At 46.2% G+C, this 144,179-nt stretch overlaps 3 protein-coding genes and 1 long non-coding RNA gene across 4 annotated transcripts; 1 reads left to right on the top strand and 3 right to left on the bottom strand.

Moving 5' to 3' along the window:
* Positions 1-27,394: 27,394 nt before the first annotated feature.
* Positions 27,395-113,821, bottom strand: LOC142563599 (ipis-1-like). Its single transcript, XM_075674178.1, has 6 exons — positions 113,753-113,821; positions 110,272-110,497; positions 100,028-100,298; positions 96,053-96,347; positions 81,733-81,907; positions 27,395-27,826 (listed from the first exon to the last, which is right to left on the bottom strand). The coding sequence occupies exons 1-6, from the start codon at positions 113,788-113,790 to the stop codon at positions 27,491-27,493; spliced, it is 1,341 nt and encodes a 446-aa protein (XP_075530293.1). The 5' UTR covers positions 113,791-113,821; the 3' UTR covers positions 27,395-27,490.
* LOC142563598 (uncharacterized) lies at positions 45,613-61,966 on the bottom strand. Its single transcript, XR_012824350.1, has 3 exons — positions 61,635-61,966; positions 60,756-60,867; positions 45,613-45,910 (listed from the first exon to the last, which is right to left on the bottom strand). It is a non-coding gene; the product is annotated as an uncharacterized LOC142563598 (long non-coding RNA).
* A 12,240-nt stretch (positions 113,822-126,061) lies between the features above and the next one.
* Positions 126,062-127,963, top strand: LOC142563484 (membrane metallo-endopeptidase-like 1). The gene has a single exon (XM_075674036.1). It carries the CDS (start codon positions 126,062-126,064, stop codon positions 127,961-127,963), a length of 1,902 nt encoding a protein of 633 aa, XP_075530151.1.
* Positions 127,964-130,963: 3,000 nt separating this feature from the next.
* LOC142563483 (putative nicotine oxidoreductase) lies at positions 130,964-131,383 on the bottom strand. The gene has a single exon (XM_075674035.1). It carries the CDS (start codon positions 131,381-131,383, stop codon positions 130,964-130,966), a length of 420 nt encoding a protein of 139 aa, XP_075530150.1.
* Between the last annotated feature and the right edge of the window lie 12,796 nt (positions 131,384-144,179).

Raw genomic sequence — 144,179 nt, 5'->3', positions numbered from 1 at the left:
TGCCTTACATTAGAATTGTCGAAATTCAGCATTGGTTCCAGTACAGTAATCGTCCCTTGATTGTCAGGAGGTTCATTTCGTATTTGACGAGACCCGGTCTATCAGCGGTTAGCGTGAAGCGATGCCAGTTATTCAGTCGAGAAAGAAGAAGAAGCCGAGAGGTCAGGGATTGCTAAATTCGACCGTTCCGTGTCCGACGTAAAATTCGCCTTCCCACTGGAGATGAACCGCCTGAGCCGAGCTCGTAAGCACGCCGAGCGCGCTGCGTACTTGGAAATCGTGTCGAACGATCACGCAGCAGCGCTGGCGCACTACACGCATGCCGTCATGCACCTGGAGAGCGCCCTGGAGATCATCCTCTGCCGCATGCGCGTGTGCGCTGCCAAGCTCGGGACGCTAAGGTGAGCGCAGCTGTGGGCAATATTTGGATATTTGAGCTACGACTCTATGGCCCTGTGGTCGCAAGCGACCGATTCTTCAAGGCTTGATTTCCATAGCCGTGAAACACCTTCTCGTCACCGTCACGACACAGGTGTCTCTTATGACAAAGCGTTCTGTGCCTGGTTCATTCCAGAAAAGTGCACGCCAGTGACGTTGGCCCATGTTCTGAACGTCGCCGGGATCCTATTTTTGAAGAGCACCGTCTGGAAAATGCTGTCTCACGTCCAATACCGGTGCCGTGACGGCCACGAGACGGGTCATTTGAAGGCTGTGGGAATCTAGCCTAACATTGTATCAAGCACAGTGGCGCTCTACAATCTAGTGTTAATCATAGACGATTCTTTGAAGAAATCTTAGGACACCGGCGTCGCAAGTCGTCGCAGGGTGCTAGGAACGTCCTGGTATAACCGGTGTGAAGTACACGGACAATGTGTACATAAAAACAGACGCACAAGAAGCACCGGGTGTATGTTTGTGCCCAGGTTCTTGTTCGGGTCAGGATACATCGCGCCGTCTATACCATGGCACCTAAGCAACAACACCCCCAACAACAGGCTTTTTAGGCTGCGAAAGTTTTTGTTAACATTATTAACGACACTCTTTCACAGCGACCTTGGGGCTTGATAGTGTTAACTGTTATGCTGTGCGGGGAATATCTAGATGGTCATGCGCACGTGCTCCGCCTTGCTCTCTATTTCCTTATCTTTCTGCTCTCCCTTTTCACCCGACGTAGGGTAGCAAGTTGGATTTTGTTTTGGCCTGGTTCACCTCCCTGCTTTTCTTATTTATTTAATCTCCTTCTCCGTTTTGTTACGGCACATAACTACAACTTAATCCGCAACATAGAAAACACACGGACGGTGATGGGCGAGCACCGCTAACGCGTTTACATGCGCAATATTTCCCAAAGGTTGCGCCTGTCTGGAAAGACAGACCTACAGGTATATTTTGGTAGTGCTAATTATACTGTTCTGTATGCATACTGCCATGTATGTATACTTTAACGTGTACCGAGGGCCTCAAATATGGCTGTCTTGACGCGATGAAGTAGGGTATGAGTGATTACTGACCAGTCGCATGGTCCTAAGCTGAAGTACTACAAGAGGCCTGCGGGTACAAGGACGTCCTACATTCGCGGCCTTGGCGAAGTTGGCAAAATAGCCAAGCTTTAATCCTCTATGGATGCAGTAACACCAGAAACGCCGAAGGAACACCAGGCCACCGTTGACTAATTAGTAAAGAATCGCAAGTGTAATGCGTGATGCGAGGTCTAGTCTCTCAATTCTAGAAGTAGTGTTCCTCCTTTCCTGTCTAGAAATCCTAAGAGTTTATTTCGAGTGGACATGCCTTGCAAACTCTCTGGCTAGAATTGGTACATTGCATTAGGTGCAGTACAGTAATTAGTTAGAAGCATGATTAAGAAATTTTGGTACGTGATGAAGCCTGTTAATTTTTTTAGTAAAGGATAAGTGTCTTTCAGAGCAATTATGCTGAATAAGGCCATGGTGGTGCATGCCACGGCGGGTTTCTGAAAATGCTTATAACGAATAAAGAAAAGCACCACGTGAATGAACGTCACGCAAACGTTGACGAAATTCAATTCCGCTAATTTCCGCCCACCGTTGTAGCTCAGTAGCCTTGCAAAGCTGAGCTCCCGGTCACGTGTTCAATCCATTCCCTGGCGGCAGTATTTCGATGGGGGTAAATGCAAAAAGACTCGTGTGCCACGCATAGAATTCACGTTATTGAAACCCAGGTGGTGAAACGCAATCGTACGAAACACGCTATGTCGTATCACAAATTGATATCGTGGTTTGGACACGTAAAACTCCAGAAACATTAAATTATTGTTTTTTGCATCAGCATTATGTGCGCAGAAGCAAAATTTCCATTTCGGCGGGTGGGTGAACTTTTGTCACGAGACCAGATTCAATGCGACGAAAGACTGGATAACGGATACATTTAAAATTAAATTATGAGGTTTGCCAAAACCACTATTTGATTGTCAGGCACGCCATAGTGGGCGACTCCGGAAATTTGGACCACCTGGTGTTCTTTAACGTGCACCTAAATCTAAGTACACGGCTGTTCTGGCCTCATCGAAATGCGGCCGCCGTGGCCGGGATTCGATCCCGCGACCTCGTGCTTAGCAGCCCAGCACCATAGCCAATAAGTAAGTAAACAAGGTTAACTGGGAAATGTTTTTATTAATATAAGTGCAAAACTTTCATTGGAGCTAATGTGGAGCGTATTTTGAAGCATCCAACTGACTTTCACCTGTAAGGTAACTGAAACGGCTGCTCGACAGGTCTGGCCATCTTGAGCTGACAAGCGCCGTGCCTACAACGCCCACTAACGATCGTGTTTGCTATGCATGACATCGCTACGCTCCGCAGAAAGAGCTCAAATTTCAAACAAAACTTTGTTTGCCCTTCCTCTCGGCGGCACTGCTTTCCCAACCGCAGTGTCGGTGCATATCGCACAAGTGCGCCTAGGTACAGCAAGTGCTGCGAATTATTCAAGGGAACATGTCTTATTGGTGTAATCTTTTGCCTCAACACACGAATTAAAGTTTGGAGAAATAATTAAACACAGAAACCGAATGTCTTCGTGTTTCTCTTGCACTTTGCATCGCAGAGAGATGTCCTTCCGTTTCGTCAGCTTGTTCCCACGTCGTGATGTCGTGCGCGCCCACAACGAAACTGGCATTTTCTACCGTGTTACAGCACGGAATCATGCTCTGTGATCCGCTTGCGGCTTCCTCAGTGTAGCACTGACTTACACCGTTAGTTAGGTGTTCTCGTACACAGCGCACAAAATTGCGTGCTACGCGAAAACAGACGAACACAACAGCTCGCGCGCGACACCTCAGCGGAAGTGCGCTGCGCAGCAAAAAAGCGAGCGGGAAAAAGTAAAGAAGGCGGGTCCCGCGACGTATGGGTCACGCGATGCTCGAAGTACGGTATGGGAGAACGCAGGGATGGAATTTCGCTTGCGGAGGCTAGATTGGGCAAGTGGAGAGAGTGTCCCTCTTGGCAGCGGCGCTCGCCTCCTGAGGTAATGGGTTCGCTTTACTGAAATATTTCTAACTCGGCTATTAATACCCAATTTGAAAAATTCTTGCGGCAGAACGCTCCCAAGTCGGCACGTGCCAAGTTCCAGCGTATAAACGAAATTTGCTTTGTGACCTGTGAGGAGCCTTTTTAAGAGGGCTTAATTTGCCGATCTCCAAAAAAGAAAGCGCGCGAGATCTGAAAGACTTTCAAATGACGAGGCGCGTACATGCAGCAATTTCATGCAGCCTTCGAACATAATCATTTGAACCAACCATCACCTGTGCACGCATCAAGATTGCCGTAATATACGATGAAGGATTGAAGGTAGTGGACCTGTCCTTCAGTTTGGGCAAGATAAGTTTCTTGCAGATGTGCTGGTGGGCCATGCTAGATAGGGATAACTTCTCCGTTGGAACTCGTGAAACTACTAGCGCATTGACCACTCGCAAAATTTGGAAACGCCAAGGAGGCTGTGGCGGTGGGTGGTGGTGTGTCCGAGACGATCGTGCACCGGTGTGTTAAACGACAGGGTAACCTGTCGCCTGGTAACATGGTAACCATTCTTCTCTATTGCACCTATACATACGTTCAGTCAGCGTGTGTACCATGGAATATTCAAGTAGCACTTGTTTGATGGCGCTAACTTCGCTGGATAAAGAGCGTAGTCACGTGACAAATTGATAAGTAGCGCGGACTTTCTTTCATCGTTCGATAATCATATATTTCAGCAACTATAGTCATTGAAATAAAATGGCTGCATGTTGTTTTCTTTCTCTTTTTCTTCTTTTATGGATAAAGCCTGAAATCCTCATATTATGAAAAAATTTCCCGTCCGGTGTTATGGCACGAATATTCAATGGCGCTAAAGTTGATGGTGCCACCCACGGCCGTTTGTGGCAGTCAAACCAACTACCTTTGGTTTTACTTAGGGCAAAATTTCTTAAACACAAGTAATAGGATATAGTTAAGGCACTCGAACCACCGCCTTTGTTGTTGATTAACGCAAAATTAATTCAGACATCAACGTTTTGTTTCAATGAAGACAAAGTTTCTTTACACTTAATAAAACATAGTTAATTGGAACATCAAATATCACGTGTTGATCATCCGCATGAAGTTGCCATCCCTAGCTGCATCTTACCTAAGCCTACCGCAGAGTGGAACCACCTTCCGCCTCTTATTGCCTGCATTGAAGACACGCCATCCTTCAACATAGCCATCACCAAGCTTCTCATTGAACAGGCATTTGCATTATGATTTTTGCTTTTGGCTTGTACTTGTTTTTGTTTGCTTGTTTTGTTTTTCCACTTACCCCCTCTGTAACGGCCTTGTTGGCCCTGAGAGTTCGGTAATGAATAAAAAAAATAAAAGTTAAGGCAGTCAAACCCACCACCTTTGATTTTTTTTAAGCCAAAGTTTCTTAAAGCACACTTAATAAGATATAGTTAATTAAGGCCGTCGAATGAACGACCTCTGGTTTTAATTAGGGCAAAGTTTCTTAAAGCACAGATAATAAGACATAGTTAATTAAGGCACTCGAACACACTACCATTGCTTTTAATTAGGACAAAGCTTCTTATAGCACAGTTCATAATATATAGGTAATTAGGGTACCCGAACACGCTACTCTTGGTTTTAATCAAGACAAAGTTTTTAAAGCAGAGTAAATGAGGTATAGTTAAGAGAGGAGAACCCACGACTTCTTGTTTTAATTAAGGCAATATTTCTTAAAGCACAGTTAATCAGATATAGTAAATTAAGGTAGTCGAATCCACTACCACTGGTTTTAATTAAGGCACAGTTAATTAAGGCACTCGAAACTACGACTTTTGGTTTTATTTAAGGCAACGTTTCTTTAAGCTCAGTTAATAAAATACAGTTAATTAATGCACTCGAACCCACTACGTTTGGTTCTAATTAAAGTAAAGCTTATTAAGCCACTTTAACCCACGACCTTTGGGGGAGTGAGACCCATTGCCTTTGCTTTTAAGGCAAGGTTTCTTAAAGCACAGTTAATGAGATGTAGTTGAATAATGCAGTCGATACCAAGACCATTGCTGTTAATTAATACGTGGTTAATTAGGGAACAGTTAATTAGGATAGAGGTAAGTAAGTCACTCAAACCCGCGACCTTACTTGGCAGAAAACAATTTATATGAAGTAACAACGCATTGCAATGACAATGACAAGTTATTTAATGAATGTCTCGGGAGCGCGCAGACTTCTGTCTTCATTCACTTTAGCCTATGCTAAAGCGACTGTCAACTTTTTTTTAATGCAGTCAACAACAATTAAGATTAGCGTCTTGCGTTTCAATTAAAGGGATGTTTAAAACGTACTTTGTTATTTATAGTCAGTTAAGCGGATAGCAAAAACAAATAACATCTGATATGTACGTGGTGCGCAACGCATACAATGCACGTCAGACGACACAGAAGCCGCTGATACGGCACTCGTCTACGTGTTTCTCTTGTACTACGAGCCTCGTTTCGCGCTACGCAGCTTGTAGTGCAGTACCAACTAGCCCATCGCTCTCTCGTTAACTCCTGCTCAACAGGGCACTCAAGAACGCCAGTTTGGTAGCATTTGTGTACCGTACATATGTTTTGTATCTTGTATTGAGGCAAGTTAGCTACAACACCCTGTGTAGACAAAAATAAACTACATGAAAACCAGAACCAAGACACCCCCATGAGCGCGCAAGCAAGGGTCCGTTAACTCAGGCGGTGCAATTCTGTATATTGGCTCTTGCTCGTTCATGGCGTAAACTAAAAACCTGTTCACAAAAATCTGTCAATTTTATTAGATGAATAAAACTTTCCCATCGGTTACACTAGTTCACGCTATCAGCTGCTGCTATCAGTGCTGGCCAGCTGAAGTGGTCACTTGGTCTCGAATCGGTTCGTCATTTTTGCCCTGAGCGGATTACGTTACACCCGCCGCCCCAGCTTTTGTTACCATTCAGAACGCTTCCAATTACGTGGAGCCAAAGGCCCGTCCTTCACCCTTAGGCAAATGCCAAGAAAAGTGATGCCATAACAAAGGGTATGACTAACTTCAATCACTCCTCTCCAATGTATCGGCACCTATCTCGTTAGGGAGCCGCCTATAGATGAGTAAAGGAGTGAATTGTGAGTGAGAGGCCATAAGCATTCTCAGCCATTCTCACCCCCCCCCCCCTCTCGTCCAGGAACATTCCAGACGCTAATACAGGAGTGCGTGGGTTGCTATAAGAATAACCGTGTGACATTGCACTTAGGGGGAATGGCTAACTGACAGGCAAGCGAGAGCAGGCTGGGCGTGTTGATCCATGACGAAAGAGCAGCAGCGCAAAACCAAGACAGTGACAGAGGGTGCCAGACACACACGCCTTTGTGTGTCTCGCAGGTTCCTTGGCCGTCTTGGTTTCGCGAAACTAATAACTCAGAACCAAGCTTGAATAGTGAATAGACAGTTTAATAACGACGTCTGACTGTTTACTTGGATACATGAAAAGTGACTTCCCGCATGCTGCACTCGCGTTCTCGTTAAGACTTTTACTAGAGCGTCTTCCATGGCAAACAAATAGACACCATCTGGTAAATAAGAACCATGCATCCGCGGCATCGGTGGTGTCTTTCGTCGTGCCTGAAAGCGTCAGAACAGAAAGTTGTTCTCCATAGTGAAAACGTTGTGCTGAGCTTTCTATGACGTGAAGCAGACAAAAGTTCGCAGTAAATGGATGCGTGTCTGTCTTTGTGGCAAAGTGCAAGAACGACAGCCACTGTTTACCTTTCTCGAGAAAGTGTGTGCGTGTTGCCTGAGTCGCAACAATGTCCTAATGGTGGGCCCTCGTATTGATACAAAAGTCACATTTTCTTAAATCACACTTTTCGGAGCGGTCTGTTTACACTGTCGTCACAACTATTTGCTTTCGGCAGTCACTACGTGGCTTCGCCTGAGCGGTGGGAGCGTATCTCCCTACCTCCCTGCCGCACTCGGACCGCAGACAAGCGCTATGTCTGCGAGATGGACGGCCTGGTCGTTCTGGGCCGCCACTGCGGTCGCTGCGTCGACGTCGGCTTTCCGGACGTGCTGCGGCAGCTCTTGCAGTTCATGCAGATCCCGAGCTTCGGCGGCTCCCGGACGCCCCCTAGCGGCAGGCATAAGTCGTGGAGGACCGTGCTCCTCTCGGGTCCCGCGGCCACCGGCAAGCACAGCCTAGCGAGAGCCCTGAGCAGCGGCATCCGGGTCTGCTCGGTGTCCTACGTTTACGTGCCGGAGTTGTTGCGCAAGCCGAAGCACAAGCTGGAGCTGACCGTCAGGAGTATCTTCGACGCCGCCGGAGCGGTGGTGCCCACGGTGGTCATCCTAGACAGGGTGGACGAGATATGCATGGCGGGAGCAACGCACGCGTCCAAGGTATATGCAGTGTGAACAAAAAAGACGCGCTGGGTGGTTGAACATCAATGTTGACGTTTGGGCGAATGGCACAGGTTCGATATTTGTAAGGATAGCGCAACACGCTTATACCGTTCCTCTCACTAAGTTTGGCCATGGCAAATTACAGGCGTGGCACGTAGATCATGCGGTGGCAGTCGTGTATGCAAAGTATCAAATGGCGACACGACATGGAAACAGCCGAAAGTTCAAAGAAAGCCCCGCGCCCTAGCCTCGCTTTCAGCGGGTCTAGGGCGCTTGTCGCTTGTCAAGGCCACATTCACGAACCCATCGACTTAAGACGCTCTCCTTCCAACGTCGCCGATTATGGCACTTGACCTCGGTAAAACATTCAGTGCCTCGAAGGAAGCTTGAAGAGGATGTAATACATAGAGAGGTTCGAAAGTTGGGGAGTGAAAAGTGAGGTATATAGCAGGGAATCAACTGTCTCTCAATGGAGCACACCCCCACCAAACTATGAGACAGCGCGAAGACACAGCGGGTGTCGTGTTTTCTTGTGTGTCTTCGCGTTGTCCTTCTCAGTGCGCTGCTTCACCACCAACGTATGGTGAATATACTCATGCCAATGCATATCCAGGGAGCAGAATAAGTACTTGCATCGTGCTGTACTTCTGTTACTAATCGATACTCGGTCTTTTCCAACGTCATGAATCTTCGTGCATCCCAGGTCTTCTCCGAGTGCATACAACATGTTCTCGACGACCCGGACGGCTACTCGTCGTCTCGCCGGTACGTGATTGGCGTCACCAACAGCCCCTGGCTCCTGACCGCTGGCGTGCAGGCGTTGTTCCAGCGGCGCATCTACGTCCCGCTTCCCGACCACACGTGCCGGGCCACGATTGCGCAGCATCTCCTCTCGGGCTCCGACGGCTACGCGGCCTCCCTTTCGCTCGGAGACATCGCGGACGCCACGGAGGGCTTCACGAGCACCGAGCTCGCCATGTGCTTGCGCTGCCCCTTCTGGCAGATCGACTCGCGCGAGAAGCTCGACGAGAGGTTCGTCGACCTGGTCAGCGTCTCCGGTTTGGGACCCGCACGCTGCTGCTGCCTCTGTGTCGAAGAGGTCGAGCCGGACGAGGAACTGACGCCGCAGCAGTTGTCGGGCGTGTCGGAAGCGGGCCCCGAATGTCCCAGCGCGACGCCGCTCATCGCCGTCGATGCTGAACTGCAGAAGGCCATTGGAGCCATGACCCGAGTGCTGGCGGTGAATGCGAGGCCTAGACCACCACTCCGAGGGGTGGCGGTGAGGACGTCGTCGAAATCGTCAGTGCGGAACTGCATTATTTGTTGATATTTCAAGATCTTTGGGCAGGGGGGGGATTTTTATCATTTCTTCGTTTGATTCCTTCTACAGCGCTTCCGAGCCGATTTTTCTTTTAACGCGGTTCAATTAGTTACTTGTTATTAGAAATTTCAATTTTACGTTTTCCAATTACTGCCTGCTTATGCGTGGTGCCGTCAAACCACAATTCCGGGACATGAACTATAAATGAAAGTTTATTCTTCCGAGGTGGAGGAGCTGCTCTGGCATAGAGAGTGCATATTTTTTGGGAGTAATTCAAATTGAAAACAAACTAAGCAGCTTTACTGCAACATTCAGGCACGTAGCCAGATCTCACGTTTGTTTAAACCTTTTGGAATGATGAAGGAGAGAGCGACAGGATGAGCGCGATGGTAAAATACAGAACCCAAATTCAGCGACGCCTTCATGTGAATCAGCTGGGACCGATTTACATTATTATTACCGTGCGAGACATGGGACAAGAAAGCGCTTGTGTCGTTCACACTGAGGTTGCGTTTATTGGGCTGTTAAAGGACTACAAACACGCTCGTCAACTTTCGATCGTTATTAAAACGTAACTATACTCCAATAAGGCCGTAAATATCTAAGTAAATTCTGGTATAATACGTGCGAAACCCATGATCTGATTGAGGCACCCTGTAACTTTGACTGTGACCTTTACTGCCTGGCATTGTTCAACGTCCACTCAATGCGCGGTGTACGAGCGTTTTTGCATTCCTCCCTCATTGCTATGCGACCGCTGGGACTGCAAAGAAGTCCAGGAGCTTGAGCTGACCAGTGCACAGCCATAGCCACTGAGCTGCTGCTGCAAGTAATACGATAAACCACTGGGTCAGTTGACGTCTATATAGCAGAAGTTGAGCAGGCCCAGCTGCAACATGAAGAGAGAACGGCGCCTTCTGCTGTCGGCAATCAAGCGTGATCATTCAATCCCTATTTGGGGGCTTGTACGGTTGTGCGAAGAACTCCCGCTGAGCTATCTATGGTGACAAACTACACATCAGGACAGAGAGCCATTCATCTCGTTATACCAAGAATGGACGGAAACGCGGAACTCGCAGCAAATACCTCACCTTAATTTATAGCAAAACAATTAGGTCAACTAAATCACCGTCAGATTGGAAAATATAAAGAAATGTTACCGATACACAAATACAGTGATAAAAACAAGGTGTCAAATTAAGGCATGCGACACATGCTAGGACATCTTGTAACATACTGCGGCCCATATTCTTAAAGCATTTCACAATTTTAATGCTATTATCATGCTTTCCCTACTTCAGCTGTTTTAAGCCTATCTGTCTATCTATGCGTCCATCCATCCATCCATCTATACATCCAGTCGTCGTGGTCAGCCCACCGTCGTTCTTCCAACTTCGTCATGAGACTCTTGCCATGTCATTGTCAACTAGCCTTTTACGTTGATTCATTGCCCCAAGTTGTGTAATAGGTCGGGTCGATAGGTGGCTGCTCGTGGCCGTGATTTCATCGTGATCGTTGCATTGCCGTCGTATTAGTTTTCTTATTGCGCTCTTCTCATTGGTTGCATCTCTTGTCACAACGGCGTCGTGATTCTCTCGTGGTCATTTCGTCGTTCTTAGTCACTCTTCGTTATCAAATTCCTGTCATGCCGTCGTGATCGTGCCATCGTTGTCACACATCGTCATCACAACACGGGCCATCGTCGTCACGCAATGATTTTGACATCTTCCTTACCGAAACATTTTGCTATCAGTTCAATAACTTCGTCCCACTGTGTGTTTCCATCATAATCATAACGCTTTCATCCTTCCGTCGTAATCTTTCTTCGTAATTCTATTGTAATATACTGACATCATTCACTTGTGATTACGCCACCATAGTAATGCCGTCGTCTTCATTGCATCGTTGACAGAAATTTGCTATCATGCATCCATTGTCATACCGGCATCGTAATGCTGTCGTGGTCGTGCTATCGTCGTTCCTACTGCTTCATCATCCAAATCTCGCCATGCCGTAATCGTCACGCCATCGTCGTCATATGTCTGTTATGCCATCGTGGTCATTCATTCGTTGTCATCTGTCGTCGTGACACTATCGCGGTAGTTCCATCATCGTCAATCAAATTTCGGCATCTTACTCTCGTCACACCGTTGTCGTCAGACCGTCTCCGTCACACGCAGTCGACGTCATACCATTGTCGACATGCCGTCATCATCACGCTGTCAATTTATCATCGTACTAACATTCAGCCACGTCACCCCATTGTCATCACGCAACCGTCGTCATTGCGCCTTCGGCGATCCATTGACGTCATTCCGTCTTGATCCTATCATCGAACGTATTGCCATAGTTTTAATAGAACAGCCGTCAGATAGTTGCTGTTATGCTTCTATTGTCATTCCACCGTCGTCATGCCATCGTGGTCGTGCCGTCGTCGTCATCCCAACTTCGTCATACCGTTGTCGTCACACCATTGTCGACATTCACTGGTCATCATCTCAGTTTCCTCATAGCATATTCGTTACACTTTCGACGTTATACCATCATCATCATTTAAAGAACCGTCATTTCGTTGTCGTCATACTCTCATCGTTATGCCCCATTTTTCATTCCATCGACATCATTCCTTCTTCATAATTCCGGCGTCGTCACTGCATGGGTGTCATACAGTCGTCGTCATGCCACGGTGCTCATGGCTGACATTGGCGAGCGAGTGCACAGTAAACTGGGACAATACCAGAGTATGTCGCATATCGCCGATACAATGGAAGGAGACTGCGATGAGCAGCTTAGACCCGCAATAGCGGTGACGGCTGATCCAGTGGGCACGCAGAGTGTCGCGAACCAATGGGAGCCCCGGAACAAAGGGCTCCACCCGACGTGCAAGTCGCCGCACCTCTTTAAGAATACGTGATTTCTGTCTCTCTCTCAAAATTACCACTACAGATGCGAAATAAACATGATTTCAGAAAAACCGTTCGTTGCCACATTTTCAAAAGCTAATTTGCATTTCCATCGGCAGTCATTGTGAGATGAATTTTCCCGCAATATTTTCTCGGGCCAGTGAACTTTCCCCTCTTAACCAGCGAAGGATTCGTGGAAATTTATCTATTGCTACGCACTTAACTGAAGTTGTCATGGACACGCCAGAAAAATCGTTAACCGTTGCCATTTGGATAATGATTTACTTGATATGTCCAAAGCAATCGATTGTGCATGCCATAACAAATAATTTGCCAAGCTAAATGCGTGTCACGAAGGCGACATCTCCTGCTTGAGTGAAGGTTCCTCTTTTTTTTTTTTTTTTGCTAAAAGAACCAATTTGTACTCTTCAAACACAAGAGGTCAAAAATAGCTCCTGTCACGTGCACGGTGTCCCACATGAATAGGTTCTCGGGCTGTTATAATTCTGCATTTTGTATTATTGATATTACGATTAACATTGATGCAAAAATGTAGCGCTTTCGCCCGAAAGGCGAAGCACCGATTGCGACGGCAAGTTAGTAGATAGGTATACGAAGTAAGGATAGTAGATTTATCGGCCATATATGCTTGTAAACATCCTGATTAACTAATATATTAATGATAGAATGTGTGTGTGCGACTGAACGAGGACGTAGAAACAGACACACAGAGACAGCGCTGCCTCTGTGTTTTTCTTTCTACGTCCTCGTTCAATCACGCTTACACATTCTATGATGGATTCATACCAACTAACCCGCCGACGTGTTTTGACTAAATTAACAAGCACGGTGCTGCACGCGCACACGCAAATATGGACACATCTCCCTGTCAAAGCGCTGGAGTGAGGAATCGCAGTAGCAGTTGCGAGCGAATTGATCTTCGTCCAGCTCTCGCTTCAACGTTACTGGCACTACACGCACTCTGCAAACATCGCAGATCCCTTTGGAGATGAGGCCCGCGTGGGCGCGCACTTTGGCCAAGTCGCACACCGCTTTCAAGGTACGGCGCGGCCGTGAGGTACGGCGCCCGCACGGCCGCGCCATACGCAGTTGCCGCCGGAGAAGAACGTCCGCTCCCTCGCCTCACCCCTCGTGCCTCGCGCGCGACAGGAGAGGGCGCGCTCTCGGCAAACCTTCCTCACTCACGCACGCGAGATTGAGCCGCGTTCGCCAGCTCACCTTCGCACGCTTTCACTTGCACGTTCAGCGTGCGGCGCGCGGCGACGATTTCATCGCCCTTGGAATTCACACGGAATTAAAGTGGAAAGTTGGGTGAGTTGTTATACATTCATAATGGTAACAGCGCGAAAAAAAAAAAAAACGACGACGGAGTGACAGGACACAGGACAGGCGCTGAATGACAACTGAGTTTACTGAAACACATATGGTAACAGATGTCCTGTATCCACGTGGCCTGGCTGTGCGTTAATCGATGGACCATGTGATCGCTTGTGTCGCTTACATTCCTGATGTATGTTTCAGTAAACTTAGTTGTGAGTCAGCGCTCGTCCTGTGTCCTTTCACTCCATCGCCGTTTTGTTCGCGCTGTTATCATTATGAATTTATACGGAACCTAACAGCGACTGTAAAAATGGACCTGGAGTGTCCATATATTTGCATCACAATAAAACTAAACGTTCTCGGAGGACTGCGTTATTTACCGGAAAATAACCCCTATCACAACCTTCTTTCTTGACGTCAATATAACAATACATCATTTAGGACGCTGAGTGGTGCCCTAAGTGCAAAATGTCAATTAATATGCAAAATGCAAAAATACATAGCAATTACCGCTACAGAAAATGAGAACCCTGACAATTTGCGTTTGTAACGAACGGCACAGCCTTATCTAGAGCATATGAATAAGAATACCTAGCGGTCCTTCTTAACATCCTAGCTTATTAAATCACTGATCTCCAAAACATACAAAAGACTTCCTTGAATACACAATTCTAGTTTGGTTGCCTCAAACTTTGTCTATTGTATAGGATAAAAAGTAACCATCATTTAACGATCGTATATTTATCATTTCTCACAAGCCATCGGTATCATTCCAACAAGATGTTACTATCGCTGGGAATAAGCAGTGAAAGACAGGCCCACGAACACCACATGAACAAAGAAATAAGTATAACGCGATTCGATTGGCTGGCGTGTGCAGGACGCCGTGGTCGAATTCACCTTACATTTCGTTTCATTTATTATACCTCAAAGGCCCCAGTTGGGGTATTACATGAGGGATGGGTTTTAACTACAGTGAAAGTGTGATTTCAGTGCATGATGGCTTGCGGTCATTTTGACGATCAAATGCTTAGAAATAGAGTTGCCAATATAGTTCCTGTGATTGGTTGTAATGTTCTGACAGTGTATCTGTCAGAACATTGGCTAGGTGTGGAAAGCTATGTGTGGAAAGAGAAGGCGTGATTTATACACAACTACAGGTGCGCTGAGTCAGCTTCCTAGCTGCTCCTAGCCTAAAAACGCTATTTGCTGGAGCGAAAGTAGCTTGCCTAAGTTCCCACTTTAGCTGCTACATAGCAACTATAGGATATACACGTATAAATATATCACGCGTTTTGAATATCGCACAACACGTAGTAAGCATAAGTGCACAATAACCTAGCATTCTTTGATTTATGAGACTTTTAAAGAAAAGTTCTTCTTTAGGGAGTTACCAGCACTTTCTGTCTCAAGCATGTTTTTCGCCCCTTCTCATGGGCCGATCCCTGGGATAGTGCAGTCTAAAAGTGAGGGCTCATTTGTGGCCCTGGGATCACTGGTCGCCGTGATGTACTGAATATATAAGTTTACCTTCTTATTAGATTTATAAAATACACAAAAATGAAATAAATTCAAACGGAGGACAGCTGGCTCAGCAGCCTCATACCACTACCATTTTAGACCAGTGCAGCACTTTCTTTTCCTCATTGCCGGTTTGGTGAATAAACAAGAGGGAATACTGTACCTGAAATGTTTAAAAAGACACCCACCGACATGGGTGGAGTGCCCTTTGAAAACGCTTCAAGTTGGCAAATTCTGAAGGATCACTTTGACGCTTGAGTGCACCTCTAACTTATAAAATTCTCTCAGTAAAGCACTGCCTCGCAGGGCGAGCATCAATGTCAGCATTCCGGACTGCCATACGCACTTTCCATAGACTGTGCGGGCCCAGTACCATGAACATATCCAGGGTATGCTTCCAAAGTTTGGGACAAGTAGAAGCCGGATGCCTCGATGTGACAACGGGAGAGCTTTTCCTAAAGCGAAGCATTCTTTGCCTCTTCCTTCGACTTTCCCACTGCTGCTGCAGCTGTGGCTGCTGCTGTCTGGCACACAGCGTCGTGCTGTGGGTCAGAGTGTTTGTATACCTGATAAGAAAGAGTCAGAGAGGAAAGGCCACGGGAGAAACTCGTTTACACCCCACCGCGTCGAATGTGCAAAATGCCATCTAGAGCTCCCTGGGCATCGCCACTTTAGCCTCTTGGCAATTGTAATTACCCGGGACTCCCTTAAGAAGCATTGCAGAAACTGCAGCGCTTCCCTTTCTTTTAAGACACGAGTACAGAGGGGACGAAGATAGAATTGTAGAGAAGAGGGAGCGGAACAGGCATTTCCCATGCAAGAGAGCGGGGAGGGGGGGTGGAGAGGTGACGTGAGAAGGCAAGGAAACTCCACTACTATACAGCAGCGGTTGGGTGAAAGCAGGGTAAGCTTAAGTTCAATGTACGGTACAGTACGTTGCTGCTATTTCTTAAAAATAAACGCCATGCAAATATATCAAGCGGACAATTTATGCAGGGCGTGCAGAAGCAGAGCCGCATTAATGAAAGCGTACCGCAGGTTCCAGGAGACACTACGGAAGCGGTCGACCGTCAAATCAACACTTCTGTGCTCGCCGCGTTAGGATTGCGGCTATGGCATTGATAGAGGTCGTGGATTGGATCCCAGTCGCGGCAGCCGCATTTTTAAGGGGTAGAAATAGAAAACGCACTCGCGCTTAGATTTTGGCACACGTTAAAAAATATCACGATGTAAAAATTAATCCGGAATCCGCCACTACGGTGTGCCTCATAATCCGAGTGTGGTTTTGGCACGTACAGCCCCATAATCCCATTCAACATTATTACTTGGGCCACAATTCGATGTACCACGTGAGGAAATGACATCGCTCAACCCTCGTGGACGCCGCCGCCTACCAATGCAACCGAGCCCTCGCCGCGATAGAGGTCTCGACCTCGCAGCGGAAACTAAACGCCGCCACGGTACTCACACGCGACCCCCAGGTGGCGGAGCAAGTGGCCATAGCCCTGGCAATGCTCTACGACAAGCGAAAGGCAATATTCAGCAACTCGAGACTATCGAAACGTTCGAGAGAAAAGTCGTCTCCGACCAGGGATTACGCGTCCTCTGCGGGGCTGCTCTGAGCACCCTCAAATACCACACCGTCATCTGGGGCACTACAATGTGAAACTATTCCCAAATTGTCAATTCTGTTTCTGCAATCAGCACTCCACGATTGGTCAAAAACTTTTTTGGACCACCCCTACTTCATCTGTCTATCACGCGACGTCAGGAAAACCGCGATAGCTCCCCATCTGATATGACGTGTACACGCTGATTATGTATCATTTGACCGAACAAAAGAAATATAGTTAATTCTGATTCGACGTCTTTTCGCCATTAGCCATCGGCTATTGGTAAAAAGTTTTCGGGCGGCACCCACTTTACCTGCCTGTCACACGACGTCACAAAACCGCAAAACCTCACTGCGTCAAAGGGACTTGTGCGCGTTAAAGATGCAGTAATATGCCGAACAAAACTGAATTTTCTTCTGAATAGCCGCAGGCTGCCCCGTTCCGAAAGGAATGGAAGATGGCTGCCGCCGTTCGCTCAAGCACTGGCTGCTCGCACCTGCCGGAGAGCATGGGTTTATTTGCGTATATTAAAACTTTTTGCGTGGCCTTTCGGCACATGTATGACCTCGCTCAGCAAACTTTTCTTTGTTGAGGATCCTTTTTTAGCGGTATTCTGAACCTTCCGTTGCATACCGCCGCAATTTTCGACTACACACCGCAAGATAAGTAAGGGAAAGCAGACCAATCGCAGACGCTAGCACCACCCTCCTCATCCGGTTATCGATTTTCAGTCCAGTGGCTCGGCCCGATCGAATCCCTCTCCACTTGAGCGTGCTCGGCGCCTTTTTCAGCCTATTAGATAAGACAAGGCACTCAGTGCAGGCAATATTATTCGTTTTTCAAGCAAACAAAAGTCACCTCCAATGAATGAGGAAAGCGTTGATAGGTTTGTTCAGACAACCCTGCGGTTGACCGCCCGATGCTTGCGTCGGCGGTTGCGCAAGTTTGACGCCAGGAAATTGGAATAAAACATATTGGAATACCTTTACGTTATAGGGCCCCTTGTTTCCCGCCCACCTAGGTCGGATCCCGGGCGCCCCGCCCAACCTCAACGAGACAGCCCAGGACACTGCGCGGGTGCTTACTGACCGCGCCGTCACCCCCGGGCAACCGCGTCTCGATGAGTTGGAGGAGAACAGGGGCGCCCCAGTAATTACAACGAAACCACTAAACATTTTGCTTGGGACGACGTGTCTTTCCGCCCTCGCACCCCAAACTAAACAGGCCGCAGGAGCTAACCCTACGCTTCTTACAAACACATGCCTATCCCAGCCCCGCCACGTTACACATTATCTACACGGACGTCTACCCCGACGATGCGTGCCCCTCGTGTGGGGTCACGGCGACACTCGCACACGTGCTCTGGGAGTGTAGAAACGCTCCGCCCGATTCTACCTCGGACAAGTGGGAGAAGACCCTACGAAGCCCCCTTCTACAAGACCAACAACGGGCCGTCCAGCAGGCTCGCACAGCGGCCTCCAGGTACTTCCGGTGGGTTCCTGCGTGGGAGACGCCGACTGCGCGCTGACGTGCGTCCTGCAGGACCTTAATTAAAGTTTGTCCCATTCAACCTTTCAGAGGTTATAAAATAGGGTGCACAACAACGCCTGAAGCAAACACCTCTCGCTGTGTGTTCGGTTACTACGCAGACACACAGCAGTGGTGCACGCAAGGTAATGTTTAACATCAACTCACCACTCTCGTGTTAGCCTAAATATTGAAGAAATTAAGCTTTAGCTGTCAACATCACCGCTAATTATCGTCAGTCAAAGCATCCAACACAGAAAGCTTCGCTTATATCGATTCCCACAGTGTGTGGGATCCGCATAATTCTTTTTCTCGCCGGAACTGCACGCTTCTGGTTTGAAAATCACGAGAACGTTCTGTCAAGCGGGGATAATTGCCACTGATGTCGATACCGTCCGGCAGGTAGACCGCGACGCAAAGGACAGTTTGAACCATGCAAGACGCTCGCGTGTATCAGTGTTTGCTTTAGCCCGATGGGTCAAGCTAAACAGCCAAGCGCTGTCCATGGCTACGCGCTTCGCGCGGTGCGCCTGTGCACCCTGCGTATTAGCACACGATTGCCGAACCCACTCATAGGCTCTAAACATGTGTTGAAGGGTAGCGGTGATTTTGCTAATGCAAAATTGTAGCATGGCTACTCCCAACAGTTCCTTCTGTTCGTTAGGCATGTGTGTACGTTACAGCGCTTACATTGGCAGTTTTACCGCTGGTCGCCCATACTAGATCCCCTGAAAGGGTTTCTACACAGCTTTGCAAAGGCAAACCTGCCAACGTAAAGAAACGAAAGAGACAGCACCAGTACAATGTTGCAAAGGCTGACACGTCCCCGAAGGTACTGACCGAGCATAACAAGAAGACTGACCAGATCATCAGGTGGGGCGCAGCAGCTATCACTACCAGATAAAATTCCTTATCTACGCGCTTACTGCAAGAGTCATTCTCCCTCCAGTCAACGCCGCATGGGATGAAAAAGGCACGTTACATTCCACCAGACGCGCTTACCCACGCAAACTGCGCCATATTTCCGTTATGTAAGCTATGACTGTGCACCTTCATTAATGCGAGGAAGGAGCCCTTAGAAGGCGCAAAAGTCATACGTGTTTTCTTTTTTTCTTTTAATGCGCCAGTACTCTTAGGGTACTTCACACTCATTCCGAGGGAGGATTTTCTATGCATGTATGTTTGTATCAAACCGTTTTCCCGCCTGCCTGGGTCACTGGGTAGTCCGTGGGAGAATGGGTAGCGCATTGGGCTGCTCTGATGAGGTAACAGGGCTCGAAACCTACCGTTAGGTCACTGAGTATGAGGTAATGTGTACATACGCGCTGCTCTTCAACGAAACTCAATCCGACATGGGTCACTGTAGATGCGGGATCGCGTAGATACCGCTCTTCAACGAAAGCCTTTGTCACCGACTTGGAGCACTGGGTATGTGCCACTCAGCCTCTCTTGGTGTTCAGTAAACTTCCTGGATGAAAGCGGGGTATGTGCTACTAGGTGTGTGCGCTCTAAAATGACAAGAACAATTGTTCAAACTTCTCTGACGCTGCGCGCACTCAAACGAATACATTACACGGGTCACGTGCAGGCTGGGCCGCAACTGCTCTGGGTGTGTCCCGCATTTTAATTAATCTCATTTTTGCACCAACGCTTTATCGAGCTGCTCCATGAATGCGCCGAGTATGTCGCTCTTCAGTGAACCGCTTGCCAGCTTGGATCACCGAGTATGTGCCACTGCATGTGCGCCAAGCGAGGGAGCAATTAGCGGTCCCAGGCACCCGCGCGCCACGCCTCTCGTCTCGGATGCCATGCGCTGACTTCTCAGCAGCAACACTAGAGGGCGCAGCGAGTATAGAAAGGTGTGAGAGAGGAGCCCGGCTGCCGCATGGTAGCTTTCTCAGCGTTCGCACACACGGCTCGACATGCATATCGGAGGCCATGTGCAAGCTTCGGGGTGGCACCGCTACACACGCCGACTGTTAACAAAGCCCAAAGGAGGTGTCCCGCTGCAATACATGCCTCAGACATAACCATTGAGACGGTTGCAATAAGTTATGTCGCAGTACTGATTCACTGATAAACGCATTACCGTTGACAGTCGTCACGAGATGGGCACTGCCGAATTGTTTTTCCGATTTTGGCGAGGGTTGTGTTGCTTCTTCTTCCAGCGCATTTCCTGTCCTCCTTTGTATGTGTACTAACGAGCGTGACTCCGCGGGCTTGCTGGTAGGTAATCATGTAATCTTTTGCAACGCAGGCGTAATTACAAGGACTGCATATGCCCTCCATTGCGCAAAACAGCACTTTTTCGAAAGCGCTCTCCCATCCATGCTCGCTACCGACGCTAAAGAGCTCTGGAGCCTCATGAGCCAGCTTTAGTTTGGCGTTTGCAACCAAACCTAATTGCATTATGTTCGTAAATACATAGCGTTGTGATCGCTGCGCATGCTCTGAACGTTATTGGGTTTCTTCGGCTTACGTGCGCTATGATAACGCACGCTATTTGGCGAGTTTAACGTTCGAATGATTACGTACGCTAAGAAATATCGTCGTGGGACATGACGGCACCCATGGCTCCCGCTTCAGCCTGAATTCTCTTGGTAGTTGCGCCCTGACTCTCGTTGATCGCCAGTAACTATTCAATATGAGCTGTCGCTTTCTCTAAACACACCCGAAACGTTACTTATGAGCGCATAGCACGTCCAATTTCTGAGATTGTTTAGCGATTCCAGCACCCGTATGTCGAACGAGACGCGCCGGCATAGCAACAACAGGATTGTTCGTAATGGATTGTCTTGGCTTGGATACGTTTGGCATGAGGCACCAGACGGCGCCCTGTTTTCTAACGTTCTCCTTACGTTTACGTTCCCGTACGGTAAACCAAAATTCTTGGAAGGACGCGCACCGTAACGTCTCGCAAAGGCGATTACGTTTAATGTACGTATGGCCATAAAAGCTATTCTAAATCTGTCTATAAATCCAAGAAACGATAACGCTATACGTCTTGTGAATAACGCGGCAGACCGTATACCTTCGCAACAGGGCGCATCTGTCTTTAACGAAGTTTTTGTTTGTAACTTTTGATGAGCGACAAGTGTTTCGCCACCGCTTTTACACTGCCAATATTCCGAGTCCGATTACACTAGACCCGTGTGGCGTGGAAGATTTAATATCTTGTAACTTCTTTTTCTTCCATCGGTTGAGACGCGGTCAGTCCGAAGTTTTTGAAAAGCACGAGAGAGTATAGTTCGATTACACTATTCAAAATCTTTCAACAGTCACTTGACACGGGTTCTACCCCGGCGTAATGGAAGATAGGAAAGGTGGTTCCACTTTATAAAACATGTAGTAGGCACTCTCCACTTAACTATTGTCTCATTTCGCTCGCTAGTTGCTATGCAAACTCGTTATCTTATTTTCTAATCTTGCTAACTTCCTTCTCCACGCACTCGGAACATGGCTTTCGCGAAACTTATTCTTGCGAAACACAGCTAATATCGTTTACACATCAGCTGCATGCCATTATTTAGCGTTCTTCGCTTGTTTAGTGTAAAGTTCCGGATATTTCGAAAGCGTTGGGAAGGCATGTCATAATCTACTAATCTATAGATTGCCTAAGCTTAACTCAGCGTTCCCCATGCTCCCCAGTTACTTACTTGGCTTGAGTGTTTCTTGTCGAATCGTTCTCAATTCGATTCGGCTAACAGCGTTTACTCTCCCTATAATCTGGCCTCTTCGGCCGTGCCGCAAAGCTCTGTCCTGGGACCGCTAATATTTCTAATTGATATTATAGACTTGCCTTCTTGTATTAGATCTCGCATTCATCTCTTTGCTGACGATTGCGTATTAATTTAGTAACTCGTAGCGACACAGGCACTCTTCAATGTTATCTTGATGCTATCAGTCCATGGTGCAAAACATGGCGCATGGAAATAAACATAAGTAAATGTAACTCCATGCGAGTATCCACACGTAGTAACAATCCACCAAGCTATTACATTGATAACATCGCGTTATATTGTGTTTCATCCTATAAATACCTGTGTTCCCATTTCATCTGACCTGACCAGGAACACAACTTGCACATGTAATAAGCAGGGCTAATAGATCATTAGGTTATTTCCGACGCAACTTTTCACGTAAGCCACAGTCCCTCAGACTGATGCTCTGTGAAACACTTATGGGGCCTAAACTCGAATACGCCGCCTCAGTTTGGGACCTTAGCCAAAATAATTTCATTTATTCATTCAAAATTTTGCAGAACAATTCCACACGATTCACATCTCCCACTATAACAGGACAGCATTCATCACCACAATGAATTCTAACCTACGGTTAGCACCCCTAGCATCGCGGCGTAAACATTTTGGGCTCTCTCTCTTTTATAAGATACATCATCATTCCGTAGTACCAAAAGGGCTTCTTCCGGCACCACATTACATACCATATCGGCTTTATCACCAACACAGTTGGTATTCCATCTTGTAGATGCTCCTCCTCCTTACACTCATTTCTTCCGCAGACAGCTGACGAGTGGAATGAGCTTCCCGTAACAATTGCCGCCATAAGAAGTACAAACCGCTTTAAAGAAACCTTACACGACATTTCGATTTGAGTACTACTGTTTTCCGTGTGTTCCTAACTATTGTTTGAGTGCTCCGCTCACTGTGAATTGTGCACTCTGTTCATTAACGTCCCTTAGGCACAATGGTTTATGTAATTTATGTACGTTGAATTATGTAGTTTGAATTATTATAAATAATATTTATGTGCTCTGGTTTGTTATGCGCTAATACTGTATAATTATACTAGTATATTTTGGTCCTTTGCTCATGCTGCTGTGCATAACTTATGTTTAACTAATTCCCCACTCCCCTCTGGAATGCCATTGGTCCTGAAGGTAGAATAAAAAATAAATAAAAAAAGCAACATGACATAATGAAATGCGCCAAGTTCCTGCAGCAGATTTATTTGCAGTGTTACAGCCGCAATTATTCTACCCAAAACGCCACAGGGAGCGTGTACATTGCGAGGAGAGCAGAATGAAGCACCCCGCCGTCACACACACGCACACACACACACACACACACACACACACACACACACACACACACACACACACACACACACACACACACACACACACACACACACACACACACAAAAAAAAAAAATATTAGCAGATTTAACGCGCATTTTGTCATCTATGTGAAGCGAACATTTCGTGAAACGGTTGACAAATTACAATAAATTTGGCCATTTCATTCCTGCGTCTCCGGTGTAAGGTGTATAGGAGCACGCGCGCGCAGCAGCTGTCGCGCACCCGAGCCAGGGGAGACGTCATTTCTTATTTTTTGTCTTGAAAAATGCAGTTCCAAGTTATTTTCAATGATCGATCCGCTTCTTAGCTGATTCCCCTTTGTGGTTATGCGCTATTTCACGGAAATAATCATCATCAGCAGCAACTCAACACAACGCTCGGTCATGTGAGAGAGTTAGTTGGCGTTTCCAGGGTAGAAGTTTGCGCATAGGTGTATCTACCGGTGAAGGTGGGGTGGGGGACAGGCGTGATGCCTACTGGCAGTGCGGGGAAGGCAGAGTAGGCCGTGTGCCCCTCCCCTATTTTTCAAAGCAGGCACTGTCGGCTTCGCATAGGCAGATGCCTTGAAACAATTGAGGCCAGTATTTCTTTCACAATAGGGTCCACCGTAAATATATTTTCTTCATTATGTAGTTTCATACGCATCCTCTGCTTGGGCAGCTAGGATTGTCAGTCGGAGCTAAGCGGCTGTCATTGTTTGGTACTGAACAAATCTCACCTTCCGCCGCTTGCTTCATCCTTTGTTTCTTGGGGCCGTCTAACCGACTAACCATATCTATAAACGTGAAATCAGCGTTGTTTTCTGGTAATTTACCGGTCTGTAATCAGTCTTGCATTTGCGCAATTTTGTGACTTTAGAATTCGCGACTTTCTTGCCTGTTAAGCGATACACGACTTCATAGTGACTTGAAGGAAGGCGTGGCAACATTTTAGCGACTTTGACGGTAGGTGAATTGCTTCGAAAGTGGCCTTCTGGAACGTAACTTGTTACTGAAAAGTTAGATGTAAGTGGCTCAAACTCGTTCTACGACGCATAGGATTCGTGACCATGCTGAAGCAACCTTGGCCTTCACATTCATAATCTTCAAATTGTGATTGTGCTGCACAACTCAGTGGTAATGTGAGACGTCACATTCTTCTCACGAAACTAAAGTTTTCTTAAATTAATTCTTTACAAAACGAACTTGAAAAGATTAAAATTTTGCGGGTTCTGTGGTTTACTAAAAGAGTTTTGTCTGTGGACGTTCTCAAGCGTAGCAGTTAACTTACCAAAACGAATATGAAAATAATTTATGTACAGATTTAGAACAGAGGTGGAAAACAAACCTACTGTACCGTATCTAGAGGCTGAGATATCGGAGCAGCTGAGACTGGTCACACGAATCTCAACAAATGGCTTCCGTTTTTCATGGCTTTCCGACTAATTAACACTTTACGACGGCTTTAAAGTAGATCAAGGGCGGAAGCATTGTTCTTAGCCTGTATATGGCTGCGGAATTTGTTATCTCCACAAGAGGCCAATCGCGTTCCGCAGGATTTGGTTCCGCTATCATGAACCTCGGGAACCTGAAAAAATGGAGGGTTACTGTGGATCAATTGCGTTTTTGTTGATGGAAAAACTAGGTTATCTGCGTTTTTTATCGTGTTTTATTTGTAATCTTAAGGTTGGAAGGGAAACGCAAAATTTGAGCTGTCATTATACGGTATTTTAATAAATTGGTATAGTAAAAAGTTTTGTATGCCCTGCTGTCAAATTATCTGTTTATCCGGAACCTACGCGGAGACTAGAAAAACATGAAACAATTATGTAAATGATTAACATCACGGAAATTTACATCTTAATGTTCCAAAATACCCATGTTTTTCCAAATTCACATGGTAGTCTTTCAGAGAGTATTAACAAATTTGTTGCCTGATTTCTTTCTAGTTTGGTATTCATTGTGTGTGCAATATCAGAATGCGCAAGCGTCTACCTATATCGATAAGGCTAGCAGTAGGGTCACGGCATAATAAAGGTACAAAACAGTGACAGTTCAGGAATGAACATGAAATCCGCGTCTAATATTTGTACACACCGTTAAAAAAGAAAAAAAGACCAACACTAGTGCTTCGCACCACGACTTAGGTATTCCATATGTACACTAAATTAGCTAAAATCCTAATTCAATTTTTGGGAATAAACTACATACTTTTTTAGAGTTCCCGTAAATAACGCCCAAATGATTGTTCTGAATAATTACTGAACGTGACGTTATTCAGAAATTCATTCCATGCAAGAGCGCCACAAAATTCAAGTTGCTGTTCCGCTTGTGTACTGCAGCATACAAATAAGGCAAACCTATTAGCTGTTGCGGCCTTTGTGTTGCTTTTCAGTGTTCTGAAGACAGTAGTCGATATACGGTAATTGAACCGTTATGTAACAAAATAAAGGAGCTACTTGCAGTAAGTAGACAGAGTTGAAAGGTCTAACGTGCGAAGTCTCAAACAGATGTCTGCTCGGTTTGTTTTATTTCGAAAGTATAATTCTGAGATCTCGTTTATGTACTGTAACCGTACTAATGTTTGTAACATATCGGATACGTGTTGCCACAGGAATGGATTCATTGACTGGCGAGAAGTTTGATAAAAGTTTGGCAACATTCTCTGGAAATAATTATCACGTACGTAGGATTGATGAGATGCCAATGACATACATAACTCAGCAACGTATTTTCAGGTCTTGTAATGCAATGGATAGACGGCAACGCTATATATATATCAATGTATCAATATATATATATATATATATATATATATATATATATATATATATATATATATATATATATATATATATATATATATATATATATATATATATATATACCCACACATATATAGTGGGCGATCCACACTACTTGCTTTCATATCAAGCAAAAGGACGGGACAAATGTGTGATACCTTTGAGCACATTTTGCTTCCAGCGTTATGGTCAGTGCTTATTCTTCGTCATTGAAATCTCTGTATATATATATATATATATATATATATATATATATATATATATATATATATATATATATATATATTTACAGAGCGCGAGAAAGGAGACGTGTTAACCCATCCGTCAAAAAGATAGTTGATACGCCACAGAGTAAATGAGCATACGCGCGATTATGACCTAATGGTTTAGAAAGCAAGCATAGGAATGCTAGGAACGTTTGCCTTAATAATTGAATTGTGTCTTGATGACATGCATTTGGTGTAATAAAATATTTAGACGCCATTTGTGTTATCACCGTGTACTTCTGTAGAAAATAAAGCCAGCAGCTTGGGCACCTATGAGGGCAGTAAAGGTGCTGGCCTGTTCTGCGTGTGAGGTATTGGGTAAGACAACAGCAACAAGACTCATCCAGGCTGCAACAGTGGTAAGGATAGTCCGGGAGGCTTCGTGAAGAAACCTTCGCTTTAGACACATCTCAAGCAGAGATCCTTGAGGCAACGCTGATTGCTACAAGTTATTTTGTTTATGACGTGCGAAGCTACTGGAGGTGTCTGATAATATTGTCGAGTGTTTGCTAACGCGTGCGTTATGAAATGGTGCTATGCATATCGCTTCCTGAGACGAGCACGTCACTTCGCTCTGGCTTCTGCTTATAACTACTCAATTAAAGAAGGTTTCCAGTTGTATCTCGGGAAGTATATGGGGGATGGAAACCACCAGACGCCACGCCCTTCCCTTAGTTATTTTAATGCGGCAACCTATCATTTATGCGTTTACTGCTTTGACCAATGCAGTTTTCCTGCACATGTGAGGGGAATGCAGCATACAACAAACTTGGTGTAATCAAATCATTGTTCTTATGCTTTCTTTTCGCATGCAGTGAAATTTACTATCGGGCTGTATACCAATCAGATCATGTTAAAGGTGCGGTGTATCGGCCAACGTGCATGCTCTCCATGTCGGTATCGTCATGGCTGCGCTGCAACAAATGTAATGTGCGTTGGCTTGCACCCCTTTTGTAATGGCTGCAATGTTGTTTTAACACTCTGTCAGAGTGCAGCTCGGGTTTCAATGGCGGGCTTACTTTTTGCGTGCATTGAACTGTGGAGAAATATAGTAGAGTCACACATGAAACATCACGTTTGAGTAGCATCAAGGGGAAGCCTCTATTTTACCTGGAAAGTTCGCCATGCGCAATTACGTTCCGCATAAACGAGCGAATTGATGTGTCCATAACAACCAGGCTGCGAGCAAAAGGGCAGTTCAATTCCTCGTGACGTCATGAGGAGATGCGACGCACGGAACCCAGCAGCATGAGTGCGTGCGGACGGGCGCACGTTACAAAGAACGCGAAGGGCCGGTCAACGGTGAACTGTGCGCGCTGGCGCGGAACCTTCACCAAGGTGCGGAAGCCGTGCACCAGTCCGCGCAGGGGACCCAAATGTGGTTTGGTGCGTGGCAGGGGCCGGCCTCCCGTCTGGGCCGTCTCGAAAGCGGCTGCATGCTGCATCAGCGTCACCCGCTTCTCGCCTGTCGTTGATCCCCACAGCTCGGCGTCCTCTGTGAACACGTGACGGACGCCGATAGCGCCGAGTAACGGTATCATATCTGTCACCTGACGGAGAAGAGGCAGACGTGGGCGGTTACAGGCTGCCCCACGCAGCATCGTGCCGTTACATGAAAGCACAGTAGGGGAACTATTTACATTGTGTATTTACAAGGGTAGCAAGGACTGGTCAACATGGAAGCCACCTAATATCAAGCAAGGCACGTCGTCGTCATCACATCATCAGTGAATGCTTATGGCATCCCACTAAATGCAAAGGTCAACATCACCGTCTCTGAGTAGCACGTAACAGGACCGCCGGTGGCAGAAAGGCTGGCCCAACGCCACTAAGGATCCACAGCAGGGGAAAGGCGCTAATGCTTGTCTCGAAACGTAGACGACGTCGATGGGCAACGGAACGAAAGGTGTAATGGGACTGGCGGACACAATCTCATACGCCACGTCGGTCACGTGTCGAAGAAAAACGGCAACGATTTGGTGAAACTATAGCGTTTCATATAAAACAACTATAGGGCGCTGAAAATTCAACTGCTAGGAGTATGACAGTCAGTAAAAGGACCTGCTCAATGGTAATGCTTGCAGCTTTAGACGTCATTCTGGCTTCATATAATGAGGCCACTGTTTTTCACTATCCGAGTAGTCACTGCTTTCTGAACACAGCAAAGTAATTATTATCTGTGCCTATGCGCAATCATTACAAATTTATAACGTCATATTCTATCGGAAAACGGCAAACTCGCAAAGCCGTTCCGTGCGCAATATAAGCGAGCTTTAGGCAAATTAGTGCTCACCCATTCCTCCACTTCCCGCCTGACGCACGACCAGAGTTTCCTGTAGTAATTTACGTTATAAAGCCTAGGCGTGAAATTAATAGTGTCACAAAACGCGCCTTCAAGTCATGAGATTGTTCAACAGCCCAGAAACAACACGGACGAGGATAGGAACACGCAACACGAGTGCCTTTGTGTTTGCCTATGGGAAGCAGGCTTAGACTACAACGTTCCTTCAATAAATATTGAGGAATAACACTTAATTACAACAGACGGGATCCAGTAGGTCACGTCTATATGCGTCATCTACGCAAGCGCACTAACAAATCTATATTTTTTTTCTCAGTGAGATTGGCGGTGTTACGGTTGGCGTGTAACACCCTTGGCAAAAGAGATGCTCAACGACTATGCCTCATCGAAACGGAGGGTAGATTCCTAATTTGATATGGTTGTCTCGAATAGTTGCTGCTGCTACACTTGGCGTGTAACAACACGGGCGAAAAGGATTCTCAACCACCATGCCTTATCGAAACGCAGGATGGATTCCTAATTTGCTGTGGTTGTCTCGAGTGGTTGCCGGTCTGGCGGGCGCCCCGCAGTGTTCTTAGGCCCCTTTGTGTGTGTGCGTGCAAACCCTTTCAGCGAACTGTCCGACGCAAGGGGAGAACCTTTCCGCGAACCAACGTCGCCCAGGAGGAGGGGAGCTGCCGCGAAGCACCGACTGGGACTCAGTGCATGTCACGTGACCTTGACGTGATCAAGATCCCGCCTACAGTTTTAGTAGGCCTATTTAAAAGGCCCCGCAATGTACTTGTTCGATTCATTCGTTCTCTTCTTCTTATCCTCCACCAACCTTTGAATGAACAGTGCTAGTTTCGGACTAGAAATCGCCTCGTCCTGGCCTGGTCGCCATGGTGTACCAGACGCCTGCAGCCCGCCAACAACGCCACGCTACCCAATAGTAACGTCGGTCGAGGTTCGAGAAACGGCATGGCAACAGCGGTTATCTTGCGCGCGTGACCTTTGCCAGCAGTTGAAAGTGGCTCTATTCTGCCTATTGCTAATATATTAATTCCAATGTACATGATGAATTGAGATGTCTGTTTAAGAGCGAATACATTACTGAGCTTGAAAGGCAAAATCAACCGCTATTGAATTCTGCCGCAATTTTCCACTTCACCGCTTTACTTGAGTCACTGACTTCGCCAAGGAACAGTGCTTGAGTTTATTTCGTGCAGCTATAGTTCGCAATCCTTCGAGCGCGCTCGCTACTTGTAATGTCTCCAAAGATCATCTATAATAGATCTTTAGTGATGTTCCTGTAAGGAAATATATAAATGTAAAGTACCGATGACACTTTTCGCCTGAGACTTTAAACAATTATACTAAAATTATAATATCAAGGCTCTGCAATTCGTTTCTCTACTCTTTCGTTCAGCATCAAATACTTTCGTTATCCTATTCTCCGTGACAAACTACTTTTGTACATTGTGCACGTGATATAAAGTCGTCGTCTCTCATGCAGACATTTCTTTAGAACGTAGTATTGAACCACTGTCCTTCCAACTGAAACCAGCGTGTGGAAGAGAATATAAAAAATTTACTATGGGATTTTACGTGCCAAAACTACAATCTGATTCTGAGGCATGCCGTAATGGGGCACTCCGGAAATTTGTACAACCTGGTTTTTATTTCTTTTTTTTTATGCGATCCTAAATACAAGTGCACGGGAGTTTTTGCATTTCGCTCCTATCCAAATGCAGCCGCCGTGACCTGGATTCGATCCCGCGGCCTTGTGCTTAGCGAAGGGAACTTCTGTATCCAAAAAAGTAGTGTGTTCACTGGCCTTTGCCCAGCACGCTATGATGTAAGAATAACTTGTACTTGTCCGCAACGACCAACGCCTGGCGAATAGCAGGGCTCGTTCTCAAAATTTTCATTCCTATTTTTATGGCTAGGCTTTCTGTTTGATTTCGATTGAGCTCATAGCAGTTGGGCTGGGCACGTAATGTGAAGTCGTAGTTGCAAAAGGTGCAATCATTCTTACATGTTGCGTGCCGAAATATCTCACACAAGACTTTTATAGTGATAGAGTTTGAAGTTTATTGGAAGCCGTGTTCCCGTCAACTGTCGCGGCTGTCATCATGTTTACTTGGCACGAAAAGTAAAATAGAAAATGTACCCTTCATTTCTCCCCGATAATGATTCGATTTCACCACTTCAACGTGAATGTCGCATCGAGGGGCCAACGAAACGCCCTCTAGGCGCTCGTATGGATATTATAAAGTTTAGTGTGAGCCCACTACGTCGACCATTGATATTGAAAGAACGACAATATTGGGCACACAATTCCTAAGCCACTGCACCTCAGCCACTGTATCGACCGTGGCTGCGTGTCAGAATTCAACAATCGTGCTATTCTAAGCCGACATTCCCAGAAACGTGTACACGGTAATATCGAGGCAGCAAGGATAAATAGACGAAAAGATGGCAACATAAGCATTCGGTCGGTTGAAATCACAGAAAAAAATTAGACCTTCTTAGATTGGCTTGCAAGTACGTAGCGCTGTTGCACATGTGAAGCGTTCTGAACGTAACGTACTTACTCGTGTCTGTCTTGCATTAAGGTTTTCTTTCTTTTTTTTGGCGAAAATGCTTTGACGAAATTACTATGTGACCACGTTTTGTTTCCACAACAAACATTGTTAAATGTCAGCGTTTCGGTTCTTTGTCTTTTTCTCTAAATCGTGTTTTGTCTGTTGTGCCAAACAATGAGTCTAGTTTTGCATAACGCTTGCCGCAGTTAACTTCTCCCGACAAGCACAGCTCCGTGCCGCAGGCAGCAGTGTTGCCTCCTGCGTCCGAAGCCACCGAAGCACGTTTTGTCGCGTACGAAGAGCTTTCATTGTTTATTCCTTGAAATGCACATTCCTGGTGACTCCAACAAGGTACTTGTTTTGCTTCTTCGCCTAGAGGCTATGAGATGCTTGCTTTCCCCGTTAGAAACTAGTCTCGTCTAGAGGTGTAAGCGCTGGGAAACTAACTGTAAAAATTGAATAATGAACTTTTTTACAAAATTTGCAACACATACAAAGTAAAAAAAAATCTACACAGAGTAATTCTCATTCTCTGTTTAACGTCACACGACTCTAGAAACGGTGACAAGAAAGCGGCAGCACAACTTTTTGAGTTTCTTCATTCTATGCTTTCAGTTTCGTTTTGAAACCCTGTTGTATCCTTCAAACGTAGCGGAATAGAGGATTCTGTCCCTGTTTAAGTCCTGAACTGGAGTTTGGGACGACACAAAGCGTGCGGAACTTTCATGCTGGTGGCAAGCCTATAGGCGTGACTGGCAGTCAACCACTCACGCCAATAGCTCATAGGTTAGGGCAGAGACCTTCATCATGTGCCAGCTGTGAACTAAATTGGTCCTTGACGTAATGGTTTTGGGGAAACGCGCAAGCTGGAGAGAAGTAATTCAGGCAAAATGAGACACCCACCCAATCGTAGCTCAGATGGTAGAGCGGCTGCCCCGGAAAGGTGGTGTTCGCGGGTTCAAGTCCCAGACCAGAACAAACTTTTCTTCAACTACGAGGCTGTTCTTTCGAGGAACCCATATAGGTTTCTTTTGTAGCAATTTCTACGACTGGGTGGATGATTCACGTTCCCTTTTTAAATTGGTGCCTTTTAAAATTTTTTAAATTTTCCCTTTTTAATTTTCCCGTTTTAAAATGTTCATAACAAGCTTAGAAACAGACTGACATGTAAACGTGTTGGAAACCTTGATCACGTGCAATGAAATTTGAAGGCGGTAGGAGCCTGCAGCGGCTCCACTACGAGTGCGTCCAGCGAGAAGCACTTCGGCTCTCAGTGACATTTTTTTTTTTCAGTTTCTGATGAGCAACTTTTTATAGAAGAGAACAAGGCGTTCGTTCCGCTGTCTTCTTGTTCTCTGCTTAATTATCGCATGCATTTATGGATAAATATTATAAATGGTGCAATAATAACATCAGCTATTTTTAGCGGAGTTTTAATTTTGTCTATAGCATGTCTGTATTAGCCAGAGATTTAAGGCATGTCGAAGAACAATTGTTGCCTAGCGGGTGGCTGAAATGTACGCAAACATGTTCCAAACCCGCCGTGGTTACTTAGTGGCTTGGTGTTTTGTTTCTAAGCATGAGGTCGCGGGATCAAATCCTGCCCAGGGCGGCCGCATTTCGACGGGGCGAAATGCAAAAGCGTCCGTGTACTTGATGTATATGCATGTTAAAGAACCACAGATGGTAAAAATTAATCAGGAGTCGTACCGTACGACATGCATCTTAACCAGATCGTGGTTTCGGCACGTAAAGGCTCATTAATATTTAAATGGAATGTTAAGAACTTGCCAAAGGCAAGGCTTTAGTCAATCGACGCGAGGCGCCATGGGCAGGAGGAACATTAGCAATGGATCGCTGCCGTTCAGCGAGAAACTTCTTGTTCTGAGGCTTTTTTCTGTGATCTCGGCGCTTGATGCAGTCGACCATATTTACACGGGTAAGCGGCAAAACTGATTAAGCGTACCCACTTTTTTGCTTCAGTTTGCCCGCAGTCCAGGATACAGGATAAATACATTTCGCTTAGGTTCTGAACGCCGCCTGCCACTTCTGCCGTTTCTGCTTGTTTAACGCGTTCGTCTAACTACACATTGAAAAGCTTGCGCCCTCGGGGGGCTTATCCGGTCCGACAACAATAATCGCCACCTAGCTTTCCCGCATCTTTTTTTTTTTTTTACTTAACTCTGCACACCAGACATTTTTGGGACACGAGCGGCATGCGCACTATCAGCGTGATATAGCAGTCTTAGCAGGAAAGCAGCGAACGCAGACCTTCATAGAAAGGACATGCAAGCAAGGCAGATGTCGATTGTTTTCCGTGGGCCAAGGTAAGCCCCAAAGCGAGGAAACTTTTGTAAGAGTAGGGACTGCATGAGTGCAGCGTGTACTGTGTCAGAATTGCTGAGGCTTGCAAGGACTGATTTTGTTTACTTGATGTGGCCCGTTAAATAGTCGCACCAGCTATCACGCAGTTCATGTTTTTCAATTGATTTTATGGGTGGCTTCGCACATGATGAACAGTTGCTGCTTGCTTCATGCAGAATAGCTGAGTTTTCCTTCATATTAACGTTCACGCCTCGCCTCGTTCGTAAGTGCCTTAAATCACGCTGTGATTTACACTAATATTTACAGGCAAATGCTTTTTAACAGCCTTATTTTCGCTCGTGGATATCTTCGGTATTATTGTTGCTTCAGAAATGCGTTAGGAAAAAAGTAGCTCAGGTCGAGGATTGCTCATAGCTACTGCATATGGTATTGCTGTTCCACTTTTACTGAGAAATTCGCGTCTGGTTTGTAAAGTTATAGTGGTGCAGTAAAATCAGAAATATTAGGCAAGGGGTAGCCATCGGGAATAGTTTCGTTGTTCAAGGCGCGGTATAAAGGGCCGCCAGTCACATAGAGGCTTCTTCGGCAGCATGTTCAGAAGGATGCCCAAGGACTTCATGATGGTCGCACAATGCCAAGCTCCAGCATATGGTCGAATGATCACTGGCAATCTCGAATCAACCCGGTGCGATGCGTCGTGAACGACTGTGGACAGATGGATTTGTGGTGATAATATGGTGGGTGACATCGTGCTTGACAGGACGCAAGAAACGGGACGGGTGAAGCAAGTCTAGAAACTCGTCGAATCACTGCTCATAAACCGATGAAGGCGGCTTGTTCGTAACGGTGCAGATGCCCGCTGTAGACGCTATAACTTGCACCGTTAGGTGTGTCGCAGCATCGATAAGACGCTTGTGGATCGTCTCCACAGGCAGGTCAAACCGACGAAGAAACCAAGAATCGGGTAAGCCGCATCCGCTACGGGGAATACCCATTGGAAAAGACGCCGCAGTCCAAGGTTCAGTGTGACGGCGCGCTCACCGTATGTCATGATGTTGGTCTTGTTTGTGGGTTGCAGCGTAACTGCAGATTGGCGATTCTTCGAAAATGCAGGCGAGGGTGGGACGACGCTAACTTCGGCTGCCGTGTCCACTAGGAAACAGAGACCAGACGCATTGTTGAAAACGAAGAATAAGTGGCCGGCAAAGAAATGGTCGGCGTGGCTACGTCCATTAGGGAGTCGGCAAGTTGCGCGAGATTTACCAGAGATAAGGCAGCTGTAGTGGCGAGCACCATGCGGACGGTGGAAGCCCGGCACTTCAAGTTCTCGGAGTAGGCCTTGATCGAAAGAAGCAGCCTATCACCGAGGAGGTGCTGAAAACGGTGCAAAAGCTGTGAAGGCTAGCGGTCGCCTAGTTCTTAAGCTGAGAGTATCTGCTCGAACCTCTCCGACAATGAAGTAGGCTTGAGGAGCTCAGCCGACAAAATGTCATAAGGGTTTGTCTCGGGCGGGGTAAGAATAAGGTCTCGGGTTTCTCCAGCAATCTACTGAAGAAGCACTGACACAACGTAGTGAAATTTGGAAGTCTGCGATGTTATCCGGGCCGTCACGAACTAGCTGTTGACTTGCGCTAGCCAGAGGGAGATCAGCTGGCCAGAACGTGGGTAGTCGGAAAGAAACAGCGGAGACTGCTTGGTACGCTGTGGCGTCGTAGGAGGCTTGTCTCGAGTCGCCGGTGGGTTCCATTCTCACCGTTGTCAGCAAACTGTTGCGATGTCGCGAAAGTCCGTGGTCACCAATATTGTAGATGTCGCGTGCATGTGTTTACGAGATGCAACTGCATAAACACAAGTAAACACAAATAAAAACAGATATACAACAGGAGCTTATTGTATCAGGAACGTTGCTCTATGGAGAAGAGGCAGCGACTTCCGGCGGCACATGACGAGGGAGTCCTCCTTCCACTATCTACGCTTGCCGAAGCGCGATCAGAGACGCTGGCTGTAGATACGGGCACTGGGCGCGTTCGGAGTGAACGCGGGGCAACGCGGACGGTGACGCCGGAAGCTCTGTTCCATTTTTCGGTGCGTTGCCTCGTTGGCGCTGCTGCAACGTCATTACGCCTAGATGATATATGACCAGTGTTATCACGCAGTGTGCGTTGTTGGATTCACAGATGAGTGCCTTATTGCTGGATAATTTCACGCACAATTGAATATATATGCAGGGTGTCCCAGCTAACTTTGACCAAGATTTTGAAAACCCCTATGCGTTCTTCCGAACACAAGTCGCGTGGATTTTAGCGTTTATCTAAACTTACAGTAACGTTTGTTATTGCTGGTCTTTTTTTAGTAATTAGCCCAGATAAGTTTACCTCTCTAAATATAGCTTGAAACATTTATACGTCAATCGGGAAGTTGTGGAGCTTCACAAGTATTGCCCAACCCAGGTGCTTCCAACGAGAGACTAAGCGTGTCCCTTTTTATTCGGGAAAAACGAAAGCCCGCGGCGTTTAAAAAGTACCACGTGACAGCGCGCTCTGTGCGCCCGAATGCGCCGCGATGACAGCGCCCTCATGAGTGATTTGTAAAACACTGCGAGCGCCGTGCCTTCCGTTCACTTACCGAGAAAGGGCCTCAACCTTTGCTCGGCTCTGAGATTACCGGCAGCGCCTGGCGACGGCGCACTGAAAAAGCGCTTCGTCAGCAGCCGCTCGCGCCTGTCGCCGCAGAACAGGCCATTATCAGCCGTTTATTTCGATATGACGAGAAGCTCATTTCTTTACAGCGTTCAAGTCGATGCGGAATAGAAACAATACACACAAAACATGCATCATACATCTGGAACCTGTGCGAGAGAGAGCATGATTTGTTACAACGGCGCTTTTCTTCCAAGCCATAGAGTTTCTCACTATAATACCTAGAGGGAAATCTGGCGCCACCGTCTATGGGAGTTTCTTAAGGGGGCACCGTGCCGTCATGGGAATGACGGTATATGTGTCTGCGAGGCTCGTGTTGGCTGGTGTTGTAAGAGGCTTCGTCTAAAACGTGGATATGGCTACATAACTAACGCGCTCTCAAAGTAAAATCTGAATGAAATTGTTCCATTCACGCATATTACATCTTTACTCACCCACACTGCATGACCAAGCGAAGAAAAGCAAGAACAGACAACCAACTGTTTCAGAGCGAGCGCGAACCTTGTCGTCTGTCCTCCAACTTTAGCGGCCCGCTGATATTTTTTACGTAACATATAGTCGCACACGCAATAACAAGTTTTCATAGTTAAACAAAACACGTTTTCGCGTAATAATAAAGCTAAAACAGCTTTTGACGTGCAGTTTTAGTAGAAAATGGATCATTGTGACAGACGGAACGGTGCTTGCCAAGCGCATCTTCAAGGTGTCCTGTCTCTCCGAGGACGATGCCGATCCGAAGTCACAATATACCGGCATTTCCATGCATACCACAGCGCAGCAGCGCCAGATTTCCCTCTAGGTAATAGTGAGAAACTCTATGTTCCAAGCTGTGCCAACGGCTAGATGCATGCGAGCTCGACTGTCTATTACTCTCGTGCCGCGCAACCGTTTTGAAGAATTTGTTTGCAGTGCCTAAAGCACGCTGTACTCAAGCGAGCAGAAGGCGAACACGGTCTTAGCCTTGGGAGCGGCACGGGGCGACAAGAAGCTGCCAAGGTATACCGAAATTGGCAACCTTGGGGAAGACCTAGCGCGAACACAATTCTGAGGAGTTACTTTACGCTGAAAGAAAGAGGTAGCTTCAAGAAGACGTGACACAGAAAGGGGACCATCAGTGAAGCGGTTAAAGGAGACATTGTGGCTTTCATGACTGCAAACGGTCATTCCAGCGTGCGTGATGGGAGGGGTGAGGTCGGCATTTCGAAGTCTTCAGTTTCAACAGTTCTTAGGAAGACTAAAATGCATCTGTATCATCTGCAACTGCATCAACAGCTGCGTGAAAGACACTCAATGGCAGCTTGATTTCTCAAATTGGATCCTTGTGAACACTGACGAAATACCGGATTTTGTTGACAAAGTGCTCCGGACGGGTGAGCCAACCTTCTCCAGAAATTGTCAACATTCATAATGCGCATTACTTGAGCAATACGAACCCGCATTGGGTGGCGCAGACCAGACACCAGTACCTGTGGTCGTTGAGTGTGTGGTGCGGTATTTTTGGCAGAACAATAATTGTCCCCATATTTTGTGACCACATCCTCACTGCTCAGCGGTAAGTGAACATCTTCGAAGGCCCAGTCGAAGATTTTCGCTCTGATCTTCCTGTAGCGTTTTTAAAGCGAACTTGTTATCAGGACTACGGTGCACCAGCTCACCGCCGCAGCCTTGCCCGAGCCTGGCTTGACGAAGCCTTCAAGCGCCAGTGGGTCGGGCGGCATGGACCAGTGGCATGGCTGGCAAGGTCACTGGAATTGACACCTATTGGCTTATTCTTGTGGGGACAGGTGAAAGACCGGGTGCACTGCAAACCTACAACTACACCAGAAGCGCTAAAGGCAGAGATTGCTGAGGCCTGCAGCGAGATAGCGTCTTGCGTCATCAAAAAGGCTACATCGGACGTACTTGAAAGGTGCCAATATTGCATTATGGCAGAGGGCGACTTGTTCGCAGACTTTCTTTAGACAGACATCACCGCGAACAAATCTATACAACCGTTATCCACGACAAGAGCCACATGTGGGAAGCTTTCGTACGACGTGGCAAAGGCGCGTATGTAATGTGAAATTACAAATTCTCTGCGGACAAGGAATGGACAGGAAGCTAAAAAATAACATCCATGTCAGTTTACCATTCTTTCTTTTGTGAGGACCAGCGTAATTCACACGACGTTATCAAGCTTGCTATAATGCGTGTTTGCTTGTTGGGGTGTTGCTCGCAACATCGAACTCATGAGCTTGTCATTTCTCCTCCGCATGCATTCTCCTAGCGTGAGAGTGCAATTATCGCCGCAGGAACGGGAGCCGCGCTGTATTGACGCGATAGCCTTAAGGAGCTCGCGTCGCAGAAAATCCGGTGTCGTCGGCGGCGTTGGCCGTGAGCGATAAATCCCGGGAGGCACTTGATAAATAAAAAAACTTGCAAGATGGGCTGGGTGGGAATCGAACCAGGGTCTCCGGAATGTGAGACGGAGACGCTACCACTCAGCCACGAGTTTCTCAACTGCCGCCCGAACCCACTGGCATTTCTCTCGGAACCAAGCACAATGCAAAGTTCTGTCGTGGGCAGTACGAAAGGCGCGAAGCGAGCGATGTTTTTTAGAAAGCACGGTTGAGAGCGCTGTGATGGTGGCGCATTCGGGAGCACAGAACGCGCTGTCACCTGGTATTTTTTAAACTCCGCGGGCTTTCGTTTTTCCCGAATAAAAACGGCCACGCTAAGACTATCTCGTTAGAAGCGCCTGGGTTAGGCAATATTTGTGGAGCTCCACAACTTTCCCATTGACGCCTGCACGTTTCAAGCTATATTTAAAAAGTTAAGTAATTTATCTCAGCTAATTACTCAAAAAAAGACGAGCGAAAAATATGGTACTGTAAGTTCATATAAACACCAACAACATCCACGCGATTTCGGTGCTTAAGAACGCATAGGATTTTTTTTTAAATAGTGGTACAAATTAGCTGAGACACCCTGTCTATGTATATATATATAATCTTTTTGTGACGTAGGCACTCGATGGCTACTCAGCAAAGGACTAAACCGGGCCTGGCCGCCAGCGCCCATTTACCTTGGCTAGCCATGTTCCACCTTGAAATATATCACGTTGCTTTTGTCTACCACAATATTCTAGAAAAAAAAATTGGTAACCGTAGGTAAGACTTTACCTTTCCACGTTTCCCAGCAGGTCTGTACGGGAATTCCAAATTGCGAAAGAAGTAGTGCGAAGGAATGCTCGTCGACATGAGCCGCAAAACACGTCTGTGGGACACCGCTCACTCGCGCCTTTATTCAGCTATGCGTTTGGCGACTTCATAGACTGGTGTACGAGTATATGGCGATGTCACGTGTACTCATCTGTAGCCAGGACGCTATAATGTGCACAGACATTGTGCAGTGCGGAGTCGTTTGAACATAATTCTGCACGAAAGAAGCCCGCCTATAATTGTGGTAGAGAAAAAGTATTACGGCAAGGTAAATCAAACACTGTACACATTGCACTAATGTAGAAAACTAAGCAACTACTTAATACGAGCTTCGAATTCATATAACAGGGCTTCGTTGCATTTTCCTTCAAGGCGCATCTGGCATGAGCGCTCCGAGTTTTCTCGAAATACTGTTATGTTGTGTGGAGGCCCGCGCCTTTACCACAGCTGTCACCGCTGAAGTAGTGGTCTCACCCTCACAAAAATATATCGCAGCGATGAACGACAGCTACCCTTACTGTAAGGTGTTGTGTGCTACTGCATCTCGAGCGTATATTGGAAAACGGTCTCGAAGTGGCTGTCAGTGGTGCCTCTTTCGGCGGTGAACTGCGCGTGTATCCGCTGCTGGTAGGAAAAACAGGCAGACTCAACTCTACTTGACATCGACGCAACGCGAGGCACTATTTGTGTGAATAGCTCAATAACCACGTGTGTGTGCACATCAGGTACACTGTTAGCAAAAATGATCCGAGATGGGAGTAAATGGCTTGTCCTCTAGCGCATTCCGTGATGGGAGGTAAATATACTCCGGGTAGGCGGAGTAAAAGATTTACTCCGCTGCTGAACGGAGGTTGTGGAGGCACTTATGGGAGTATATGTTTACCTCCATCGCGGAGGTTGTGGAGGTACTTATGGGAGTATATGTTTACTTCCATCGCGGAGCGTCTGCGGGCAACTATGGGAGTATATGTTTACCTCCATCGCGGAGGTTGTGGAGGTACTTATGGGAGTATATGTTTACTTCCATCGCGGAGCTTCTGCGGGCAACTATGGGAGTATGTTTACCTCCATCAAAGCGCTTTTGCAGGGAACTATGGGAGTATATGTTTACCTCCATCAAAGAGCTTTCGCAGGGAACTATGGGAGCACGTGTTTACCTCCATCGCGGAGCTTTTGTAGGGAACTATGGGAGTATATGTTTACCTCCATCAAAGAGCTTTCGCATGGAACTATGGGAGCATGTGTTTACCTCCATTGCGGAGCTTTTGTAGGGAAATATGGGAGCATATGTTTACCTCCATCAAGGAGCTTATGCAGGGAATTATGGGAGCATGTGTTTACATCCATCACGGAGCTTTTGCAGGAAGCTATGGGAATACTTTTTTACATTCGAGGGAGGCTTTTCAAAGTACCATAGTATTTCTTTACAATGATCATGGAGGTTTTACAGGAACATATGGGAGTATCTGTTCACATGACTCGGCTAGTATGCCAATTTAAGAATTTTCAATATTGATTTTCCACACTCAGAAATACACAATATATTGGTTTGCAAGCTAGAAGATGCAAACAAAAGTAAGCAAAGTAGTGCTTTGTAGAAAATAAATTTATTGCATAAGCAGAGGCAAGGAAGAAATGGACGACGCAAACACAATCTCTCAACTGGTTTTTGATTCTTTTTTGCCCATGTGTTATCTGCACAAACCAAACAGTAAGAATAGAAAGCAACTCATCCAGCTGCAGGTTTAAGCCAAGACCTTATGAAGTACATAAAAAATACATGGAAATCAGCTACAAGTGCCTAAACAAGGTGCAATACAGTTATTGTAGAAATAACATAGCTATAACAGTGCGTTCTCTGACAAATCTAGACTGTGGTACTACAAAAGGTAAAGAGGACATCATTTCTCATTAATATTGACATGTGCAAGAGTTAAAGCAGCAAAAAGTTGAGAAGACGCCCAAACACTTATTGCACTTCAAAATTAAATGATTAGGAAAATGAAAGTTCTGGTAGGCACTAACTGAGCCATTTTTACTGTGACAAGCTGGCAGAGTGGACTAAATAAAGCAGAGTTCAGCTTTGCTTTTTTCCCCCATATTACCGAAAGGCAAACATAGTGGCTAAGAGAGAGTCGTAAGGGATGGTAAAATGTTCATTGTATTGTACCCCGATTTTAAGAGCGGGTGAAAGTGCATGCCCTTAATAGCAGCACCGCCTCACAATTCCTTGCACAGACTGACTCTAGGAACTTTGAAGCCGGTGGATCATGCCCTTAGCTCCGAACATACGTCATGCTTAAATTTCTTAACACAATAACATTGAAAGAAAAAGCAGTCTCAAGAAAAGCAACAAAAGTGGCAGAATGACAAGTGGGCTTCTGATGGCCATCATCCAAACTTCCTTACTGATATTCCACCTGGGCAATGCTGCTGGTGCAAGAAGGCTTACAGAGCCTTAGAACCACCGTGGGCTCACTTCTGACGATTAAAGGCAAAAAACAGGCAGTGCTGAAGACCGCATCATAAAAGAACATGTGGCCTAGTTGAGATGACAACTTTTGGAAGCTTCATTCCGTAACATGTCGGAAAGGATAAAAAGTAAAAAAAAAAATCTTTCAGTGAAGTGTGCCAATCTGAACTCAACATTACAGCGCGAACACCTAAGACGAACCACAAAAAGACAACACACACTGGCGCTTTTTGTGGTTCGTCTTAGGTGTTTGCGCTGTAACGTTAAGTTCAGAATTATGTACCAACTAGGCCCAAATGAAGTTTTACTGTGCCAATCTGACAACACTGTTATAAGAGATTTCTCACACCCTTCAGAGGAATAAGGGATCTGATTGCTGGCTCACAGCCTTGCTTGCACACAGCAAGTGCTGCTGCACTCGAGCATGGTCAAGGCTGGTTGTATTAGTGATAGCCTGCATGCAGGCTAGCAGCAGCTTGGCATCTGCTTTTACGGCAGCAGCCATACAAGGACCTTGCTGACTTAACACAAAGCCAGTATAATAAAATGCAAGAAACAAAAATTATGAATTACTTATTCAGAAACCGTGCAAATAAGCTATGTATTCAAACAAGGTATATGCAGGTAACTTTTATTTTATAATTGTTGATAATTATGTCTCAAAACAAGTTCAAGGCTCCGAACCAGCATTGCATTTACATTTAATGCAGCTGCATCCACATTGTAACTTTTCTTAACAGCATCGCTTAAGATGTTGGAAGCCTCAATGGCACTGCATATATTGCACATAATTAAAAAAAGAATATAGACTGTAACCATTGTGAAACACCTCGTAACAGTGTTGCTGTAAGACAATGACACTGCAGATATTACACATAACTAATAAGTAAATAAAAGGTATATATAAGCAACGAAATAGAAAGTGCACTAGTAGCAGACAAGGGAGGCATGTTAAACAACACATTAAAATGGCATAAGGCATTTGAACATAATGCTGAGAACACTTGTGGTTTACGATAATCATCAAGTGAAGCATGCAGAAAAGTGTTAGCCATGTTAGCCAATTCCACGGCCTTCAAGACCTACAATGCCATAAACTAGTGTCTCAAGGTGTACACTCCTGGCCATTTGTGCAACTGAAGTCAACGAAGTATGCTTCCATTCAAGCCAGGGTACCATCTCTTTTCCGGTTTGCACTGCACTCTTTTCATATGTTGAATACAAACCTTGGCCACCTTGGCAAGGAACAGTACCAACAGATGAGATAAAACAAAAGACAAACACAGTGCTGACTGACAAGTGGATACGTTTGCTACCATGCTTTCCCTTTTCACACTGTCACGAGTCACCGGCAGAGCATGTGCGATAATGTGGAGCAGACTACATTGGTCAGTGAAATGGAGAATGGATACATGAGGTGAGGAAGCATGTGAAGTGTCAGAGAAAAATTGAAGGAAAAGGGGAGGAAAACCAAGGAGCGCGCATTGCTGACATGGATGAGAAGCAAGGCAGTCGCATCTCTAGCTGTGCTTTGGAGATGGGAACTAGTAGCTTGGGACCACGGACAGACGAGAGGACATCCAAGAGTTGGCCAACAACAGCTTCCAAGACCTGACTACATCGGCATGATTATGCTCTGCAACCCCAACCCAACGCCACACTGCCATAACCGGCCTTGTCCAGTGCCACAATCACCTGACCACGTCGGCCACACAATGCCTGACTAGTCCAGACTGCGTCCTGTGTAATGCAAGTCTCGTAAGGGGGCTACAACCTCGTCACTCACAACGAAGGTCTATGTCTACGTCGTGTTGCAACTACGCAGGCTGACATCTTGCACCACGCCTTGCCGACGTTCACTGCTACTCTGACAGTCAGAACATTCAATTCTTGGGGACTGTCACTTGGCCAGTCAGACTATAAACATTATACAGCTAATTTCTCATTTGTTTTGATTATGTATATACCTAGTTTTGTTAATCTCTTTTGTGTACAGGGTATATTTTGTGCGCACTTACTTTGCTGGTCATTTGTTTTGGGTTATATTGTGTCTTGGGAAAAATATTTAACATATTTGCATTGCGTCTCTGTCCATTCCTGGAGAGGTGAAATTCGTGACAGTTGGCAAGCCTGTCAGGATTTGTTCTTCCTGTCGTGCTCTGCCACATGAGCAAGGGTCTCGCTTATGCCACGGATGTACGGTATTGAAGCCCGTTTTTTGGGGGGTCCAGGGTGGGTGGGTACTGCGTGAGCCAGCTGGCACCCTACTGAGTCAATGAAGTACTCAGGGTATCCCCAAGCCATCAATTCCCACCGCACAAGTGAATTGTCTGGCATGTGGTCTTCTGCTGTTGTGCACACATTTTTCACCCAACGAAGGAGAGAGCAGACAACAGACCTCTTCTGCGAAGCAAGGTGCACCAATGTGTGGTTGAGGTAGCGCCCCGTGTGAGTTAGCTTCCTAAACACCTCGAATAACAGGTTTGGCCCTTCGCGTGGCACAAGGGTGTCCAATGGCAGTTGACCTTCACATTCCACTTCTATGGTGAACCTAATTTTGCTTGCGATTGTTTAAGTGAGCCGTGAAGAGGTCGAGGTTTAAGTCAAGGTTAGCTCGTTTACATCGACACCTAAGGTCTTCAGATATGTCGACTGTTTCAGAGTTTTGCAACAACAGAATATTCACCTCTTGACGGCTCACCTAAACAGTAATGCAAGCAGCAATTAAGTTCACCATAGAAGTGGAATCTGAAGGCCAACTGTCATTCTTGGACAGCCTCGTGCAACATAAAGGGCCAAACCTGTTATTCGAGGTGTTTAGGAAGCTAACTCACACGGGGCGCTACCTCAACTACACATTGGTGCACCCTGCTTCGCAAAAGAGGTCTGTAATCTGCTCTCTCCTTCGTTGGGTGAAAAATGTGTGCACAACAGCAGAAGACCACATGGCAGGCAATTCACTTGTGCAGTGGGAATTGATGGCTTGTGGATACCCTGAGTACTCCATTGACACAGTAGGGTGCCAGCTGGCTTGCGCAGTACCCACCCACCCTGGACCCCCCGAAAAATGGGCTTCAATACCATATGTCCCCTGCATAAGCGAGACCCTTGCATGCGTTGTGGTCATATGATGTGCAGGCTGTGCATGTTCCAAAACGTAAACACGAGCTCATGCATGTGAAAGACCGTTCGAAAAAGGGCAAGTTCCCAGGCGTAGTGTAGGTCCTTCGGTGTGCGAACTGTCGGTATGACTACATCGGAGAAACCGGCAACTCTAAAAAAAGACTTAAACAGCACAGGAATGATGTCCAGAAACGATACTTTGCATCGAATGCCCTGGCCGAGCTCTGCGCAACTACGTCACAATTAGCTAGGAAAAATATCGCTTGATTGTTAAGGAATGAAATCATTTTACGTGTCTTTATCTTGAATCTCTAATCATCTGTGTCCATGTTTGCCAAGTACCTTAATCATGTTTTGAGCTGCAGATAAGAACGCTACCTACTCTGCTGCTGGTTTCATTGTGAACAAGGCTCCCGTGGGAAGCCGAAACAAATATATTTTAAACCATTTTGGTTGCGTTTGCTTAGTCCTGACATTTCGCATGGCCCCCACGACTTCAAATTAATGAGGTTTACTGCATGTACACGTTTGCAATTACACGCTTACTTAATTTCTCTCAGCATGTCTGCTAGGCTACAGTTCATTTTGAGCACCGCGATTTCTCCTCCTCAGGGGCACCACATCTCGAAAGATATGCATCAAGTGCATCTGGAAAATTAATCATTTCACTGTAATACATGTATTGTTACAAACATTACACAAACAAATTTGAAACAATGTCGATGATACTGTCCACAGCTTCCAATTTATGGAGGCTCAATGCCGGCTTCTCAATGAAATTGCGGTCGTTCAGGAAGCACCACCAAAGAGCCCCTGTGATGCTCCTATCCTGAGTGCCAGAACTCCCCACACCAGTTTCGCCAGTTCTTTGCAGAACAGGGAGTCCTAGCCATGGCACTAGAGCAGGTGCCACTCCTCGTCAATGTATACATTTGCTAGGTGTACCTGCAATAAAAGGGCAGAGACACGTTAAGACTGCTTAGGTGTGGGAACGTGAAAGCATCTTTAGTGAACCAGATGGCTGCAATGTGACGTGCACAATATGACACACACAGTAGGCACACCTTAAAGGGACTGACAACCGATTTTTAAGGACCTAGTTCTTGGCACAACACAAAGCTCACCCTCAGTAGCATTTACATCTGCAACGGTTACTTCCAAAAGCACATGGATATTGTGGCATCACAGAAGTGTCCTTGTTTCACACCCCAGGTTCTATTCCCACCCAGTCTGCCAAACTTTCTCATTAAAGCAGCTAATTTGCTTTGTTTACAGGAATCTGAGAAATCTGACATCAAGCCTTTTTTATGCATCTTTATGGTTTGTGCAATCAGCCATTGGTTTTATGTCACTAACTGCTGGCAGCAAAAAGAAGTATGTCCAGTGGCATTAGTGTAGGGGCTCCACACAAAATTATATGGCTTACCTCTGTTTGAAAGTAATCTTTAAAGAGACTACACAAGCAATACACAACCACTTTCAGTGAGCCCAAGTTGACTTTCAGCTTTGTGAAGCGTAGAAAGTGGTACAGGTTGTACGGCATGGTGTAGCACGAAAAACTGGAAAAAGAAAGGTTCTAAAGGACAGAAAAAAGGGAAAGACGGCGCCACACTCAACTGTTTATTAGACACAAAACTTGCTACATATATACCGCGCACACTCTCGACATCAGGGGAAGAAAAGAGCAAGTGTCAGGTCATCTTGTTTGCGTCAAACCGAACAATTTCTTTTTGCATCATATAACAAAACAGATGTTTGACTAACACACGCTTGACCAGTTATACGAATGTGACATGCCTCTAGCAGTTCCTGCGCAGTTTTATCGCTACTCTTACCTAGGATTCTCACCACAGAAAAACTTGGCTTACAGTACAGCAGCACGGTATACAATACGCAGAAAAATGGGCATTCACATGCGCTTTTAAATTCTTTGCATGTTCCTTCATTCAGTCTTTCACACAACGGCCAGTCTGCCCGATGTAGGTTTTCCTGTAACTTAGCGGTACATGTATCTGGTAAACCACAGCAGTGGAACACTTTTCCACGTAGCACTTTGCATGTTTGACTTCGTACATTTGCACTGCACATTCTATGATTCGGGGACATAGGCAAGACAGCGTGTTCGAGGAAGAAAACAACAGGTACCTCATACCTGTTTGCCGCCTTGAGGCTGTGGCTCACCCTGTGGTAATAAGGTGCCACTTGAGCCTTTCTTTGGGAATCGTGCTTACTTCCCTCACTCCCCTTCGGATTATTGTTACATTTGAGTTGCTGCAGCGAGGTTTCTGCCACTAGGTGATGACCGAATGAGGAAATCTGGCATTTAAAAGCTGCTGGACATGATGCTTGAAACTAGACAAAAAAGCTATGTGGAAAAGCGGTCCACGTGGTTTACCAGACACCGTTAAGTTATGGGAAAACCTATGTCGGGCAGATTGGCCATTGTGTGAATGACCGAATGAGGGAACAAAAAAATTTAAAAAAGGATATGAACACCCATCTCTCTGCACATTGCAAATCGTGCTCCTGCAAGCCACGTTTTTCTGAGGTGAGAATCCCAGGTAAGAGTAGAGATAAAACCGCGCGGGAACTACTAGAGGCATATTACATTCAGATCAGTGGTCAAGCATGTGTTAGTCAAACATATGTTTTTTATATGATGTGGAAATGAAATTGTTGGGTATCACACAAACAACATGACCTGTCACTTGCTCTTTTTGCTGCCCCTGATGTCAAGAGTGTGCGCAATATATATGTAGCAAGTTTTGTGCCTAATAAACAGTTGTGAGTGTAGTGCCATCTTTCTTTCCCTTCTTTCTGTCCTTTTGTATCTTTCTTTTTGCAGTTTGTTGCACTACAACAGCATGGCATTTAGCAAAGACCAAGTCGCTCAAGAGAAAGTTACTGTGTGGTGCAGGTTGTACCAGCCAATCAGAAGAGCTTTCTTAGTATCCACCTCTGATCACCCTCTGAGCAATTAGACGGCTTGTATCTCTACAACTTTTGGCTTGTGCTGTTAGGCTATCATTACATAAACTATAAATGCAGAAGTACATATTAGCATGCTTTATGAAAAGCCAGAGTAGTACTATACTGACTGGATGTGACATAAATGGTAAGAATGTTCTGGCTGGAAACATTGTGAGTTTATCAACACTGACTGACGAGTAACTGAGAAAGTTGGTGCATGTTCATGGTTAACTTTTGCATACAACACAAGGGACAGAAGAGAGACCACAGCGCACAAAAGCTACCAATTCAATGTTTAAATGTTTATTTTATGGAAAGAATACAGAAAATATTTACACTGCATGTGCACTTGTACTGCACAAACGTTCTTTTAGAATGAGGGCAAATGTTGCATAACAAATAGAATTAGAAAGCACAGAGTGATTGCTATTCTGTGTCATTTAGAGAGTGTTCCTCTTTTTCACACAATCATAATTAGAGCGGACTGACACGTCCCAGTATTTAATTGATATTCCTTACTGTTATTGTTGGCCATTCAGTTACCAGAGGTGAAAAAAACAGATGAACAATCTAAATCTGATGCATAGCACCAGTCATGTCAATGCATTGTCATGTGGCACATATGGTGCTCTCCTGGGTGCATGTGAGGCACCAGCCAGTCTGCCCAATGTACATTTGACCAAATATACAGATGATCAAAGGAATAGACTACACTACTGCTAACGTACACAAGACAAATTTGGTGGTATCTTTAACTAAGCAAGCCTCCCTAGCCTGGGTGCCTTTCTCAATTCGCTTGTAGACTGCTTGCTAGGGATACACATTTGAACACACATACATATGTATACACATGCACAACAGTCCACAAGTGAATTTAGAAAGGCGAGCAGGCAAACAAGGTTTGCTTGGTTAAAGCAAGTTTGTCTAGTGCGTGTGAGAGGCAGTGTACTGTATTCCTTTCACATGTGGTCAAATGTACACAGGGCAGACTGGCCATAGCTAAATGCGCCAAATGTGTGCCAAAGAAATCACTAGTATGCTCGTCCAACTTGACCGTGCATTGCTGCGATAGGGCCTCAGGCTAAATTAAGATCGTTCATCTGTTCTCATCCACGGTGAAGAATTGACGAGAGAAATCAGTGAGGCGTACCACATAAATAAGACGTGTTAGCCAGCCCTCATTGTCAATGCAAGAAAAGCGTCCTTTCGAGATGACAAGGGATAGAAATTATTCTGCACATATTTACTTTTCTTTTTATGCAAATACTGTTTATCGTGGTTTAATGCCTTTATATCACAACTTACATCTTCCCTCTGAAAGAACTTGTGCACAATATAAGCACATATCCAGTGACATTGTTATTTTTAATCCTTCCATGAAACAGAGAGACAGTTGTTAGCAGCAGTCATGTTGTATGGTCTCCCTTCCCTCCCTGTGCAAATTCTGTCCTGAAAAGTTACATGAACTGAATGGCAAACTCATAAGGACACTACAAATTTCACCTAGTGAACACAGCTGGTTCTCGGAAAATGCACGAATACGGTGATAGGTATGTGTCGGCATAGTGTAGCACGCTAACTTCGACACTACTGCAATACTTCAGCTGTCACACGACTACAGTGCTTAAGAGACCACAGAAGTGTAAGTGCACAACAAAAAAAGCAGGTGCATCAATCATAAATTTGACTTCAGCAAACACAGGCTGTTTCGTGTGGCTAAAACACTAGCTAATATGTAGAAAGTATATGCACAGGTATACTTAGCTATAGATACTCGCCCATCCAACTTAAAAACTTATTATGAGTTGCTGTGCATATGATGCTTGCTCTAGACACTGGTGGTTACAACAAAGATACTTTTAGAATGAGATAAAATGCTTTCATCTGCCCAGTAATCGAAGTTTTATTGATAGCATTATAATTTAGACTTGCTGGTTATAGATATTCTGACCTCAACAGCACCAAGCAGATTGAATATAAGAATGCCCACTGCGCTGACCAAATACATAGTGTGAAACAGAACAACACGAAAAGGGACCCAAAGTATTAGAAATTATTCATGACAGCTGTTGAATTAGGGCTTGCTGGTTGATTATCACTATTAAAATTACAGAAGTGCCAATCGGAATGTTCTATGTGGTGCGGTTGAAATTAAATTCATTTGATGAGCAACAACGAGCAAATGCTACAGCAAAAGCAACCAGACAATTTAGCACTATGTATGAAATAGTGTTCTTTAATGATTGAGCATCAATACACGGATCTATCAGCTAACTATGTGATCTATACTGTGTTTACTTAAAGTGAAAAATAATGTAACTGGACATAGACTCTTAGCTGCTACAATGGCTATTTGCATGAATGGGCATAGCTTGCCAAAATGTTTTTTTTATGGGAGAGAAAAAAATCAAGCTTACTAGAAAACACCTTAGTACAGCAGTAACGTCATCAATACTTCCTTTTGGGAGAGTTGGTTCATCTCGAAACATATGGGTAACAACACAAACAGACCACAAGAAGGCAGACACGTACACACAGTGCTGACTAACAACTGATTTTATTGGCAAGGATAGCACACCTTGTAGGGTGTCTCACATAACTTGAGCCAAGAATTTTTTTTAAAAATGAAAGGCACGTTGGAAGCGAACTGAACCGAATGCATACTATTCGCAATAGCCTATAGTAACTCCTACAATCCTTTGTTTTCCCCATAACTCGCCAATTAATTAAATTTAATTACCCAACTCTAATTATCGGCTGAGGACCCCAAGTATGGCACACAGATTCGTAGAGGCCGTTCAGAAACCACCGATCGAGTTGTTTGCTTAACGATACGTCTCACATAGTCATTTCTTCTGAGTTGCAAAGAAAGTCCGCGAAATATGAAACAAGGCACGTGACAGAGTGCTTGCGCAGTGGTATTGTGCTCCTCTGAAGTGTGCCTTCGGTGAACAAGGTCGGCTCCCGTCGGATGATGGCGTAAATGCGTGCTGCAGGCGAAGCGGTGCTAATGAGATAAAGAATGCCCTGCCACTTTCTCATCACCAGTCACGATGCAGCCAACCTTGTTCACCAAACGCATGCTTCAGAACAGCACAATACCACTATGCTCCATCACGTGGCCTTCTTATTTCATGGGCTTTCTTTGCAACCAGGAAAAAAGGACTACACGAGACATTTAGTAAAGGAAAGAACTTGATCGGTGGTTTGTGAAGGTGCTCTACAAATCTGCGTATCATACTTGGGGTCCTCAGCCAATAACTAAAAGTTCTGTAATTAAACTTATTTAATTTGCAAGTTATGGGAAAAACAAAAAATTGTCTGAGTTACTATAGGCTATTGCGAATAGTATGGGTTTCGTTCAATTCCCTTCACACGTGCCTTTCATTTTTAAATTCTTGGCTCACGTTATGTGGGACACCCTGTATATGCCAGAGTGAAGCAAGGGAAATGAAAGGGAAAATCATGTCAAGGGTGACAGCGTGCCAAGTTCACAAGCGCAATGAAGCCAACCAAACACAACAAAGCGCAAACAATTATTTTTCTTTTCCTTTGCAATCTGAAGCCCCGATAGCCGCACCCAGAAGATCAGATTCAGCATCAAAGAGAGCAAAGTGAGGGGTGCTAAAACAGTTGCTACCGAATTTTCTAATGTGGAAGGTTTTTAAACTGATGTGCGCAGTCTTGTCACTGCTCTTTCCTAGAATCGTCGTGACTTTCATCTGGGCCCCACAATCCGTATACTTGCTAACGTGCGCAACTAAATGTGCATATTTCTCATCTAGTGGTTTTTTTTTTCAGTTTTTGAGGGTGTTCCCCTGAACGGTCATTGATACAGCGAGCAATTTCACGGACAGAAAACATCCCACATGACATGGGGATGCAATACACCACTCCAGTGGAACATTTTACTAACGGCGGTTGGCGCTTCTTCTGGCATTACATATACGTTGACACAACTTTCCCAGCTCCTTTCGGGCATAGAAACAAATTGGCACACCGTGCCTACTTGCCACCTTAAGATTGTGGGAAAGTTTGTGGATGTAAGGGACCACCTCTGTCTTAGGTGCCTTCAGTTGATCCTCAACCATTGCACTTCCACATCCACACTTGAACTTTTCAAGGAGGACTTCTGAAATGGCAGTCAAGACCGAGATGGGGAACCCTGCAGCTAAAAGACGGCTTACCTGATTATGAAAACTGAGCTTAACCTGATGTGGGCACGATTTTTGGAGAGCCTATTCCATACGCAACACCTGTATACTTCTCTTAATTGTCTTGGAGTGTGCCGAGTGAAAGGGCAGCAATTCCTTAGCCCGTGGGTTGGAGGCCCAGCCAACATGTCCATCACTGAACGTAATCTTTACGTATAAAAACTAAAATTGAAAGGTTCGGAAGTTCAAGGGTGAAAGGCAACTCACGTCTATGTTTGCTAAATATAGATAAAACTTTGCCTACTGTAGAGGGTAGGTGAAGGTGGGCTGCTGTTTATAAAAGCACCAAATAAGTGTCAACATGCCCAAAAATTTTTAAAACTGGCCCCCCATTAAACACTTGTTCCAGTGTGTTGTCCACCTTTACCTGAAAAATGTCACAAAGATTAGGGGCTACGCAAGACCCTATGCAGATGCCATCGCACTGCAAAAACAGCTGCTTGTCAAATACAATAAAAGTCGAGTTCACATAAAACTGCAATAAAGATAGAAAATTATGAACGGCCAAACCAACGGTGTTCTGGAAGGATACGTCGCCGTTATCTTCTATGCACTCTTTGACACATGCCAGCAGTTGATTCTGTGGAACAGAATTAAACAACTCCTGCACGTCTTCCGAAAAACCGAAACCAACATGATCATTTCGCTCTAAAAACTGTACTACTGCGACTGATTTCTTTAAAAGTAATGGGTCGTTTAAAGCTAGCGCCTTGAGCTTCTTTAGCAAAAACTGGCTAACACTTCTGCCACAATCCCTGTTCACTAACAATAGTGCTTAACGGAACTTTGGGCTTGTGTGTCTTGGCTGTGAAAACCCCCCTCAAACTGTTCCCTCTGCTGTTAGATATGTCCCTGGCAAACTTTCCAAGGTATAATTGCTTACAAAACTCAACGAACTTAATTTTTCCTCGCACTTCACTTTTCTCTCCAGGGACACAGTTCTTATTAGCCGCTACCAAACATTTTTAATTGTAAATTCCCTTGGGTAACGTATGTGATTCCGTCTGGTCCTGGTGCCGACATGACCCATCTTGGCATCGAATCATGACGTCTTCTTCTATCTTATTATAATATGACGTGGGAGACAGGAAATGTTCCAGATTCTTGGAAATGCAGTTGCGTTGTAGGCCTGCTTAAGCCGGGGAAATACCCTAACGAGCTCTCCTCCTGCAGACCGATCACCTTAGCCAGTTGCGTCGACAAAGTAATGGAAAGAATGGTCTTGTCAAGGCTGGAATGGTTTCTAGAGAAAAATAATTGCTTTCCCGATTTTATGCATGGATTTAGAAGAGGCCGTTCTTCCATTGACGGTGTTATTGACTTGGTATCCACTGTTGAACAAGAAAGAAGTCGCCGTCGGTTAGTTGGAGCTGTTTTTCTGGATATTAAGGGTGCATACGACAATGTACTCCATTATGCAATCCTTGATGCACTGGAAGATTTAGACGTCGGTGGCCGGCTATATGCATGGATTGTTAGCTACCTCAGTGGCCGCACGGTGTATATGCCGACAAGTGATGGCGACACCGGACAGTACCATATACATTGAGGTGTTCCACAAGGAGGAGTTCTCAGTCCAACTCTTTTCAATGCTGCATTGATTGGCCTTGCATCCGAACTTCCTAGCACGGTGAAGATTAGCGCTATGCGGACGACATATGCATATGGACATCTGGAGCCACCTGTCCCCAAATGCGTGCTAGGCTTCAACGTGCAGTGACAATCACAGCTAAGTATCTGCGGCGTCAAGGCCTCCAACTCTCAACAGAAAAATGTTCCGTGATTACATTCACGCGAAAACAAATGACCAGGTATCCGATAATCATTAACGGAGTAGCGATACCTACGGTTACACACCACAGATTCCTTGGTGTAGTCATAGACCGGGGATTCTCTTGGTCAAGACACGTCGCCGCACTGAAGTCAAAGCTGAAGAGTTTTGTTCACGTCCTTCGCGTCGTTGCAGGAACAAGATGGGGCCCCTCGGAGTCGTCGTTACTCCAATTGTACCAAGCACTATTCGTAGGGTATATACGGTACATCATTCCGGCGCTCTCAGGCATGAGACTTAGCTGTGTGCGTGCGCTGGAGAGCATTCAAGCTCAAGCATTGCACACATGTTTAGGCCTCCCATGATGCACGTCAACCAATGGAACAATAGCGGAAGCTCTTAGTTGTCATATTGGGGTATACTTGCTCTGCGAGCCTCTTCGAATGTACCTTCGCATGTTGACCCGACACAGGCACCATCCTCTGTCATCGCTCCCTGCCACCCACCCAGTTTCCAGCTTTTCAAGGACTATATCGCGCCATCAACGCGTTTTGCAATCGAGATTTTCTCCCGCCTGTATTCCAAGAATACCCCCGTGGGTTCTGCCTAAACCTGTCGTTACATTGCAGATACTTGGAATTACTAAAAAGTCATATCCGTTGCATCTATTGGCCTCAGGCAGCTCACCCTGTGGCACATTTCTACAAAGTACGGAGATACTGCACACGTGTATACCGATGACTCTGTCACACCATATGCCTCCACTGCAGCCTTCGTCATTCCACATATGATCATTGCTCGGCGGTTTAAACTAGGCCATAGCTCAACATCAACTGCCGCAGAACTTGTTTCTATCCGGGAGGCACTTAGATTTCTCTCTGAGGAGCCTCCTCACGCATGGACAATATTCTGCGATTGTAAGCCAGCTCTTCAAACGATTGACTGTGCCCTCAGACGGGGCCCGTATTATTCCATGGCTATAGAAATTACAGAACGGCAACTAGATATGGCCACAATGTCACCTTTCACTGGATACCCTCACACTGTGGCCTGATCAGGAACGAACAGGCAGAAGCTGAAGTGAAAACTGCTTTAGATAATGCTTGTGAAGTACGCATTCCGTTCTCACGTACAGACACAAACGTCCTACTTCGTCGCATAAACCGCAACTCTACGTTAGAACACTGAACCTAACCAGATCGACGACACAAGCGGTTACACAAATGGGACCAAGAAATGAAATTTCATATGCCTCACAAGCTCAAAAGAAGCCACACGAGCACGGTGCACCGGATTTGCCTTGGTGTCGCATTCACCAACCGTTATAGACATATGATAGGTGCCAGTGATACTAGCCCAAACTGAATGCTGTGAGGTGCCAGAAACACTTGAACATATATTTTGTGTGTGTCCCACCTACGCGCAAGAACGACAGCAACTTGCCTCTTCCATTGCAAAGATCCATGAGAGACCGCTATCGGACGAGTTTCTTTTAGGTCCTTGGCCTAATGCAAACAGCGCAGCCCTGGTAACAAGAGCCGCTGTAGCTTTTCTCCAAGCCACTGGGCTGGACGCACGGCTTTAGAGAGGCCACAACTCTGAATTTGTATATACGCATCTCTTCCTTATACCATCATCATTCATCGGCCCTTTCCCTCCCCGTCCCTCTTCCCCAGTGTAGAGTAGCAGGCCAGAGCAAGTTATGGCTCAGGCCGACCTCTCTGCCTTTCTGTAAATAAATTTCTCTCTCTAACTTGGGTAATACGACGAGCCCACTCTCTTTGTCAGCTTGCGTAAGCATCAGGTTGTTGCTCTTAAAAAAAGATATGTCATTCAACAATCTCCTATGGTGCGAGTCCGGGGTTTTTGGAGCAAGCTTTAGCAGGCAGTCAACACCTTTGAGAAGGCGGTGGTCCCAATTATCATCTTTTCCTGAGTGGCCAATTTCCAAGTTAATGCAGTGAGATCATGTGCAGGAACATCAGCTTGGACCCCAAATTTGGATCCTTTCTGCAGATGATGCATAATCTTCCCTGGTATGTGGACGTCCCCCATGACGACATTGCTTCCATCTTGCGTCATTTTCCTCCTGAACACCGGAGCAACTCATTCAAGATGCAAGCATCTTAATCGCAAGCCAATCAGGATGGTCCTTAAAACACAGAAGATGGAACCAGTCCTGTAAAAGTTGGACTTGTTGTCACAGTTCTGAGTGACTTATTCTGCAAAATCTTTTCACATGCCCCCACACTGGTTTCACAAGGCTGAAGAGGGTACTTACTTCATTAGGGACGAGTCCTTTCCGGATGCAAAAGGTGAAGTGTCTTTCCTTCCTCTTGTAAGGTTGTAAGGCACCTTCCTTTTCCACCATCAACCTCCTACTCAGTCACATCGCCCATGCAACATGCTAGTCAAGACAGTTCACCTTTTCTATCCGGAAATGACTCGTCCATAACGAAGTAAGTGCCCTCTTCGGCCCTGTGAAACCAGCGTGGGGGCACGTGAAAAGACTTTGCAGAATAAGTCGCTCAGGACAAGTTGCACCTTCTGTGATTTAAGGACCATCCTGACCGGCTTGTGATTAAGAAGCTCGCATCTTTGAAGCGCCTAGTGGCACAGCTCATGGAGTGCAGGTGGAGGTGCATCTTGAATATGTTGCTCTGTTGTACAGGAGACAAGAAAATGACGCAAGATGGAAGCAATGTCAGCGTCATGGGGGACATCCATATACCAGAGAAGATTATGCAACATCTGAAGAAAGGATCCAAATTTGGGGTCCAAGCTGATGTTCCTGTGCATGATATCACTGCAATGAATCGAAAAGTGGCCACTCAGGAAAAGATGATAATCGGGACAGCTGCCTTCTTGAAGGTATTGACTGGCTGCGAAAGTTTGCTCCGAAAACCCCGGACTGGTACTGTACTAGATTGTTGAATGACATCTCTTTCTTTAAGAGTAACAACCTGATGCTTATGCAAGCTGACAAACAGGGCGGGTTCATTATTTTACCCAAGGGAACTTACAATGAAAAAGGTTTGGTAGCGGCTAATAAGAACTTTGACCCTGGAGAGAAAAGTGAAGTGCAAGTAAAAACCAAGTTCGTAGAGTTTTGCAAGCAATTAGACCTCGAAAAGTTTGCCAGGGACATATCTAACAGCAGAGGGAACAGTTTGAGGGGGTTTTTCACAGCCAAGACACATAAGCCCGAAGTTCCGTTTAGCACTATTGTTAGTGAAGAGGGATCGTGGCAGAAGTGTGTTAGCCAGTTTTTGCTAAGAAGCTGAAGACGCTAGCTTTGAACGACCCATTTCTTCTAAAGCAATCAGTCGCAGTAGTAGATTTTAGAGGGAAATGATCATGTTGGTTTCGGTTTTTCAGCAGATGTGCAGGACTTGTTTCATTCTGTTCCGCAGAATCAACTGCTAGCATGTATCAAAGACTGCATTGAAAATAATGGCGACGTATCCTTCCAGAACACTGTCGGTTTGTCCGTTCATAACTTTCTATCATTATTGCAGTTTCATTTGAACTCTACTTCTATTGTGGTAATAGTTCTGCGGAAACCCGCAAGGTGGAGATAAGTAATTAATTATGGGAAAATGAGACATCCACTCAATCGTAGCAATTAATTGCTACGATTGACATCTGCTACCCTACTACCTGCTATCCACCGGGTTAGCTCAGCTGGTCGAGTGGCTGCCCTGGAAAGGCAGTGGTCCTGGGTTCTAGTCCCGGACTAGGACGAATTTTCCTTCAACTGCGAGGCTTTTCTTTAAGGAACCCGCATGGGTTTCCTTTGTAGCAATTGCTATGATTTGGTGGATACCTCATTTTCCCTAAATTAATTACATTTATTGTATTGACGAGTAGTCATTTCTGTAGCGACATGGCATCTGCATAGGCTCTTGCGTAGCCCCTATTCTTTCTGACATTTTTCTGGCCAAGGTGGAAAATGCACTGGAACAGATGTTTAATGGATCCCGGTTTTAAAATTTTTGAGGTATGTTGATAATGTTTTAGTGCTTTTAAAAAAGCAGCCTACCTTCCCCTACCCCTCTACATTAGGCAAAATATTTTCCATTTTTAGCAAACATATACATGGGTTGCGTTTCACCCATGAACTCCCGGACCTTTCAAGTTTAGTTTTTAGACCTAGAAATCATGTTCTGTGATGGACATGTTTGCTGGGGCTACTACCGACGAGCTAAGAAGTTGCTGCCCTTTGACTCGGCACACTCCAAGACAATTAAGAGAGGTATAGCGGTGTTGTGAATGGCATCAGCTCTCCAAAAATCGCGCCCACATCTAATTAAGCCCATGTTTAATAATCAGGCAAGCCGCCTTTGGCTGCAGGTTCCCCATCATGGTCTTGACTGCCATTTCTGAAATCCTACTTCCAAAATTCAAGTGAGGATCAGGAAGTACAATGGCTGAGGATCAATGGAAGGCACGTAAGACAGAGGTGGTCCCTTACATCCATAAATTTTCCCACAATCTTAAGAAGGTGGCAAGTAGGCACGGCGTGTCAATTTGTTGCTCTGCCCCAATTAAGCTGGGAAAGTTGTGTCCACATATCTTTAACGCCAGAAAACGTGGATGCCAGAAGGACCACCAACCGCTGTTAGTAAAATGTTCCACTGGAGTGGTGTATTGCATCCCCATGTCATGTGGGATGGTTTATGTCGGCGAAACTGGTCGCTGTGTCAATGACCGTTTAGGGGAACACGCTCAAAAAAGTGAAAAAAAAAGAAGAAACTAGATGATAAATATGCACATTTAGTTGCGAACGTTAGCAAGTATACTGATTGGGTGGCCTGGTTGAAAGAGACGATTCTAGGGAAGGGCAGTGACACGACCGCACGCATCAGTTTAGAAGCCTACTACATTAGAAAATTTGGTAGCAGGTGCTTTAGCACCCCTTCCCTTGCTCCCTGTGATGCTGAATTTGATCTTCTGCATGTGGCTACCGGGGCTTCAGACGGCAAAGAAAAATAATTGTTTGCATATTGTTGCGCTTGGTTGGCTGTATTGTGCTTGCGTGGTTAGCACGCTATCACCCTTGACGTGTTTTCCCCTTCATTTCCTTTGCTTCACTGGCATATATAAGGTGTGCTATCCTTGTCAATAAAACCAGTTGTTAGCCAGCACTATGTGTATGTGTCCCCCTTCTTCTGATCATGTTTGTGCTGTTACCCATATGTTACAGCAGTAACTGCAGCACAGTGAATAATGACCTTCATGTATCATTTCAGACTCATCAAATGTGTATTTGCCAGTGGCAGTTATTCTGGGAACAAGAGATAAATAATTGCAAATATGAATGTTAAACAATGGTAAGCATGCCATGTGCTTAGACATGCAACATAGTTGTCCCACTACACTTTGAATTCTTATGTGCACGGAAACTGCACAAGCGTGTAGAATAAACAGAAAAGAAGATGGAAATAAAAGCTGCAGCATAGGAAACAGTTTCAAAACAATAAAGCCAAAATAAAAAAGTGAGAAATACACCGTGTACTAAGCAAAAATAATAACTTTTACGCTTTTAGCGCACAAAAAGGGACGAGAGACAGAGGTACGACACGGACACAGCGCTAAGTTCCAGCAATTGTTTTATTCTACAAAGCGGTACACATATTTATGGGTAACAGACAACAGCATAAGCATGCACATATGCACTGGTTTCTAATCAAATGAGACAGCAACGAGACGTGTAATGGAAAGTTAAGATGATATCGAAGATGAAAAAGCGACCATGCATAGCCAAAAAATTTTTGTAATTGCAAGATTAAAATGCCATCTCCATCAAGCCACCCTCTGTGACACGTTCAAAAAATCAAATTATTTTTTTGAAAGATCGATTGAAGGTGCGCTAACACGAGCGTTCCCCAAACTAGCGATCTTCGCCGCTTCAATAATCTGTGTTAGCATGCCTTCAATCGATCTTTCAAAAAAAGAATTCGATTTTTTAAACGTCACAGAGGGTGGCTTGGCGGAGATGGCATTTTAATCTTGCAATTACACAAAATTTTTTGGCCATGCATGGTCGCTTTTTCATCTTCGATATCTTAACTTTCCATTACACATGTCTCGTTGCTGTCTCATTTGATTAGAAACCAGTACATATGCGCATGCGTACGCTGTTGTCTGTTACCTATATATATGTGTACCGCTTCGTAGAATAAAACAATTGCTGGAAGTTAGCGCTGTGTCCGCGTCGTACCTTTGTCTCTCACCCCTTTCTGTGCGCCAAAAACCTAAAAGTTATGGAATGCCAACATGCCCAAACCTACGCTCTTTCAAAAATAATAAAGGGAAAATCTTACAGAATTTGTCAGCTGTTGAAAAATTTGACTTCACCCTACCATTTGCTAGCCGCCTGGTTAGCTCAGATGGTAGAGTGGCTGCCCTGGAAAGGCAGTAGTCCCGGGTTCAAGTCCCAAACCATGACGAATTTTTCTTGAACTTCGAGGCTTTTCTTTCGAGGAACCTGTACGGGTTTCTTTTGTAGCAATTGCAATGAATGGGTGGATGTCTGATTTTCCCTTTATTAATTACTTCTCTCCACCTTGCGGGTTTCCGCAAGAACTATTCTGTCAAACAAAAATGAAATTTAAATTGCAGCCAAGCAATTGATGCAAGAAAAAAGACTTAACATCAGGACATGTTAGATCTAGTTTTATATAGAAAACAATAACAGCTATGAACACAAATAAGCAGCAAGTTGCAAAAATATTAGCCTACTTAGTAAGCTGTGTTGAGTAATATGTTGATAAACTTATTCACGAATGATACTGAGGTCCTACTCTTTGGAACACATACACATCATACATACCTGAACCAAGCAATCAGATTACACACTGCGCTATGGCAGTCATTCAAGGTTTCCCTGCATTTCTGCTGGCTCCTCCATTATGTGGACACTGGTGTGGGTTACGGCCTCGCCACTACAAAATAAGTTCGGAAAGTTCGCAGTTAATTTATAGCAGTGGCACATTAACGGTGTCACAGTGTGAACACATGCAAGGAGCATTTAAAAATAGTCACGAAAATAATGTTTGCATTAATGAAGGGTGGCCACAGAGGGACCCCTTCATCACCGTAAAATTTTTAACACACACACAGCAGCAACACATTACAAAGAATCTTTGTTTACATACCAATTCAATTTTTTCATGACTTAGTTTAAGCAACTGTCTCGTGTCATGTTTAGTTATGCATAAGTTATGTCAACACATCTTGTCTTAAAAATTTTTAGTAATCTGTACCTGTTGCAAGCTTTGACTGCTTACGTTTTTTTTTTTCTAAAACTGCTCGTAAATTCAGAACCGCGTAAGCACAGATTATTTACAACGTAGAAGCATTTATACGCGAGGAAACGTCATTGCAGTAAGAATCTGTTAAAATGCAGATGAGCGTTGTTATGCAACTTAAGCAGAAAAGCGGGAGCTCACGCACAGGCGCACATGATGAACACGATTATTTCCGAACGTAATATTTCTCAACGGAAGAAAACGCTTATAATGATTTTCAATTTCGCATTAAGACAATAAACTTGCCTAGCTAAATTCTGACAACCAGCGCTCAGCGAGCATCAGCCCGGGTTCCACTGTTGCCGTGGCAGTTCTATTGGTTCCATTCTACGCTCGTGCACTCTGTGCACACACGAGAAGCACGCACAATACACGTGTAGTTAGCAAGCACGATTACTTACCTTTTGAATGGTACGACGCAGTTGAAAAGCGCTCTCCAAGTTGCTGGTGCTGCGTCGACTCCCAGCCTACACGCCGTTACGTAGTGGACGAGCTGAGGCACGCTAATAATACACATTATTTCTTTGCGACGTCCAGCGAACTTGCCACAACCAGACACAAAAGAGAACGCACTCCAGGGCATGAAAATCGTTGGTCCCCATTTGCCTGGCACGCCACGCATATGGCGAGTTTCAGAGAGACACAAGCTATCTTCTGGCACTTCTGTGTTCGCGAACTAAGTCACATTTCGTTACACCAAACACAAAACCACACAATTAGACAAACACGCCACAACGGCTCGCGCAACCGCCCGGCGACCGGCAGTTGCAAAATAGAGAGCAGACTAGACGAATGAATGCTATGAGCGTCTCCTTTGAAACAGGGTGGTGGGTTGCGCCACCAACCGATCGCATGGGGCGAGCGTCATCTGTAGACCTTTGCGGTTGTGTGGCCCCCGTGATGCCTTAATATCAACCAGTACCCACTCATTTTGTGCCGTATTGCGCCCAACTACGTATAGTTGCGAGACAAAAAAAAAACTAACATTGAAGCGTCTATATTGCACGCTATACTTTACTGTAGAAAAAAAATTTAGGGCGTATTTTCGATTTTGAACAACATCTGCCGTATGCAGCCAGCAAAAGTATGGCCTCCGAGATCCGCATTTCAAGTCAGCTGTATTGAAGTTTTTTCATGACGTTATGAGCTCCTGCCCGTGCTACGTGCGTTGTCACTTCGTTTTAAATAACTTTCTGCTGTCGTCAACATCAACTGTAGCCTCAGGAATTGTTGACACGGTATCAGGTGTACGCTTGTGCAGCGTGCGATGTTTCCGTGCGTGTTGTAGCTGTTTCAGTCGGAAAGCATCAAATCTACCAGGGTCCATCACTCGTGTAGCGCAGGTTACACCGGTGTCGTCCGCATTTGCTTTCGTGCCGGTGTGTTCAATGTACGCGGGTTGCGCGCTTGTCGCTCGTGCCTTCTGTGTTTATCGTGCGACTCACGAACATTCCTCAGAAAAAAACACATATCTCTGCAGCGTACATGTGTCCTACGTGGTGTGTACCAGAAATGTACGGTGGTGTACGATGTTTTTGCAGCCAAGTGGCTGCAGTGCGTTCCAGCGAATAAACGCGATTACGTAGTGTTTCCTGGTTATCTTTGTGATTTAGCTGCATCTGCGATAGAACCCACGAGGCGTTTGCATGACCTTGCATTGTGATTGTGGAATTTTGTGTTTTGTTTGCCTTCTTCAATGAGTGGCCTTTTATAGACGTTCTTGCTTGATAATAAAAAAAATAAATATCTGTAATGGGGCTGAAATAACCCGGCTTTTTATTCCTTGAAAATTGGCGTGAGTGGTAATTTTACAAGATGATAGCAATCCAGCTCTGGACATCGAGCTGTAAAGCAAAATATCTAAACTTGTTACAGTATGTGAATCTTGCTATGATGTGTCAATATCTCTAGCATGTTCTCAGTGCTGAGGGCTGTGCACTATGTTAAAGGCAAATGTAATTGTCTACTCATCTGAATTAGTATATATGATTTCTTCATATCATTTGTTCCAACTACAAAAAATTCATAGGTGCATTGTTGACTTCTAGAGTTAAAAAGACACACGAGATATTACTCAACAGTATGCGTTACAATCTTTCGACATGAATTCAGGAGTATTATATGTTGTGCCGTGCATAGTTACTTTGTACGTACAAAGTATTTATATGAATACACAAAATCTGATTCCTCCATCGCCTGTTGTTTGTAAGTCATGAAGCAAATAAATAATTTCAGCCTGCACTGATTGCTTGCAATACACTTCATATTCAAATGTTTTCTAAAAATCTGCGACAAGAATGATCTACCTTAGTTTTGCTACTACTGCTGACATTGATATAGCAATTTCTGTAGAAAGATGTGCACCATGAGCAAAATACGGATGCAAAATAAATAGCTGATTTTGAATCAGTTTTTCGAAAGCTGCAATACCATTTATACTTTGCGCAATAAGTGCAATGTAAAGGCAATGAAGGTAACTGTAGACTTGTGTTTCGTCATTTGACGGGTAGAAACAATTTCTGGTACCCTATCTGAGCTGATGCAGCAACCTAACCCATACTTCACAGAAAAATGGAAAGTTTCTTCACAAGTGACTGATTCACACAGGCTTGGGAATAGCACTAGCATATTTAATGCAATCATTCTGAAACATAATTAATCAGCATTCTAAAGATGAATGGATAGTGGTAACATCGCCAGTGGCTCACAAGTGGTTGTGTTATACTCCCGTCACACTGGACATTTTAATGTCATTCGAATCGAATGGCATTAGCATTGAATGACATTATTCGGTTGTTACGCAGCAATATTTAATGCCATTAGAATCGAATTACTTCTGCAATCAAATGAATCTGAAAAAAATCAGTCGGCTTTGCACTCGTGGCGAATGACTAAAATGACATTGAGCATATATAATTTCAGAAGCAGTGATGTAAAGAGGTAATTAATTTTGTGTTATTTAAGGCATCTGCTATTTTGACTAGAGGAAAGCTGTACGGCAGGCTTTCACAAAATGTATTTTACTCTCCACCTCAGTGGCGTCTGGCGGCTGTCCCTTTACTGGTCAGTCATACTGCAAGCAGTCGAGCGCCTGTATGCATCTATTTGACAGTCTCGCCTCTTCCTCCGATTGCTTTGTTCACACAACTAACTGCTTCGGCTACTGCAACCGAGCGTCGTCCAGCACTGCCATGTCAGCCGTATTGTTTGTCTTCAATTTATTGGCTATGGCTACTAAGCTGGTCAAGCCATGTTTTTGTTTGTAGTGGCTAGAAATTCTGGAATTGGAAGTTTTATATGCGTGTTATTCTGGTGAAGTGACACGCCATATTTATGTTAAAATAAGTTTACTTTCTACATAGACATTCTACATATACCTTGCTCTTGTTCTCTCACCAATTTTTTTTGCAATGATTGCCATTGATATCATGACCGAATGACATCAATTTTTGTTGTGTACCACCACCACAGGTCGAATGGCATTTATTGCACTGAATGTAATTTGCATCTAATGACATTAAAATGTCCAGTGTGACAGGTATTAGATATGGTATAGCAGCTTACACTTTGAAGGAGTTTCGGTAGGTTAGCATGTTCCATAAGCTAGGGTGAATCAATACGTACTGGCCCACCTGTCACACGTGTAAAGCTGATGTTATTAAAGCTTAGCCTTAATTTTCTATGTTTAGTTAGATTAGGGCAGTTTGTCTTGGCGTAAGCTTATAGAGATTTCATTCAGCATAGCACATATAACTTTGGTAACATGAGACACTAGGTTACACTATTCCTCATCTCTGGTTACAGTTACGTGATTATGCGGGATTATATGTTGGCAGTTTATGTCATGGCCAGACAATGTCGGCTGACGGCAATTCTTCTTGGTTCATTGGTTCGGCAACTGTGCTTGAAGACCACCTCGACCTATATAAGTAGCCAGCTCCAAAGGGCCTGGCGTTTTAAATGTGGCCCTCCCGTCCCTGAGGCACGACGTTAATTAATTTAGTCACAACTCGAGATCCGCGATACAAGTCGACTTGTATATAGGCGGGCAGCACAGCGATCGTGAGTCGCGCTGGTTTGCGTGGCTTGCGCGTGTGTTTGCTCATCGCTGCCAACCATGTCAGGACAGCCAGCGGCATTTTCATCAGACACGACAAAATTGTAGAGACGTTTATTGTCCTGACGAATATAGGTTCTAAGCCTAGTGGCTCCCAGCGATATCAGCGGCTGCAAGGGGAGCCTAAATAGACGGCACTCCGCTGCGGCGACACTCGCGTTGATAACATCGCGTCGACATAACATCGACACTCGTGTTTAGTAAGATCGTTTTGTGTAAAACGAAGGAGTGCTGAGCATAGACGTTTGTTTGCAGCTTCTTGGCTGCGAAGTATTCTGGTCGTGTTTGCAGGGGCTTGTTCGTATACCACACGAATCGCCGCGGAAACCACTCCGACGCGTTGCACGGTGGATCGCGCGCAAAGCAGGTGTTTCCCGAACGCGACGGAGAGCGCCGCCGCTCAAGTCTGTTGCTTCTGTTGCTTCCAGTGCCTTCCAGTGTGAAACCAGCACGTTTTTTGACACTGGATCGCACATGGGGACGCTGGCGCTCGCTGGGACTGACTGGGACACGTGAGAACGCTGGGTCCCACTGGACGAGACGCTGGTTCCACTGCCATGACTCTCGGGCGCACTGGTTTGTGCTGTACAGGCGCTGGTTCTCGCTGCAGTTCGCTGGTTCGCACTGGAAACTGCGCTGGGTGTGTTTGTGCCGCGCTGGTTCCAGTGCGCGAGGACGATTGCTGCTGAATATTAAGTGCTTTATACAATTTCATCGCTTGATACTAGTCTCTTGTCCTAAATAACGTTATATCTTGGGGTCATAACACTCTATTTCGTGTCGCAGCTTGGTGCAAAGGTTCTTAAGTTGCCCTGTTTATACATGCACATTTGACAGTGAAGATCACTCTCGTTTTTCTTGCATTTTCCCTTTTGACTGGGCGGATAGCTAAATTCTTGAACGAAATCACGCAGACGCAGAGGGCGCCGCGTTTTTTAGTAGTTTGCGCGTAACATATGACTGGTATTTGTAGCAGTGTTGTGGAGTGGACATGAAATCCAGTTGTTCAGACGCACTCGAACGGACCCCGAGTTCGAAGCCTACCGCTGATTGATATTATCGCACCGACAACGAAGTTGAGGCGATTCGCGCGCTTCCACTTTCCCTATCGTACTAAAAGAAGGTTCTGGGGCTCAAATACACTCATTTTAGCTTTCGCCAGCTACCCGCGCCGAGATCGCTCCCCACCACGGAGTGGTCCCCACGGAAGCTCAGGCGTATCCGCCGAGTCCGTCTGCACGCTATCGGCGCGTCTGGGCTCAGGAATCAACAAGTCTAAACAAGGATAAATCACTCCATATTTCAACTTTCGCATTGGTGTTCTTAAATAAACTGTTTTTTTTTCTTTCGTGTCTACGGTGCCAGTACAAGAAGCGATGCGCGCCAATGTGACGCGTATACGTGCTGTCGCCGAAGTCATATATCTCTGACGAAGATATATGACTAAACGGACGTGTCAATTGAATCGCATCACTGAACTTAGAAAACGTTGCATTTCCCATGCCTGAAGAACAAGAAACGGCTATCGAAATCAGTAGTAACAGCCCATACAGCTTCCCGGGTCGGCGGTTAATTTAGGTCTTTTTTTTCGTAGTTAAAGTACCTATCGCAAGTGCAAATCGATGTCGTGACACTTGCAAGCATACTACTCAATAAGAACAGCAACTTTAGTTCTCTGGTACAGGCGTGAGTTTTAGTTGCTGGGCAAAAACACATTTACTAGCTGTACGAGACCTTTCTCTGCCAAATTAAAATATGGTAAATTATCCATCGGATAACACTGCTGCTGTCATGGCGTAGTGGTAAAGCACCGCGCTTGGGATCTGAAGGTCGATCGATCGATTCCTAATCCGTTCTTTTTTTTTTTTTTCACTAGTACGTTCTTTATTGCTTTCTATAATATAAAAATATATATACGTTTCCGGGCACCGCGTATTTAACGCGCTAGAGCTCTTTTTCGCACCAGTACGCCGTGCCTGACTAGCGCCCCAGCATGCACCGCGCGACACGGGCCCATAATCCGGCGTTGTATTGGACACTGGGTACTGGGTTTTGCAATAGGATTGCCAGGTAAGCGGCAGCGACAGCTGCAGACGACGCAACGAGGAGGCAGCGTGATACATTTCGTCGTCTGTTTCGATTAGTAAACGTCGCTGTGACGAAGAAGTCGCACTTTCTGCTGCAATTTGCTCAAGTTTGTGAACTGCTACCGACAGTTGTATACCACGACTTGTTTTGCGTTCAATGTACAAACAGCGCGATCTCGTAGACTGAGCGGCTGTACACAGCCTAAACATGCCTTGCACAGGCGTACGACATCTTGTCGCATTGGCGTTTTCTCGGACACCGAAAATATTATCGCGGATTTTCAAGCGTACAACCCAGGGAAGACGACCAGCGCGTTTGAGCAGCGAGTGCAAATAACCTTGACACGTTCACACAAAACACTAAACGGTTGTTGCAGCTAGTCGGTGCACTGATGATACGTTCTCTCGGCAAATGATCACATGAAATAACCAACGAAGGCACTCGAGCTTCACAAGGTTCACACGGACGCGCGCTGACACACGCACGCACGTCGCTATTAAATCCGTGGGGAGTTTCCAACCACGTGACCTGAAACTCCGTGCGGAGTATAATCGTGTCATGTCGTTTTTATACTCCGTTCCTAACCTATCGGAGTATAATGAAGACATGTGCCGCCTTCACTCCGCTATGACGGAGTAAATGCTTGGGGCATGGGAGGTATTGGGGCTGATAAGCCGATAAAACTCCCATCTCGGCTAATTTTTGCTTACAGTGTATGGTTTTAGAAGTATAAATATTACCACTAAAGAGCAGCATGTTAGAGAAATAAATGACTTAATTTGCTGAGAACAGGCCGGATATTGAATTTTCAGAGGTTCTTTGCAATCTTAGTGTTTATGATGCGTCAGTTTATGCTAGCGCAACTGCGAATCAAAGCGCGCCGCCTTGCTTGCGAGAAAGGCTGTTCTCTGCCGCTTGTCGAATGCATTCGCGTCGTAATAGTTTGACTATCACGCTTGTGTGCTGCTAGAGGTCCTGTATTCAAATCGTGCTGTCGGAGAATTTTATTAGTGTTTATTTTATATATACAACAAAGCACATTGTTCAAGATGGTGAGCTTGCAAAATCACACTGGCATTTGAAGCCATAAGGACTAAGTTTAGGCAAATGGGCATGTACTAACCGTCCTCCCATACTTGCTGAATCACCGTGCTTGCACCTCCCGTAGACACTATCGCCACCATTTACTCTGCTAATTATTGAAGAGAAAGCGTCAAATGGCCCATTGAGCGATAAATGAGGCGACATCTGTAGCGGCGAAACTTCCATGGCTGCGACGCCACGTCACGAGCACACCACGACGTCACGAGCGAGCCAGGTGGGCTCGTGACGATGTCTCGCGCTAGCTGGCTGGAGCCTCGACGGAGAAAGGTGAGCGAAAGCGAACACCCGCTGCCGTGACATCACCGCGACGCCACCTCACTCTCGCTCTCCGAAGCCTGTGCTATCGGCGCATGCTCTCGCCTGCGTTCTGACGGCGCCTAGGCAACGCCAACTCGAAACGCGCTCTCCTGCCCGCGAGGAGTTCACAGCTCGAAGGACCGGCCTGTGCTGTTCAGTTGGACATTAATACTTTCTTATTCACAACTCATAACAAGTGCTTATATGTCCTCGGATTCTTTTCGTATCAAGCTCGATGGTAAACTCGTGCACGACTCATTCGCTACTCCGTTTCTAGATGGCGCCACCAATCCCGTGAACCGCACTCCGCATTGGAGGCTAGATATATAGAAAAAATTGCCTCGAACTCGGCAAGGAAGCTTGGGGGAGAGAAAGAATTTGTTTGAAAGAAGGCAGAGAGGTCGGCCTGAGCTAACGCGCTCTAGCCTAATACTCGAAGGAGGCTTAGCTTTAACAAGGAAAAGGCGCCTACCCTATCCTGCACTATTTCGCTTCAAGTTCTCGGCTCCTGAGATAACGCGGAGTAAAAAACGCCGAACACGGTTCCCCTTTTTGTGAAGTTTCTCATCGTGAATAAGCTTTTAGACGCACTCCATTATTTTGACCATATATGGTACTTATGAGGAACGCCATCATTGAGTGCCATGTGCTGGTTTATTCATTCACCATATAAGAAGCGCTAAATGGGCTACAACATCGTCTGAAGGAAGCAGCAACCACAGCTACAGCTAGGTGTTCCATGAACTATGCAGGAAGGTTGTTCTCGGTATCTTGCAGGGTCGCTCTTACATGCCCTCTGCTGCCAGAAAAGACGCCCTGAGACAATATTAGAGCGCTCTTATTAGCAGCTCACGTCGAGACCAAAAACGTGCAGCGCGCTGCCGCGGAATCAGCAGCTCGCTAGGCGAAAATGATGACATGGCGGGAACTCCGCCCTAATTAAGGGGCAGCGGTGGCGACATGGACAGTGTTTCCTACGAAAGTTTGAAAGATATATTGAGACTATTCGCGTGTGGGAATGAAATAGCATTATAGTCCTTTGGTGAAACGTTTCTTTTTCGCACGTTGCTTGTGGACGTTCATTTCGAGGAGATGTTCATTTGGATATTAATGCTTTTTTATTATACGCACTCTTTTTACATACTCATGACATGGCACCACCTCCTCCCCACTAGCTGCGCCGTCATGTGCCTAATGGTGCGCGCACTAGGTCACGCCTTGCGTCAATGGCTGCGACTTGGCTGCGACGCACGCATTAGGCACACCTTTAGTCAACACGAACCGTAGAGCCGCTGTGGTGTCTGGGAAACGTGCTCGTCTGGCATCCCAGAGGCCCGGGTTTTATTTTCACCCACATCAAAATTTACAAACTTTTTCTTTCGAAGCCGTTAATTTTCTCTGTTTACAGGAAACTGCGGAGAGAAATTTCACGTCAATCCGAGCTTTTTTAACGTGTTTTAACGGCGCATGCAAATAGTAAACTATTTGCATGCGCCGTCGGCCGTTTGTGTTACCCACTCAATGCGAACTACATCGGCTTTTCGGCGTGATGGGAGATATAATCGGTCTGTTCCCATTCTGGCCAGCATCGGAGACAATCTACGTATGCAGCTAAGGAAACAGCTTCGAGGCCAAATAATGAAGCACGTTTCGAGCCGTCTGGAAGACGCTTCTGCGACATGATGCCACCTCGTGGCGACAAGAAAAGGTTGAGAAAAGCATACATTATTTCTGTACTTTAAGTACTTGCACCTTCAAACCTACGAACTATATGATGTAGCTTACATTAAGAGCGTAGGATAGCGTGTCTACGTTTTCTTGTGCGCGGACAACCTTTCTGGCGGTTTTCCAAGCGTCCTGCTCAGCCGCCAGCTAGTTTGGACAGGAAAGTAGCCTGCATCGTTTTTGACTTCGATGCTGTCTTCGTGAAGCTGTCTACTTCGACGTCTCCGTGAGCATTGAGACGATTTTTAGGATGTCCGCCGTCCACTTAGCGCCCTACTTAGTCATCTATAGGGAGTATTGGAACACAGCCTAAGCTTTCGCACTAATAATTACCACAGGGAACTCTGGCGCTGAAATCGCTCAGCCACTATGGGAATGATCAGTAGTACATCGATTTGTCTGATATTCGTGCTTTTGAATTATCATACATTGTTGTGGCTTTGCTTATTACGCTTTTCTGCCTTAATTGTTCTAAATTTTAGAACAACTGTTTACCAGGAGGAGAAGACTCGGCGAACGCGCCCAATTTCTACCAATTGCAGCGGTTCAGCCTGTCGAGGTGGCCAAAACGAAACGCGCAAAGCGTCTCAAAGCTCTGGCTTGCCAGCGAGAAATACATAAGGGCGCTCTACGCCGGGTTTCGATGTAAACATGTCGGCAATAGAGATTACTGAGAGGCGATTGGAATATTGGTGGAAGTAGGGAAACGACAAACAACGGAGGCGTACAAAAACAAAGTTCACAATAGGGCTTCAGAAACTTTGGTTATGGGAATTCACGAGGTTTTTTTTTTTCCTTTTCTGTCCTCTTTTTTAACATAGGTAGGACATTAGACAATAAAATCCCAGGAGCTTGGTGGCGCAACCCACCACCCCGTTCCAAAGGGGACGCACATAACATCCATCCATCAATCCGATACATACATTCGAGGCATAATGCTTTCACTATCGGGCTTCCGTGCTAGAGGTCCTCCGTTCGTATCGTGTGGTAGGAAATTTTTGATAAATGTTTATTCATTCCACAATACTCAGTTGGAAATGAAGAGCTTACAATTGTCACGAAACCGTTTGAAGCCAGAAGGACGAAATTTAAGGAAATCCATGAGCTTCCCACAATTCCCATGCTCGCTGAAGCACCCCGCTTGCAGCTTCTTCAGGCACTAGCTCTAGTAATTATTGTATGAAACTGGATCGCGACAAGAATCACCAGTTGTTCTTCTTTATTTTCTTCGGCCTCTTGTTAATATACTGTGACATGATTAGCCCTCTTTTGGCAGTCTCGTATCCACTTAATGCTAAGAACTCGGCACGTTTTCGCGCCCGTCTATGCTTGGCATAGAAGCTGCAGCAATAAACGTGGAACAATGCACCTCGTTGACACTAGGTGTTGCACCGCCTAGTTCCACTAATTTGATGTCTTGCGTAAGTTGGATATGGCGTCACCTTCATCAACGTTCAAATGACCCCTTCGTTCTTTCAATCATGAGTGAGCACTGCATTCTCCTCGCTAAGGCAGTGACTGAATCAAAAAAGAGTTATATAGCAGATTTCTTCAAATGTTATTTTGAGTGGTTTTTTCGCAACTCTCAACCATTACAGAATGATTAGTAGTCTTGCGTTTCATTCGTTCCAATGTCAGACTACTGAACCATTAAAAATGTGGTCCCTTTTCGGTACAAAATCGGAAGGAATTTCTTAAGATTACGTGATTTCGTGTAGCGCCATTAAGACAACCTGCTGTTATCGGAATGTTTCAGTTGATTTAGTTAGATTCACTCTTTTAAATTCTGTGCGCTTAAAGTCCTTAGGCAGCAGATTGGGCTACGCATGACGCAGTAGATGGTGGGGATTCGAAATTATTAAAACTATCTTGAATTACTTAACGTGTACTAAAATACCAGCAAACTAGTGTTTTTGCCTTTCAGCCCCATATGAATACAGCCTCCTCTGCTGGAAGTAGAAGTATGCATGTAAGGACAGCTGTTTCTCAGTTGAAACTATGAGTTGAAGAGTGACAGGGGCAAATTAAATCGAATAATGAATAATGTTAAGCTTTTTCACCAAAAGTATCCAGCATGTTTCAATTCCTGCTATTCATAACATCAGAAAGCTTGTCATTGCAGTTTAGATATAAAGCATGCTATACTATAACCACGAATGGAACATTTGGAACAAATAACTAAGCTGTTCGCAAATGTAGACCTTTTTTAAGCGTACGCAATACCACCCTTCATATAAAGCTCAAATAAGTGATACAGTTGAGAAACGCAGCGTGTTCGCCAATGATTATATCTGTACACTTTCGTGACAAATTCAGGAATGTCTACCGGCGGTGGCAATTACTTCACAAGAAAGCAAAAACACTTTTCCATTCGCGCAAATGGTCGTGGCAGATGTTATCACATTTCAGAAAGTGTTCTGTCATTGAAACATATTCATACATTTCTTTTTTCTTTTCATTGAGAGAAGTCCTGCATCTATGCAAGTACTGAACGACACACACAGCTTAATGTCATGCTTGAACAACATTTTATTGCGAGGGCACGTGTTCAGTTTGAAAAACCTGGCTTTCTGAACTGCGTAACGTGCTGCCACTATTACGGGCACTGAGAATGGGAAGGAGTCGCACTTTTGCTTCAATTTTCATTTTTGATAGAGAATGGTTGATGACGATCTCAAGATTTAAAAAAAATCTATTGAAAATATTCTAGTTTTGCAATAGTCACCAATGTATTCGAGAACCAAATCAAATAGTCACTATTCCATTCAAGAACATCCGAATAAAGTAGGACAATATTCGGTTCGTCCTCAAAAGTTTCGCACACTCGCACACCAACACATAGAAGCCTCGCGCTTAGTTAAATGCACTAAGCTTACAATACGAAAAAACATCTCGAGCAAGAATTTTTAAGGTGTCTGTGTCAAATAGCAGAGTGGGCTTGGCGGCACCGCGATGTAAGGACCGACAAACTCACTTTTGTTCTTCATGCAGGCGGTGTTGCTGTCGTGTCCGGTTCGAGCGCAAGCCGAATATGAATTCAGACTTCTTCCTAAAATCGAGGTCTTCAGTGTGACCGCTTCCGTGTATACCGCTGGAACAACCGACTTCATACTGCAGCGCACCCGGGCATTGACTGCATCGTGGGAAGCACCGAGGTCATCGGTATCACCGAATGGGGCGGTTTCTTCGACGGTGGACTATCGCTGTGGTGACAGTGGGCTTGGCGGCGCCGCGATGAAAGGACCGACAAACTCACTTTTGTTCTTCACACAGGTTGGCGACAAACGCTCTTATGCTTGTTTCAAAGAGGACTGTCATGGTATGCTAGTGCTGCCGAGCCCACAAGCCATTTGTGCAATTTTGAGTGAACGTTTAGATGTTATGATAGAATTGTTATGTTGTGGTGGCGTCGAAACGAATCCGGGTCCTCAACAAGAGCTAGTAGAACAACTTCTGGCTGAAATTATAGGGTTGAAGACTGATGTAACCGACCTAAAGCCAACGGTTGCTAAGGTTGAGGCTGTTGTGTCTAGTACTCCTGAGCTAAGTGAGAAAATAAAACAATAAGAATTTCTTACTTGCGTACGTGTTTGGATGGCATGGAGGAAAAACTTGAAGTTCTCGAAAATTGCAGTCGAAGCAATAACCTCATCGTAATGGGTCTCTCAGAGATAGCAAATGAAACATCAGAGAAATTGAAAGGTGAAGTAGTTGACAGAGTTTTCCTAGAGAAGCTCAATGTTTCTGTTACGAGTGTAGAACGCCTGCACAGAATTGGAAAATATTCTTCAGGCAAAACAGGGCCAATATTCCTGCGTCTTATTAATCTTGATGAAAGGTACGCTGTACTTCGGAGTGCTCGGAAACATAACGGGACAGATATCTTTATTAATGAAGGCTACTCAAAAGTTAGACAGAAGCGACGGAACCTTTGGAACCGTGCTTTGAGGGATAGGGAGAGCGGGCACAAAGTTATTCCTGTTTACGACAAGATGAAGATTGACTGCACCACCCTCGCCTGGGATGACGTGAAGAAGCAACGTTATGCAATGTATCACCAAAAGACAGACCCGAACGCAGTTGGAACTAGTGCGTTAACATCTGACTCACATCACCAGACGCGCAGGCTTCGCATGCTTAATATTAATGCCCTTAGCCTTTTAAACATAAGCGTTGAACTGGAGTATGTTTTGACCGAGCACGAGCCGGATGTAGTGATAGTGACGGAAACATGGCTGTACACCGAAGTTTGCGACCACGAGATCTGCCCACCGGGATATAAATTGATAAGGAACGACCGCAGCAGCCGAGGTGGGGGGGGGGGGGGGCGATTTTCACTGATAGCAGACTGTGGTATACAGTATTTGAATATCCTTTAGATATAGAAACAGCGTGGTGTCAAATTTTTTTGGGGGGTAAAGGAAGTGGCAATCGGTGCAGTGTATCGCCCACCTGGGACAAGCGCAGCAGCTATCGAGAGGCTGAATGATTTCATGCATTGCCTGCGTGTACAACACAAGAACGTTATTGTAGCAGGCGATTTGGAGCATTGTCGGATAGCGTGTTGCCATGAAATAGGGAAGGCGAGTCTGCCACTGCACTAATTGAAATGTGTTTTTCGCGCAGTCTTCACCAAGTTGTCAATGAATACACTCGTGTCCAGCAAGCCACCAAATCTGTACTTGACCTTATATTTCTGAGTCAAAACTTGTTCCTCCAGCAACACAAAGTTGAGATTTTTCTTGGAATTTCTGATCATTCCATCGTTGGCATAACACTGACGTTGCAGCAAAATGGAAATGTATACAGACGTGTTTCGACTTACAAAGACTCAATATGGCCGATGACATAACTGTAGTAAAACTCTTGCTTGGGCTAGTTGGTTCATGCTTTAATTAGTAAATGAAAGGCGCAGAAGAACAGGACTCCTGTCGTGTGTGTTCTTTCGAGTCCTGTTCTGCGCCTTGCATGTGCTAATTCAAGATACTGTACTTGACTCATCAGATTTCAGTACTTGACGAATTGGACATTCATTTTGAACGGTTTAAGGCGCTTTGACTTCAACAAAATACGGATATAAACAAAGTTTGGCTATTGTTTAAAGCCATTGTACACAAATGCATAACCCAGCTTGTGCCCTTGAGGGTAAAAAAGAAACGTGTGCATAATCCCTGGATATCACGCGAAATTATCCATTTGAAAAGGAAGATACAACGATACAAAACAAGCTACAAAGGTGTGCGTGATTTAGATTTGTTAGAACAGATTATTGCGCTCAAAAAAGAGTTGAAGGATAAGACCATCATCATCATCATCATCATCATCATCATCATCAGCCTGGTTACGCCCACTGCAGGGCAAAGGCATCTCCCATACTTCTCCAACTACCCCGCTCATGTATTAATTGTGGCCATGTTGTCATTGCAAACTTCTTAATGTCATCCGCCCACCCTAACGTTCTGCCACTCCCTGCTACGATTCCCTTCCCTTGGAATCCAGTCCGTAACCCTTAATGACCGTCGGTTATCTTCCCTTCTCATTAGATCTCTTGCCCGTGCCCATTTCTTTTTCTTGATTTCAACTAAGATGTCATTAACTCGCGTTTGTTCCCTCACACAATCTGCTCTTTTCTTATACCTTAACGTTACACCCATCATTCTTCTTTCCATATCTCGTTGCGTCGTCCTCAATTTAAGCAGAACCCTGTTCGTAATCCTCCAGGTTTCTGCCCCATACGTGAGTACTGGTAAGACACAGCTTTTATATACTTTTCTCTTGAGGGATAGTGGCGACATGCTGTTCATGATTTGAGAATGCCTGCCAAACGCACCCCCAGCCCATCCTTATTCTTCTGATAATTTCAGTCTCATGATCCGGATCCGTGGTCACTACCTGCCCTAAGTAGATGTATTCTTTACCACTTCCAGTGCCTCGCTACCTATCGTAAACTGCTGTTCTCTTCCGAGACTGTTAAACATTACTTTAGTTTTCTGCAGATTAATTTTTAGACCCACCCTTTTGCTTTGCCTCTCCAGGTCAGTGAGCATGTATTGCAATTGGCCTCCTGAGTTACTAAGCAAGGCAACATCATCAGCGATTGGCAAGTTACCAAGGTGTTCTACATTAACTCTTATCCGCAATTCTTCCTAATCCAGGTCTCTGAATGCCTCCGGTAAACACGCTGTGAATAGCGTTGGAGAGTTCATATCTCCCTGCCTGACGCCTTTCTTTATTGGGGTTTTGTTGCTTTCTTCATGGAGGACTACGGTACCTATGGAGCCGCTATATATATCTTTCAGTATTTTTAGATATGGCTCGTCTACACCCTGATTGCGTAATGCCTCCATGACTGCTGAGGTTTCGACTGAATCAAACGCTTTCTCGTAATCAATGAAAGCTATATATAATGGTTGGCTATATTCCGCACATTTCTCTATCACCTGATTGATAGTGTGAATATGGTATATTGTTGAGAAGCCTTTACGGAATCCTGCCTGGTCCTTTGGTTGACATAAGTCTGAGCAGTGGCGTAGCTAGGTCGTCTTGCACCCGGGGCCCATAGGTCTTCTGTCAACCCCTCCCTCCCCCTCCCCCTCTGATGTAGTCGAGGAAGGCGAGGATGTCAAAAATGTCCGGGTTTCAGCACCAGTACAGCCGCCATGGATACCGCGCACGTTGCCCGGGTCACCCTCTCCTTCGCTTTCTTTCCCAGAGATTGCGAATGCAGCAAACATACGCGCCGTTTTTCCTGCGCCAAATAACACAGGGTGCTGCACTGATAACGTGTGATAAGCCCATGTGCATATCTTCTGTCAGACTGTAAGGCTTGGCAGCCATTACAAATTCGGCATCGTGGAAAACATGACTCACGTCACAAGTAACAAAAAATATCTTTATAATAAAGCTTTAATTACCAATTTTAGCCGCAATATTGCATTTACAAAATTGAAGCCCGACATTCATATCTTGCCCAACAACATCACAAAAATCGTCGTAGGTACAATGGCACGCAGTATTTTGTCTCTGGGCAGCCCTGAACGAAAACGAAAATTAAATTGTTTGTCAGTGACGCTGATCTCCCCACCCTATTAGAAAACGCTACCTGCCTTCCCGCTGCCAGGGCGCCATTGCTATGACAATTACGAGTTCTCTTCATTCTGATCAATAAAGTTTTGTTTTCATTTGCTGCTATACGGACAAACGTCATTATCCGAGTTGCGGTACCACCGCAAGATTGGGAACAGAATAGAGCACACCTCGCGTCGATTCTTGGCGTCACCATAAAAAAAGAAAGAAAAGGCCGCGATGAAGCCCGTGCCGGCGAAAGCTTGCACTACTGCTGGTCTGCACTCGCAATGGATAGGATTAAGGGATCAACGTCACTGGTCCACTATTTGATATTTATTTCGCTGCTCCACCCGCAGTGCCAAAGTACTGTAGGTTTGAGCACACAAAACGGTTTTATTTAAGAAGTTTTTGTTGAGTTAATAATATGACTTTGAGTCCTGAATTCTCGAATTGAAGTGCTTCCTCTATAAGTACTGACTACGGGATTATTAAGGATATGCTTATTACTCATCTGCCATATTTTTCGCGCTACCGAGTTCCTAGTAATCACAAAGAGACATAACTTCATGGAATCTCGATTGGGAAATATCCTTACAAAATTCACCTTTCTTTCTTTATAAAATTCTGTGCAGCTGATACGGACACTGTACTTGTGACATGAAGTCACACAACAACAACAGTTTTTTGAAACTTTAGAGGGTAAGAAGGAAAGCGCGAAGCATAACGGCAGGTTTCGCAGCGGCTTCTCGGAGCGAGCGGGAGAGGGGAAGTAAAAGCGAGCCGGACATCGCGGCAGGCCCGCGACTACAGCCTTTCCAGTCATACGCCGCCAAACTCTTAGGCCAAACCGAGTCTGAAGACGATCCAGAGCATCCCATTCGCGACTTTTGACGGCCCCACTTATGCAACGTCGCTCTCAACGAACGCCTCGCCGTGAACGCGAGCGCCGGGCGCGCTGATTGAACGCCCTCTTGCTGCTGTCTTTGTTCGTCTTCGCTGCGCTTTCTGAACGGAAGAGGGACCCAAGAGCCCAAACGCCTTACAACGCCTCACTATATGTTTAGCGACTCCTGCTCCCAGCATGAACGCACAGCGCGAGCGCACCCCACATGAAACGTTTCGCTAAGGCGAGTAGTTCAGCGACCATTTCCCGAATTAAATTTTTTAGCACGCACATTCGTGCAATTATTTCTTGGAGTGTTGATAGAGCTGCAGTCGACAATTATGCGCAGCAACGCATCGGGTGCATGAGCTCGGGCTACTGGATACCGCAGCATTCTTAGCAATTTGCGCCCAGTCAAGCCGGCGGAAAGAGGGGTGTCTTCGGGCGTATATGACGCCCCCCCCCCCCCTCTGGCCCCTTGCACCCGGGGCCCACGGCCCCCCGACCCCCCCTGTTGCTACGCCACTGAGTCTGAGGTGTTCCTGATTCTATTTGCGATTAGCTTAGTAAATAGTTTGTAGGCAACGGACAGTAAGCTGATCGGTCTATAATTTTTCAAGTCTTTGGCGTCCCCTTTCTTATGGATTATGATTATGCTAACGTTCTTCCAAGATTCCGGTACACTCGAGGTCATGAGGCATGGTGTATATAGGGCGGCCAGTCTTAATAGAACAATGTGCTTATCATCCTTCAACAAATCTGCTGTTACCTGATCCTCGCCAGCTGCCTTCCTCCTTTGCATAGCTCTCAAGGCGTTCTTTAGTTCTTCCGGCGTTACGTGTGTGATTTCAAATTCCTCTAGACTATTCTCTCTCATATCGTCGTGGGTGCTACTGGTACTGTATAAATCTCTAGAACTCCTCTGCTCCTTGAACTATCTCATCCATATTAGTAATGATATTGACGGCTTTGTCTCTGAAGGATAAGATAAGAGACTCCAAACAGAAGTATTTCAGTGTTACAAAGCCAAAGTTCATTAAAGATTCACCCCAGAAGTTCTGGAGGCACTTTTCAAAAGATAAAAAGGCAATCTCCGAGTTGAGTACGACTCAATGCTTTATTACTAATGAAGAGGATAATGCAAATGAGCTTAACAGCTACTTTCCTAGTGCCTTTACTATAGACAATGGCGAAGTAGACGACTTAAGCGTTTCTCGTTGCTTCCTTTTTCTAGGCGAACTCCTGCTTTCTGAGCGAGGTATATTTAAACTACTGCTCAATCTAAAACAATGTAAATCGTGGGGACCTTATGAAATTCCTAACGCATTTTTAATGAGGTAAGCAGAATAGATTGCTAAATACCTCTTAGTTATCTTTCAAAAGTCACTGTCGTCGGGGGCGGTACATAAGTAAAATTATCCCAATACGAAAAGGCGGAGATCTTAAATGTGTTTACAACTACAGGCCCATCGCACTAACGTCAATACCATGCAATATTCTTGAACACGTTGTCTCCAAACCCATCAGAGAATTTCTGACGAGCAAAAATTTCTTCAGTGAGTGTCAGCATGGTTTTCGTAGTGGCCTCTGAATGGTGACACAACTTGTGGAAACAGTGCATTTCATCTGTGAAGTGCTAGATCGAAGAGGCCAAGTAGGTATATTTTATCTAGATATTAAAAAGGCATTCGATACGGTTATTCACACGAAACTATTATTGAAGTTAAGAGTCGTCCAATGGATCGAAACTTTTGGAATAAATCGCCGATATGGCTGAGACCCCTACTCTTCGTAATATATATCAATGACCTGATAACAGAGGCATCAATCCAAGCCAAATTATTTGCAGATGATTGCGTTATTTTCACTGAAGTAACCTGCGCAGCTGACCAACTTAAACTTAATTCTTTCTTAGATTAAGTACATGAATGGTGTAGGAAATGGCAAATGTCACTGAACTTGGAAAAAGCTCTATGCATGACAGTATCGCACAAACACGCCCCTTTACAGCTCAACTACTCCCTATCGGGTACCCCACTAACTCGAGTGACCGAATTCAAGTACTTGGGCGTAACTTTGACTACAAATATGAATTGGACGACACACATTGACAATATTGTAGGCGAAGTAAATCAAAGATTAGGGTTTATTCGACGGACTTTCAAGCAAGCAGCCGCAGAATCCAAACTTATTGTATACAAAATACTTGTTCGTCCTATTGTGGAATATGCGTGTGAAGTCTGGGGTCCGTGCGACCAAAAGAACGCACTAAAAGTTGGTGTGCAACGGCGTGCCCTGCGCTTCATTTTTTCCAAATATCTAAGACAAGAGTTGGAGTCACCGCTTTATGAAAAGGCAAACCTTCATTTACTTAAAATGCGAAAGAAACAAAAAAGGATGAGCCTTTTTTACAGCATTATGAATCACATGGTGCTGGTAAACAAGGAACGCTACATAATCGAGACAACGTCGGGGTAGTAAAGAATAAACATTCAAAGTACGTGAAAGAGGGTAGATTTTCCAAGGATTGTTTTAAATATTCTCCCTCTTTGAAAACTAAGAGAGAATGGAATAAACTGCCGGAGGAGAGCGCGGTAAGCGCGACTGACTGCGAGCAGTTTCGGACCCATCTTCAACAATAATCTTCTTAGTGGCGCGTGATTTCAGTTTTTGTTACCTTATAGTGCTGTACTGAGTGCCACAAGCTGATGCACTAAGTGTCATGAATTGTTCGTATTATTATTTGTGTATACCTGATCATATGTACTGCTGCGTGTTTAGCGTATATTGTTGTATAGCATGTAATACGTTATTGTACTCATTCCTACTTTGGCCCTGTAAAGGGCTGATAGTATGTTCAAATAAATAAATAAAAATAGCTAACACAATATGTATGTCATCAGCTACATTATATAGCTTGTGTGGTTTCTCTGCTTTAAACTATTTTTGCTGCTTATTTTCACATGGCGATTGTATACGTCCCCCTGTCCACTACGATGACCAAGAAATTTAGAAGTGCAAAATGTAAACCCACTACCAGAAGCACGTCCCAAATGCAAAAGAGCGTACATTTCCCGTAACGTATTTCAGATTGCAGCGCAGGGGATGTTCAGGAAAATGTTCGGCAATATTCCTGCGCTCCTGACTGCGATAGTAAGCCTCCGAGATGGCTTTCGTGGAAGTTTTCACTGGTTCCTAGTTCACCGTGCACACGTACCTGTTTGACCTTGAAGAGTGGCAGGCTCACCCTAACTTCTTTCTGGGCTCTGAGGTGGTCAAAGCAGGTCATTGCAGTAAACGCAGTCAGCTTTGATTCCAGCAGCTCAAGCCCGTTCTTCTCCTCAGGTAGAAGCACCACCAGTGAGAACTCCGGGCCCACGAATGCATCCACACTGCGGTTGCAGAAAAACAATCGTAAGATATGATCTTGATACCAATACCAACAAATATACCACACTTAGTACTACGAAAAAATTGGGGCCAGAACTCGTGTACAGTAATTATTCAAGTATGCGAACAGCGAACCGCGTCGTGTATGAGGCATGTCGGTCTCCTCTGTCCCTCTGGACATGCAGCGCCTACGGGCAGGGTCACCTTGAAATCAGCACATGCTGAGTGACACATTCAGAGTCACCCCAGTAGGCGTCAAACAGGTTCATTGAAGAGCGGGGCTTACCCGGTGGCACACACACTGTGTCTCATGCCCAGTTGTTCAAAGGGCAGATAGCTAGGGGCACATGTCCACGTGGGCGACCAACAGTTTTAGGCTGGATTGCCTTCGTGATCGGCCCCCCGTTTTAGACTGCACTGTCTCCAGGGTTGACCGGTGGGACAGCTATAGCCGTGTACAACTTAAGAAGACAGGACAGGCCCCATCCAGAAGATAAAAGCGCGGTAGCCACTGAAGAAAAAGTCCTGATGACACGGCTCGGCCAAATGCGAGGCGCGGGCTGCCGTGTTCTCCGTCGGCGGGGTCGTTGGCCATCCGGTCCAGACTGACCGTTCGGCCGTCTGGTCAGTCTAGAGTTCGAGCACGTTGGTGGAGGTTCGTGTGCATCCGCCTTTGAGGGGCAAATGCCACTGCCTTCTAAAATTGTACGCGGCTAGAGTTTATTAGATAGCCCGAAAAAAAAACTGGTTTCGTAATGCCAATAATACTATGCCAGTTAAAAACCCACTTTCTCCTTGACCTATTTTTTTTCTTTGCGATGGGCATGCATGCATCGGCTAGTTTTCTGTTCATTGGCAAGACTTTGCCACTGGTGCTTATGCATTTGTTTTAGTAATAAATTAGATGATTCACTTCTATATTTTCTCACAGGTACAGGCTTGAGAAGCCCGTACCAGTGATAACACAGGTATCACTGGTGCGTGAGAACCGGAATTGTAATGTTATTAACGATATTTGCCTACTTCAGGAGCTTTGAGTGTGTGTATATCAATCTATCCTCTTGCGCCAACCCAGTGACCCAAGTTGTCTATCAGATTTTCCTACTAGGTATGCACTCGAGATCGTGATTGCGTCGTGTCCATTCCATCGCCATCATTGCAACTTCATCATGCGAATCTCCTCATGGAAGCGTCGCCACTTTATGTTCATCATACAGCCCCTCATAAAAAGTCATTGTCATCGCGTTATCCATGTCATCGTCGTCACGCTTCCGTTATGCCGTCGTCATTATTTCAAGAACATCAACAAATTGTCGTCATGTGATCGTCGTGATACTGCCTTCGTCATTCAACTGCGGTCATTCTCTTCTCATTTCATCGTAACCGTGCTCTCGTATGTCAAACATGTTCAAGCCATCCCCCACATTGCGTTGTCGTCATACCTTTTTCATGACGCCGTCGTGGCTATTGCATCATAGTGATTATAGTTTCGTTAACCGATTCTCGCCATGCCGTCGTTTCCACGCCGTTGACGTCATGCTGCCTTGGTCATACAGTCGCCTTCCCGTTCTCGTCATACCGTCATGGTTGTGCTGATGTCGAGCCATCGTCATTTCAGTATGGTCAGCCCATAGTCTTCATGCCGTCGTCGCCACCCCACCTTGGTCGTTGATTGACTTCATTGTTTTGTAATTCGGTAGCATGCTATTGTCCTTCAATCGTTATTATACCGCCGTTGTCATGCCATCAACCATTCGAAGTGGATGGAAGCACCAACACGTCAGAGGTCGAGATAAGCAAGAGATGTTTAGAGCACTCTCGAAAAAAAAGATCTCCGCCAATCCACTCCTGCGAAGGCATATGGTCAACGAAGCTGTAGACATGTTGTGCTTAATGTAGGGCAATAATTAGTCAAACAAAGATCACGATGCGCACCCAATACGCATATTGCTCCTCAAAGGGATATGTGACACAAACACATGTTTCAGTGCAGTTCACAGAACCTTTATTTTATTTATTACTTTCAAATTTCTCCTAAAACGCCCTTGTTAAATTTAAATTATATTATCAGATTTCACGTGCCAAAGCTAGGATCTAATTATGAGGCAAGCCGTAACGGGGGATTCCGAAATAATTTGGACCACCAGAGGTCCTTTAACGCGTTCCTAAACCTAATTACACGGGTGTTTTAGTATTTTGCCCCCATCGAATAACTGCTTTGTGGTTGTGGTCTCTGTGATACATACACACAGAGATTTTCCGTTCTTATTTGGGAAATGGGAATCGATGAATCACCCGCGTATGGTTGGCTGAATCGGATCTTTGAAGTAACTGGGGCCAAAGACTTACACGAACTGCGTGAACCACTGCTTTGCTTGCGGTTTGAGATGCGTACGTTGGTCTCCGCAAACGACACCGGTGAGGGATTGGAGCGAAATCAGGGCGCGCCTCGTCATCAATCATGTGGTTTGAGGGCGGTTTTGTGCCTTTAAACGAAAGCTGTGCTGTCTGCTAGCTTCACGCCTCTGCCTTGGGGAACTACGACCTATTGCTCGTGGCCCTTCACGGCCGCCGAGATCGGCCCACCGGGTTTCCTGTCGAGGTGAAGGACGCCGCCAAAAATTCCCGGGATCCTAGCCATAGACAGCTCCGCTGTTGAAAGCAGGGAAGAGATTCATACCACAGGATCCGCAACAGGCTTAGGTATTGCTACAAGGTACATACAGAAGTGTTGAGGAAGAGGAAACAGATTAGGAGATGTATACAAAAATTCTAGAATGAAAATGATGTGTAATATACCTGATTCATTCAAGCAGGCCAGATGACTGTTTGTCTCCGCCCCGTTTCAAAGGCGTTGCCAATTACTCATCATCATCAACAACAACAACATCATTATTGTCATCGGGCGCCCGTCGTTTACGTCAGCCCTCGTCACTTCTTGCCGAAGATCTGCACAGTACATGTCGCAGGCAATTTTTCAGCCCTACCTGGAAGATTTTTCCGCGTCAACCGTGTAGTTTTCTTGCGCCTTTTTCCCCCGTGCCTTTATACATCGTTATTCATTGATTGTGTCTTATCTATAGTCCTCACTTATGTTGTATTTATCAATTTATTTTCTAAGCAAATAATGCGTGCGTTCACACACCATCTGTTGCCTTTGAACTACTGGATGGCAGACTGCTGGATATTATCGTAGATACCAGAGTTTAGTTGTTGTCGGGCCATTTTTTCTTTCTTTGTATTATTTGAACTTTACATTGCGACGACTTATCAACTCATGTGGCAATTTTCGCGTTTGTACGTCTGCTCTGTAGTGGACTGTTGTTCGTATAATATTTGCTAGTATTTTCCCATACATACTTCATCCCGTTTTATTGCGATAGAAATTATACGGACATTCCAGTCGTATTTCAGGCGTCGGCGTCCGCGTGATATTCCGTATGATGTCCAAGCGCGATAACAGCTTGGCAGTGTGCCATATGATGTAGGTGCGAATGAAAGTGCGCGAGGATGAGCCCAGGATGACAGCTGCATATTTCGATCGAAAAGGGAGGAAAGCGGGGAGGAAGTGCAACGTCTTCCACCGCGCGCAAGGCACCAGAAAGGGGAGAGGAGGAGTTCTACTTCGACTGTGGCTGCGTATGGCACGGGCCCAAAGTTGAAAGCCATCTTCGAAGAGTACAGAGTCTAGGTGCGCCGAGGGCTGATAGCTCCGTGCGCGCTGTGTTCTCGCCGCTTAGTTCACGTTGAAGCGAGAGACAGCACGAATTCTCTCGCTTCTGCTTCCGCTCTTCTGAACAGCGTTTTGAGAACGAATGTCCGCGCTCATCGAGTGAGATGCGTTTACACTTGCCTGTACGTGCGTGACACCATGCTTCCTAATTTAGTGAGTAAGCAAATGTTTACGAGCTTATATGGCCGATAAAACTCGCTTCTTCAATCGCAATCGCTTCTTCGTCTTTTGGGCGGAATTGTGACTTTTTAGTGTGATGCGTGCATGGTTTTGTGCGAATAATGTTATCGCGTCATGCGTTTTTTTTATTTGCCCTAATGAATAACGGTTGTTTTACGTGAATGGAACCGTATGTCCTCTACCCAATCTCTTCCTGAACGCATGCAGTGTATTTATAAACGAATATACTTAAAAAAGAGAAATATACATGACGTAAGAGACATGAGCGAAAGGAAATAATATTTTCGCCTTTGAAGTACTTAACATTTTATTCATTACTGCCTTTAGCTATGGAAATGCCAGTTTGGCCGGCCACTACATATACCAATACACAATTAAATAATTGCATAATCTATTATTCCCCGCTTGGTGCACAATTATCGCTCCATCGAGCCTTGAGGCTGCGGCACGCAGCAGGACAAACGCAATTTCTTCGATTATTAAAAAGAAGGAAAAAAAGGAAAAGCTTTCTTAAAACTTTGTGTGCCTTAGCTGCCGCAATTTTTCTGTGTGTCCGCATTTTTGGGGCATTTCCACATGAATGGAGTGGCGTACTAAATCAAGGAAGGTTGATTGGTCCACTTGCGGGCCAAGCCAACACCAGATACGTTCAGAAGTACGCAAACTTTCTTTCTGTACTCTCCTATTACCTTTCGAATGCTAGCGCTTGTGAGCTGATGCATTTCAGCACACGCAACACTGGTTCCTGTCAGTAAACGGGGTTTAAAATTTCAGAATTACACGGCAGTGACCCTCATTACAGTTGATGACTTAGGTTAGTACCACGAAGTGCTCTAGTGACCGCAGCGCTAAAAATAATAGATAAGATAAATAAATAAATATTTATTAAATATAACTGTTTAATATTTATTTAATTCATTCCAGGATGTACATGGAAAATACATTGCATTATTATTAAGCTGGCCGTATTGGGAAGGTTCGGATTAATTTGAAACACTCGAAGTTCTTTAACGGGCCCGGAAATTTGAGCACACGAGCGACTGGACCATTTTTCTGTGAGTGGATCATGTCAAGCCTTTCTTCACGTCCTATCACGATGGCGAAATGCACAGATGAAAGCAAACGCTGACAGCAGGAGGCGACTTGAAAGCTTTGAATACAGCTCACAATACCATAAGCATACATATAACCAGCAAATTATGAAATATAGTGCGTCTCCGGCGAATAAAGAATCCTTGCAGACTTATTCCACTTCTACATACCGTCGAGAAAGTAGCGAGAGTATGTGTGGGAAAAAAAATAAACGCATTTAGGAATAAATAGGCACAACGTGTACCTCTGCCATTCGTAGACTGTCAGCTGTCACATCCAAATCAGTAATGGTACGCCCACACTAGCGACAAAAACGCGCGCGACACGCCGCCCGCGGCAAGCGCCCGCGCGGCAGACGCGTGTGGGCAAGTCCACAGTCGCGTTTTGCGGCACGCGGCAGCGGCCCGTGGAGTCCCGCGTTGTCTCGTTCCATTCGATACTTCTCGTGACAACGCGCTCTCCGTTCTGCCCATTTCGTCTTCCATCGGAAGTGTCTGTGTTTTAACGCAATAGCGTTAAGGAGCTCGTGTCGCAGAAAAGCCGGTGTCGTCGGCGTCGGTGTCGGTGTCGGCGTCAGCGTCCGCGGCGTTGGCCGTGAGCGATAAATCACGGCAGGCACTTCATAAAAAGCAACTTCCAAGATGGGCTGGGTGGGAATCGAACCAGGGTCTCCGGAGTGTGAGACGGAGACGTTACCACTGAGCCACGAGTTTTCTTTTTCTTTATTGCCGGTCGTTGGCCCGGATAAAAATTACACATTCACAAATAATCAAAAGTCACACTCACAATATATTGAAAACGACCGCAGAACTTGTGCGGCTGCGCTTGTGCTAAAATTCCCTTATCGCCAATAATAATTCCACTCGTGGCAACCACTCTGGGATGCACTCCAGCAACTTTTGTTCCTCTACAAAGTTCCGTATGCTTTCTTTGAAATACTGGCGAGCCGCTCTTGCATCGAGATCGGCATGCCTTACCGCAATTCTACATTTCCAAATGCTATGCAGGGCCATAAGCATGATCACATCGAATGGGGTACCATCATCACTTTCTATTGGCAAGTAGCGAATCCCATACGCATCTAAGGGGAAATCCTTTTTGATTGTGCGCTGGAGCACATCCCAGAGGAAAACGGCATCCCAACAATGCAGAAAAACATGTTCAATTGTCTCCTCCTGCCTGCAAATTGTACAATGAGTGCCCCAAGGAACAAAGAAACCTCTTTCAGCCAGCCACGGTTTGACAGTCAGCGTTCCGGAGTGCAATTCAAAAAAGAACGTCTCAGCGCCTGACGGTACTAGCATCGCCTTAACGCGCGTCAGAACATTGTGCCCATGGCTAGCTCTGTAGAGAGACCGATATAAAGGTACGGGAAGAACAACATCACAGGTCCCTGTACAGTTTTTTCCGGTTAACGTCACTGAAATATTGAAGTGAAAAACGCGCTGACAAAAACCTGCATGAAGCCACAACTTCACGTAGAAAACCATAAACACCCCCTGGCAAACTGCCCACTGAGACAACCATTTCGGGCAAGTGTTTGCCCAGGCGAAGTTGGCAGACAGTGTATAAAAACGGGTTTTTTTCGTCCCTGAAGAAAAAAAAACGATTGACTACCTGTCTCAAAAACAAAGTGACAATCGAAGTCCTCCATTTCGAACTCGAAGAAACAAATTGGTGCGACTTGATCTCTCCCAAGACGATGCCCACACAAACACTGCGAACACCCGGTGAATTTTTTGGATGTTTACCCTTGAGCAATGCAAGACTTGGAGGATGTACCAAAGTTTGCTCACTAAAAATATGTTGCAAATTGTGGCTCTGGAAAACATAGACCAATTCCAGCCATTCCATTTGTTTACTGTGTCCCGCAGCTTATCCACTTCACTCCTCCAGTACGACTCACTGTCTTTGTAGCACTGAAGGGGAACACCCAAGTATTTCACCGGAGTCGTAACGAAACTCATGTTGGCAAAAGTGTCTGGGGCCGCCCGCCAATCCCCGTGCCAGAATCCCAGGCACTTACCCCAGTTTACCGCGCTGCCGCTCACAGCACAAAACCTTTTAACACATTTGACAGCCTGTGTTATACTGTCCAAATCGGTGCAAAACACAGCAGTATCGTCTGCATAAGCCAACAGGCGGACTTCAACCTCGTGCAGTTTAAACCCGCGGACACAGTCATTCTCCATGACCCTCAAACAAAACGACTCTATATACAAGCAAAACAGCGGCGAGAGAGGGCAGCCCTGACGCACCGACATGACCCTCAAACAAAACGACTCTATATACAAGCAAAACAGCGGCGAGAGAGGGCAGCCCTGACGCACCGACCGCTTAACTTGGATTCGCGCTCCCAACGCCTTGTTGACGATGAGCCGCGTCGAGCAGTCCCGGTACGCCATGGCAACCCCCTCTCTAATTATTCTACCCAAATTCACATAATCTAGAATGCACAAAAGAATGTCATGAGGCACCCGGTCAAACGCTTTCTCGAGATCAATTTGGAGCATTGCCACTCGTGCACCCATGGCATCGCAACATTCGAGGATACTGCGTGCTACGTGTATATTTGAGAAGATAGTTCGGCCTTTAATGCCACACGTTTGATGCGGCCCCACAAGCTTCGCAATGACAGTCTGCAACCTCTTTGCTAAGATTTTCATCATTATCTTATAGTCTCCGTTAGTGAGACAAATCGGGCGGTAAGAAGTTACTATTCGCAATGCAACGGGATCTTCTGACTTGGGTATAAGAATAGTGTGGGAAGATGAGAAGGACGGGGGTAGTACTTTGAGCTGGAATGCTATGTTATATACATCCGCTAAGGCTGGTGAGATCGCACCTTTGAAATATTTATAAAAGGCTGAGGTTAGACCATCAGGGCCAGGGGACTTCCCCGGATGCATACTTTCAATAGCACTTTTCACTTCCTCTTCCGAAATTGGTTCCTCCAATGTTTCTTTCGTACTTTCATCTAGCCTTGGCATCAACGACAAAACGTCCTTTTTAACGCGATAGCGTTAAGGAGCTCGTGTCGCAGAAAAGCCGGTGTCGTCGGCGTCGACGTCCGCGGCGTTGGCCGTGAGCGATAAATCACGGCAGGCACTTCATAAATAAAAAGCAACTTCCAAGATGGGCTGGGTGGGTATCGAACCAGGGTCTCCGGAGTGTGAGACGGAGACGTTACCACTGAGCCACGAATTCGATGCTTCAAAGCGGTACAAAAGCGCCTCTAGTGAACGCGGTGTTGCCTTAGATACGAGCTGTTTCTAAGGCTCAGGCGTGCGTCGCTTGCTCAGGAGCACATTTCGTTGTCGCGCCGAACGCTGCGTTGCTCGACGCTCACCGTGTCCGATGCGGGGCGCGTAGTCGCTGCGCCGTAGCCCATTGTCTTACACCCCTTGGCGGGTCGACGGGAACGCTGTCGCGTTCCACTCTTGAAGGCGAAGCTTAAGCGTCCTCCAATTTTTAAAACGATCAATGTCGACTGCGCAGTAAGTGAATAAACCACTGTAGTCCTCGAAAAAAGCACGCTCGATATCTTCTGCTGCGTCGCGAACTTTTCCGCAATATTCGATTTCCGCTATCTGATTGCGGCGCGCATGCCACTTTTCTGAGCCTAACGCTCTTTTCAACGGTACATCTCCCATTATCAGCCTTTCAGCCCTTGCCCGCACCAAAGCACCGCGGTATCTTTCGATATCGAACTGTTCTATTTTATGTTTCAGTGCGCGAATATCGTCCATGAACATGCCGGGCATCCTACATTCCTCACTGATCAATTTTTCTAAATTCCTGCGCATCTGTTTTTCTTCTGCTCCCTTTTCTCTGCATATAGCGCTCGCACGCTCTAAAGCCTTGATCTTAACCGCCTGCTTGAAGTTCTCCCATTTTTCACCAGATGTCGTGTTATCAACAGCATTCATTTCTTCAACTTGCTTCGTTACATCCGCTTAAACATTTCGTCGCTTAGTAATTTCGAATTAAATTTCCATAGTTGCCACTCGAAGCCCTTTTTCTTTTCTTTCGCGCTTGCTACTAAAAAGCTGACCAAACAGTGATCACTGAATGAAAGTGCGCTCACGTGGTACTCCTTACAAAGGGGTATCAAATCAAGGCTCACATACACTCTGTCAAGACGGGCGTGGCTGGCTGCCTGAAAGTGGGTGTACTGCGTAGTCCTCCACCAGCGAGACACTCAGCAACGTTTTCCAAACCATCGTCCCTTATCATATCGCTTAGGGCAATGGTGCTTGCATCCTTGTACGGTCGGGCGCTAGTTTTATCACGGGCTGAAAGAACACAGTTAAACTCACCGGCAATAATGAGGAGCCTATTACACTGGGTATACTGTTTTAGCTGATCGAAAAATCTGCGTCTTTCCTCAGCGACAGTCGGCGCGTACAAACGAATAACACGCCATTCCAATGACGATAATAAAAAATCGCAGACAATAAGCCGACCTGACGGGCATGACGTCACAGCTTCTACTTTTGCTCCAAGACTATGTCGGATGAACAAAGCGCACCCGGAAGAAGTTCCCACAGCATGGCTCACTATAACACAGTATCGAGCTAAGAATTGACGCACCATGCCCCCGGTTTCGTCGTCGCCCTCAACTTTCGTCTCCTGTACTGCTAGAATGTCCAGGTCATGTTCGCTAACTAGTCGATAGAGTTGACTTTGCTTCCTCCTTGAGGCAAGCCCACGTACGTTTAAAGTGGCCACACGAAATGACCTATCCATAGACATCATTGCGAGGCGGTGAGAACCCGGGGGCATGACGCTCACCTCACTACTGCGCTTTTTTTCCTGGGTGTCTTGTCACGGTGCAGTCCTCAGAGAGGCAAAGGCGGCGTTTCCGCCGTCTTGCGCTCCGTCGAAGTGTTCGGCCGAAGCCGATGGGAAAGACGCCGCACGGGAGTCGTTTTCGCAGGCGGCTCGTCCGTTGGAAGGGCGCTGGGCCCCTTCTCCTTTTCGCCTGCTTCGTGGGGCCGCTTTGCGGTCGCACTGGCACTGTCGCTATCTATGCCTGTCATCGGCACTGCCTCGGGAGTAGTCTCTACAGCTCCGCCGGAAAAAGTGTGGCCAGTACTACTTGGAGCAGCTTTCCTACTCCGGTCCTCCACAGCTTCATGCAGAAGCCCGGCTTCGGGCTTCCCTGGAGCTTCAAGGAGGGCGTCCTGTGGAGTGTTCGGGGTACCCTCTTGAGTAGTCGGGTTTCGGCACACTCCTGCTGTTTCCTCGGAGTCTGCCTCATCCATAAGGTGGTCCAATGCATCGTTTGCCTGGACTGGTCCGGTCACGCTGGCGTACGTCTTTGGGCAATCCGCGTCCTCATGGCCGAAGCGGCGACAACGACTGCAGCGAGGTACTTTGCAGTCCCGACGTATGTGCCCGGTGCTCTTGCAGCGCAGACAGAGCGGAGCGCGGCCTGGAACAACGACGAGAGTCAGCTCTCCGGCTATCTTGAGCTGGTGTGGAATCTCGTCGACTTTGACGTCGCCATGCAATTGCAGTCCAACTGAGCGAGTTGTCGAGCCCTTTTCAGTGACGTCTTGCACACGCCACTTCTCCCGCGTCACCTCCAACTCTTTCCCGTAAGGTGTCAGGGCCACACGAATGTCTTCGTCGGTCACGCCGTGCAGCAACCAGTGTAGCTTTAAGCGAACCTCTCGGTTGTTCGGATCGATGAGCAAACATGGGCGATCTTTTACCTTCACGTTGACAGCGGTGAGCAATTTCTGAGCGGCGTCGGCACTCGTCATTGTTACAGCCCACACGTGGTTCATCTGATACGCCCCCAACGCCAAAACGTCGGGGAGCGCACCTAGATTGGCCAAAGTGTCCCGGTAGTCTTCGACACGGTAGGGCCGAGCTCTTGGGTCGCCGTGCATGAAAACGGTGTTCGCGACGATGCGTCCGGATGGCAGATTGGGCAAAATAACCTGATAATCTTCGGCAGTAGAAGCAAAAAACCTGTTACCGTGGCCCGCCTGGGCCACCGAAACCGCTCCATGGGGGCAAGCCATCCCGCGTCCGTTTCGCTTGAAAGCCGGAGGTGGAATGGACTGAGCCACGAGTTCGATGCTTCAAAGCGGTACAAAAGCGCCTCTAGTGAACGCGGTGTTGCCTTAGAAACGAGCTGTTTCTAAGGCTCAGGCGTGCGTCGCTTGCTCAGGCGCACATTTCGTTGTCGCGCCGAACGCTGCGTTGCTCGACGCTCACCGCTTCCGATGCGGGGCGCGTAGTCGCTGCGCCGTAACCCATTGTCTTACACCCCTTGGCGGGTCGACGGGAACGCTGTCGCGTTCCACTCTTGAAGGCGAAGCTTAAGCGTCCTCCAATTTTTTTTGCGCCACTGCCGGCCACGCTCAGGCATGTCGGATACGGACGAGGAGCTACTGGTGATTGTGAACACTGTAATACTTGTTTGTTCTTTACTTGTGTGACGCCGACGTGCCAGAAAGCGGACGAGAAATTTTTGGGTGCGGTACAAGGACACTGAGGGCCAGGCGCACACTCTGCTTCCCCGCCTTCACCAATTACTCACCTGTCATGCCAAACTGCTGTCCATAATGTGCCAGCGGTTGGCGCGCAGCTCCTTGTCCGACGCTCGATTTATCATAGAGGCACGCATATCCGCGAACGGTTTCCAAAAACGCCTCCATTGCGAGGCGAATTCTTTGTCGACGCCTCAGTGGCGGTGTGGTAAGGCTTAACAAAAACAGCCCCCGTGACTGGAAATGGCCTCTGAGATTTTACGGCGCGCGTGTCACTGTTCAGTCTCAGAGCCCATAGATTATGATTCTTTGCTTATGCGACAGGTGGCGCCACAACAGCGCGGTTCGTAAAGCGGCTCGCTTCTGATTGGCGGTCGTTTTGCGTCTGCCGCGAAAAATGGGTCTCGCACCCATTCGCGCGTTTGCCGCGCGTTGCTGCCGCTTTTCGTGAATCTTGCCGCACGCGACAGCACCGCTCGCCGCGCGCGGTGTGTCGCGCGCGTTTTTGTCGCTAGTGTGGACGTACCATGAGAGATCGCGTAGCAGCGCCAAAGAATTTTTCTTCCCCTCGGACCAGCCACGGAAACAGTGCGGCAGCGCCCTAAAGCCTCCCTGACGCACGAGATCGATGGATGGACGGACGGACGGACTGACGGACGGACGGACGTTATAAGCGTCCCCTCAGGAATGGGGCAGTGGGTTGCGCCACCAAGCTCTTGCTATTATACTGCCTAATGTCCTACGTAGGTTAAACAACAAAAAAAGAAAAAAATAACACTATGAACTAACACAACCAAATTTTCTGATCCCCTATCGCGCACTGTGCTTTTGTACGTCTCCGTTTTTTTGTCGCTTCCCTACTTTTATTCAACCAATCCTCCAATCGCCCCTTACTAATCCCTATTGCGGACGTGTTTACTTTTCCACTGCTTTCGCTGAACCCAAGGGCTTCAACGAGGCCAGTGGTGCCTACATCGACCGCTGGGAAGACGTCTTCACATTCTAATAAAACATGTTCCATAGCTTCCCTAGCTTCACCGCAGCAAACACATGCTTCTTCTTCCCTTTTATATCTTGCTTTATAGGTGCGTGTTCTAAGGCATCCCGATCTCTCTTCGAAAAGTAGCGAGCTTCCCTTTGAGTTATGATTAATTGTTTCTTTCCCGGTTTCGTTTTTTCCTCTTAAAGGGACACTAAAGCGAAACAGTAAATCAGTTTAGACTAATGAAGCATTGTTTGGGAACCCTGCAGGCAGTCATTTCAAGAAAATTGATTGATTATTAGATGAGAAAATGAAGGTCCAAGTATCAGTATTTGAATTTCGCGCCGAAACCCCAGCGCCTGTACGTCAGCGTGACGTCAGGGATTCCAAAGTATGTTTTCCCATTTGAGCCGCGTTGGCTGAATAAAGGTTCCCGAAACTTACCATGTTTAATATTTGGTTCCTTTAGAACACAATGTAGTCAATCTGTACCGCTATATATAAGTAGTAGGCCCTAGAAGATGCCATCAAAATCCAAGACGTCACAGCCCCCAGGTGCGAGAACTCAAGTAGGCGTCGCCACCCGTATTTCGTTCTTGCGCTTTTTCTGGCTTACCAAAACGTCTTATCGTTGTAAGGGTGGTGTTTTTGGTGTTGTAGAACAGTAGTTTACTGATGCAGAAGAAATCATTTATCACTTTAGTGTCCCTTTAAGTAGTTACTCTAGGCAGGGTTGTTTTCCATTGCCGCCACCCACTCAGCATCTCTGACTTTCCGCTTGACGTTCTTTGTTGCTGTGTTGCCCACCCTACAGGCCGCATATTTTCTAGTGAGCTTCCTAGTTCTTTTCCTCTACTGTGAATCAATGTTTTTCCTGTACAGATACCTGAACACTCTATATCAGCCCATTTACTTGCTTCCATATTCCTCAGCCGTTCTTCATACTCAGTTTTACTGCGAGCTTCCCTCACTTCGAAACTAGTCCAGCCCATATCACCCTGCACAGTTTCATTTGTAGTCTTCCCGAGAGCCCTCGGCTGCGAGCGCCGCGGCGTGGGAAAGCAGCTGGCCACGCCCACAACTGAACTGACGTTCACTCTGTGTGCATGGGACGGCCGGAGCAAGACCTGCCAGCGTGCAATCTCAGAAGCCATGAGAAAGCACGCTAACTTCACGCCAGCACCACGGTGAGGCGTGAATGTCACGTCACTCATGAGTCTGCTGAGGGCATTGCAGGGATTACAGTTGCACCATTTAGAAGCTTAGTCTCGCTTGCCTGGGTATAATCGATAAAATTCCGAGGGTTACGTGCCAAAGCCACGGTATTATCATGAGGTGTGCCGTAGTGCGGGACGAGAGAATAATTTTGACCGCCTGCGGTACTCTAACGTGCGCCTAACTTTAAGCGCAAGTGTTTTTTTCCGTGCGATATCAAACAAAATGCGGCCGCTGCGGTTGGAAAGCGAACCCACAACGTTGTGCTTACCAGTGCAACGCCATAGTGACTAAGCCACCGCATCTCTGGTTGCCTTTGTAATTGTCGCTTGTCTGAGTGTTGTCTTTACAGCATCCATCACACTGATGTATAAAAAAGTTAGAGGCGTGTCAACACCGCGTACGATAAGTCTGAGGCGGAAACATATCGGTGACTCACCAGGCTGGCGTGACAATACCGCTCCTGGGCGTGCTAGCGCTGGATCGGCTCGGCTCGGCTCCCTGCCGCTTGCCGGGTAGTTCGTACGGCAGCTCGATCGCCGTGGCACGCAGGTCGGTGCACTTGGCGAGCCGAAACCGCCCCGTCTGGTGCACCATCACTACGGGCGTGAAGCTGCCGTCCGACTCGTAGAATGCTTCTCGCGTTGCGGTGCGGTCGTCGAACGCCTGCTTCCACGAGCCTCGGAACTCCACCACGCTCACCATGCACACCAGAGAGGACGGCGTGATGCAGCCTGCATGGGTAATAAAACTTTAGATGGTCGTGGATTCGGTAACCTATAGAATTGGGCTACTTCGTCCTACGGGATCCAGTGTATAATAACGCAACTTCTTCGACCAGGAAAAAAAAAGGAACGCAAGCGAGGACAACTGCTGTTCTTTCTAATTTTTTAAATATTCTTTTAAGCATGTGTTGTGCCCTCTGCTTTTTCATAGTACATTTCTTCAGTCACGCTGTTGGCAGCCATGACACGTTTACCAATTTGCTCAAGAGGACATATTCAATATGCATAGTAATCTGGCAACAGTGGCCGTCTTTGTCATCTTCTTTTAGGCCGAATAGCTACTTTCATGTCTTTCCTTGCGTAGTTGCGAAATGGCTCAGAGATGGTCGCCGAGTGCCTGTTCAGAACTCTAAAAAGTAGCAGTCGCATTCATCGTCCAGCGATAAAGGGCCTTCAGACAATTTTCTACCTAAGCAAAGAATGACCACATTATTACAAGATATCGCCTCATGAATCCCCTGTCGAAAGAATGCTTCAAATTCTTCAAGTATATGAGGAGTTAGATGCCGCTATCGCATGGATGAGCCTCTTTCTCTCTTCTTTCGTCTCGACTACTGCGCAGAAGCTACGCTGGGCTGGCGCCGAAAAGGCAAATGAAAAGGCAAGAGTCTGCCCACAAGTTTAGCCTCTCGCTGGCGAGAGCGCTCGTCGCGGCGCTCTTTGGCGGCAGGAGCTTAGCACTACTCCACTACAGTCCTCAAGACAGCTGAGCTACCGCAAAGGTCGTCTCTAGACTGGCAATGCAAAAACGAAATGCTTTTAGCTCCCGTTGTTGGAGACCTCAAAGTGACCTAGAGCCAAAAGGCAGGGCCGTTGTCCGGGCGCTCAAACGAGAATATGCGGTGAAGTTGCAAGAACAAAACGATATCACCTGAGCTACCAGTCAAAACTAAAGAAAATGCGGCCTCTGGCGCCCACCTATCTGTACAGGACCGCATTGCATACGCTATAGTTACTGGCCCAACAAGTTACAAAAAATATTGCTTCCGAGTTCTTCCTAATGTTTGTTCATAGTACCACTCTAGCTATAACTTCTAGTACGTTGAAGTTTTATTTCTCGTTTCCAACAGCGGCATCCGAAAGGCAGATACAGGGCACCATACACTTGATTGCCATCGTTTAGCGCTGAGACAAGGTTGCCTGCCTGTGGTGTTTTGAACGCAAGCGGTGCGTGAGTTCCCTGGGGTGGGTTTTTCGTGCCCTCGAGAGATGACGTACCGGTGCACGGCGGCTCCTTCGGGCGCTTCTACCCGCCGCGGTAGCTCAGCGGTTATGGCGTTGTGCTGCAAAGCGTGAGGTTGCGAGATCGAATTCCGGTCGCGGCGGCCGCATTTCGAGGGATGAGAAATGCGAAAAAGCCCGTGTCCCGTGCATGGGAGGCAGGTTAACGATACCTTGGTGGTAAAAATTAATCCGGAGCCTCCGACTACGGCGTGCCTCATAATGAAATCGTGGTTTTAGCGCGTAAAATCCCCGAATTCAATTCATTCTTGTTCTAGCTGTGCAGTGCACTCTGCCTCCCTGGCGTCATTCACTGCCTGTCGTGCCGCCTTCAACCGGCTTTCGTCTTCTAGCTGGGCAGCGTCCATATGGACCAGCGCACAGTAGGCATGGTGCGGCGTGGTGTGGTGGGGTGTGCCGTTGCCATCATATGCTACACCACTTTTAAGATTGCGGCTAGTGTCCACGAACCGGATTTGCCGTTTGCCTTTGCATGCTTAGATCTGTATACTCTTAAGTACGGGAGAGCTATATATATATATATATATATATATATATATATATATATATATATATATATATAGCTCTCCCGTACTTGAGAGTAGATCTAAGCATGCAATGGCAAACGGCAAATTTTTAGCTCAAAATTAGCAACAATAACATTCCTGACAATCTTTGCGTGATCACGAAATCAGCCAGTAGCTGTTGGTGGGATTCTTTGCTTGCGATGACGACATTGCAAGGCGGGACGAAACACTATTTCCCGGTTTTTGACCCGATATCGTGAATTACCTGTGGCATCCAGCGCAATTGAATTTGTCTCACAAGCTCACAGGAACCTCTTCTACGGATCGGCAACTCTCTCACTATGTTCAAGTAGTGTTTGAGGGTCCTTTTAATGGAGAGTGAATTGTGCCACCCACAATCAAAGAAGGCAAGCCCGCTGGGTTTTGCACCCTTGCATATTGCCAGGCTACATACTCAAGGGACGTACTGCTTTGAAACCTAAATATCCGCTAAACATATTTTGGCAACTACGTGGCGTCAAAGCTGAGCTAAGTAGTGCCCCAAACAATTGGGGCACTGCGTCTAACACTCTCGAATTTTGCACCGAACCCTTAAAAAAAAAACCTTGAATTTCATTACAACCGCCCAGATTCGTTCGTGCGCATAAAAACTTGCATGATGTGAAAAATTGAAGCTCTGGTATTGGTGCTTTGGTGTAAGCTGATAAAGCTACACGCAACTAACTAATGAGCCTTGTAGTGCTTCTGTTCGAGTTGGATTCTCGCTTCGAGCGTGCGAACTGAAATTCTGCGAGTCAGGTTGCACATACATGTCCAATGAAAACAGAGGACAATCCTAATCGGCGAGTTGAGCGTAAGGAGTTATCTTCTTTTATGCGGTATTAGGCAGTTTTATATTAGGGGACTCAAGCCACACGCAAGCGTTGCGGGAAGCTAACCAACGGGTGTAAAGAAACCCACAGCGAGTACAGAAGGGCGCGAAGGGCCCCCACATTGGAGCTTGCGTCCCCGAACGCTTGGGTGCGGCTTGCCCTTCCCTTTACCTAAAGCTTTCCATTCTTTTGCCACTCGCAAGGGCAAATGTGAAGCTTTGAACATATAGGACTTAACGCGTGTTCCCTCTCACTCGTGTTCCGTGCACTGCTTAATCCTCGCACCGCTTTTCTGCATCAGTAGCTCGTAAGTAATGAGTTTTTCGGGGTTTAGGCATACCGCATCATCAAGCGCAGTACAATACATAAGCAACCCTGCAATCGCACTGTTAGGCGCACTGTCTAACGCGGCGTCACAAAGCCACAGCGGAAAAGGAAAAAAAAAAGAACACACTGTTTTTAAATGCCAACAGAAGTACAAACAATACACGTACATGCGATTTAACCGCGCGCCAGTTGGTGGAACAGCAAAAGCTTCAGGTTAGACCGCATAGGTTTTCATGAGCCGTGGGTCAACTGCTGTGAAGATGCTTGTTTCGATGTCTTTAGACGTCGTACCCGCTCTGCAATTTATTCCAATAACGAATTACGGGACACTCATCGTCGGACACACATCCTCATTGCCGTTGGCGTCGCCGTGATGTTTGGCATATAGTTCGAGCGCGAAAACATCTTACGTAGCTACGCAAGATGTGATGCTTCATAATATAACCCTTGCGCGTTATGAGGGCGACATAATGTTCTTCGCAGTAATGTAGCGAGCACATACTTTTTAGAAACGAAACGCAAACAGGAGAGGCGGTGGCTCATGTCTTTGGACGAGATGCGCATTGAAGGTAGTAATCCTTTTTCGATTGATTTTTTTTTCTTTCTGCTAATTTTTGTGGTAACCCTGATTTGAAAGGACGCATTCTACTACAGGCCCCATGTGGCCCGCAAGGACACTCACCCTGGGGCAGAATCTCGGCGGGCTCGAAGGCGTTGGCGTAGAGGCGAGCGTAGTGGTCGATTCCCTGGCGACTCTCCTCGGCAGCCTTGGCGAAGTCCCAACTGAAGCGCTCCAGACGCAGAACCTCGCTCGCCTGCGTGTCCGGGTCGATGGTGCCCAATGTGTGTTCGTGGTGCACGTTGTTCAGGTAGCCCATGTCAAAGCGTCGCGTTATGTCGCTTCGACGCCGGTTCGGGATTTCGCGGTCACAGTTCTCGAAGTAGGAGCTCACCTGCGTTCGGTATTTCGTAAAGGAATGCGCTTATATTCAAGAACGTACTGTTAGAGAAAAGACGAATGTCAACTTCTTTTTGAAAGTAAATCAACTTTCAAACTTTAAGAACGGCAGTGTTGGGCATTACAAGAAAAATCGAGCCCCTACGACTATTCACCAGACCATGCATTTTCACCTATAGGACCCGCGTACAAGGTAATTGATTGCAGCCAGCTAAAGCTACGGAAAGCACAGGAAAATTTGCGGGTTATGTCTATTGAAATGCAGAAATAACAAGGAAAAGAGAAATAAAAATACGATAACCCAACCCAAGTCTTCCCTATTAGGCGTGCGATGTTCCTGTTTTCGAGCTAACGTGGCCGCCATCCTGCTGTCCATATTCTCGCGTACTTTTTTTAAATGCGTAAGAATGTCTATGCTTACCCAATGAGAAAGCCGTCCGTCTGTCCCTCCGTTCATCAGTCCCGTAAGACGACCACTTTCAAGATAGCTCCGCTAGCAGCTAGCGAATTCACCGTCTTGCTTGCTCTCGCTTCAAGCCCAACGAAGCAGCGCGAACACTGGGCTCACGCCGCACTCAGCCGCTTTCGCCGATCGCTTTCAAGGCACGATCCGCGCGGCGGTGCCGCCGCTCGAATGCATTTGGTCGCGGTTCATAATGGTTCGGCGAGGATGGATACGTCGATAAAGGCCGATAACGGCTTACACTGATCGGAACGTTATCAGCGCACCAGTTGCCGCCACCTGCAGTACCTTGCTTGCGTCGCCAATGCTCTTTGCAGCGCCGTCCGCACCAGCTCGCGTTTCATAAGACTGGTCAAGTTTCATAACACTGATAATGACACTAGGCTGCGTGGAGATAAGCAAATGGCACAATGCTTACGCATACTTAGACAACTTCCATAGGAGTTTCTCCGTATATTCTTTATTGCGACAAGAATTATATAGACACTCCAAGCGAATTTTCGCCGTCTTCATTGCCGTCGGAGTCACAGTAAGTTCAGCTATCATCATCATCAGCTGCCAGGTTAGGCCCACTGCAGGGCAAAGGCCTCTCCCATACTTCTCCAACTACCCTGGTCATGTACAAATTGTGGCCATGTTGTCCCTGCAAACTTCTTATTGTCATCCGCCCACCTAACTTTCTGTCGACCCTGCTACGCTTCCTTTCCTTGGAATCCAGTCCGTCTCCCTTAATGACCATCGGTTATCTTCCCTCCTCATTAGATGTCCTGCCCATGCCCATATCTTTTTCTTGATTTCGACTAAGATGTCATTAACTCGCGTTTCTTCCCTCACCCAATCTGCTCTTTTCTTATCCCTTAACGTTACACCCATCATTCTTCTTTCCATAGCTCGTTGCGTAGACATCAATTTAAGTAGAACCGATTTCGTAAGCCTCCAGGTTTCTGCCCCGAACTTGAGTACTGGTAAGACAAAGCTGTTATACACTTTTCTCTTGAGGGATTATGGCAACTTGCTGTTCATGATCTGAGAATGCCTGCCAAACGCACCCCAGTCCATTCTTATTCTTCTGTATATTTCTGTCTCATGATCCGGATGCGTGGTCACTACCTGACCTAAGTAGATTTATTCCCTTATTACTTCCAGTGCCTCGCTACCTATCGTGAACTACTGTTCTATTCCAAGACTGTTAAACATTAGTTTTCTGCAGATTAATTTTTAGACCCACCCTTCTGCTTTGCTTCTCCAGGTCAGTGAGCATGCATTGCAATTTGTTCCCTTAGTTACTAAGCAAGGCAATATCATCAGCGAATCGCAAATTACTAAGGTATTCTCCATTAACTCTTATCCCCAATCCTTCCCACTCCAGGTCTCTGAATACCTCCTGTAAACACGCTGTGAAAAGCATTGGAGAGATCGTATCTCCCTGCCTGACGCCTTTCGTTATTGGGATTTTGGTGCTTTCTTTATGGAGGACTACGGTGGCTGTGCAGCCGCTGTTGATATATTTCATTATTTTTACATATGGCTCGTCTACACCCTGATTCAGTAACGCCTCCATGACTGCTGAGGTTTCGACTGAATCAAACGCTTTTTCGTAATCAAAGGAAGCTATATATAAGGGTTGGTTATATTCCGCACATTTCTCTATCACCTGATTGATGGTCTGAATATGGCCTACTGTTGAGCAGCCTTTACGGAATTATGCCTGGTCCTTTGGTTGACAGAAGTCTAATGTGTTCCTCATTCTATTTGCGATTACCTTAGGAAATACTTTGTAGGCAACGGACAGTAAGCTGATCGGTCTATAATTTTTCAAGTCTTTGGCGTCCCCTTTCTTATGGATTAGGATTATGTTAGCGTTCTTCCAAGATTCCGGTACGCTCGAGGTCATGAGGCATTGCGTATACAGGGTGGCCAGTTCTTCAAGAACAATGTGCCAACCATCTTGCAACAAATCTGCTGTTATCTGATCCTCCCAGCTGCCTTCCCCCTTTGCGTAGCTCCCAAGGCGTTCTTTACTTCATGCGGGGTTACTTGTGGAATTGCAAATTAACTAGACTATTCTCTCTCCCATTATCGTCGTGTGTGCTACTATATGTTTAGGTATTTCTATACTTTCTGCCATGCAATTTTTTTCATGTCTTCATTCCCCGCAAAACTCAGTGCACACAAATACATTCAAGTGAGTATGCGAAAGAAATTACAACATTCTGCGGTTGCCAGTCATGCAGGAACTGAACTTTTTCAAGTTATAAAGGTTGTATATAAAGCCGAGCTTCTACACGCTGCACCCATTCCGGAACAGAACTCCGCGTTTTATGCACTTTTAGAAAAATTATTACAGCCTGTCTGGAATACTTGCGGACAAGTTTTCCGTCAACATCATTGTGGCGAAAAGTCAATCGAGATCTCCATTTACTGCGCAGGCCCAGTAACATTACTGCATGAAAAGTTGCACCATGATCATTTTGATCCTAGAAACCTTATACCATGCGCATCTAATGGCAGGTCTTTTATTAAGGCATGTCGGGGTAAATCACAGAAGAAGACGGCGTTCCAACAGTAAAGGAAAACGGGATCAGTCATCCCCGGCTTTTGACATAATAAACGGCTCATACCCTAAGGAACGAATAGGTGTTTCTGTAGCATACATGTTTTTACAGACAGCGTACTAGTAATCAAATTAAATAGAAATGTCTTCACACCAGATGGTACAAAGATTATTTTAACACGTTTTAGGACGTCTTTTTTATGACCTGCGGAGTACATAGAGTGATACAAAGCTACAGCGTAAACAGTACGTACAAAGACCTCATATAATGTCTGACGTGTTATCCGACTTAGATAAGCGTTACAAAAATGTGCAGTTAGAAACAGCCGGGAAAGAACAACATCTTTGTTATATTCATCTAGGGTTGCAGGCAAACATGCAGAAGAAGAAATGAATTCAGGTAGATCGCTACATAGGCGCATTCGACATACCGTCCGCACAAAGGAGTCCGAGTCATCCCGCGAAAACAAAAAAGCGATCGAGCTACTGTTTTACCAACAAGTGGGCCAAACCAAGCCCACCATTGCGGACGCGTCGAAAGGGGTTTGTCGCACTTGTCCGCTCACATGTGTACCCCCCATTGAACACGGCAGAAGCACGATGCTTCTTTTGAACGTTGGGACGCGAACAGTGTAATACTCGTAGCACATACCAAAGCTCGCTTAGGAGGAAGAGAATGCAAACTGTGACACGTGTGAATATTGACATGTCCCAGCCCTTCCACTTTTCTACTTGACCTCTTAGCTCTGCAGTTTGTGCAGAACTACGAAGTACGCTCAGTGTCGCCGTAGTACTGAAGAGGGAGTCCAAGGTACTTCACTGGTGTTGCTTCGCAGTTGATATTCAGACAAGCCCTTGACGTTACTGTCCACCGCCTACGCAAAAGAACTTGGGATTTATTCCAATTAACACCACTGCCGCTCAATAAACAGAAAATTTTAACCGTTTTTCTCGGTTTAGAATATGCTTTCGTGATTGCTGCAAAAGACAGCAATAACGTATGCATAAGCTAAAACTGGCCACAACATCGCCGCAATTAGCACATGACCGGGGTAGTTGGAGGAGTATCGGAGACGCCTTTGCCCTGCCGTGACCGTAACCAGGCTGATGATGATGAATCTAAAACTCCTACTTCATATAGGTTTTAAAGCTGTCATGCTTTTGCTTCTTAGTATACTGAGGAAGACAGTATACAAAGTGTCCCAGCTAACTTTAGACAGAGTTTACAACTGTGAAATGCCACGTGGCTACACAGAACAAAGGTAATGTTTGACGTCGCTTAGACATACTCGAACAATCTTTTATTCGGCCTAATTAGAATATTTGTCTTAATTAATTATGCAACCTCTCATATATTATACTTAGATGTAAAGTGTCAGTAAGAAAATCGTAGAACGACATGAAAAACTGCCGATGCAGCTTCCTGTTGCTCAATACGTGCTACATAGAAGTGTTTTTTCGAACGTGAAAGAAGCCCGCGAATACACGCAAAGTGCCTCGAGCGGCCAGTCGCGCGACAATTTTGCGTCGATTTCTTACTGGAACGTGGTTTCTAACCGGCTTAATAGAGAGTTTTAGCTCAGCGGGTTTACGTTTCGCTCCGCTCGCGGTCTCCACCGTTGCGCCAGCGGAGCGGCTCGCGAAAAAAGAATTTTAGCCCGGCGGATCACTCACCCGCTCGAGCGGAGAGAGCGGGGCGCTCTGCTTCCCCACCTAGTGGTCCGAATAGGAGTTACTGAGAAATGAATTTGAATTACGCTTGCTTTTATAATGCAAGAAATGTTGAATAAAGATATATTACATGTTCTCAGTACATTATTTGTTAATAATATACTGAGTACTAATGTACGGGTCAGCGCCGCAGTCGCCGTCGTCGATGCAGAACTGCCGGCGTTCATGTTCGCGGCTGCCATCTTGCATTTCCCATACACGCCCGCGCGCGCTTACGCACGCTCGCGCGCTGCGTATACCCTCCGCTGGGGAGTGCTTTCCAGCGGGCGTAAACGCTGCGCCGTAAAACCGCTGGCCGCCTCAGCGTAGTGCGCATGCGCAGTCGTGTCTCCGCTCGCCCGCTCCGCTCCGCTGGCCGTAAACCCGCTGGGCTAAAACTCTCTATTATTAATGGTTCTTTTCGTGAACTGGCTGTACGCCACTTTTTGTCCTTCGAGTATAACTTATCCAACGTTGACGTGTTCTAAAATTCTCATTGACACATCTAGAAGAACTTTATGGAATCTTTTTTTTTTTATTACTGCAACATTGCGACCTGCCCTTGCATTACATCACAGCATTCCAACAGACTCAATGTTTGGCAGAATTTTTTTTTTAATCCTGCATGTTTGGTGAAAATCTACTATTGCCTTTATTACTGTCTGTAATCTACCAGCTAATATTCTCGTGCTAATTTTGCAATCAACGTTAATTAGGTATATAGGCAGTGCGATGTTACCTCACGCAATTTAGCTTTGTCATCTGTCTTTGATATTAGAGAGTTTTAGTATAGCGTAAAGCAGCAAACGCAAAGAGTTAGCGTTAGCGTTAGCGTTAGCGTTGCGTGCACCACACTGCGCATGCGCTATACGTAAACGCTGCTGGAGCTCTTACGTACGTACGCTATTTTCAGGATTTAGCGTTGAACGCTAACGCACGCAAGGGGAGCCTTACGTACGGGAAGATGGCGGCGCCAGTCGAAGTGAGAGCGGCCCGCTTCGGATCTATCGAGTCGTCTGCCTGCACTGCTAGGCTCTATCCTTCCCCACTAATGCTCGTGTTCGCCTTAGATTTGTGTGATGATGCTTCGGCAGCGGTGCACAGGTGACAAATGGGCGTTGTTTGCGATATACGTCCTCGATTAGCCGGGCAGTAGGCTTAACTACAGGGTTTGCTAATGTTTGCTCATGTTTGCTGTATCCGCCTCGAGATGGCGCCCAAGTGTATTTCGCTCGTTCGCTTGGTGTAAAGCCGCATGTGAAGCCGATGCCTGTCATGTTTTCCGCGGCAAAACACAGTAGTGTGGTCGGTGCTGTGGTCACAATGCGTGTGCGTTTTACCAACGACGACGATATGAACCTCGTGAAGGAGGTTTTCGCCTTGAACCCATTCGGACGGACGTCAAGGTGGGCGTCCGTTGCAAAAAATTGGAAAGAAGTGGGAAATCCGCTTTCTGGAAGCGAAATTGCCGGCGAAACGTCCCCTCCGGTATAGCTTCGACGTTGAGTGGATCTTGAGGACACGTATAACCTGCGCGGTCGCTCTCATTCCCGAAGCATGAGGGCGTCTATGTCATCCCAACTTAAAAAGGACACGTAATATGAGTCCCACAGAACACTCGATCGCGGCATGCCAAGAATAATCGGTGTGTTTCGCGACTCTCGACAAAACAACGCTCAAACCAAACCCCTACATGCGTAATTAACGCAGCGACTGTGGCTTTCGATTAGCTTGACTTAGGGACACACTTGCGGATTCCGCATTGGATAAGCTCGACATTTCGTGTGGGTTTGGCTTTCCAGTACTTTGTGTTTTTACATCTAGATGGCACTGTATTTGTTTGCGTTAACATTAACGCTTTTCTCCGTTCCGCTATTCTAAAACACTACCTTGTGCCGCGCAGTGCAGTCTTTCTTTTGCGTTAGCGTTGCGTCGCACGCTAACTCTAACGCAAGGATTTTACGCTATACTAAAACTCTCTAATAAAATTGTAGATGAAGATTTATAAGAAAGTTGACATATGCTGAATGAACAGCCTCATTAAGGACTATGGCTCGTGAGTACAACGGCTTGTATGAGCGCTAGATCGCGTTTATACATATTGTACAAAAAAGCGCTTATTTCATGTGGTCCCGCAGACTGGCCAAGGTACAAATTCTAGTAGCAAGTAAGTAAGTGCTTTATTTTCCGATATACAACATACATTTGAATATGGACAGGTCTTGAGGAAAAAAGCTGCGCCCTAAAACCCATTGTATGGCAGCAGCAGGGGGAACGACAGTGCATGTGGGAATGATAACAATAAAGCAGAATGAGACGAATAAAATAACGCAAAAGAAACAAACACAAAGATTGATAAACCAAAGCAAGTTACTTAGCTTGTATATTAAGAAATCAGCAGTATGGAGAGAAAAAAAGCAACGACACTCAGATCAGCCACTCAGATCGGTCGTGCATACTAACACCAGATGATGTTGCAAAAGTAATATTGTGATAATAATAATTATACAGGCTAGTTAACGAAGACTGTAAAACATTGATATCATCTGCGATCAGTGTGTTAAGCAAGGCAGGCAGCGTATGAAGAATCATTTGCTTTCCATAATTAGTGCGCGGGTGCAATACGTACCAATATTCTGGAGATCGTGTTTGATAATCGCGTATGTTCTGTTTAAGGTTAGCTATGCAACGGATTCAACAATTATTCGATTTACACTCCCTAACGTATGCAAGGACTAACCTGTAAGTGTGTAAATTATGTATTGTGTACTTATGTATCACACACACACACACACACACACACACATTATATATATATATATATATATATATATATATAAATTGTGTATTTTCAGTTCTTAGAAAAGATGTTCACTTGAGGAGTCCCATGGTACATCACATATCACAGGGGGAATTTTTTTCTGAATGATGAATAATCTACCTATATTTGTGACAGGTGTCATACCCCAGACAAGGCAGCAGTAATACGGCAGCAAGCCAGCCTATATATATATATATATATATATATATATATATATATATATATATATATATATATATATATAGGCTGGCTTGCTGCAGTATTATTGCTGCCTTGTCTAGGGTATGACACCTGTCACAAATATATATATATATATATATATATATATATATATATATATATATAGGCGCGCACGGCGTGGTTTGCTTCTGCTATTATTCGATTCGTATTCGATTCGGTATCAAAAACTGCATATGCCGCAATCCCATACAGCAACAGATTGTCTTTCCTAATATGGGCGGCAGACGCCGCGCGCATCGTATTTGGGCAGCCGTCGTCTGCTAGGTGCCCAAGTAAGACTCTGTTAACCGCTGTCAGGGTACGCGTACAACTCCTGAGACTTGAATATGAAACACGATTCCGGCAGCTCCCGGACTGCCTGACGGAGCTTCCGAACCGGACAGAGAAAATCGAATGCGGAACAGACGTCTCAAGCAGTTAGACGTTCTTCAGGACAGATAAAGAGAGACTAACTATGACGTGCTCGCGTACGCTCAAACATCTTGAGTTTACTGTTGAACAGCTCCATATTTGGCGAAGTCCTCCTTGAGTACTACAGGAAAACGTTTGACCTATGATGGGATCGAACCTCTGTCTTCTACTAGAACAAACAATTGCGCCGCGATCGCGCGTACGGTGCTCTTCTCTCATGCCAAAGTAGCTCTCTGAAAGGTCATGCACGTGCGCCATGTTCCAATTTCTCGCACATTTCCCTTGTGACAGCTTACGGTTTGAGACTGTGTATTAGACTGTACTTCCTTCTGGATCGGTGCATATATTTCGGAACAGGAAGCTGATAGCTCGAACGTGGGCGAGTTGCGTCTACGTTGTCATGGCAATAAAAGTAGAATCCTCGCAGAATGGCAACTAGTGAAGTGCAGGACGGCAGTTTCGCGGAGATTCGCCTTGCGGAATCAAACGACGCGTCTTCATGCATTCTTATCGATTTGGAGCTGTACCCGTTCATCGAAGACTCTTAAGAAATTCCTAAACAGAATTTTTACGATATAAATCGACTTTTCTTTATCTCTATAGGGTTTTTTTTCAGAACATTCAGTTTCTTAAAGTGGCTATGGGTGTATCGAACGTGGCGTTATCGTAGAGGAGTTGTACGCCAAGGCAGGCATGCTTTCTAGGTGATAACGTCAGTTTCGGAGGACTAACAACAATTGGCTCATTATGCTCTTTATTGGAATGTTACCCGCCGTGGTTGCTCAGTGGCTATGGTGTTGGGCTGCTGAGCACGAGGTCGCGGGATCGAATCCCGCCCACGGCGGCCGCATTTCGATGGGGGCGAAATGCGAAAACACCCGTGTGCTTAGATTTAGGTGCACGCTAAAGAACCCCAGGTGGTCAAAATTTCCGGAGTCCTCCACTACGGCGTGCCTCATAATCAGAAAGTGGTTTTCGCACGTAAAACCCCAAATATTATATTATTATTTATTGGAATGTTGGGAGAAATTATTTAGGTGGCAGACAGTTTCACGAGGGATGCCATTTTTCTTAACCTAGAAAGTCACAGGTGATTCGTGATATTGATCGTTGAATTTATACCTTGTATTCAGGCATAGCCTTCTTAAGATCAGGGCTATATTCAAATCGAGGGCGCTGGCAACGGGCGAAATGTATATAGTCTGATAATGCATCACGCAGAAACGCAACGGGATGAAGTGCGTTTCGAAATTTGAGTGATGCCATGTCGCGGCAAATATCGATAGAGTAGTTCGTGACAGATGCTTCCCAGGCAAAACGTGCCGCATCAGTATCGGCCCTTTCTGGTTGGCCGTCGCTTTTTTTTTTCTTTCATGGGGCATTTCTCTCAAATATGATAACGGGGCTGTCTTTTCTGCGCTCCAGGCGAGCTCAGTTACGATAGTGCTTGGAGTGAGCGTTGAAATTCATGATGAACATATCCAATTCTCCGTGATTTTGAAGACTTAAAATATAGCGGTGCAATGACAAGTGACTGGCTGCAGTTATGTCATATAATGAAGCGTCCCTAAGGTGTTAATGAAACATTTTTTTAAGTAACTATAGGTAAATATTCTGCTTAATCTAAGATAATAAGCGGCAAAGTACGCCAGCTTCGCGGAGCAACTACCTTTCAGAAACCCCAATGGCGTTGTTTAAAAAAAAAAAGCCTACATAGCCTGAAGGACACCCTGCACAAAGCTGTACGACGCTGCACGGGAAGCGCGTACCCTCTGTCCTGGCGGGATGTACAGCGCCGCTGAAATCTGGGCGGCCGTCCTTCCCCGGGATCCGACCAGGAGCTCTTCGAGCGCGCTCGCGGCCGCGTACGGGGACAGGACCACGTTGGCCTCGCCGGGGTCGGAGCGCCGCAGCTCCCGCAGCAGGTCGATGCCCAGCTGCAGTACACCACGCGAGACGTACGCCTCAACGTCGGGCGTCAGCGGGGGAGGCAACCTGCAGCGGAGTGTGCTCAGCGTCTCGAACAAACTACGGAGCCCGCCAAGGGGGGAGCATAAGACGGAAATTGTAGTGAGCGAAATGCTACGGAAGTGCGCTTCCGTTCCCAGCTTGTCTCGTCTTCCTTCCACTTTCACTATACATATACTGCCGCAAAAGAACTCAATAATAGTTCGGCATAGCATGTTTCTTGTTTTCCGTTCCCTGTATTTAGAACAGATGTAAAGGTGTGTGAATTAATGAACAGTCTGTGGCGCGGGTGGCTTAACGCATTATGGCCTTTTTAACTCTGTCTTGTGACTGACCGCGCCGCGGTAGTGCAGTGAACAAAGCGTTCCGCTGCTCTTCACGAGGTCATAGGTTCGACTGTCGGCCGTGGCAGCCGCATCATGATGGCGACGGAAAGCAAAAATGATTGGGTACTTAGATAAAACACTGCGCTACCGAACGTAAAGTGATCAAAATAATTACGGTGCGCATCATTGCCCCCGTCTTATACGTTGAGACGCTAATGTCCTGGAATCAAGCTTTCGTGTTTGACTGTAAGTGCAGGCTGTGAAAAGTGACTCCAGGCGCACGTAATCCTTGTGGTAATGTAACAAGATTTATTAGCAATTTTAACGATGCCCATCAACAATTCTGGAGCATACTGCAGCCGTATTTTTCTTCTTTGTCAGGTATAGACGCAGCTTGTGACATCACAAGGGACGTAGCCACACTACCCGCCGCTCTAGCACAGTCGATACAGCGTTGTGCTACTGATCTCGATGGCGTGGGATTGATCTCGTTCACGGCTGTGGCATTGCGATTGCGTAGAAATGCAAAATACGCGTGTGTAATTAGGTCCAGGTGCAGGTCAACGAGACCGATGCGGTGAAAAGTAATTGGAAGTAACCCACTGCGTTCTGCTCTATATATTAAGGTCGCGGTCTTGGCACCTACGACCACGTAATGTAGTGGTTTATTAACATATTCCCTTTGCTGAAGTTCGCGGTGAAGTCGTCTCAACCATGGCACATCAGCTCCCATCACCACAACCACCTATACGCTCTTTACCTACAGCATACGTTTCGACTACCATAGCAAGGATGCACCTAACAGCGACCTGCAATTAATCTATTATGTGAGCATATGTTATCATATGCCTGGAAACTTTCTCATCCTATTACACAATCTAATTCTTTGCTGTATCCGACTGCAGTTCTCTTCATTCGGCATGCAGCTTCGTTCGTCTTCTTGGTCTAGTTACTAACCTTAAGCTATCCCTTTTGTTTATGCTCCCCGTTTCACTATTAATCTTATTTCACCTATGTACTTTTCATAAGATTTTCGAACCAATCCTTCAGTATAGACTTGGTGTATGGATTGCGTACTAAATAATATTAAGCTGCCACTCATCGCACAGAAGATTGTGAAAGGCTGTACACAGCAATTTATTAGTTCGGTAGATATAAGGTCCGTAGATATCCTAATCCCTTTTTATCGCATCTCCAAGTGCTTGGAGCATTAACTGCCACTCCGAAGCTCATGTTTCGTTTTCATGCCACTGAACGTTGTTTTTTTTTTTCCATCTGCACCATATTATTCACACTTAATGTTTAACAGCGCAGTTTCAGATTCTCTTTCATATGTTACCGGTCATTCGGCTAACTAATAGAATTACAAAGCTTTTTGGGATGCACTAATTCATGTCGCCTGTTGCCGTGGTTTCAACGTCTATAGTTTGAACTTCAGAGACAAGAAGCAAATTTTAACAGAAAATCAGGACCACACAGTTAGGGCTAAAGCGTAATAACAATTGCGTGACGTTAGATGCAGGAAGACAACAGCATGGGTTGGAAAGCAAATGCTTGTAGCTGTTATTGTAGTCGGGGTTAAGAAGGGGAGCCTGGTAAATTTTGTAACGCGTACAGCAAATTACCGGTGACCCATTGGATTAAAATAATGTGCAAAAACGTTCAGGAAACGTATTAAATGGCGATAGGTGATTGGTGTATTTAGTAAGACTAGGGGATTTGATGGCGTTACCGAATTTATCGAAAGAAAATGGTGTCAGGGCAAGCTGCCTTACGTATGAACAGTTCAGGCATATTCAACCATAATGTAGGTTGTGTTTTCGATAAATAGCCTCAGAATCACACCAACTCTGTTCTGAAAAAAAGCCTAACAACATTAAATAATTCCTGCAAGAGGACAGTTTAGCTCATGGTAGCAGTGTTCCATTGCAGCGTAATGAATGCGAAATTTTCTTATGGCCTTTAGCAGTGGCCATCAGTGGTTCATGACTAAAAAGGAAGTTGTTGCTGTTGAAGAGAAACATTTCTCTGTAAGTTTTTGATAGATTGTTACAATTTAATTCAACAAAAGCTTTTGAGAAACTACAACAAATGAGAAAATATGAACACAAACTCATATGTTCGCCACAACCTAAATCTTAACCTAAACATGCTATCGTGATCTTGCAAAATGCATCCATTCACTATTAAAAAGAGTTGCACCTTGTATATTAGTTTAGAGTTAGTTGAAGTCACTACTTTTGTACCACATCGCTACTACCGTGAAAGGGGGACGGGAGGGGTCCGCATCACAACATTGACTTCAGAGCATGCAAGGATTTATATTGTAATATTTGCATTCCAAGTGTCTCGACCGGCACTCTTAGTATTGCCATTCTGCTCTATATGGCAACCCCTCGTTCGCACCGGTTCCTTCTGCAGTTTTGCCACGAGCAAACTTTTCTTCTGCCTCTCTCCGCAAGTATTTACGAATTACAGTAACGTTATGAGCTTCCGATGTGCCAATATTTGAATTTTATGGCATCAATGCAATTTTGTCTTTGCAGCTTTTTTGTGATGACTATCCGATCTTTTCTCTGCTAAAATTTACCAACTGTAAAGAAAAAAAAGAACTGGGTCGAAATTAAATTTGCAGCTCCCTAAAATAGACGGTATTTTCAAATCTGATATACGAAGCAAAATGAGACGATCTCGTTTTTCCTAGTGCTAGTTGAAAGCAGCTCTTTCCTGTACAGACGTGGACGAGCAGAGAAAACTAATTTATTTGGTCAGGCAGATTGCGACAGCAAATGGGGTCCTGGCTCATGACCTTGGGGCTAACAATCTGAGGAGCAAGCGAATTCCTACTACGGTTGCTAAGGCTCTGCTTCGCACGTAGTCGACTCGAGAGGACGCGTGGTGAGCCGCCTTCCAATTACGCAAACGTGCGCATTGAGAGCCAACATGCAGCGCTCACCATCCCGTGCTGAATCGGCTCCCGTCGTCTGGTACCATGATGGCGACGCTAGGCGTACTGCAAGAGGTGTTCGTTGGTGCACCATCACGTTCGGCGTGATGACACCGTCCGTGCACTGAGGATCGGGTGTCGGGAAGTCCGCGTGTCGGCTCTGCCTGTGTCCCATACTTCTCCGGTCGCCAGTTCCCAACCTTAGCCTGCTTCGATCTTCTTCTATTTCTTCTTCGGCCACCCCGAGAGGAGTTTCACCATTTTCCACCTCTTTCATTTTGTTATATGGGGAATTATCCATGCTGATCCAAGCGCAGGTGAAGAAATTGAACCATTTTGCCTTCACAAAAAGTACGACAATGAATTAGTTTTTGATGACCTTCGCGTTTTCATAATTTCCCTCGTGTTCTATAGCTTAAAGTCCATGGCGCGCTCTCTTGAAGAAATTCGGCGGACGAACACGGTTACACAGACAAAAATCTTGGCTTCCAGTGCACACTTTCACCCGAAATTATGAGTTTGAAGTTGGTGCCTCTGAGGCCACAGTGACCATTGGCTTGTGGGGGCCAAGATGTGCGCAGCAGCTGCTCTGTCGTCTGCTTCACTATATCACGAAACAGTGTGCTCTCTGAGCGACGCACTCCTTTCACACACCAGACAACCCCTGCGGCAACCATCTCGGGGTGACCGCCGAAACGCACGTGCGGGCACGGAACCATCCGTGAAGCACTCGCACTGAGCGCGCAGAACGCTACTCTGTACGGAGGAAGAAAATGATTAGAAGTGAGCACGGCGCCACACGATTCGGCTCGACGCACGTGTCGGCTCAACACATGATCGTCGCGTCAGAGCATGCGATAGGCTTTAGGACTTCCGCTCCGCAGGAAGAGCTACGACAGGACAGCCGAATAAGGGCGCATCAGTTAGAATATACCGAGAACCAAGGATTACTGGCCAATAATTACACTGAGTCTCAGATTTCACATGTTGGGCTGATACAGAGAGGACGGCGAAAAGCGGTGGCAATGGCTTCCCGTACACTTCGCTTGCCAAAGCTGGCTGCGTCGCGTCTCACCTAGTTTATTCCCTTCCTCCGCCAAACATTACTTCGCCCACCGTCCGGGTTTCAAGGCTGCTGTACGCATAGCCTGCCATATTAAAAAGGAAAAAAGATGAACACAAAGTTTTCAAAACACCAAAGGAGCTCAAATTGAGACTGAATTGAATTGAATTGAATTTTTATTCTCCTTGAACAAATACACAAGGAAGGAGTAGCCACAAAAAGCTACTGAGATTAGTAGCTTGACGAGGTGGCAGCCCCTTTACACAGCAGCAGTAGTTATGAAACAATTTTCATACAAATGACTGCTTTCATACAGATGTACGGACAATGATTGCACAATGGAACATAAGCATTTTGCAAAATATGTATAAGATACAAAAATTTGATGTCCACGCTTTTATTTAGAAATGATTTGTGCAAGCCAGGGTGAGTCTCAAAAAAAAAAATATATATATATATATATATATATATATATATATATATATATATATATATATATATATATATATATATATATATAATACTGACCAATTGATCTTTCAATCTGCCTTCGAGGCGGTCTTGAACGCCGCGCCGTTCTGGTTCTCGTGATGTTCTAAATGTATCGTATAACCTTGTAAGGGAGTTGGATTGGCCAAGAACAGGGTAGCTCTAAATGAAATATCGAAAAACACTCTTTAGGTGAAACAAGCCGTTCTTCAATGTGTAAGTATTTCATACTCCTTTTTTTGTGTACATATATTCCTATTAGCTATCCTCTCTCTTACAAGGTTTGCATCCCTCCTCGCGCCATCTTGCCAGCTACCTTTGCTTCTAGGCTCCCTGTGGAGGTCTCTTTTTCAACACATAAACAATAATCGCAGCCACACTAATAATACGGTAGTAATATTAATAGCAGTAGTCGCCCTTTCGCTCGAAAGGAGAATCGTTGATAGCGAGAGCCAAGCATAAGAAAACAAGGGAAGGATCAACGTGTGTAGGTTAACTTTACAGCCCTTTGCATAAAATTATGCACAGAAGAGTGTATTACTGACATCGCGTGAATTCCACCCAATGTTCTGGACAACGTTTTGTCCAGGAAATTGAAATGTTCAGACAAAAAGGGTGAGGGGGGCGTCTTTTGCGTAATGCGTGCACAAACTGCCCCCCCCCCCAAAAAAAAAAATTCCGGAGTGCTCGAAGGCGTCATGGGTCATCTTGCGCTGTTTCCCAGTGCCCCGGCGAAAATCTATCAATCAGAAGAAGGGAAGCCGAGGGGCCAATTTTTCTATCTCACAACCACGTGAAGCCAACATATAATAAAGCAACGCGTGCAGGAAATTATCTGTAGTTTTGAATGGATGTGTGGAAGCGACAAGCTTTAAAGGAAATGAAAGTGAAGGAAAAACAACTTGGCTGCCAAAGGGGGGGGGGGGGGTACTTTTATGTATTATGCGTGGCTCCATAAAAATTTTCTGGCCTAATTCGGAGCGATACAGATAATGACTGATTACTCTGTTTCGCATATTTTCTTGCATTATGCGAGCTTTATAGTAGCTTTCTGGGTTTCCTGCATGAACTAGACAAGGAACTTTCTTTACGTTCGGTTTAAGTTACCCGCAGATTATGGATAATGTCAAGGCAAAGTAGAAAACGTGAGTTCTAATTACGGCCTTAGCGGCAGATATACTTAAGCAAACGATCCGCAACGTGAGAAGTGTTTGTGACGAACGACGCAAAATTTATTCGGGTGCCCTGGGAGAATGTTGAAGGCAACCGAGATAAAATGAGGCGAATATAGGAGGTAATAAAATGGCCAATACGTAGAAAGTGAAATGCGTGTGGATACAATAGAAAATTTCCGTGAAACGTCCTAATAAAGCACTCGAAAGCTTTATAGAGGGAGAAGGTTTGAAAAAGGCAGGTTTTTTGTTACCAACGTTTTAATGTGTGTCGTTTATTTCAGGCACCTGAGATCCTAAAACTAGTTGAAGAAAACAGCTTCAGTTGAAATTCGGCTATGTACTAGAAGTGTAATGTTTTTTTTTCCATATTGGAAATGTTATGAGGAAGAACTCTTGGTCAAGAAGTAGCTTAGGTTAAATGTCGAATTCTTTTGTTTTTGCCAAAAGGAAACTACTAAAAAAAAACACCACGCGATGATTTCTCGCGCAACGCGTGTGTCGGTTACACGCGGTGTTGTAGAAGAAGAGGGAGAAGAAGAAGACCGTATCTACTTGGACGCTTCTTGCTTTGAGGTCTCTTCCGAAGAGCGCTAGCCGGTGAGTGAGACGACGGGGTTTTTTGTTGAAACTTGGCCAGAGGAGTCCTAACTATGCATTCTACGAAAAGAGTAGTCCGTAACTGACTATGTCCAAATGTCTGAATACACATCTGTCAGATCTATGCCGGCTTCCTTATCATTTCGTGCGCTTGGGCATTGCGAGACACAAAGTTCATCATCGTCAGCGTCAGCTTATCTATGTTCACTGCCATACAATAGCCTCGAGTGCCTCTCAAGTGCTTATATAAAAGTCGATTAACTAATGTTTTCTCATTCGTATTCGTAATTTGCTAACTCACGCTATGTGCGCCAATGTACGCCCGCCTCTGCTTGTAAGTCCTCTACAAAAATACCACTTTTGCAAGGTTCATAGTCGTTAAAATCGATGTAACATCTAAAACACATACACACACACGCACACGCGCACACAGACACACAGATCCTGTGCATATGGCTCGAAATCGTCTTGTTATCTCTTAGGCTAGTTCTCAGCCACTACTGTCTTGATTCTTTTTTCCCACGTTAGTGAGAAAGGAAATTTTTTCTGGGTGTTAGAGTATTGTGAAGACAACCAGGCATATCAGCTCAGTCCTACATTTGCGACATTTGGGATAAATTTAGCCAGTGAAATATGGTAGCTTCGTATACAGCGTAAATTTTATACAGCTTTGACTGCTTTAGGAAACTTTATTTTCTGGATGATCAATGCTCCATAACCAGGATAACTAAGTACACGCAGCTTTTTTAGCTAAACTTCTGGGTGATGTTCGCTTCAATTTCCTGCAGAAGGAGCATTTTCCAGTGGGTTCAGTTTAACACTCCATTTAGCCTGCATTACTTGATCAATTCATAGTGCGAAATGCGAAAACACCCGTGTGCTTAGATTTAGGTGCACGTTAAAGAACCCCAGGTGGTCAAAATTTCCGGAGTCCTCCACTACGGCGTGCCTCATAATCAGAAAGTGGTTTTGGCACGTAAAACCCCAAATATTATTAATTCATAGTAAAGGCGTCATCACCGAGTCCCCGCTTGCGGGAAAGACGCGTACCACCGCGGTTACAGATGGCGCCACGGTTCCCGGCTGCAGCAAACTCGTTAATGTTTCCGTGCACTATTTCTGTACAGCATGTTAGCGATAATCAGCCGGTTGTTTAGGTGGCTGTTGACGCCGGAGTCAGTACACAAAAGTTCGGCAGCCTGCTACACTCCTGTAGCACGTGAAGGCCGAAGCCTGCTGCTCACTTGGTAATTCGCGGTCTCTCATCCTAGCGTTGCTGCTTCAGCAGTCCGTCGTCTTCGGCTCGTTTTCGACGCTCGGCTGCGGCTTCGCGCACTCGCATGGCGGGGTCAGACTCGCACCAGCGAAGTTTCTCATCGACTTTACGTAGCATGCTGTCTGCAGGGGATGGAAACGTGTGCTGTTCTGTGTTGTATGGGTGATTTCAATAAATATGTGCACTGTTCGTTTCACTTTGCTGAGCGCTTGTAGCCTCTGCATTTCGAGAGCGATGAGCAATTGCATGTTTTGCTCGCTTACAGTGGTGTGAGCCATTGCTTATGATCATAGTTTTTGTGCCGTTGGAGCGGACGACGCGTTTTTTTCGACGCCATCGAGGGTATTGGCCACTTAAAGCTGTCGCCTTAATGAGGCGACCGCAGTTGTTTTGTAGTTTGTGAAAGGTTTGGGGCAGTTTTCTTGGCTCGGCTTCGGGTATTAAGCTTGTGAGAAATCCGGTTGGAAGCAGGATATAATGTGCGATTTGAAGCAAACATTCCTTTCGCTCTGTTCTATTCTTATCATCCACCGTTCACGTCTGGCCAACCTCGGTGATACCCTGGGCGCGCACGCTTTCTGAAACTGTATGTAACATTACATATATATAACGAATGAATCCTTGTGTTTTACGTGCCATAAACACGATTTCATTCAGGAGCAAGCCATAGTTGGCTAATATGGATTAATCTTGAGCACCAGCGGATCTATAACGCGCACCCTATGCACGAGACACGGGAGATGTTTTTGCGTTTCGCTCTATCGAAATGCGGCCACCGCAGCCGCAACATGATCTCGCGATCTGGTGTTTAGCAGCGCGACACCATAGCCGCCTGGCGGACAAAAACTGTGGACAAAAACAGTTTACGCACCACGGGATCTCGGGAAGTGTTCAATTCCCGAGCGGCCTGTAGCAATAGCCAGTAAAAGTGTATACTTCCATTTTGTTACCATAATCTAGCTTCCCGAACTGCAAACACCAGACTGCGTCGCGAGGGTGCAGATATATTCAGTTTTTTCCCAAATTTCATGGTTGCTGATATCTTTTCGTTAACCGTTACTGAACGTAACGAATACATGTTGTGCTACTATCTATGCTACTGCCGCATGCAACCTAAGAAACCACTTGCCTTGCGCTGTTATTTTTGTGTAGAGGAGCAAAGTCACGAATGCGCAGATGGCGAACAAATGGCGCGGTTGTCGCGCCATGAACGACGCAGTCGGAGTTAAATTTATGCTCTCTCTTGGCGGTAAGAGCGACCTAGCTCGACAGTATATTTGTTAGTGCGAGAGAGACTGGTTGCGTCTGAGAGAGCTTGCTCTGCCATAGTTAGTATAATTCATCAATCTAAATGGTGTGCTCGTTAATGGAGGGCGGGCTTATAAGTCAGGTAATTGTTGCAGAAGTATGATATTTGCTCGGCTATGGTGCTTCCGCGTTTCTCAGGTAGGATCCAGAAATGGCATGATGGGACTCGGGCAGAAAAGCAGAGGGATACCAAACTGCGCGCACCACATTTGACCACAGCGGGCCAAGGACGAATAGGGAGTGAGCACGACTGCAAGGTTTCACAGCACCCCTCCCCCGCCCCCCGCCTCCTTGATATATATTAAGAATTTAAGTTTTGTAAGGCGTGAACAAGCATCGCTCGTCTATTCATTTCTGTAGACTAGTGCCCACACACCCTAAACCACACGCGCAAGACGTTTTACTTACCCCCTTGTTTGGTTGGATCCACGATTCATCCTGCACTATGTTTTTTAGTTCGGCTCTTAAGTTTACTTTTATTCCGATGGAAATTATATCGACACTACCGGCGCATTTGTGCCGACGCCGACACCTTGGTGTTCCGTATGAAATCCAGGGGCCATAACGCATTAACCGTATGCTTATGTGCAAGTGAAAGCACGCGAGGGAAGCCGAAAATCGCCGCTTAATCTGGCGCGCGCGAAGGAGGAAAGCAGAGCGCGAACGTGCGGTCTTCCGTCGCGCAAGAGGCCGTGACGGTATGCAAGGACTGGGGGCAGCGTTGTGCTTCGGCACAGCTGCGTATTGCGGGACCAAGCGCAAGGGCAAATGGCAGTCCCGGCTCAATATTGCCCGCGATAGGGAAGAAAGCGGGGGGGGGGGGGGGGGGAGAAGTTGCGCAGGATCGAGGGGGCCATCTTCACGGCCACCCGTGTTCACGCACGCCGTATCTTGAAAGCGATCTGCCGACGGCTCGTGCCTTTGTGGGTGCTGTTGTCGCCGCTCTTAGGTTGGAGCGATGGACAGCACGAAGGTCACTTCGAGCGCTGCTGCCGCCGCGCTCGCTCACACCAGCTTTTTGACAACGGGTGCCCTCAATCCCCGAGTGTGATGTATTCATGTTTGCTTGAGCGTGCTGAAACCATGCTTGGTAATTCGGTTAGTAAACGAATGTTTACAAGTTTATGCAGCTGATAAAACACTATCCTTACTTCGTGTAGCTGTCTAGAAGTTTGCTATCGCAATCGACTCTTTGCTTTTTGAGCGAAACTGCGACACTTCTTTCTAAACACGGCCAGTAAACACCTTACTTAACTCACTCACTAAACATTCCCCTTCAGCTGAATCTCCAGTTAAGACCACGAATTTTGGGGCGGGGGGAGTTCAACTACCTACAATATTAGCTTCTCTAAACACGCTCAAAACGCTTGACATTTCTGTCTTGATCCCACATGGAATGATGCAGATCCATGCCGAGAAGAGCGGCACCTATTTCGCCCGTGTACTACGTAGCCGGGCCGGCTTCACCATTTACTCACACGAGCCGCGCCACACCTGCAAGCTCGACCACGCCATGGGTACGTTGAAGAAAATGTGACGTTGCTACTAGCAAAAAATGTGAAATATTTTGCGTGACATAGCTACGCATCATAGAGAGTGAAAACTTGTTATGACTCGAGTATACACATGATAGCGTGTGTAAGCGCAGCTGAACGAGGGCGTAGAATGAGACATATACACAGAGACAGGGCTAACTTTCAACTGTAGATTTTATGTTTGCACGCGTCCCTAAATATACGCCCGACGAGCGTAAACAAACGAGACAACAAAAAAAAACATTCAGTGGTGCATGTCGATGAACCGCACACGTGTCCAAGGCACGGTCAAAACACACACTGCAATAGTTACACTTTCATAGGCCTCCACAATCTTCCTTGTCATCTTGCTATGAACCCTATACAAAATAGATGTACTTTCAAACATTGGTTTGTAGGGACAATCTCGGCAATGAAGGCCCAAATCACCCGAGATTACCATAGTGACATTATATTGATGCTATTTTAGTCTCTCATTGATGCATGTGCCAGTTCGTCCAACACAAATTCTTCCGCACGAAAGCGGATTGACATAGACAAAGTTATGAGTGCAGGCTACAAATTGCGAGGTTGAGTAGAACATGCGTTCTGGAAGATCTCAACAAATTTATAACCTGCACGCATAACTTTGTCTGTGCCATTCCACTTTCGTGCGGAACAACGTGTGCTGGTCAAAGCCGGGATTTTGAAACATGCTATGCCTATTACGTCGCTGTTCGCGTTTTGCGCGTGGTTAGAGTGGCGCTTAGGCCGCGTTATCAAGGCAAGTTTTGTTATCCATATGATCAGGCGGCCTTGAGGGACGGGTAATAAGGGTGGCGCAGAGAGGAAGCCATAGCTGCAAAGCCACGCAACCTGCCTTTGGTGCTCCTTCCGTTGCATTATCAAGGTGATGCGCTGTGTCTTCGGGTTTCCGACGGGCAATGCAGTTTGCTTTCAGTCAGCTTATTTGAGGTCGTTGCCTTATTATGCGGGTGTGAGTGGAGTCACGTGGTAATTTTATATTTCGTGAGGTTTGTTTGCCAGTAAGAAAAAAGTGCGCTAATTTAGTACGTCAGTGAAAACACAGCAGTTAGATGTCATTTGAGGGTGCCTGGGGTACCTACAATTTCCTCATTGACACTTTGATTGTTAGGAGAGTACTTCTGGAATTAGATAATTATGTGCAATCGTCGAATTAAATTTCAGGAATGAACGAATTACTGGTGGCTACTCCATTGTGCTGGAAACAATATGCACTAGGTTCTATTCGAGTAACGTAACTGTTCTTTAAGTCTTGGTGCATGATAGTTAGGGCACCCTGTATGATTCACTCAGTAACCGAAACGAGGCCAAGCCGGATTCAAATGCAATAAGAATCAACAGCAGTCATGCGCAGGAGCGCTTATACTTGGGCTGAAAGAAAAAGAAAAATTAAAGACAGAGAGCCGCAGTATTAGTGATAGCGCAGTGTACGGCAATTACTCGAACGTAGATTACACCAGCGAGAGACCTCAGGTTCTTGGTGGTGGGAGAGGACTCGGGCTGTGAAATTAAACTTTCTCCTACTATGAGGTCTTGTAAATTCTCATATGAGGCCGTCACTTCAGGGAACAATTCTTCGAGGTCACAGGCAGTTTCTTCAAGTGCAATAAATATGCAGGGTGTCCCCCATAACTAGAGCCAAGAATTTAAAAATGAAAGGCGCGTCGCAAGCAAGTTTAACTAAACACATACTATTCGCAATAACCTATATTAACTCATAATTTTTCCCCTATAACACGCTAATTGTTTTTTATCACCCAACTTTTTAATTATTGGCTGAGGACACCAAGCATGATACGCAGATTTTTAGGGCACCGTCAGAAACAACGAATCGAGTTGTTTCCTTGACGATACGTCTCACGTAGTCCTTCTTTCCGTTGCATAGAAAGCCCACGAAATATGAAAAAAAGCCACGTGACTAAGCGCTTTCGCGCTTGTAGCGTGCGAGAGCTCTCAAGCCTGCATTCGGTGAACAAGGTCGGCTCCCATCGGATGACGGCTAAAATACATGCTGCTGGCCGAGCGTTGCCGAGCAGATAAAGAACGCCCTGCCGCTTCCTCGTCGCCAGTCACGATGCAGCCGACATTGTTCACCGAACGCACGCTTGAGAGCAGCACGCTAACACTGCGCAAGCGCTCCGTCACGTGGCTTTTATTTTTTTCATATTTCACGGGCTTTCTTTGCAACCCAGAAATAAGGACTACGTGAGACGTATCGTAAAGGAAACAACTCCATCCGTTGTTTCTGAAGGGGCTTTAAAAGTCTGCGTATCATGGTTCGAGTCCTCCGCCAATAATTAAAAAGTTGGGTAAAAGAACTTCACTATTGAGGTTTGTGGGAAACAAAACATTGTCTGGGTTACTATACGCTGTTGCGAATAGCATGCGTTTGCTTCAAAGCCCTTCCGGCACGCCTTTCATTTTTAAATAATTGGCTCAAGTTAGGTGGGACACCATATATATATATATATATATATATATATATATATATATATATACACACGGTGTCCCAGCTAACTTGGACTAAGATTTTAAAAATAACGAAAAGCTCTAGACTACTATGCAGTACCGACTGCATAGTAGCCGTAGTCGTATGTACTTACGGCCAGCATTTTTCTCATCACGAAGTCTTAATTAATAACTTTAATTTGTGAACATCTTAATTATTTATTGACTCGCAAACATAAGAGAGATAGGAAAGAGTGGAAAGTTGTACAACGTTACAAAGTTGTAGGGCACCTTAAATAACTTCCGAAACAAGCGTTTCGTGCTGAAGTGGTCCTGGTTGTTTTTTTCCAAGGAAAAAACAAAAGCCAGCGAAATACGCGAAATACGAAATAGACAGGCGCTCGCGCGCCGTTACTCCAGCGCTCCCAAGTGAATAGCAACGGATACACGGCTTTACTAGCGGCGGCCGCTCGATACAGGGCTTCACGCTATGTGATGGTCGCGGCAAGCAAGAGACCACGCCACTGAAGGATTGATAAGCGTTGCGGAGCCTTGTACCATGCGGTGATAAGAGAACGCAGCCGTATATCTTTCGATGGTTGCTTGTAGGCGCTTGAGTAGCGCCGTGCGAGTGCGCACCTATTTCGAATTTCGCGGTTCTTTCTTGGAAAAAACAACCAGGACCACTTCGCACGAAATAAATGCTTGTTTCCAAGGGTATTTAAGCTACCTTACAACTTTGTAATTGATATGTTTACGAGTCAAGCAACAATTAAAAAGTTCACTAATTAAAACTAATTACGTAATACTTCGTTATCAAAAAAATGCTGGCCCAAGTACATACGACTACGGCTACTATATGGTCGGTACGATCTCTCCGGAGCAACCGGGTATTTTCAAAATCTTATTCCAAGTTAGCTGGGACAGCCTGTATACATACACGCACACACACATACATACATACATACATACATACATACATACATACATACATACATACATACATACATATACATACATACATACATACATACATACATATATATACATATATATATATATATATATATATATATATATATATATATATATATATATATGGTGTTTGAAAGGCTGGTCGGGCCCCAGCCCACCTCCATGGAAAAATGACAACTTTTTCCGGCTATGGATGCTCGTATTCCAGAACATGTTGCACAATTTACGGTTCCCAAATATATTCCTAAAACTCATATAAATATCATGGCGTCTGTCTATCTCGTGCTCTTACATGGTTGTCTCAAGTAATTAACATAACAAATGATGCTAACTGCACGCTAGCTAATTTACGTCGCAACTTGCATCACACCCCGCACTATGTAAAAATACATGCGTACCAAACACTTGAACGACACAAACTCGAGTACGCCCGCGCCATTTGGGGCCCCATCAGATTACCCTATCAAACATGAGGGAATCAGTCCGAAATCGTGCTGCAAGGTGAATTTATTCAGAATACGCTGCCTGCAGTTTTTTTATTCTGATTCTGATCTAATAAGCATCACTGCACCGAAATTCCGGGCCGACCTTCTCAGTCATGAATGCCTCCGCAAAATTTCGAGGCTTGCCACTTTTCACAGATTTTATCACGGGTCAATGAGCCGAGCCTAATGACTCCCGCCCACCGATTATCGCTTCTCATCAGTCACCAAAAAGCCGTTTATTTCTCACATGCGCATACTTCTGCGCATATGACTCCATTTTTCGCCGAAACAGCAAAAGGTCGAAATAAGTTATCTGTAGGTGGTGTAAGCAACCCCTCCCCTCATAAATTTAAAGCCGGTCTGGCGGACTTTATTAAATAGTCTTATGCATTGCTCGCTCTTTACATGTTGTAACGCGCGGCATTGAAATGTTTATATGTATGCATCAAGTGAACTAACATTTCTATTTAATGCACTAAATGTTACATATGTCGACACCTACTTATTTTACTGCGATATGCGTTGTACTGTCTACCCGTTTGTATTTGTTATTCATAGGTATTTTGCGTTCCCGTAATCAGCGTTTCTTTCCTGTTGATAAGTCACTCCTATGTACGCTTAAGCATTCCTCATGTAAAACCACGGAACAGGGGTATTTCGAGGTACTCGAAATAACAAACCCGGGAAAACAAAATGACAAATTGCAGAATGGGGTCTACTTAATGTTAACTTTTTGAGGTTTCATCGTCAAACAAAAACACTTATTGTGATAATTCTAATCTCAATTGTATTGCGCATTATTTACTCGCTGTCTGCCTGCATTTTACATGTCAGTTCTGTCCTTTGTGGAGTTGCCCTTAACTCAGAGTTTTTGTCTTTTCTCTGCTGACTTCTCACTCCCTAATAGGGCTTGATTTCTCCGAGCACTCGATCGAACCCTTCGATGCTTCGCGTCGCCGCCGCAGTGGCAGCCACAACAGCGATTCTGCTGGGCACATGCGTTCTGGTTCTCTTCGGCGTTCTAGACTTCTGGGGAGAATGGGACAGCATGCTGTGCACCACTCCGGCCTGCAGCGAGTTCGGCAAGCTCATCGCCCACAGCGTAGACCAGTCCGTAGATCCCTGCAGCAACTTCGACGCGTACGTCTGCAGTGGTTGGCGAACCACGCGAAAGTACTCTGTGAACGCAGAGCTGGTCATGAATGCGGTAGACGTCATGACCAAGGTCGTCAGCAAGGGCGCGGGACCGGACACAACCGTACAGAGCAACCTCGACAAGGCCAGGCGCTTTTACCACTCCTGCGACGTGGTGTGGCGCGGCGAACGTGATGAGCTGCCCGTGATCCGCGAGTACATCGAACGTGCGGGTATCATATGGCCTCGCAGATCGGCGACGCCTAACGTTGCGCGTACGCTACTGAGCCTGAGCATCGAGCTAAACTGGCCAGTAGTTGTTAGCGTGTTTGTGTCAAAGCAGACTATGTCGATTAGGGTTCCCAGCTCCTATTTCGCGGCTGCGGAAGAAAGAGGCAGGCTACAGAACGAGGAAAGCCGGAAACGAAGGTTCGAGTTACTCAAAACGCAATTCTTCGATGGCCTTGAAGACGATACTGTCACATTCGAGGACACCACTGAATTGGATGAGGCGTTCTTTCGTCCCCTCGTAGACGTCCGGAAACACACTGGTCAACAACTCATGAACTGTACCGATGAACACAAGTGGAATTACTTGCTCGCGGAATTCAACCTGACGGCGGTGAGGAGATTCCAGAGCGACAGCGTCGATTACGTGACGACATTCTTCGACCTGTGGAACCAGTCAGGCGAGGCGAGAACTCACCTCTTCGTTTCCTGGATGGCAGCACGGTATGTCAGTACATTCTCCAACCGCGCCCTCATCTCGAACTTCCACGGCACAACAAATTACGAAACGATCAAATATGAGCAGGTGCGGTGGTGCTTCTCGCTCGTCTACAATTTCATCGGAGACTTGCTATTCGCTCCGTACAATGCCCACGTTTTTCTCTCCGACGTGCGCCTAGACGTGGAACGCATTGTCCTGGCGATCAGAAACGCGTTCGCAGCTCGCCTCGCAGCAGCGAGAACACCCAACGCGGCAAAATATTACACAGAGTTCCGATGGTCCTCTCTTAATACCGTTATGGCCGTTTTGAAACAAACCGAACCTCAGAACGACAACGCCAGTGATCTTGCCGGCACACTTTTTCCCGACATGAATGAATCGCTGGCGAGAAACTGGCACGCCGCGTGGAAATACTGGTTGTCGGGAGGAGGAGGCAGCGTTCCACGTGTGCTGGGCCTCGTGGCCGCTAGAGACTTCAAGCTGTTTGAATATTGGCGCGGTGACTTTGTCCTCGCCCCCTACGCCCTCTCCTTCCCGCTCTACGACGTTCATCTCGCGGACGCCGTGAAGTTCGGGGCACTCGGTGGAGTCGTGGCCAGAGCTTCGGCCGGACTGGCACTGTCACACTACTTTGGCGACAGCAATTCCACCACTGAAGCCTTGAACGAAACGCTTAAGTGCACCAACAGCTCTTACGAAAGAGACGCGTGGGCTACGCTAAAGGACGTAGCAGCATTGAACGTTCTCGCGGACGCGTACCAAGCGCACGGGTCACGCCACACCCTCGCTGGCGTGAGTGGCTTCACGGCGGCACAGCTGTTTTTCGTCTCCTGGTGCTTCGCCAAGTGCCGCGGATACTCGGAGCCACTCTCCGATCAGTGCAGCGCGTCTCTTCGTTATGTGTCTACTTTCAGCTCCGCTTTCGGCTGCTCCTCGGGCGATCCGCTAAATCCGGTGAAACAGTGCGTCGTTTTTAATTGACCTGCTTGTTCTTTAAAACGAATAGTACACGTGTGTGCCGTGATTATGGTGCAACGTCACTATGAATATTGTGTGTTTGTGTGCAATCGTTATATATACGTCTGCAGGTCTTAGTGGCTACGCCTTTGCTTAAATATCGCAGTCCCTACTCCAAACTTCCTAGGTTGCTCGTCTACAGCATTAGGCTTTACTTTCTTATGTTTGCGTCGATGCCTTCAACATCTACATATATTGAAACACTGCCCTCACTGCGGAGAGCTCGCGGACCGATGCCACAAAACATGGGCTTGTCAGGTTAACACCGTGGTACACCCCATCCCCGACCCCGCTATTCGGAAATGGCAGGCCAACCTTCTCAGCGATCAGCCTGACCGGCTGCAATGGCTCGTCGGTCGGGCCCTAGCAGCGGAGGAAACCAGAGGGTGACCAGGCCAGGATGCCATTGTATTCGACTCCCAGAATTTCGATCTAGAATAAAAATGTTTTCAATCAATCAATCGATCAATCAATCAATCAATCAATCAATCAATCAATCAATTGCCAGAAGTAGGCAAGCTCTCCGAAGTGGCAAAGAAACTGACGAAGCTTATAAACGAACAGGAGGTAACATTTGAAATTATAGCATCGGAAAGATTGAGCAAGTAATAAATTTCCGGCTAGAGCCTATGCACGATGACTTTAGACGTTAATGTGATTACCCTTGATGCATTTTAGCAAAAAGCGTACTGCCAGGGTCCTCAATTTTGTGCGGCCTGTTTTTTTATGTCCCACCAATCTTTGTAGCAACATTATTGGAATGGTAATCTTATTAACGTCGGCAGTTAAGAGGAGTTCTGACGTAATTATTTTTTCTCTTGCCAAGATTATCATCACCTCTCTAGATCTGCGCTCCTCGCTCAAATAAAGCTCCAGGTTCATCCCTTTTACTTCACTTGATTCTCCATCTTCAGCTGCTTTTGATATCGTCTTTTTCACTTCGCTCTAGTGACTTCAATATTTCAGTGAAAACCTCTTACCCCGTCTTTTGCTTGTCTATCTTGTCACTTAACCATTGGCACATGCCCACTACACGTTCATTACATCTAGCGTCACATGCCTAGTTGTACATAACTGAAGGACGAAGTTGTCCGTTCAGCCACTCACTAAATTGGCCAAATTGGCTTGAAAGACGAAAGGTAAAGATGGACATGATGAAAAGCTCCGTGAAGTTTCCAAACATTGATAATCGCTATAACATGGGGACCGCATGAAATCAGAAGGAAACTTTGCACAGGAGGAATAAAAATGTCGGCCTTGAAAAACAAGCATGACATGGATGGATGAATAACTTTCTTGAGGTCCCTCGGAGCGCGCCATTAGCGTGCAGCGGGCCGCTCTCACGTCGGGACAGAGGGGCCATGCCTCTACGCCGCGTGGCGGGCCCGATGCACAGCCCAGAGCTGTGCTTCTAGGTCTGAGCTGCGTAAAGCTTGGACCCACTCTTCTTTGGTGGTCCTGGTCCCCGGCGCCAGGGGGCGACCTCAGAGCATGTGAGGAAGGCTAACTATAGCTTTACAAAAGCGACACACATTGTGAGGGTGCGCGTCCGGAAAGATTTTGTGCAGGAAGGCCGGGTATGGGTAGGTGCCTGTCTGAAGCTGCCCGTACGTGACTTGTACTTTTTTGAGGGCTTTGTGCGGTAGCGTCATGGTTCTCTTGACTAACTTACAGTGCTGGGTGACATCGTTGTAAGTGAGGAGAGGGTCGCGCTCGCTCTTCCATTCTGTCGAGAGGGAGTCCGGGCTCGCACGGTGAGTAAGGTCTCGTACGGCCTCGTGTGCCGTCTTGTTGAGGTTAGGGAGCGGGCCCTCTAATTGTCCCGTGTGTGCCGGGAACCAATTAATGTAGTGTAGGGTGAGGTGTTGAGCACCAAGTATTCTGCCGACGACCGGAGATATGCTCCCTGTTCCGACGGACAGAATTGCCCTCTTGGAGTCGCAGTATACCAAGCTTTTATCGTATTCAAGGAGTGCAAGGCTAATGGCCACCTGCTCGGCCACCTCAGGACTATCAGTGCGGACCGTGCACGTGTTGATGATCGTGCCATCTTTTTGACCACCGCTGCTACATAGGCCCCTCTGCTAGGATATTTAGCTGCGTACGTAACGCAGCATGCGGTCCCGGAGGCGGCTGCCTGTCGGAGGAGAGCTTTGGCTCCAGCAAGTCTTCTGCCGACGTTGTTCTCTGGGTTCATATTCCTGGGCAGAGGGGCTGCCCTGATCTTTTTCTTCTGGTCGGGTGTTAGCCCGTGGCTGTTACACTCGATCTCCCGAGGCTGCGACGCCGATTTCTCGTAGGATCCATCTGCCCGCCGGTGTGCTGGACAGCCTAGTGATCTGTGCGCGTTCCTGTGCCTCCGCAATCTCACTAAGCGTGTTGTACATTCCTAATGCGTCCAGCGCCTCCGTGCTCGTGTGCATGGGTAGACCCATGGCTCTCTTGGCGACCTTACGCAGGAGCGTTTCAAGCTTGTCTCTCTCCACTTTTGAACCAATTGTGCATGACCTTGATGTACACGAAGTGACTGATTACGAAGGCCTGTGCCAGTCTAAGCAGGTTGTCCTCCTTGATGCCGGTTGGCCACTCGTCTCAGTAGACGTGTGGCGTTCTCGGCCTTCGTGGTGAGCTTAGCGACTGCGATGGTGTTCGAGCCATTCTCCTCTATTGTCGTGCCCAACATCTTGATGTGACCGACCACCAGAATTTTGTTGCCTTCAGCGGTGTACAGGCGCACGCATGCGTCAGCGCCTGTGTCCCATCCCTTCGGTTTGCGCCCTCGTCTCTTGGGTCTATATAGCAGCAGCCCAGACTTGCTCGACGAGTACCGCAGGCCTGCTGGTTTGAGGCACTCCTCAGTGGTTCGAATCGCATTTTGTAAAGTGTGCTTGATTGGTACTTCGCTCCCCTTTGCCACCATATGGTCACGCCATCTGCGTAGATCGTGTGTTTGAGGTTCCCGATTCAGGTCAATTGCCTGGACAGTCCTATCAAGGCCAGGTTGAAGAGGGTGGGGGATATCACCGAGCCATGTGGGGTACGCGTGCAGCCTAGTACGAGTGGCTCCAGCTGCAGGGAGCCGACTCGTAGCGAGGCCTGCCTTCCCCTCAGGAAGTCACGGATGTAGTCAAGGAGACGTTGACCAAATACCGGTGTTGAGATTTCTTGTAGAACGAATGAGTGCCGTGTGTTATCAAGGGCCTTTTCTAGGCCTAGCCCCAGTATGGCATTGACGCCTCTTGTTGTGCTGTCTAGTATCTGGATTTTGACCAGCTTCATAGCGTCTTCCGTCGCCAGCCCCTGACGAAAACCATTGATGTTGTGAGGATATATCTCGTTGTCTTCCAGGTAAGGCTTCATACGGTTAAGCACCGCACGCTCCATGGTCCTACCTACGCACGACGTAAGCGAGATTGGACGCAGATTGTCCATGCTGAGAGGTTTGCGGGTTTCGGCATTAAGACGGTTTTGGCCGTCTTCCATTCCATGGGAACTTTGCCATGAAATAAGGAATTTGGGTGGGGATAGAGCAGCTACGCAACTGTGAATGGAAGTAGTCAGTATAGCACCACGTCTAACTATCATGAGCTTACAGGAGCTTTACGAGAAGTGTACAGGGTAAAACCGGAAACAGAAGACGTAATAAAAGTTGTATAAAATGTGGTAGGGATAATAGCCTTGTCGAGCTTACCTCAGATCATTAGGTGTACCAGAGAGTTCCACGAATGACACAGGCATTCTACTACATAAAAGGAAGATACTAAAGAATTGAAGAATTACGAACCCATTAGCTTGCTTCTAGTATTGTACAAAGTATTCGCGAGAGTAATTACTAATAGAATCAGCGCCGAACATGGCTTTCGCCACCCCAAAGAACTAGCTAGCTTCAGTAATCTGTAATCTGCAATGAATCACATATATGTAATAAATCTGGCAATTGAGGAATCTGCAGTAAGCTAGTCTCCCTATGCAAGTTTCACGGAAACCAGCAGTCGTCGAAGCGTTGCGTAACCAAGAAGTACAGGCAGCATGCGCGAACATACTAGCAAGAAAGAAAGAAACTCCCAGTTTCGCCCGAAACGCCAGGCATTGATTTGCATAGACAAAAAGAACATTACAATGCTATATACGAGGTAAGATTAGTCGTTTTATCAGCAGCATAAACTGCTTGAAACATGCGCCTAATAACCTAACAGGCATGTTGTCTATACAGCGTGCGAAGACAAATACGGACACATCTCACTCGATGACTGCGGACACTTGCTATGGAGAACGCTGGCGTGACGAATAGCGGCAGCCGCGGCGAGTGATATCGCTTCATGCTGTCTCTCACTCGAACCCCAACTATGTGCACGAGAACACAGCAAACACGAAGCCATACCAGGTTCACTAGCCATTGAACCCACCGCGTACTGCTTCCAAGATAGGACGCGCTCGGCCGCCGCAGCAGAACACATTCCCCCTCCCCCCCCGCCCACCCCCAAACGAACGCACATCTCGCCGCTTCGCACTTTGCGCGCGTGGGAAGACGGCGGCATCCACGCGAAATAGCCCTAAAACTTTGTAAACTAGAGACCTCCTCCGCCTTCGCTTCTCCTCTCTTTCGCACTACCTACTGAACCGTCTACTATGCTTCAGTGTAGCGGACGACCTTTCACGTAGTAAATGCACGCATAGCAACGAGGTGCGCTTTAAACGCTCGCATTGGCCTTGTGGCCCTAAGTTTGTGTACAGCAAGCAATTTGACATGAGGACCATATTAAAAAACAGCGCAACGGAACGGCACAACAAAAAAGAAAACGAACACAGGCGCAGCTCACACCTTATTTTATTGAAGCCAGACCCACAAGTATGTATATCCACAACCTGCGCAGACTCAGCGTAACAAGGGAAATGGGATATGTCTAACAGGAAATGATTAAACCAGGCGCCAAATTAATTTGCCTGCTGCATTGCACTCTGCAATCGATATTTCGCTTACACAGTTCTGACCAGCATTGCTGAAAAAATGCCTCTGACGTTTCACGAGCGGTTGCTTTCTTGCCTAGAATTTCCACGCTACGGAAACGTGGTTCACAAGAGGGACAGCTACTGCAATGGTGAGCAAGATGTGTATTCTCCTTGTTAGCTATATTTCTTGCGTGCTCCCTGAGTCTGTTATTTTTACAGCGCCCCGTCTGGCCAACGTGTACCTTTCGGTAGGAAAGGGGGATCTCGTGCACAATGTTGTTGGCACAATCGACTAGTCGCCTTTCATGGTTCATTTTACAGCACACATTTTTGTCTGCACAAGTGATGCGACGGCTAAGCTGAGCAAGCTTCATGGGGGATCAAAAAACCAACAGAACGTTAAACCGGGTGGCCACTTTTTTTCGGCAATGTGTCTCCTTGTGCAGGCAGTGTTAGGGTTGGCGTCTGCGACCACGTGGCGACAGGTCATTCACCCTACCCTCTGAGCCGGAGCCCATGGGCGACCTCATCCCCTTCACCTTCTCTTGGTCGTGGCATCGTGTGTGCTACCTCATCCACACCACCTTCTCTTGGCCGGACCCCACGGCGCCGGAGAGGTCATTCACCCGACTTTCTCCCCGGATTCGTCGAAAAGAGGATCGACTTCTCCTACCCGTGCTCGGTATTGCAGGAGGAGGGGCCCTGTCATCGACGGAAGCAAGATCCCGCCCACACTTGTGAGAGCCTATTTAAGGGGCTCCGAAATTTACTTTTGAGAGACTTCATACTTGATACTTCATACTTCATGCTCTTCTTATTTTATTTCAACTACCTTTGAATAAACAGTGCAAGTTTCGCACTAGCAAATCGTCTCGCCCCTGCTTGGTCACCATGATCTACCGGATGCCTGCAGCCCGCCGACAACGCCACGCTACCCAATAAGTAATGTCGTTCGAGCTTCGATAGGCAGGCGCCGCTACTTCTCGGCAGCAGTACGGTACGCTACCCTGGAACACGCAACAAACTGGCTGGCAGCGATTGGGATACGGAATCCTGGAGACCCCAACTAGGACGACAACTACGAGATCGTAGCCTCTTCGTCCTGGCAACAACGTTCGGAAGGAAGGTGTCTGAATCATGACGGCATGTGGTAAGTGCACGGCTTTTCTTCACTGAGATATCACTTGGCTTTTACGTATTTTTTGGAAAGTACATTGCAGTGATTTTTCTTTAAACCGTTGTGAGAAGTTTGAGTACGTCAAGGTTGTATAGAGTGAAGGTTTAGCAGCACTAAGGGCAGCCATGAACTTGAAGGCACTAAAGAAGCCGGAATTGTTGAGCCTGGCCAAATAGTTGGGCCTCCAAATTGCCGAATCAAAGAGAAAGCCGGAGATCATTGAGGTGATCGAAGCGACCGGGGCACACGACGAGGAACTGAGGGAATGCCTCGAGAGCATTAAAGAAAAAGAAAAAGAGCGTAAGCGCCTCGAGAAAGAGGAAAAAGAAGAGCGTAAGCGCCTAGAGGAAAAAAAGGAACGCGAGCGGGCAGCACGTGAGGCCAAAGAAGAGCGTAAGCGCCTAGAGGAAAAAGAGGAGCGCGAGCTGGCAGCACGTGAGGCCAAGGCAGAGCACGACGTTGAAATGAAGCGCCTAGAGATTGAGCTTCTGAAAGGACAAAATAGCGAAAGACGAAAGACCTAGCACAGAGGCACGTGAAAGCGAGCGCAGAATGACAGACTTGATGGCACCCTACGCAGTAGGAGGGGACATAGGTCTTTTCCTGGTACAGTTTGAGCGCACGTGTGAGAAGGCAAAATTTGCGAGAAACACGTGGCCGCAACGCTTGCTTACGTTACTGCCACGTGAGGTAGCTGATATTATCGCCCGCATGGGGAAAGAAGAAGCAGAGGACTTCGATGAAGTCAAAGCAAATCTGCTTAAAAAGTATAAATTATCAGCTGAAGCATTCAGGCGAAAGTTCAGGGAAGTGGAGAAGAGCAAAAGTGAGTCATATTCAGATTTTGCATACACCTTGGAGGTAAACCTGAAGGAATGGCTCAAAGAAGAGGGTGCACTCGGCGATGCCGAAAAGACAATGCAGTGCGTTGCTTTAGAACAGTTCTACCGCCGGCTGCCAGTAAACATCAAGCATTGGGATCAGGATAGGCCAGGCGTAGACACTATCACGAGAGCGGCCAATCTCGCTGAGGAGTACGTAACCCGCAGTGCGTTCGAAGGCAACGAAGCTCCTAAGAAGGAGGTGACTAAATACACAGCCGACAAGCCAGAGCGTTGGTCGAAGTCGAATCAGTATAAATCAAAGGAAAGGCCAGATTCAGTGAAAAGTAGTGATGAGAACAGCAAGGGAAGGGAGGAGCCACCCGAACAGAGGGCAGAAAGGCAAAAGAAAAGGGCTTTCGAGGCCAAGAAACCAATAGTTTGCTACAACTGCCAGCAAACGGGGCATATCTCCGTGGGATGCAAGAATCCCAAGTTAGTGTTGATGTCACTTACTAGTAACGAGGAAAACCTGAAATTGCTAGAACCGTACATTCGAGACCTCGTGGTAAACGGCAAACCGTGTAGGGTGCTTCGCGACTCAGCAGCCACAATGGATGTAGTGCACCCGTCGTACGTTGAGGAAGGCCAGTTCACGGGAGAATGTGCTTGGATAAGGCAAGCCGTGGAAACCTCCAGTGTTTGTCTTCCTGTGGCCAAGATTCGTATCGAAGGACCTTTTGGAGTCCTAGACACTGAAGCTGCCGTCTCGGCACATCTCCCGCCTCAGTATCCATATTTGTTTTCTAACAAATCTGAGGATTTGCTACGACGCAGGGGAATCGGGTTTAGTGAAGGGATAGTGCAAGCCTTGACTCGTTCCAAGGCACGGGAGCTCGCGGCGAAGGCAGTGTATAAGGGTCCAGTAGTGGAGGAAACAGGTTTGAAGGAGGATTCGTCCACCAGTACCAAACAGGACAGCCCTATAGGGGATGATGCGGAAGGTACACCATCTAATGAAGAAGTCAGGAAAGCAGCAGAGCCTGAAATGGCTCGCGATGCAGAATGCAGGCAAAGGTTATTGAATGTAAGCCCTGCCACATTGATTGCTGAGTAGGAAAAAGATTCCACCCTGCGTAACCTAAGGCCTGACGCTAAAGAAGGTGTAGCTTAACAGAACGTGAAGTTCCTAAAGGGGGCAGGCGTCCTCTATAGAAAGTACACTAGTCGAAAGGGTGTGCAATTCGACCAACTCGTGGTGCCGCGTCCCCATCGTGAGCAGCTCCTGCACCTGGTTCACGGGGGCTTTTGGACAGGGCATCTGGGCATTCGTAAAACAAAGGACCGCTTACTGCAGGAATTTTACTGGCCCGGCTGCTTTCGAGAAATAAAAGCATTTGTAAGAAGCTGCGACACATGTCAACGCATAGGCAAGCCCGGAGATAAGGCTAAAGCGCCAATGAAACTTGTTCCCATTATCACGGAGCCATTTCGCAGGCTCATAATAGACACAGTGGGACCACTTCCTGCGACGCAGTCTGGCTATCGACATATTCTTACTGCACTATGCCCCGCAACAAAATTTCCCGAGGCAGTGCCTCTCAAGGAACTAAGCTCGGCGGAGATCGTCAACGCGCTTTTATCTATCTTCGAGCGAGTAGGGTTTCCCGCAGAAATCCAGTCAGATCAAGGATCCGTCTTTACGAGCGCACTGACCTCGACGTTTCTGGAAAGGTGCGATATTAAAATTATCCATAGCTCAGTGTACCACCCGCAGTCAAACGCGGTAGAGTAAGTCCACTCAGTAATGAAGCGGCTTTTGCGAGCCCTTTGTTATGAGCACAAAGCCGATTGGGAGAGTTGCTTGCCTGCAGCAATGTTCGCGCTTCGAACTGCACCGCACGAATGAACAGGATTTTCACCTTCAGAGCTCGTTTACGGACGCTGCCTTCGCTCCCCTCTCCGCATTGTTCGAGAAGCCTGGGAAGGCCGGGCCGACGATCCTTCGGTTGTGGCATACGTGCTAGAGCTGTTCGACCGTCTGCACGCTTCTCAGGAATTAGCAGGGCAAGAAATGCGTAAGGCACAAAGCAAGGCTAAGCATTACTATGACAGGACGGCTCGCACGCGATGCTTTGAAGTGGGGGAAAAGGTAATGATACTGAAACCCTCGTTGAAAAACAAACTAGAGATTCAATGGGAAGGACCGGTTGACATAATTCAGAAATTATCTGAAACAAAGTACGTAATCACGGTACCGGCAAAACGAAGGACACCACAAGTGTACCATAGCAATCTACTTAAACCCTACAGGCAGCGGGAAGCCATTGTGAACATGTCCCTTAACCAACCTGAGGAAATGCCCGTCGACTTTCCAGAGTTACCAGCAGTGACGGAGACAAAAGACATTGACGAGACCATTGATAAGTTAGTAGAACAGGCGAAGTTGAATCGCATTCAAAGGGCCGAGCTGAGGGAACTCGTGTTTGAATTTAAAGACGTATTTTCAAATACACCGGGCAGGACAACTACGATCGTTCACTTTATCGAGTTAACCTCGTCGGACCCAGTTCGTTCGAAAGCTTATCGCGTTTCGCCTCGTCAACGTGAAGTCATGGCCGCTAAAATAAACAAGATGTTAGAGCTAGGTGTAATCGAGCCAGGGGAGAGTGATTATACCTCACCTCTTATCTTGGTTGAGGTCCCAGGAAAAGAGCCGCGGCCATGTATCGACTACCGCAGGCTCAATTTAATCACGAAGGACCAGACTTATCCAATACCGCATATCCAGGAAAGGCTTGAGAAAGTGAGCAGTGCTAATTTCATTTCTACGCTCGATTTAGTCAGAGGGTATTGGCAGGTTCCGTTGACCGAGAGGGCAAGCACGCTTGCAGCGTTTATTTCCCCGATGGGAACCTTTCGTCCGAAAGTCCTGAGTTTTGGATTAAAGAATACGCCATATAGCTTTTATAGCCTTATGGACCAGCTGCTACGAGGAATGGAGGACTTTGCACTTCCCTATCTCGATGACATAGCTATCTTTTCTTCATCATGGGCGGACCATATGTAACACCTGCGAACCGTGTTGTGTCGGCTACGAAAGGCCAAGTTAACTGTTAAGGCTCCCAAATGCCAATTAGGGCGCTCGGAGGCAGCTTATCTAGGTCATGTAATAGGGCAAGGCCATCGTCGGCCTTCCGAGGTTAAACTGACCGCGACAGACAACTTCCCGCAAGCACGCACCAAGCGGGACATCAGATCATTCCTTGGCTTGGCGGGTTACTGCCAAAGATATATTCCGCGGTATTCCGAGATTGCGAGTCCTTTAACGGATGCTCTCAGAAAAACAGAACCACAAACGGTAAAGTGGGATGACGCAAAAGAAAAGGCTTTTAGTATGCTGAAGAACGCACTAACGAGTCAGCCAGTGTTGAACGCGCCCGACTACTCTAAGCCATTCATTCTTCAGTGTGATGCCAGCGACAGGGGTATGGGGGTGGTGCTCAGTCAAAAGAGAGATGACGAGAACGAACATCCTGTACTGTACGCCAGTAGTAAGCTTTCAGTTCGTGAGGAAGCATACAGTGCATCAGAAAAGGAATGCGCCGGCGAAGTTTGGGCGGTACAGAAGCTAGCTTGCTATATCGCTGGCTCAAGATTCACCATAGAGACTGACCACTGTCCCCTCACATGGCTGCAGTCCATGTCTACGAAAAACGGCCGTCTTTCGCGCTGGAGCTTGGCTCTTCAACAGTACACCTTCGATATTCGTTACAAGAAGGGTAAGCTTAACGGCAATGCCGACGGTTTAAGTCGTTGCCCCTAGAGTATAGAAAGCCTCATGCTCATCCGGGTTTCCGTGGCATTTTTTTGTGCATTCATGTGTTTTTTCGAAGTGAAGCCGATTGTTAGCTGATTTTAATAACCACGTCTTAACGCTTTCAAGAAATGGCTGTTTTTAGTGTTCAGGGGGGGGAGGAAATGGGAAAGGTGTAGCGAGTTTTCTTTTTTTGTTAAAAGCCGGGTGTGTCTTGGGGGAGAGTGGCCTTGTGCTCGCTGCTTTGTGGTTGTGGGTCGGGCACTGTTCTGGGGTGATTGCTTGCCCACGCAGCAGACGAAAAGTTGCGAGACCTGGTTGCAAAGACCAATTTCACCGGACCGGACCAAGGAAAAAAAGTCACAAGAGCGCCACGAGGACAGATGACCACTCCCCGGAATCTACCTGCTACGAACGCAGGGTTCGTGACCTCTACGGGGAATCCTGATACCGAAACGCCGATCCCTCGTACAGCGGCTGCTGGCCCCTACACGTCGGGATCTTCCTCCCCCGCCGGAGATGCTGTTAGGGTTGGCGTCTGCCGCCACGTGGCGACAGGTCATTCACCCTACCCTCTGAGCCGGAGCCCACGGGCGACCTCATCCCCTTCACCTTCTCTTGGTCGTGGCATCGTGTGTGCTACCTCACCACCTCCACCTTCTCTTGGCCGGACCCCACGGCGCCGGAGAGGTCAGTCACCCGACCTTCTCCCCGGATTCGTCGAAAAGAGGATCGACTTCACCTGCCCGTGCTTGGTATTGCAGGAGGAGGGGCCCCCTCTCCGTGCCTGTCACGTGTCATCGACGGAAGCAAGATCCCGCCCACACTTATGAGAGCCTATTTAAGGGGCTCCGAAATGTACTTTTGAGAGACTTCATACTTGATACTTCATACTTCATGCTCTTCTTATTTTATTTCAACTACCTTTGAATAAACAGTGCAAGTTTCGCACTAGCAAATCGTCTCGCCCCTGCTTGGTCGCCATGATCTACCGGATGCCTAAAGCCCGCCGACAACGCCACGCTACCCAATAAGTAATGTCGGTCGAGCTTCGATAGGCAGGCAGCGCTACTTCTCGGCAGCAGTACGGTACGCTACCCTGGAGCACGCAACAGTAGGGAACCACTTCCGGCCTCTGAGCGACTACGAGGATTTCCGCAACATTCTTGCAAGCCGGGCGCTTCATTTTCTTGAGCGTTTCCGCTGACACGACGACCCACGCAGAGTAGCCAGCTCCATAAAGCCTCGCCAATTGCAGATCAAAACTAGTTTGCACATTGCGAATACACGACTTCCGGAGCGCGGATTCCAAACAGTGTTGCAATGCTTCCCTTAGTTATATTAAAGTGAGCAGGTTTGAATATGTGGAGCGCCTTTTGTGAATGCGGTGAATACGCCCAGCACAGGTGGATTTCGCTGAACTTCAGGTGTAAATTAAAAAACTGCAGCCTTCCTTCTTCTGGACGTTCATATGTGAAGGTCAGCATTTGCATTGAATTTTAATATCCTCGAGAACGCTTTCGCGCATACTCATACGGGATGGAGCACGGCTTGTTAAAAAGAATTAAGAAGTCCATACAGCGAAAAACTTTAATTACAGTGTCGTTTTTAGTATGAATGAAGTGATCGTGTAAAGAGCAATCAATGGAAGATAAAAAGGTGTGGCGCAACAAAGGTGCGATACAGATATAGAACTGTGGGCCTGGCTTCAATAAAATCAGTTAGATGCGCCTCTGTTCGTCTTGCTTTCTGTTGCGCTGTATTTGAAGCTGGTTCTCATGTCAAAATACCAACTAGGCCAGTATTCAACTGTTTTAAGGCATACTTTAACTTCTCTTCGGATAGTCTTACCTGTTTTGATAACTATTCAAACATTATGCGTAAATGTGCTTTCGCAAACACCAGGGACCAATGGAGCGGGGAGAAAGCCGGTGAAGTTCTAATCCGCACACAAGACACACTAGCGCAGGCAACGCATCCCTACTAGAGTCACTGGAAAAAATTTCAGAGTAACGCATTCGTTTTCCCCGCGCCGCCGACGCGTTCACTGGCCTAACCGTACCACGTGACTTTGGGGTGCCATATACCTTCCAAGCGCCGGGCGGGACGGCTGAGTTGGAGCGCAGGAAGCGCAGGATCCCTACGTTTTCTTGTGTTCCGATTGTCGCGCTCGCGTTTCACTGCAAGGAAATCATGCCTGGCTGCTGCGCCCTCGGATGCAGCAACTGAACCGAGTCTGGAAAGACTTTTTTCTCGATTCCGACCGGGAAAAATGACCGAGAACGTCGTTCTGCGTGGTTATACAGAATCGGCCGGGAGAACTTCGAGCCTGTAAAAAACACCCGCGTGTGCGAGGTATAAGTGCACCTTGCTTGTGCTTTTCGACACCGTTTTAGGAGATATTTAAGCGATGTACACGCGGTGTTAGCGATGCTACGAAAATAGGGGTTCATTGCAGGGATCGTTCGCGTCTTGCACGCTTGACGCGGGTCCACGTGTACGCGTTTATTGCTCAACACACGCGGTTATTCCGTGGCCGTCGCACGCGAAGGCACACTTGTCGCGCGAGCATTCCGCGTCCTCACGGGCACCAGGTGCTCGCATTATTTCTCCGCGCACGTGAGCGCGCTCTCGCCTCGAGTTACTCGACCCGTATGGCACCTGTTTTTCTCAGACTGTGACGATCGCAGTCAATAAATAGATGGTCAGTGCATGTCGTGTGTCCACATAAGGGCCGCTTTCTGTGCAGTTGTGTTGGCGCTGGTAGAAAAATAGAAATGGGTTAAATGTTAGCAATCCTTGAAGCGGCGTGTTTGCGGCCACATGCGCGTTTACACCTCAATTGAGCTATTTTAATTGTCTCACTGCGTAAACTTGTTAACCTTTATAACGTATTCTTCGACTCTTTAGTTGTGTCTTTCAACTTATTATTACAGCTACCTTCCATGTTTTTCTTGTTTCACATGTCTGAAACAGGGCTTCATTCAAGAAAGCCCTGGGAGGCTCCTTGGACAGCCCAGCGTTAGGGTGACCAGGGGTGCTATGCAGGATGCGCCGAGTTTGGCGAAACTCGGGATCTTCACGAGCTCTGGCGACACCCCAAGATGAAAGCACGAATGGTACCGAGACACAGTTTATCTTTCGACAAGCCTCCAGTTTCATTGGTTTATCTAAATTCACTCTGGCTGGCTATCATTCCTTGGGCGTTGCCTTCTGGGCGGTCGACAAACTGGGGCTCACGTGATCATACCGTCGGTGCATGGTCGTGCCTTCTTTCACTTGTTTGTCGTTCCACCGAGTGCATTATATGCACAAGCGAGTTATAAAGCAAACGCATTTAGTACAATATTATTAATTAGTTTAACGTGGTTTAAAATCACTTTAAAGCTTACAACATGTACACTGAATGTGCATTAGAATAATTTGTAATTTAGTACGCTTCGCATTATACCACGAGGGAACGCTGTGGTGGCGCCATCACATCCATTCACCGGGCGAGCATGGCGGCTAAGCATCGGAGGCGCCCAGTGTAAACAAACTCGTACAACGAGCTTGCGGTGCGCGACGTAGTGGTCAGGCTCGACGATGACCACTATTTCTTGGATAATTCTGTTCCTCCGTGAGCAATCTTTCTGTGCACCCCGAAAGACTGCCAATAGCTTCGGCGATTTTACAGATCGCAACGCGCACCTACTGTTTACGGCGCAGTGCTGAAGAAACAACTTGTCCGGTGCTGCTTCTGCGAGTGCGCTGAGTTTCTCCACTCTGCGTGACTGCGAGCGTCACGAACATTACATAGTGTGGGCAAAAGGCAGACATCCTATATAGCTACGATGCGACAAGGAGGTGGTACCGACGATGGATCTCGCTACCAACACAGTGGAGGAGACATCGACAAACTGCAGATAAGTATATTTCTACTGTTTCATATTTAGCATAATAAGAGTGCACGGATTAAGTCGCTTTCGTAGTACCGAACTGAATGTCCAGCAGTTTAAAGAAGGCAGTGAGAACCAATGAGTGTTCGTGCTTCTACATGCAAGTGGGCCCGCGAAAATATGGAAAAGATGAAGGTAACCTTCACTAACTTGGTGAGACAACAGAAATTCATGAGTGACATTAAGCCCGCAAAATTTATGGAAGAGTATCTTTATCCAGGTGAAATATCAATAGCAGGTACTGATATAAAGCAGGAAACATACAAAAATTTCATGGGTTGAACAGCACATGGAAGGCATTACCGAATCGTGATCGCCACGTTACCGATATCCTTGAAAAAAAGTTTAGAATCATCGCATTCTACCGGTTATGCAATATGGGACATAAACCTGGAGGCCAACAAAGAAACTTGAGATGTAAATGACTGTGCAGAAAGCGAAGTAACAAAAATTGTTGGAGATAGCATTAAGGCAGGAAGACAGTGGCGTAGTAAACCGTGGCAACTGATAGGCTAGTTGAGATTAAGAAAAAAAAAAGGAATCGGCAGGTAGGCCATGCACGTAATCGATCACTTGTTGCCAATTCATAACAGCTGATTACATAAGCGTGACAGAATGGATGTCAAGGAGAGAGAACTACAGCCGAGGATGGTAGAAAATTGCGTAATGGGACAAAAATATGATGTTTGTAGGCATAGGATGCAATCAGCTCATATAAGACGGGATTGTAGGGTGAGGCATTTGTTTTGCAGCAAACAAAAATAGGTTTGTGGTGCTGACAGTAGAGACTCGTGAAGGTGCGGGGCCACCTTAGCTGCTGGCACATTAATCAACATGACAATTGGCTCTGAAAAAGAAAACCCCAGTTATGAAAAATAAAGCAACGTTGTCCCAATGCATTCTTTTATTATGCATACTACACTAGAGGTTTCCACAGTTAAGGGCACTTAGTACTAATAGTGCAACAAGCATTTTCCTTTGTAAGAAATGGCTTGTATGCGGCTGATTCATTCCAATACACTTTTGTGCAGCAAAACATTCTGCTGCTGGAGGCACTCAACTGCCTGGTGGCAGTAGGCGAGCGCCAGGCACGTGCTCCTGAGAGTGTGGCAGAGGTCCAGAGGGCTGTTCTGCAACAGTAGTATCGGTGCCCTCACTGCTCTCCAGTCGAGCCCCCAGAAGACACCTTATAAAGGAGCTTTCAGTTTATTATTTTGTTTATTATTCAAGAGCATGAATAAAATTATTGCAATAAACATTGTGCTGTGCATATTAGGAGACTTGTAACATGCATTGGTGTCCCTTCAAAATAGGCAAAAACGTAAGACAACCTGTGCCACTCTTGAACCATGTAAATAAAAAATACACTAAGGCAGCATACACGTCATTGTGCTGTTTGTTCTTTCTATGTGCAAGAATACAGTGCGTGTTGATTAGCCACAAGATGAACGGTGTGTGTAATTCACAATGAAGACAG

Source organism: Dermacentor variabilis, chromosome 11 (genome assembly GCF_050947875.1).
Source record: "Dermacentor variabilis isolate Ectoservices chromosome 11, ASM5094787v1, whole genome shotgun sequence".
NCBI lineage: Eukaryota > Metazoa > Arthropoda > Arachnida > Ixodida > Ixodidae > Dermacentor > Dermacentor variabilis.
Note: the sequence above shows the minus strand (reverse complement) of the source record. Positions and strands in the feature narration are given on the sequence as shown.

What these genes read in the sequence shown, in the direction of transcription:
- LOC142563599 (XM_075674178.1), bottom strand. Translation starts at nt 113,790, where the DNA reads ATGGTACCAGACGACGGGAGCCGATTCAGCACGGGATG. An exon ending in CGCCGAGATTCTGCCCCAGG is followed by an intron (nt 96,348 to 100,027) that starts GTGAGTGTCCTT and finishes TTACCCATGCAG; the next exon opens with GCTGCATCACGCCGTCCTCT. An exon ending in GGTATTGTCACGCCAGCCTG is followed by an intron (nt 81,908 to 96,052) that starts GTGAGTCACCGA and finishes CTGCAACCGCAG; the next exon opens with TGTGGATGCATTCGTGGGCC.
- LOC142563484 (XM_075674036.1), top strand. Translation starts at nt 126,062, where the DNA reads ATGCTTCGCGTCGCCGCCGCAGTGGCAGCCACAACAGCGATTCTGCTG.
- LOC142563483 (XM_075674035.1), bottom strand. Translation starts at nt 131,383, where the DNA reads ATGGAGCGTGCGGTGCTTAACCGTATGAAGCCTTACCTGGAAGACAAC.